General features: G+C 35.8%; 18 protein-coding genes across 24 annotated transcripts; 9 read left to right on the forward strand and 9 right to left on the reverse strand.

The window, feature by feature from the left end:
• Positions 1 to 1591: 1591 nt before the first annotated feature.
• LOC132169165 (uncharacterized) lies at positions 1592 to 2401 on the reverse strand. The gene has a single exon (XM_059580243.2). It carries the CDS (start codon positions 2399 to 2401, stop codon positions 1592 to 1594), a length of 810 nt encoding a protein of 269 aa, XP_059436226.2.
• Positions 2402 to 6992: 4591 nt separating this feature from the next.
• Positions 6993 to 8744, forward strand: LOC132171006 (uncharacterized). The gene is made up of 3 exons (XM_059582199.2): positions 6993 to 7360; positions 7470 to 7607; positions 7819 to 8744. Exons 1-3 carry the CDS (start codon positions 7281 to 7283, stop codon positions 8414 to 8416), a joined length of 816 nt encoding a protein of 271 aa, XP_059438182.1. The 5' UTR covers positions 6993 to 7280; the 3' UTR covers positions 8417 to 8744.
• A 1507-nt stretch (positions 8745 to 10251) lies between these two features.
• CLPP5 (nuclear encoded CLP protease 5) lies at positions 10252 to 15056 on the reverse strand. The gene is made up of 9 exons (XM_059583457.2): positions 14752 to 15056; positions 14107 to 14226; positions 13739 to 13853; positions 13542 to 13634; positions 13091 to 13136; positions 12910 to 12982; positions 11724 to 11758; positions 11532 to 11620; positions 10252 to 10795 (listed from the first exon to the last, which is right to left on the reverse strand). The coding sequence occupies exons 1-9, from the start codon at positions 14880 to 14882 to the stop codon at positions 10574 to 10576; spliced, it is 924 nt and encodes a 307-aa protein (XP_059439440.2). The 5' UTR covers positions 14883 to 15056; the 3' UTR covers positions 10252 to 10573.
• A 1056-nt stretch (positions 15057 to 16112) lies between these two features.
• LOC132170600 (HIT zinc finger and PAPA-1-like domain-containing protein) lies at positions 16113 to 20454 on the reverse strand. Its single transcript, XM_059581629.2, has 7 exons — positions 19911 to 20454; positions 18258 to 19034; positions 17181 to 17817; positions 16981 to 17081; positions 16792 to 16881; positions 16572 to 16699; positions 16113 to 16456 (listed from the first exon to the last, which is right to left on the reverse strand). The coding sequence occupies exons 2-7, from the start codon at positions 18927 to 18929 to the stop codon at positions 16312 to 16314; spliced, it is 1773 nt and encodes a 590-aa protein (XP_059437612.2). The 5' UTR covers positions 18930 to 19034; positions 19911 to 20454; the 3' UTR covers positions 16113 to 16311.
• Positions 20455 to 24902: 4448 nt separating this feature from the next.
• LOC132170236 (Protein kinase superfamily protein) lies at positions 24903 to 31695 on the reverse strand. Its single transcript, XM_059581133.2, has 8 exons — positions 31284 to 31695; positions 29858 to 30298; positions 29192 to 29557; positions 28228 to 28440; positions 26503 to 26874; positions 26116 to 26359; positions 25888 to 26035; positions 24903 to 25597 (listed from the first exon to the last, which is right to left on the reverse strand). Exons 1-8 carry the CDS (start codon positions 31402 to 31404, stop codon positions 25220 to 25222), a joined length of 2283 nt encoding a protein of 760 aa, XP_059437116.2. The 5' UTR covers positions 31405 to 31695; the 3' UTR covers positions 24903 to 25219.
• A 6267-nt stretch (positions 31696 to 37962) lies between these two features.
• On the forward strand, positions 37963 to 44041 carry LOC132170316 (P-loop containing nucleoside triphosphate hydrolases superfamily protein). Its single transcript, XM_059581246.2, has 5 exons — positions 37963 to 38677; positions 39577 to 40805; positions 42545 to 42587; positions 42952 to 43351; positions 43461 to 44041. The coding sequence occupies exons 1-5, from the start codon at positions 38119 to 38121 to the stop codon at positions 43510 to 43512; spliced, it is 2283 nt and encodes a 760-aa protein (XP_059437229.1). The 5' UTR covers positions 37963 to 38118; the 3' UTR covers positions 43513 to 44041.
• A 191-nt stretch (positions 44042 to 44232) lies between these two features.
• LOC132170317 (beta-carotene isomerase D27) lies at positions 44233 to 47832 on the reverse strand. The gene is made up of 8 exons (XM_059581248.2): positions 47701 to 47832; positions 47521 to 47613; positions 46829 to 46933; positions 45942 to 46041; positions 45769 to 45860; positions 45612 to 45692; positions 44963 to 45031; positions 44233 to 44699 (listed from the first exon to the last, which is right to left on the reverse strand). The coding sequence occupies exons 1-8, from the start codon at positions 47830 to 47832 to the stop codon at positions 44562 to 44564; spliced, it is 810 nt and encodes a 269-aa protein (XP_059437231.2). The 3' UTR covers positions 44233 to 44561.
• Positions 47833 to 49644: 1812 nt separating this feature from the next.
• On the forward strand, positions 49645 to 51508 carry LOC132170517 (Haloacid dehalogenase-like hydrolase (HAD) superfamily protein). 4 transcript variants are annotated; one of them, XM_088517079.1, is made up of 8 exons: positions 49665 to 49717; positions 50060 to 50125; positions 50219 to 50316; positions 50400 to 50525; positions 50623 to 50746; positions 50786 to 50907; positions 51003 to 51068; positions 51333 to 51508. In XM_088517079.1, the coding sequence occupies exons 1-8, from the start codon at positions 49666 to 49668 to the stop codon at positions 51483 to 51485; spliced, it is 807 nt and encodes a 268-aa protein (XP_088373205.1). In that variant the 5' UTR covers position 49665; the 3' UTR covers positions 51486 to 51508. The 4 variants fall into 4 exon arrangements, with proteins under 4 accessions (XP_059437504.1, XP_088373205.1, XP_088373206.1 ...); XM_088517080.1 differs by having other exon boundaries at positions 50623 to 50735; positions 50823 to 50907; XM_059581521.2 differs by having other exon boundaries at positions 49645 to 49717; positions 50623 to 50907.
• A 91-nt stretch (positions 51509 to 51599) lies between these two features.
• On the reverse strand, positions 51600 to 55343 carry LOC132170518 (peptidyl-prolyl cis-trans isomerase A1). 2 transcript variants are annotated; one of them, XM_059581523.2, is made up of 8 exons: positions 55142 to 55343; positions 54976 to 55042; positions 54406 to 54621; positions 53975 to 54116; positions 53777 to 53865; positions 53605 to 53659; positions 53381 to 53466; positions 51600 to 52068 (listed from the first exon to the last, which is right to left on the reverse strand). In XM_059581523.2, the coding sequence occupies exons 2-8, from the start codon at positions 55036 to 55038 to the stop codon at positions 51913 to 51915; spliced, it is 807 nt and encodes a 268-aa protein (XP_059437506.1). In that variant the 5' UTR covers positions 55039 to 55042; positions 55142 to 55343; the 3' UTR covers positions 51600 to 51912. The 2 variants fall into 2 exon arrangements, with proteins under 2 accessions (XP_059437506.1, XP_059437505.1); XM_059581522.2 differs by having other exon boundaries at positions 54976 to 55343.
• Positions 55344 to 55550: 207 nt separating this feature from the next.
• LOC132169167 (pentatricopeptide repeat-containing protein At1g02370, mitochondrial-like) lies at positions 55551 to 57929 on the forward strand. The gene is made up of 2 exons (XM_059580245.2): positions 55551 to 55829; positions 56700 to 57929. The coding sequence occupies exons 1-2, from the start codon at positions 55563 to 55565 to the stop codon at positions 57927 to 57929; spliced, it is 1497 nt and encodes a 498-aa protein (XP_059436228.2). The 5' UTR covers positions 55551 to 55562.
• Positions 57930 to 59589: 1660 nt separating this feature from the next.
• Positions 59590 to 65221, forward strand: LOC132172921 (pentatricopeptide repeat-containing protein At1g02370, mitochondrial-like). Its single transcript, XM_059584480.2, has 3 exons — positions 59590 to 59873; positions 60678 to 61605; positions 64748 to 65221. Exons 1-3 carry the CDS (start codon positions 59607 to 59609, stop codon positions 65047 to 65049), a joined length of 1497 nt encoding a protein of 498 aa, XP_059440463.2. The 5' UTR covers positions 59590 to 59606; the 3' UTR covers positions 65050 to 65221.
• A 1133-nt stretch (positions 65222 to 66354) lies between these two features.
• Positions 66355 to 69168, forward strand: LOC132172714 (pentatricopeptide repeat-containing protein At1g02370, mitochondrial-like). The gene is made up of 2 exons (XM_059584271.2): positions 66355 to 66644; positions 67624 to 69168. Exons 1-2 carry the CDS (start codon positions 66378 to 66380, stop codon positions 68851 to 68853), a joined length of 1497 nt encoding a protein of 498 aa, XP_059440254.1. The 5' UTR covers positions 66355 to 66377; the 3' UTR covers positions 68854 to 69168.
• Positions 69169 to 69370: 202 nt separating this feature from the next.
• On the reverse strand, positions 69371 to 74085 carry LOC132172027 (Cyclophilin-like peptidyl-prolyl cis-trans isomerase family protein). Of its 3 annotated transcripts, XM_059583450.2 has the most exons (9): positions 73989 to 74073; positions 73343 to 73653; positions 72945 to 73151; positions 72239 to 72278; positions 71926 to 71976; positions 71649 to 71734; positions 70506 to 70643; positions 70262 to 70415; positions 69371 to 69848 (listed from the first exon to the last, which is right to left on the reverse strand). In XM_059583450.2, the coding sequence occupies exons 3-9, from the start codon at positions 73094 to 73096 to the stop codon at positions 69762 to 69764; spliced, it is 708 nt and encodes a 235-aa protein (XP_059439433.1). In that variant the 5' UTR covers positions 73097 to 73151; positions 73343 to 73653; positions 73989 to 74073; the 3' UTR covers positions 69371 to 69761. The 3 variants fall into 3 exon arrangements, with proteins under 3 accessions (XP_059439433.1, XP_059439434.1, XP_059439432.1); XM_059583451.1 differs by lacking the exon at positions 73343 to 73653 and having other exon boundaries at positions 70262 to 70412; positions 73989 to 74085; XM_059583449.1 differs by lacking the exon at positions 73343 to 73653 and having other exon boundaries at positions 73989 to 74085.
• A 1278-nt stretch (positions 74086 to 75363) lies between these two features.
• Positions 75364 to 82239, reverse strand: LOC132171265 (heme binding protein). Its single transcript, XM_059582540.2, has 8 exons — positions 81903 to 82239; positions 81741 to 81808; positions 81224 to 81290; positions 80928 to 81082; positions 80681 to 80751; positions 77722 to 77790; positions 76760 to 76860; positions 75364 to 75859 (listed from the first exon to the last, which is right to left on the reverse strand). Exons 1-8 carry the CDS (start codon positions 82164 to 82166, stop codon positions 75560 to 75562), a joined length of 1095 nt encoding a protein of 364 aa, XP_059438523.1. The 5' UTR covers positions 82167 to 82239; the 3' UTR covers positions 75364 to 75559.
• Positions 82240 to 85736: 3497 nt separating this feature from the next.
• Positions 85737 to 103661, forward strand: LOC132168843 (Carbohydrate-binding-like fold). Its single transcript, XM_059579901.2, has 27 exons — positions 85737 to 86021; positions 86327 to 86392; positions 86620 to 86706; positions 86797 to 86853; positions 86972 to 87036; positions 87126 to 87295; positions 87675 to 87736; positions 87906 to 87989; positions 88295 to 88454; positions 88601 to 88716; positions 92244 to 92372; positions 93436 to 93507; positions 93664 to 93759; positions 93843 to 93920; positions 96742 to 96870; positions 97849 to 98025; positions 98210 to 98413; positions 98517 to 98630; positions 98728 to 98978; positions 99315 to 99360; positions 99438 to 99686; positions 99968 to 100198; positions 100676 to 100767; positions 102049 to 102277; positions 102396 to 102752; positions 103148 to 103221; positions 103319 to 103661. The coding sequence occupies exons 1-27, from the start codon at positions 85884 to 85886 to the stop codon at positions 103422 to 103424; spliced, it is 3639 nt and encodes a 1212-aa protein (XP_059435884.2). The 5' UTR covers positions 85737 to 85883; the 3' UTR covers positions 103425 to 103661.
• Positions 103662 to 107357: 3696 nt separating this feature from the next.
• GUN1 (s uncoupled 1) lies at positions 107358 to 111902 on the forward strand. Its single transcript, XM_059581726.2, has 4 exons — positions 107358 to 109641; positions 110864 to 111080; positions 111267 to 111451; positions 111540 to 111902. The coding sequence occupies exons 1-4, from the start codon at positions 107624 to 107626 to the stop codon at positions 111802 to 111804; spliced, it is 2685 nt and encodes an 894-aa protein (XP_059437709.2). The 5' UTR covers positions 107358 to 107623; the 3' UTR covers positions 111805 to 111902.
• Positions 111903 to 113150: 1248 nt separating this feature from the next.
• Positions 113151 to 120749, reverse strand: LOC132169169 (putative pectinesterase 10). Its single transcript, XM_059580248.2, has 8 exons — positions 120523 to 120749; positions 120267 to 120426; positions 119452 to 119676; positions 118597 to 118847; positions 114665 to 114829; positions 114401 to 114560; positions 113550 to 113771; positions 113151 to 113405 (listed from the first exon to the last, which is right to left on the reverse strand). The coding sequence occupies exons 1-8, from the start codon at positions 120747 to 120749 to the stop codon at positions 113151 to 113153; spliced, it is 1665 nt and encodes a 554-aa protein (XP_059436231.2).
• A 6070-nt stretch (positions 120750 to 126819) lies between these two features.
• On the forward strand, positions 126820 to 130411 carry STS (stachyose synthase). Its single transcript, XM_059579466.2, has 4 exons — positions 126820 to 128772; positions 128874 to 129051; positions 129167 to 129534; positions 129677 to 130411. Exons 1-4 carry the CDS (start codon positions 127285 to 127287, stop codon positions 130259 to 130261), a joined length of 2619 nt encoding a protein of 872 aa, XP_059435449.2. The 5' UTR covers positions 126820 to 127284; the 3' UTR covers positions 130262 to 130411.
• Positions 130412 to 136502: the final 6091 nt, after the last annotated feature.

The raw sequence follows: 136502 nt of genomic DNA on the forward strand, positions 1-136502 counted from the left end.
AATACAAATAAAACTGATAATTCTGAACATTCAAAAAAGCAAATGAAAAAAAAAAACTGAACAAAAAAATTTCATAAAACAAAACGGAAACATATTCATCTCTACCTAATCTCTAATTTAAAACGGTGTTTGGTACAAAAAAAAAATTCTCAAGAAACAAACTAAAGATCATCAATTCACAATTGCTAAAGATTTATACATAAAAGCACAAAGATACATTCATCTCGAATATCTCATATCTTAAATCATAGTTCAGAATCACATATATTTTCATGAAACTGATCAAATAAACTTTGTGCAACCGTCAACTTGTATAGGAAAGAGCTTTGAAATGCTGTTGTCGTAGAAGGAGAGATATGAGTTTAGAGTGAGAGAGATTGACATGATTTAGGGTGAGAGAGATAAATGTGAGTTAATAAAATAAAAGGTCAAAAGGAATTAATTAAGGAAAAAATTGTGTTTAAATAAAGGGAGAGATACAATCTCTACCTAATCTCTAATTTAAAATGGTGTTTGGTACAAAAAAATTCTCAAGAAAAAGGAAAAATCATTTCAATATTTGCATAGTTCAATTATTAAAAATTATGAGTAAAAAAATTTAAAATTTAAACAAAATATTGTTGGTGTGAAAAAAAAAGAAAAGAAAAGAAAAGAGGTTATAATTTCATATTTTCATTTATATTATTTGCTTCCTTATTTGATTCAAACATTAATAATACTTAATTTATTGAGTAATTTATGTATGGAAAACTCTTGAAATATAATCAACACAATTAATTACGCTAATTAATGACTAGGGGTTAAAAAAAAAAAAAAAGGGTTCAGATATTAAAAACATAGACACGTGTCGCAATTTTAAGTACTTTCAAATATTAAAAAACATAAACACGTATCGCAATTCTAAGCACTCTCTACGTCAAAACTTGGCTTTTATATATATATATATATATACTTGATTCTTTATTAATGCTTTGACCCCTCTTAGAAAAAAAGTATGGTTTTATTCCTCATGCGTAAATTGGGTGTTTTTCACCCTTTAATAGAAAGCAGATACCTCAACTTAATTGAAACACTAAAAAAGAATATAACCATTCTGACTAAATAATTTATCTTCTCTTAACAAAATACCTCATAAGCAGAATATTCACGGACAAAACTACCGGAGCCACCATCTTGGTTGGTTTTGAAGACTTTGGTTTTGGAGGCTCAAAAGTAGGTAGAAGGTTCGATGATAGGTGGTGGGCGTTGAGTTAAAATAAATGAAAAAGTCCATAAAATTGATTTGAAATAAAGAAATGGTATTTTCATCTTCATTGTATTTTTACATGATATGTCAAATTTTAATTGAACGCTCAACACATCTGAATAAAATGGACTCTCTAATAATTTTTTATATATATATAAAACTGAGGGAATTTCCCACCTTTAGGGAACAAGAGGATTTTATAACTGAGCAATCATAAATAAATTGGATTTTAGTACAGTTGTAAGATCAGGTACAACCATCGACAGATGAGAAATGAATTACAAACACCACATTGGATGTCTTAAAAATTAAAATTCAAAAATTTTAAAAAGAAAAAAAACAAGTTTAGACTTTGTCTTCATCCCCGTCGTTAGAGTGATCATCAGGCTTCTTCCTTCTGCACAGCAAAAGCATGGCAACCCACATAATCCCCTTCACAACTCTAACCATCCCAATGGTTACAGTCAGATAATACAACCACCACCCAACAAAATCAACCACCCCAACACCCATCACCACCTCTCTCTTAAACTCCGGCAAAACCACCAGAAACTCAACCTCTTCCCTCAACTTCCACCACCACAAACCACAAAAGCTGGCAGCCATGGCCGCCCTCTCTGCCCACCTTTCCTCCCTAGCGACCCCGAAAACAGTGTCGTCCACCACCGGCTTCACCACCACTCTACTCCAATGCTGCGTCGTTTCATGCAACCCCAGAAAAAAAACTCCCTTACTCAGCAAGCCTATCTCCTCCATACCAACACTCCCGGCGGCTTCAACTCCGGCGAAGATGGTTCCCTCGATCCCCAGACCAACGCAGATTTGTAATGTACATACAAATATCCATGCCGCGTACAAACGGCTGGCCGGCGACTCGGTTAGAAATGTAAGCTTACCTGTCAAGCCGTGGGTGAGAGTTGCTATGCTGACAATGGAAACGAGCAAGCAGAGAAGAGAGGGGTTGATATAGAGGAAGAAAGATAAGAGAAAAGAAGAAAGTGGCGGTGAAGGAAAAGTGTCAGAGGTGAGGAGATAGTGAAAAATATAGAATCTGGAGAGGAGGAGAAAGGAGAGTGGGAGCAAGAGGCTGAGGAGGGTGATTGTCAGGATTTGGAAGGGTTCTCTTAGAGAGACAGATGAATGCAGCAAAACCATATTTTTCCCTTAAGCGATATTTCGAGCAAAAAAATCCTTTTTGCTTCCAAGAATGGATCATGTTACATTGAGGTCTATATATGTTACTATATAAGTATAGTTTATTTTTCTATATATTTATATATATAAGTATAGTTTATAGAAATGGATTATAGGTGGTTGCCACGTATGCCCTCTAAGTTGACTTTATAGAAGACATGGTCTTATATATTCCTTGTCTTAAAGAAATGGATACATTTGCAATCGAGTTTAAGGTCGACAAGTAAGCCTAAGGATAATTCAAATGAGAATGATTTAATAATTCTTTTTGTCTTTTTTGTTAAATTAAAAAATTTTGATGTTTTCATATGGGGACTTTAGAGTTGGTAGATAAAATAGCTAATCAAAAGTAAAAAATGTTATCATCTTATTCTGAAAACTAATGCATTTTGTATTTGACTAATGTTATGTTTTTTTTTTTTTTTTTCGCTCATTTCACATCGGCTACTAATACAATGTGTTTTAAGTGGCTTTTTATGTCAACCACTTACTAAAAAAATACAAAAAAAATACTTAAAACATGTTATGTCAACTAGTATAAAATGAGTGTGAATAGTAATTTAACTCTTTGCATTTTGGAAAAACATTGTGCATCAATACATAAGTATTTCGAAAAATTACAATTTACCCCCTCCCCCCTCCCCCCCCCCCCCCCCAAAGTTTACATTATTTTTCAATTCAAACACCAAAGTTTCAATTTTTGCAATCTACCCCTTCAAAGTTTCAATTTTTTGCAATTTGACCAATTGTATCTAAAACTTTCCATATTGCCCTTAATTTTTTATTTTTTACAAAAAAAAAATAATAAAAAAAATAAAATAAAATTTAAAAATCGGGGTGGCTGTATATAATAAAAATTAGAGACAATATGAAAATTTTGGGATAATATTGGTCGAATTGAAAAAAAAAAAAAAAAAAAAAAAAAACTTTGTGGGGGTAGATTGCAAAAATTGAAAATTTGGTGTTCAAATTGAAAAACGTTGTCAACTTTAAGGGTGTAAACTATAATTTTCCCTAAGTATTTTATACTTTTCTCTTTCCCACATTCTCTTCCTTTATTCATTTCTCTCCCTTTCATCCAAGAGCAAGTACATGCTTGAGAATGAAATAAAAGAAAATTATTTATATGATATAAGAAAAGAAGAGAAAATTAGATGTAGAATACATTTGAAAAGTCATTAGTTGGAATTTTTATTTTTATTTTTATTTTTTTTTTAAGTTACTTTAGGTTAGTTATCTTAAGATCATTCTTTTAAGAATTATAATTAGATATACATCTTAAATATGTGCTTCAACTAGGGAGGAGATTGAATTCACTTATTAATCGACATACATATGATCATGAACGGAATCAAAAAATTTCATCGGGACGTCGAAGCTTGAATGAAGGACCATGCTTGATTTTACTAAGGATCAAACCTAATTTCAAAACCTAAAGAGTTCCATCCCTGCATCCAATCATTTTCGGTTTACAAAGATCCTCAAGCATATCTCAAACCCTATAGTATAGTATAAAAGTTTTATATATACCAATCTCGATATATAGACATAGAATTCATGATACCAAAGACCCTTAAAAGTTGAACAGCTTTAAACCAATATAGCAAATAATAATAATAATAATTAAAAAATACTAATAATAATAACATAGAATTTCCTTAGCTCAGCTCTGGTATATAACTTGCTTTCCACTAACCCTAGGATGATCAGCAGAATCTTCTAATCCACGTAAGAGTGCAAGTTGTTAGGTGGGGGCTGAATATGGCAGCCGTGGGTCGCAGTCACCCAAGCCACTTGGTTTGACCTAGAAGATGCCATCTCATATAATTGAATGCCCTTTCAATTCTATAAATATATATAACTAGTGCTGCTCATCAAATGAAAACAACCCAATGGAATGTCGGCAAGGCAAAGGTTGCGCTATATATTTAGCAATTATATATAGGTTAATTTGGATAAATATCATTCGAAAGAGCAACTCACTTATCTAGTGCTTATCTTCAATTCATACAATCCATTAACCATTCGAGACATATTACACGCCATTTTCTCAATTATTATTCAACGGTCTTTTTTGCAAATTCATCAAGGAATTAATGAAATTCGTTGAGAGATATTACACATCCATCTCTTACTCATTTAGTGTCCATCTCTTTTACAAATCTACCATTAAATCTATAGAACTCGCATGTAGGTGTTACAGATTCAATGATAAATTTGCGCATATTTTTGTATGGAGATGGACAAGAGATAGACAAAATGTGAAAAATAAACATTTCTCATAAACTAAATCCAACTATAATGTAGTTAAGTTTTAAAATACAATTTATAATTAACTATTATGGCGGGGCATTACAACACGCATGTTACAATCCCAACAGATCAAATTCTAACTAATTCATCATTATCAATTCAGATAATATAATAAATTTTCCTTTAATTAGTAAAGTCTAACACTTAAAATATTTGATTGAAATAAGAATTAAATGATTGAGGCAAGCTTTAATTCAAGACTTTTGGTTCTAATACGTTATCAACCCTTCCCTTCGCCAAGTTGAACATATTACTTATGTTTTGGCATATATCTCTTTCTCATTACTGTTATTTAGATTTTTTTTTTTTTTTTCATTTTTTTTGATGGATAACTATTTTTTACATCTGAAATTATTATATATAATGATTTTTCCTGGCCGATTAATTCACTTATAAATCTTATATTTGGAATTTAATTTCTTGTTCTCTTTTACTGGGGCAAGTTGTATAATGCTGAGTCCTACCTAATCTGCTTGACTTTTCAAAACTATATTTTAATTTATCCATGATCTCAAAATATTCCAAAACCATATCCCCTGATCATAGACTTTCTAAATTCATTTAGTTTGCCATTATATAACCTACCCTGATTAATCCGTCATTCTTTTAGCTCGTTGATGTTGAGGGCTTTCTTGAGCATGAATCCAAAGAACATTAAAAAGCAGGGTCAATAAATTATCCAAAATATCCGGAGAATAAATAATAGTGAAATGTTAGGAGCCAATAAGTTCTTTATATTTGGCCTATATTATCTTACAAATTCAATAGATCAATTATTAGATTTATGGGGTCCACCATTAACTTATGTAGGGTCCACCATTAATTGAATTTTTGTGTTAGCTTATATCATTCAGCTGTGCATTTTCGGTCCATATTTTTTGCAAATTTACTGTGGTAAAATGTATTTTCAGAATGATTTTTTTATTTTTTATTTTTTTTTGAAAACTTCATTTTGGCCCCCTGAACTTCCACTCGATTTTACAAACTCTCCTGAACTTCCAAATCTCTCATTTTAGACCCATAAACTTTCAATTACTCTCAATGTGGACCCCTTTGTCAGATTTTAAACGTTATATGACGTTTATACCTCTGACTTTTGTATAAAATTTTTACTTCCAAAACATTTTTTTATTTTAAAAAAAAATGAAAATCAAGGACATTTTGGTGTATTTTTAATGACTAAAATTAACGGAAGGATTCCAATTGAGAGTAATTGAAAGTTTAGGGGTCCAAAATGAGAGATTTAAAAATTTATGGATGGTTTGTACAATTGAGTAGAAGTTCAGAAAACCAAAGTGAAGTTTTCCCTTTTTTTTTTTTTTTTTTTTTTTTCAGCTTATGCCCAAAGTTCTATTGCGTGCTTAATATGAGCAAACATGATGTGGACGAGGGGAAGTCAGTCGTCGAGGATGTTGATCCTCATCAGGACAGAACCAGCTCCTTCACAAACCCCCATTTCTTGTACCTTTGGTGTCCCAATTTGCCCACTTTCTTCAAAGTGCTCTTTGACCGTACGTACGCGCAACATTTATCGGTTCTGAATTTGTTGGTTCCGACTTCCGAAGTAGTAACTTTTGCTATATATTAAACTTGTAAGCTACTTATACAAATTTTATATGCACAATTCATACCACCGTGCTCTACAGTTGATTTACACGGAAATTATATCACGCTCTATATATAGTTTATATTGCACTTAAACCATGTGAGATACCTAAAATCGTAAAAGTTTATCCGCTCTTCAATTGCTTGGCTTAAGAGAGAAAGAGAGAGAGATTTGTTTCATCACTTGCAAATGCAGACAAGCAGATGAATCGAGGACACTTGTGTCCTGCTTAAGAATATCCAGAAAGAGGTTCCAACCCAGTGATCTCAGCCACCTTAACTGTTCTTTTTGAAGCTCACCACGATATTAGAAGTTGCTAAAATGTGACATAGTCACCCACCAAATCTGGCAATCCAGGTGCAATGCAAAGCAATTGCAAAGCCATTTCTTTCTGGCTTAATTAGCACTCTGACCATGACAAATATCCACATGGCAACTGTAGATTGAGCATTGAAATAGAGTAGGACCCACGCTCGTTCCATGCAGCCAATTAAATGCAAATGGGACCAGCCTGCAATTTTGTCCAATTGGAAATATCTCCTTTGCATACAGTGTATCAGAGACTATTAGGGTATGCGTGGTTTATTATTATATTTGTAAGGTGGGGTTGGGTTGGGTTGGGTTGGGTGGAAGGAAGTGGTGGTGATCTATGCATAGTTGCTCATAGCTTTGTATTAAATGAGTGAAAAGAAAGAAAGCAACTTGGAGCTTTGTCATCTCTTGCCTGTCTTCCTTCCTCCCTTTCTCTCTCTTTCTCTATAATCAATTTGAGCTCTATCTGATCTTCATCTTTTTTGGCTTTCTTTCTTGCTTCTGCAACTTGATATTCTTATAAAAACTCCCTTCATCGGTCTCTATTATGATTTTTGGCTGATCCAGAAGAAGAAGAAGAAGAAGAAGTTGAAGAAACAGGCTGTACTCATGGATCGTTCACTCTTGCCAAAGCCAGATCAGGAGGTCTCAAAAGAACTCAAGCCAGAAAATCAGGCCTCCAAAAGAAGGTGTGTAGGAATACCTTAAAAAAATGTGCTTGCTTTGTTTTTTCAGGCTATTTCTTATCTGTCTGGTTTTATTTGACATTTAATAGCATTTGTTTGTGTACTGTTACAGGAAGGTGGTTCAGAAAACTGTTGTTAAAGTGAGGATTGGAGCAAATGTTGGGAAATTAAAGAATGAAGGGCCACCTTCTGATTTTTGGTCTTGGAGAAAATATGGGCAAAAACCTATTAAAGGGTCTCCTTATCCAAGGTTAATTTACACTACTTTTCTCATGTCATGCTTAATTTCTTTTTCTTCTTCTTAAGGGCAGAATTGGGTTCCCTTTTCCTCAATTTTTTTTTACCAAAAGTGATACAAGAAAGACTTAATTTCTTCTTCATTTCCCCTCCCCAACTTTCTCTCTTACTACCCCTCATGTACAATTCTCAAAGTTTCTTTTACTTTTATTTACTTTCTGCAGGGGCTACTACAGATGCAGCACATCAAAGGGTTGTTCAGCCAAAAAACAGGTAGAGAGATGCAGAACAGATGCTTCAATGCTCATCATCACCTACACCTCCAGCCATAACCATCCAGGTCCTGATCTCTCCACCACCAACTTGATCCAACCACCAAAAGAACCCCAAAACAATTCCAGTGCTGAAGATCTCCCAACATCCACAAAAGAGGAACAGCAAGAGCTACCAGAAGAAGAAGAAGAAGAAGAAGAAGAAGAAGAAGAAAAACAAAATGATCCCATTGTGAGCACCACAGAAAAGGAGCCTGGTGAAGATCATGATTTCCACTACATACAATCCCCAATAAGTGGCTGCCTGGATATAACAGTTAATCAAGGAGAAGACCCCTTCACAGTGCACCTAGAAAAAACCCATGAAACACTGAGTCTTCTCTTGGATGAAGAGCCCCTCTGTTATTCCCAACTCATGAATTTCTCCACACCCTTCTCAGAAGAAAATGACTTCTTTGATGAGCTTGAAGAACTACCCACATCTTCATCCTTCACAAGCTTCATGAGGAGCAATTTTTCCGATGAAAGGATTCCTGTTGTCCCTTCTTGATCCGAGTGTTCTTAGTACTTGCAGCCTTCGAAAAAATGCAGTTATATGTTGTATATGATATACCCACTACCAGTAGTTTTTCTAATTCCCATTTCTCTCTCTCTCTCCTTTTAATGTGCTCACAAAATGAGAAAGTTACATCACTTTGGCACGAGCAAAGTTAGTGGGTAGATAGATGTGTTTATCTTTTCATCTAGGAGATTGTGATTCAATCCAGCGAGTCCCACATACACAAGTAGAGAGTGTATGTGTGGTTGTTTCCTTGTACATATTATTTAAAGATGGCACGAGGATCACGAGTGAATGCTCAAAAGTTCTTTGTGACAAAGCCTTTTCTCTCTCTTCCTTTAGTGGAGATTACTTCTTTTCTTTTTCTTTTTTTTTTTCTTTCTATTTTTCCTTGAGTGGTTGATATGGTGGAATGGATATTTGCCTTTTAGTTGTAGATGGTTCTCTTTTCACTGTTTGTTTAGATTGATTGAGGGATTTGGATGAGGCTACCAAAAAGTCTGATGGTACTTCTGTTTTTAGGTGTTTTGGCAGTTACAGATTCCCTCCACAAAGTGCCAACTACAAGCACCCCTTTTCTTGGGGACGATTGTTTGGCACACCACCCTTCACATAAGAATCCATATGCGCCCTAGTTTGTCAGGACTCTATTTCTTAGACACGTGCGGAGAACGTCAATAGAATCAGAATCTAAGATGCTTATCCATTGCAGTTGAGAGGGAGCAATGTCTCTTATTTGGGCCTTTTAGACCATCACAACAAATCAAAAGATGAAAGTGGCGGCGGCTGTTGGGTTGGACCACCCTCAAGGAGTGGTTCAGGGCGGTTGAAAGGCCAGTTTTGGATGGTTGAACCGTTCTCATTGCTCAACCCACCGTTAGTTTGGGGCTGGCCAAACCACCCCATGGTTAAAAGGGGTGGCCAGTCATGATGGTTAGACTAGTCAGATTATTTTGGCATAGCAAAAATTCTTCGCCATCCAACTAGCCAATTTAGCTAAAAAATGGCTAGCTTTTACAATGCTAGTCAATTTTGGTTAGCGTTGTTGCTCAATAATGCATAAATATACTAAAAAATTGATAGCTAAAATTATAAAGTGAGGGATTTGACTTACCTGTGACAAAAACACTACATAAGTTCTTTTCAACTGTTTAGATTTAATTTCAAGTTTTTCATGAAAGAATGAGTAAAGTTAAATATGAACCCTTTAAAAAAATTTACCAAAAATCTCCTTTTTTTTTTTTTCTTTTTTTTTTTTTTTTAACACCACCTAAGCCAAATCTATAAGTGAGCAGTTTAATAAAAGAAAATGTGATTTACCTAAAATTTGCATGGTCGAATCTGAATGCTCTCAAGTTGGATTTAGGCAAATGGACCGAGGAGGCAGGACGGGTAAGAATTAAAAAAGAAGAAAAAAAAAAGGCTTGAATGTCATTTAACCGGCACTCCATAAACAAATTATTATATATTTCCTCTAACTTTGTCCCTTATCGTTTGTCATGTAATATGGTATTCAAGTTCCTGTCTTTTTTTTCTTTTTCTTTTTCTTTTTCTTTTTTATAATCAAGTTTCTGTCTGTTGGATGCAAAATTTGTCTTCCGTCTATTGGTGGGGTCTGTACCTGTTGCTAAGAAGGGCATTGATTACCAGAGCCAACCTACGCGAAAAAGACACTCACCCCAGATGCTAATGGACACAAGAAATCATTACTTGATTAAACATGGACACCAGAATTTAGAAAGGCAGGAGAGCAAAGCATGTTGGCTACTGTCAAACCATAGCCAAAGATTTTCATCGAGAGAGAGAGAGAGAGAGAGAGGGAGAGAGATTTTCATAAAGGAAAAGATTTATCTTCAAACTTTTATGTAGCGAATTAGTATCAGGGAAAAGATCCATTATAAAGAAATAACAATAAATCATTCTCTCACACAGATTAGATTATTAAAGACAAATTACATCTCTAGAATTTGATCTATTTCTCAGGCTTTCAATTCAGATGGAACCAACAGCAAAATTCGAGACACTTACTTCTGTGCTACACAGAACATCAGCATTATGGACTCATTAACTCAGGCACACTGGAAAGATCATTCCCCATTTAATTCATCTATAGAGCCGTGTCCACTGCAGCAGTCAATCAAGAGAAGTTTACACACCAGACTCGACTTCAGCTTCTATTGTAGCTGCCACTGGCTGGAGAGCTTTGAGAGGATTCATAATGACGCCATCTATAAGCCCATATTCTTTGGCTTCTTTTGCACTCATGAAGAAATCCCGGTCAGTATCCTGATTAATCTTCTCAAGACTTTGACCAGTGTGGTAGGAGAGATACCCATTAAGGTTTGCTTTATGATGTAGCATTTCATTTGCCTGAGAATCATGTCTCTCATTCAGGGATGTGTTTATAAGAATACATAATAAAAGTTGAAGACATGATATTTAGATAAATAGCAACTTTAGTTATGGTACTAAGACTGTCCAAAGCATTAATTATGTCACAAGTGGATTTCCATTCCTTCAATTTTTTTATGAGTAATGCTTCTCTTCACACTCATTTTACACTGACCGACGGCCGACATGGCATGTTGCAAGTACCTTTTTATATCAGCTACTTAAAAAAAACAAAAAAAAAAAAATACCATTTAAAACACATAACGTCAACTGGTATAAATATGTGTAATAAATGAGTGTGAAGTGCAGCATTACTCTTTCTTTTTATTGTTAGCACTCTAAGAACCAAGCAGACCAACATAAATGATTGTTTCTAAAACATCTAAGTTGATATTCGAAATTCAGAATCGATCACCTCTGGAGACCCCAAACCACTTCATATGCAGCAAACAAGAAAGCGGGTTATTCTAAAATGCTAAGGTGGTGCTCAAAACCTTCACAAATCTTAACATCTACTATGTTGGATAAAGACTATCACAAATGTTAGTGGAAGTTAAGTTCTACACACAATAAGTAAAGCTTAAATTACCACAAAAAACACAAACATAATAACATTCCAGCGGTCTTAGACCAAAGGCATCAAGATGTTATTAATTAAGAAGAAAAAAATAAAAGTTATAGGAAAAAGGTACAGAAAGCCAGAAAGCAAGCACACCTGAATATCTATGTCGGTTTGTCCACCTTGAGCTCCACCAAGAGGCTGATGGATCATTATTCTTGAGTTTGGCAAACTGTATCTTTTTCCTTAGGTAATGCAGCAGAAACAATCTCTTTATCAAACTCAAGTAACATAAATAATGAAACGGAACCTCTATCAACTACAATACAAGTCAAAGGAATCATTTACCTATAGTCCCAGCACTAAGCAAGAAAGCCCCCATACTGCTCATGGAAAAACAAAGATATATCCATCAACATTTTGGTTTGAGCGGACGAGCGAAAATTACAAAGTATTCTCATTAACTGTGTTTTGTGAACTTTGAAAATATTTTCATTAATAATTTTCAATATTTGGATAAGATGTATACTCTTACATGTATAAAATGTCAAGCAGCTTCTTCAGGAACTTAAATGGAGAAAGTTAAAGAGTAACATGAGCTTATTTATTAACATATAGTTTTTTGTTTTTTGTTTTTGGGACAAGGGTGTAGGAAAAAAAAAATAGCATCAACTACATTTATACTACTTCAGGAGAACAACCAACAGCAAGCACAGAAAAGGATCTTCATCAACCTTCTCATATACTAATTTGATTGCACTGACCTGCAACATATGCAAATGCATTACATGCATATAGAGAGAAGTAGTTATTGGAAGGATCTTCTTTTAGCATATTATAATGGAACATTTTTCTTATTCCAGAGCCATCAAGATCAGCAAAGAGCACTTCAAACACCAGAAATTATACGTCACTATGAGAAGTAATGCAAGACAACACAATCATCTCATCAGAAAAGAACTATCATAGAATCCGTGAGATTGCATGAAGAACTTGTCACCAAAGCAATGCATGCTTTCATCGAGGAGATGAGACCTTAACAAATACATTTCCATATCCCCAATCTCAACAAGCACATTGCATCCAATACCAATTAAAATCTAGATCGCACATGCTGCTTCACCTATGTAAAGGCTTCGACAACAAAGAACCTTAACAAATGGAAATCTCATTTTTGCTAGCCAATTATGATCAATAAGCTGGGCCAAGAATTACCTCAAATCCAAACCAGCAACCACACTCAAAAAGATGTAGGAAGAAAAGAACATGAAAATTGAGCAAGAGAAACAGAATGTTAAACGTTAATCAAATCAAGATAAATATATCCATCTGCCTAAAAGGGAAAAGCAAAAACTAAATTAATAAGTACATTTGTTAGGCAGAAAGAATTTTGGAATAAATTTGTACAACTTATAGACGTCCCCTTTTATTCTAAGTTTATATATGGAAGTTCCATTAGAAGTTTAATAGGCATGCTAAAGAAATTAGAGAGAGAGAGAGAGAGAGAGAGAGAGAGCAGTGCTGAATCTTGTACCTAGCTGCTAATCCAACACAAACAGTTGAGACATCAGGCCGGATATGCCTCATCGTGTCAAATATGGCCATACCTAAGTAAATGAAAAGGCAAGTCATACAATCAAAAGGCAAGCATACCCCACAAATATAAATGAACAAGATAGTGGTTGAAATGCACAGTTTTTAAAGATGTATATTACCGGCAGTAACTGATCCTCCAGGAGAATTCACATACATGACAATGTCCTGCTCAACACACCAGAAAATGCACCAACCAGTTAACCACTTGCACAGGTCTATTTAACTATTAATATTATCATAGGAAAATATAAGAGGCCGGGAGAGAGAGCGAGAGAGAGAGAGAGAGAGAGAGAGAAAGAGAGAGAGTTAAAGCCAAATTTAAAGAGAGAAAGAGAGAGATTTATAAAAATAAAAAAATAAAAATAAAAAAAAATAAAAAAAAAAATTTTAAAAAAAAAAAAAAAAAACAACAACAACAACATACTAGAGCAAATGACAAAACATGATTATTTGATGTTACACTGCTTAATTATGGATGGCTCATCCAACAGGAACTTGACAATGATAGACCAGATACAAGCCAGTACATTGGGGTTTTGGGGGGAAGAGAGAGAGAGAGAGAGAGCAGACCTTATTAGGGTCAATGGCATCAAGATACAGAAGTTGAGCAACTATTATGTTTGCCATATCGTCATCAACGGCTCCACCACAACGTATGATTCTCTAACAGTCGATTAAACAGGAATATCAAAAGTTAAGAGAGACTAACCAGCACTTCACTACTCAACCTGAAGCAAGTACAACAAAAACCAAACCTACTCCCTTACATGCTGAAAAAGCTGACTTATAACACTCTGGAAGCGCTCTTGTACCATTGGGGGCGGCCCTTGGCCTTGCGCATATGCAGGGAAGTATGGAGAAGATGGGACATTCATGTCGTCCCTAAAATATCATATTTGAAATTTATCAAAAAATAAAAATAAATAACAAAAGAACAATAAGATATGTGGGCATTCCAGATTTTGTTAAATTTTTATATTTTTGACACCATTAGGCTGGTTGGATCTCTTGTATACTTTTCATTTGCGAGGGCTTTGCCTCTTCTTCTAATCAATTATTATTCATCAAAAAAATGTGTATTCCAAACATAGATAAAAATCATGTACTCGTGCATAAATCTGCATATAAAAGTTACCTTATGGACCAAATCCCCTGCCGAGAGCTCCTCTCTGGCGTCCAAAACTCACCAGAATACACTGCTTTCACATGAGAACTCCTGAGGTTCTTTCCATTACCAACCAGCTTCCTTAATTTCCTGAAAACCGTATAAAACTAAGTGTTATGTTTGATCACCAAAGAAATGGATCAAAAGATACATCAAACAAAAATCTTTTAGTTGCACTCTTTGCCTGGTTGCGAAAAAAGTGTAAGAAAACCGATAAATAAATAAAATATTATAAAACAAAGAAAAAATAGGCCAACCTTAATAGCTCTACTGCTCTAAGACATGGATTTTACTCGTCTCCTCAGCACAATAGCAACAAACAGTTCTAAATTTTCAAAATAATCATGAATATTCTTTGTCTTTTGTCAACATTTTCTCAGGAACCAAACAGAACCTAATGCAAATTCCAAACTTTCAACTTCACTGAACGGATAAAAAAATACCCAAACAAAAAAAAAGATGAACAACAGACAAATACAAATTTCCCAATTTTACGCAAACCACTAATTTACTCGAATTTGCATAAAACAGAAATTAAATTTCTTTTCTTTTCTTCCCTTTATTTTTTCTCATCAACCCAAAAAATAATTATTATTGTACGGACAAAAAGAGTACCTGAAACGAAAGGGCTCTACAGGGAGAGAGAGCCTCTGAAGGTCCGCGCCGGAGCTAGGGTTAGCCGAAAAGCTTAGAGAGTTGAATCTGAGCGACGAGGCCGAGGTAGTTGAAACGCACGTCTGGGCCATTTCTCTCTCTCTCTCTCTCTCTCTCTCTCTCTCAAACAAACTTTAGAGATATGGTTCTGTGAAGAAGTTGCGGCAAAATTCGGAGCCAATTGTTTTATCGCCTTATCTGCTAAAACGAGAAGCTCACGGCGGCGAACAACGGGGATTGATGCACACAGTGGAGTGTACCAGTACGTAAAGAAAGGGCCTCAAGTATCTTTCAGCTATCCAATTTACGGTTTTGCCCTCAATTTCCGTGGTTTCTTTTCCCTGATATTTTGGATTAAATTACAAGGCTAAATAATAATTTCAATTTTATTTTAAAGGAAAACCCTGTTTATATATATATATAATAAGTTTTTTACATAATTGTGCCAAAGAAATTCTTACCACCTCAAATTTACAAATTAACATTTGTCAGGCAACTCTTACATGCTTAATCACATGCTCTAAAATTGAATCTCAATTTAATATATTGAATAAAAAAATTGTAACCCAGTTTGAATGAAAAATATATTAAAATTATTTGTACACGGAATGATGGAAGTAATGAGTGAGATTATTAAAAAAAAAAAAAAAAAATTGTTTGGATGAATTTATTCACCCATCTAATTGGCTCCGATTTCTTATTAGATTTTACATAATTTTTTTTTTTTTTGAGATTTGTTCATATGCTAGAATTAGATACCTAAACCAAGTTCCTCCTCCATGGTAAATTAGAGTATGTTTAAGATTGCATTTGAAAAATAAAGTTTTTAAATCAAAAAACATTTTTTGTCAAAAGCTTCATTTTCAAGCTTTTGCTAAAAAGTATTTTTCAATTTTTTTTTTTTTTTTTTTTTTCATTTTTCAACTTTTTGAATCCGTAGAAGTGTTTATAATTTTTTTTTACCAAGCAAATACTTTTTTCTTCAAACAAATTTTTTTGGGTATTAAACTCACTTTTAAACCTCTCAAACACACACTCAAACATTCCCTTAAGACATTGATATCACTATATCACACAAGTTCCTCATTTGGTTGACCACTCCCTAATTCTTGAACTCAATTTTTGCGTAGGAAGAGCATCCATTTTAAGATCCGAAGCCCCAACAATTTTTCCATCCGAATTACTAGCAATCCAGACAACAAAATTGTTAGGAATCTCTATTCCCACTTTAGAGCAATAGATACGAGTCAAAAAGGATCAAAAGAAGAAGAACATCGTACAGAGTACCATCCCAACCATCAAAATCACTGACTTCTAGAATGTGAAAAATGGTTGCTATGAATTATAAAGCTGTATAAATACAGCAAGTGAACAAAACATACTTTGTAATCTGAATTTCCCTCTCTACATCAAGCTCAAAAATATGATCTTTCACCAATCTCCGAATACAAGATATACTAATATACAGGTGCATGGGTTCCTGCATGCTGCATACAGGCTAGAGCAATGTACTCCGCAGCATTAGCAGGGAGTTGCAGGCAGCATCTTTTCCTGAACTGCCTTGTAGCACTGGAGACTGCAAAGAGGAAGCTGAGACTTCGAATCTCGATACTTGTATGGATTAGTACAAGATGGACCAGCGCAGTTTTCGCGCGGAGGAGGATAACTGAAAATCAATACCAAAAACATTTTCAGGCCATCAGGCAAGAGACATTGATGATGTAGAGCCGTTGTGCATCAGCATGTACAAATTTCCAAGTGTAGATGGAGGAGGATCATACCTTTTGGGTTTGGAGTCAAATATGCTAGGGAGACCAATATCCTCAGAAAATGTCACTGTAGTCCCAGTAGGACCCATTATCAATCTAACGGTGTTAGATGAAATCGTCAAAGCATTGGCAGCCCTCTCCTGTAAAAGAATGATGTAACAGAAATTAACAAAATAGCTTTGTAGAATTGTAGCAAAACTAAAGAGAGAGTTCATCTAACACTTTCCAGTACCTGTGCCAATTCTTCGCGACGCTTCTTCAATTTATCTTCCTGCTTTTTCCGGCTAGATTCTTGACCAAGAATTTTTCTGATAGCCTCAGCCTACAAATATTCAATCAATAGTAACTGTTTCCGTCACTTCTGATATAAGCTGTAAATTAGAAAAGCATAAGTGAAATTATATAGTGAACAAAAACAAACCTCAGATTCCCGAGCAGCTTTCTCGACCTGCATCCTACGTCTTTGAGCAGCCTCAGATTTCTTTAGCTGTTGCTCTAATTCTGAAAGTTTCTCCTTTTGCCCTGGGATCAATAAAGGTGGAAATTTACAATTAATAATCCTCTACTATAGAATTCAAAAAGTTCAAGATGTAAAAAGGCATCACAGAGATGAATGCTCACTTCTTGGTGGGGCAGGAGGCAGTCCATTTGGAAACTCAATTAAACTTGTACCAGGTGTTGCATCTCTGCTTGACTGAAGGGCCCGTTGACGTGTTGTGAGAGTCATTTCCCTCTTATTATCCATTAAAGAATCCACAGATTCCTTTCTCTGCTTCTTCTTTTTGTTACCATCAAGTTCACCATCAGATCCTGACTCTCCTTCTTCCTCATAATCTGTGTCCTCAGATACTCTATCTGATCTGGACCTCTTAACATCTTTGCCTAACCTTGATGACCCACCATTTTCCATATTAGATACCCTAGAAAATTTCTGGTGTTTCTTGCTTGATTCTTCGTTGTCTTCTTTAGTTCCAGTCTTAGACTTCGAAGTTTTAAGCTTCTCCAGGTACCGAATCTCATCATCCTCCTCATCATCACCAAATTCTGTGTCAAGTACACGCCTCTTAGGGACCCGCCTGCTCTTACGAACTGGTTCAAATTTGTCTCCTTGCTTACCAGATGCACTCTTTCCAGACTGCTTCCCCGTCAAAGACTCTTCCTTCACAAGACTAAAACCACCTCTAGAGAAATCCTTCCATGGAATTCCTTGTAAGCCACTCCTCTTAACTAGGGGAGAGTGGTTATCGTCTGAATTTTCCTGCAATAGAAAAGTTTTTAATGATGAGATTATGCTGGAGTCTATATGTTACTCAATCAAAAGAGCAACTATTATGGTGAAACACCAAAATATTAACATAGAAGCTATTCCTCCATAAAGGTTTAAAAAATTTTATAGTAAGCAGCAAAATTTACGCCACAGGATCATCCCAGAATCAAGCAGATTATAAAGAATAGGTCAATCTATCTACTAAGAAGTTTCTCATACGATGTAAAATGCCAACTCAAAATTTTGAACAATCCCAACAAGGAATGCTTTAAGGACCAATTACATATGCCTCATTGTTTTTGCCTCACATAACTTTCGTTTTAAGGACCTTAAAACAATGTTCAATACATGGAAAATGAAACTATTATAGAAACGAGAAAGAGAATGGCACAATTTACTAACTCAAGCTTAAGAGAACATCCGTTAGATACCTGCAGATTCTGCTTCTGGCGCAGCCTTGAGGCATCTGAGGATCGAGAACTCTTTGAAGAAGACCCACCTCCTACTGCACCATTAGAAGCGGTGTTGGCTTGAATTGTTCGTGTGACACCACAAACCTTAAGCTTAACCTTTTTAACCTTGTTCTCATTTCCTGATCCATCTAGTGAGACTCCCGCCTGCCCTGAACTCAGACTTTCACCATTCCTCCCACCATATATGTCCACATTTCTTGGCTCTGATTCAAACCCATCCTTCAACTTGCTACTGTTTTTCCAGTTAGCAGGGGCAAGGACACCTTCACTACTACGTCTGTTATTAAACCCACTTCGGCCCGACATCTTATTGTAAAATGCATTGAATCCTCCATCTTTTTTATTCTTTTCATAGAGTTTTTCGCTTTCAGTCCCAGCAGCAGAAGGAAACTTTGACACACATTGATTAAGATTTAATTCTTTCCTCCTAGAATTAGTATCTCCACTAGCATTCTCTTCACTAGAGACCTTGCTTAAATCATCTGAAGGTGGTGTAGAAGATAAGGGTGAATTATCATGACCTTCATCCAGTGGCTGTGAATCAGGCCGAGGTCGGCGATAAGTTTGAGTCCTTTTCTTCCTTACAGGATTGCTGATACCATTATACCGAGAACCACCAAACTCATCCATGAAAGGAAATGTCGTTATTGCTCACTTCTTGTAATGCTGCTACTTCAAAGGGGATGAGATGGAAAATAGCAATAATAACAAAGTACTCCAGCAACTTCCAAAATGCTACAACATATAAATAAAAACTATTAGGAATTATACTCTACATTTCCTAACTAAGTCTTCATCGCATAAGAATAAGAAGGGAAGTTGGAGGGACGTGATTTACACTAAGACTTTATAACATAAGATCCACAATAACAATTACAAGAAGAAATAAGTTACTAACACTTGCTGTAACCCAAAATGGATAAAAAGGAAAACATGAAATAGGGATTTTTTAAAGAGGGTAGATACTCGACAAAGCTCCCCAATGTCGACAAGAGAAAACCAAAAATTTCAAAAAATGAGCTCCCATACTAACAGATCCAGATATGTAAGGAAGAAGAGTGAGGGTAGGAAAGCAAAACTTTAAAGAAATTTAGAGGCAATACAATGAGTTATTACACTACATACAACAATACAACGAAAACCAGATTGAAGAACACCGGCATTCAATTAACTCATATGAGATTACACTATACCACCCAAAAGAAGAACGGAATGACTCAAAAAAAAAAAAAAAAACCCAATTGAGGGCTAAAAAAAAGAAAGCCCACATCAAAATTCACCTAAAGAAAATTAACCCAGAAGAATTCAAAAGTCCCAGATGACACAGAAACAACGCCTAATCAACCCCGCAACCAAAAACGTAACAAATCGAAAGCAAACCCAGATTATTCAACACATATACTAAAACCTCAAACAAAACCCACAAAAGATTACCACCCCCCACCACACACACATGCACAAGCATTCATCAATCGCCATAAACAATCAGAAACCCAGGCACCCGCAAACACCCGCCCACCAAGAACCATGAAAGCCACACTAAATCCAGAAACCCACATAGGAAAACCTCCAAACAATCAACAAAAAGAGCGAAAGAGAATGATCCACTACCTTCTTCTTCGTCTTCAATTGCAACAAAGAAGAAACCCAAAAGAGCCCAGATGAGAAACCAAAGCCACGGCAGCAAGAGAAGAGAGCAATTGAACAGAGAAAGAGAAAGACAAAGACTTTTATCAAGTTGGGTGCGAGAAAAATACGGCTGTGTTTGGTATTGGCGTGTACAGAGATAGAGATAGAGAGTTTAGGGTTAGAGAGGCTTGGGTAAAGAATGATAATAGGAATACGGGAGACAGAAGGAGAGAGAAAGAGAAGGTATAGGAGAAGAGGACCTCTAATAATCTTCTTGTTCACCATTTTTTGCTAATTCCACACCCCAAATCCAAACACACCCTGTGTTTTTTTTTTTTTTTTTTCTTCTTGGTGTGGGTCGGTCACACACACACACGCCCCAACTCGGCGATCCCACTCAGTAACCCTCTCTCTCTCTCTTTCTCTCTCTAAATCTGTCTTTCCCTTTCTCTCTCTTGACCTCTTTGGCTTCGCTTTCCTTTTATTTTCCCTCCTCTTCTACGCACGGTTTATGCTGCAAGTGTGTGCGCAGGTTGAGAGGGATGCGCACCCCCATTGGCTTACGTTAGTGCTTTCACTGCCCTTTATCTCTTTTATTTTTATCTTTTTCCCTCGTGGCATGACACGTGGAAGGGGGTTATTGGTAGCAAGGAGTACTTTTTTAATATTAAAGCAACTACTGGGGCTTTTCTTTTCTTTGTTTGATGAGATTTATGGATGTTTTTAGCCTCGGATGTTGGAGCATCGATCTCGTCCTACGACCTTCCTGCAATGTTACTTTCTCCAAGTAATTTGGCATTTTTTCTCTTGATTCCTCAACCTCCAACACCCACCCATCTTCTTCCAACAACAAAGTCAAGCTTATTTTACACCCTAAACTCTCCCTCAATATTAATTCCAATGACTCACTATCTTCCTTTTGTCATTTGTAAAAAAAAAAAACAAAAAAACAAAAATTGTATGGGTAATACAATTTTTATTACAATCTTTTACAAATTGCATACGTGATAATGTTACGTAAACCATGGTGTACCCAAGAATAACCTTCTAGGAAACGGGCCACTCCAACTCAAAGCTAGCTCTAGCACGCCCATTCCTAATCAACTCTATGGATCGACTGAACCCAACCAAGTCTAAAGAGACAGACGCATAAGCAATAAAGAGACAATGTATGCACACCATACTACTATCAACTAAACTTGTAATGCTCATTTATTCTTGGGGAATAGGATCCTCAAGAATAATATCTAGTTAGTTATATGTGAAGGGTATTTTTGTCTTTTCACTTTTTTAGATGATAAAAATATCCCTCCAATATAACTAATTCTCGTTCATTTAAGCTATAGATGATCCTAATTCCTCTTTAAGGCTTTAACAAATTAAGTGCTCGAAAACATTCCATCAAGAGAAGGGAAAGGGCACTCACAAAATACACATCATTCTAGCCAAACACTTTTATTTTGCAACTTATTTAAGCTCATTATCTTCTCCAACCAACTTAAGCATCACCTCCCTTCTTCTTTACTAGCTCTCAATTCAAAATTTGGTGTGTGACCAATTGATTCTTTAAAGCACAATCAAATACTAATTGTTTAGTGATTGATATGATAATTAAGTATCACGTCAACCACAACCAAATTTAATTATTTAATGACTGGCATGATAAGTTGACGCTTATCATGCTAATTTGTAAAACAACTTACGTGGTAAAAGTATCAACATTCTTGCAAAAAGGATAGCATGAAAATCGTTTGAATGGTTAATCATAACAAAATCTACAAGGAGCATCGAAGGCAAAGCTGTATCCAGTAACCCATAGATAGATCCCCTTCACCTCCCAATTTTTATAAACTAAAATTTGACATTGAAACCTCTTTATATCAACTGTCTCTATTTTATATGTATGGACAGTCGTGGACAATTGGGGAGACCAAAGCTATCTCAGAAGTTTCCACTTGTAACCTAGACAACATCATTTTAGAAGGAACAGGTGGTATAAGATTTTTTTCGGTCCAAAATGGACGGGAGAGGATCCACTTAATGGCTAAGATTTCTCTAAAAATATAATAGTGTCATAAATAGAACATATGTTTTATTAATAAAAAAAAAATTAAAAAAAATATTATATATATTTTAAAAATAATTAAAACACAAAATAACAAAAATTAAAAGAAAATAATAAAAAATTAAAGGGTGGCTAGCCACTTCATTGGGGGTGGCTTCGGCCACCCCAGTTGGCGCTAGGGGTGGCTCCGGCCACCCTAGACTGGTGGATCGGCCACCCCCAAGTACCAAATCTTTGTTTTTTTTTTTTTTTTGGCCATTGGGGGTGGCTTATCCACCCCAGTTGGGGCTAGGAGCCACCCCCCAAGGGTCAAATCTTTTTTTATTTGGCCCTTCGGCCACTTCCCGTCATTCCTTAATTTTTTTATTATTATTTTTAAAATATATATATAATTTTTTATAATTTTTTTTTTATTAATGGACAGATGTCCTAGCCTCAAACTAAAGAGGATTCGGATCCATTTTAGAATGAGACAGTCATTTATCATTTTTAACGTGGTAGTGATGCATTTATGGTCGAAAACTTTTGATGCATGTAATCAGGGAGAGAACGATCACATAATATTTACATGACAATCATAATCGATTCTTAAATATTTTTTTAAAAAAAGTTGTTGTAACTATCACCCATGAGTCCATGACTCTGACCTAAGGGGCTAGAGGGTGACATCCCTAACGCAAAAAAATATGTTATAACAAATATATTTTAGCCTTTAAATATGTTTAAGAAAATATATTAGTTTTTTTTTTTTCTTCGAAACCCTAAAAAAAGTTTAATGCAGACTAAGGATTCGTTTGGAATTGCGGTTTCAATAAATACAATTTAAAAAATTTTTTTTTGAAATCACAAAAGGCGTTTGGTAAAACCTGTTAAAAAATATTTGGGGAAGCTTCAGAAAACCCCCTTGAAGTTCCAGCGATTTTGACAAACCCCCTCTGAATTTTCAAAACTCTCACTTAGGCCCCCTGAACTTTCATTTTCTCTCACTTTGGACCCTTGTAACTTTTTATACCCATTTTACCCTCAACCAAAACTACGCTGTTTTACCTTCAACCAAAACTACGTCGTTTTGGACTTCAAAACTACACCGTTTTGGGCTTCAAAACTACATCATCACCCAACCCAAAACGACGTCGTTTTGAGCATAATATTATAATAAAAAAAAAAAAAAAAAAAAAACCACGAAATCGCTTCAGCCACCCCCTTGGCCAAAAATGGGGTGGTCGGGCCACCCCATTTTTGGCCAAGGGGGTGGCTCTGGCCGATCTGGGGATGGTCAAACCACCCCCATGGCCAAGGGGGTATGGGGTGGCCAAAACCACCCCCAGCCCCTTGGGGGTGGTCCGGCCACCCCCAAATGCACCTGATCTCCCCTTCTTTTTTTTTTTTTTTTTTTTTTTGGCCAAGGGGGTGCCCGGACCACCCCCAGATCGGCCAGGGGTGGCTCCAGCCACCCCCGATTATTATTATTTTTTTAAATTTTTTTTAAAAAAAATTATTTATTTTGCTTTTCTTTAAAAAATTAAAATTAAAATTAAAATTAATGCCTAAAACGACGTCGTTTTGGGCTGGGTAGGTGTTGTAGTTTTAGGACACAAAACGACGTAGTTTTGGGGAGGGTAAAATGGGTATAAAAAGTCAAATTGTTTGACTTTAATGTTAAAAGGGTCCAAAGTGAGAGAAAACAAAAGTTCATGGGGTCTAAGTAAGAGTTTTGGAAATTCAGGGGGGGTTTGTCAAAATCGCTGAAAGTTCAGAGGGGGCTTTCTGAAGTTTTCCCAAAATATTTTTTTTTATCAAATATTTGTTATACAAAATCGTGATTTTGGTTTAAATTAAGTGTTTTTTAAATCGCAATACCAAACGCCTTACGTTTTGCTATATTTTTTTTTTTTAAAAAAAAAAAAGCAAATTGTTCTTACAAAATCGCAATTCTAAACACACCTTAAGTCTCGAAGTTAAATTTCTAATTCTATCTATGACTTATTAAATCAACATTATAAAATAATTGAAAAATATAAATATAAATCCAAACCCACGAAAACAAGGGACAAAAATTTCCTCTGACCCATATAAAATAGTGTCAAGTGTCTATAAACATTTAAAAAATATATTAAATTTTGTCTAAATTAGTAAACTGCTATTAATGAGGTTAAGTTTAATGTGTCTTTTAAATATTAATAGACACTTGACACAATTTTACATGGGTTGAAAAATATTTCCCAAATACCCATTTAGAGAAAATTTATGTCCAAAAACAAGGGAGTTCAAATTTGCGCCTAGGACATTATAGTCGATGAAGGTGCAGTGAATAGTGTCAATTGTCAAAGAAAGAGCCCAATCATTTCTCAGTCTTTTATGATTTTATCAAACTTTTGGAAGAAACAAGCAAACTATTAAAACTGACATTTTTCTTCCTTTAAGAAAGTCAAATTGGATTGAAATAATTTTTTAAAATTTAGTCTATTAAATTGATATTCATTTTTAGAGTATGACTTTTACATGTATTTTTAGAATAATAATATAAGTCTTTCTCGAGTTCTCTTAAAATCATCCTAAATGTAATATGACTTTTAAAATTACCTTAAATTTGAAATATGATTTATTAATTTTTGATCTATTGATGATTTTAAAAGTCACATCACATTTGAAATGACTCTAAGAAGACTTGTAACATTACTCGTATTTTTAATATAAACTGACGAATAATGCAATATACCATATTTTTATCTCGCAATGATAACAATACAATTACAACCAACTTTTTTTTTTCTTTTTATTCTTTTTAATAATGACCGATCTTAAAGGTTAGATTTGGTTGCTCTACATCTGTTTAGGTTTCTCCAAATAAACATTTGTACTCCAAACCATATCAAAAAAAAAAAAAAAAAAAAATTATAGAACCAAGAAAAAAAGAAAGAAGCATTAAATTAAAAGACCCTTTGAAGCCAATCCGATGAAACAAACTGATGGGCATATTTACAAAATCTATCACCGAGGAGAACCGCTGCCTAGGGGAAAACTGAACAATGGTTCTCCACAAGGGATAACAAAAGCACCCATTCCAATCCCCCACCAATCACAATTACTGAGAAAAAAAGAAAGAAAGGAAAACCCTGCTACATTCTTCCACCTCCAACAAGGAAGGCTCTTCACATTGTTGATTTTCGCAGTCAAAAACTTTACAGCAAATGAAGGCTTTTGGTTAACTTACCTTTAAAAGTCTTCATCGTCCTTCATGAAGATCTTCAGAGAAGACCGCTGTTCTTGAGATGTTGTCATTGTCGAAGGTACTTAGACCGGAGTAAGGACCGGAAGAGAACATCGAAGACGTGCCATCAGACTCGAAGGTAGTAGATGACTGCCTTAGGTTTGGCCGGTTGTTGGAAGAGGTTAACATGGAATCTTGATATTCTGTGACACGCTGCACCATTTTTAGTGACTGCACCACTTCACCCATTGTAGGCCGTTGGCTTGCCTCGGGTGCAACACAAGCGGCCGCAATTGTGCAAACACGTACAAAATCTTCCTTCGGGTACTTCCCTCCAAGCGTTGAATCAGCAAGCTCTTCCAGCCGATCCTTGTCTCTAAGAATTGGTCTGGCCTGAAAGCAGTACAACTCACTGGTCTTACTTTCCTTCCACAATAGTAATTACATGACAAGTCATGATAAATCTGATCTTCATAAAAGATAACCAACTGCAACCGGTGATTATTAAAAGAAGAAGAACAAGGGATAAGTCTTCTCACGTGTAGGTTCAAATATTTAAGGTTTGTGTTCAGGACGTTTGCTCTGATACTATATTTAATCAATATTCATCTCAAAAACTTAAGCTAATTGAAATAAATTAATTTAATCATTTAATTTATGTTCCAACAAACAATAAGACTAACCCAAGTGACGAGGTTTTCCTGTCCAGCTGGTTGTGACATTTCCACAGGCTTCCTTCCGGTCAGCAATTCAAGTAGTACAACCCCATAGCTGTATACATCACTTTTAACGAGTAGATGTCCAGTCATAGCATACTCAGGAGCTACATACCTGTAAATTAATTCATTCCATCTTAACACCGACTTCAATTATGGAAATAACAAGTTTAAAAAAGGGAGAATGAGACTGACCCAAATGTGCCCATCACTCGAGTAGAGAGGTAGTTTATTCTGCCTTCGGGTGCCTGTTTAGCGAGGCCAAAGTCAGCAACTTTAGCATTAAAGTTGTTCTCAAGCAGTATATTGGATGCCTTGAAATCTCTGTGGATAACACAGGGCTGTGAGTCCTCGTGCAGGTATGCAAGTCCCCTTGCAGCATCAAGTGCAATCTTCATTCTTGTGTCCCAATCCAAAGGACAATTTACTCCCAGGGGACCTGAGGCAAAACCAATTCATTGTCAATTATGCATGAGATCTACTTTACGCCTGGAATGTCTTTCTTTTTTCAAGTTTCCACTCAGAAAGAGAAATATCAAAGTAAGATGCTAGTAGAATCTGTGATTGAAGAAAACAAATTACCATGGAGCCAGGCCTCCAAGCTTCCATTTGGGACGAGCTCATAGCAAAGTAGGTTTTGTGAAGAGTCACGATTGCTATAGTAACCCACAAGTTTGACAAGATTACGGTGATGCAGCCTACTAAGCATCTCAACCTCTACCAGAAACTCTTTATCCCCTTGTTGCCCTCCACTAGTAAGCCTCTTAATTGCTACAGCTGTACCGTCACTTAAGACACCCTTGTAAACTCTACCAAACCCACCTTCTCCAAGTATGCTTGCAGATTCAAAGTTGTTTGTGGCTTCTTTAAGTTCTTCATAAGCTAGAAACCGAGTGCTGGTTGGGTGGGGAAGAGATCCTACTGCCGGAACTGCACCCACAGTCCTCAGCTTTTCTGGTGGAGAAGAAAGAGAAAACAACTAATTGAAATAGAAAAGATAAACAAAAGGTTTCACAAAAAATTAAACCCATAACAGTCATGCAGTATCAGTTAAAATCAAATCTATTTCAAGTATCTTAGTGGTGTTTCCGGCTGTCCTCATTTATCACAGAAATTCCAAGTCTTTTCTTTAGCTGGTTAGGTTGTTTTAATCTGAGATGCCGATTGATTGTGCTTAATTTTCAGGATTTTCTTCTTCTTTTTTCTCCTTGTAATTAGGTGTTTCTCTCGTATATTTCCTGGGTTGCACTTTCTCTTTTAATGATATTTGAATTACTTACTTAAAAAAAATAAAAAAATAAATAATCTAAGATGCCCATTGATGTTAGACAAGCCAAGTTGAAATTTGTTATATGCATGCTGAAAGCGTAACAAGGTATAGACATATTTTTAACTTGTTTAAGGGGAAAAACTTAAAACCATAGCAGAAACTTGTTATATACATGCTGAAAGCGTAACAAGCTATAGACATATTTTTGACTTGTTTAAGGGGAAAAACTTAAAACGACAAGGCAACATTTAGCCAACCGAGTAACAGAAACTTTTTTTTTTCTGGAAATCCAAGCCAAAGAAAGCATATTATCCATAATACATCTCAACCTCTCTCCCCCAACAGATAATTTTTTAATTCCAGAAAAGTTTTAACCATGTGAAACACAGAGTGATCTCAGGTCCATATGAGTCCAAATGCCCCCTAATTATAATAATGAAGCTATATTAAATGAAGATAAGTAGTAGGAGAGCTTTTCTTATCTTGGTTGTCAACTCCCATTATTTGAGTTAGGTGTTTGTTACGTTTTTAATACTACTGTCCACAAGTAGCAATTAACATTATTTAGAACAATTCGGCAATTATGTTTTATTTTCAATATTTTAATTTTGAGGCTAGAAATAGTAGATCTAATCGGGGTAAAGGCAGAACAATTTTGTGGGTTTAGGACTGCTTTGTGGGTTTAGGGTTTATTTGGGGTTTTAGGGGTCAACTTTGCGGGCTTTGGACTTCTTTCGGTTTTAGGGTTCTCTTATGGGGGTCTTTTTTGGCTAGCTTTGGTTTTCCTGTGTGCTTAGGGGCACCTTACGTTTATACAACATTACTTACTAAAAAAAAACATTATTTAGAACAATATTTTTTTTTTTCCGATCTCATGCGTTCACCACTGCAAACTTTGAAGGCATTATCAAAAGCTAATCCACACAACAGTATCTACCACTAGCAATTTGTTACAGGATGATTGTAGAGATTATTAACAATAAAGTAAAGCACAAAGGCAGAGTGAGACGTATGGACCTAGAATTAAAGATAAATACCAGTTTCTACAAGAGATGCTTTAGTCTTCCCTTGGCGGAATGCGCATAAACAAATTATAATCACAGATACAATGGCGATGAACATTATGGCAGCTCCAATACCAAGTATAGCAGTTAAATTTGAATGCCGCTCTTTGTTTGAAGCACCAAGTGATGCAGGAGTTGCTGAATGATATGGTGGGGCCTCCACAGGCGATGTAGCAATAAGAGGAGCTGTAAATTGCAAGGCTGTGTCAATATTCTAGAACAGGGTTAAGTTCTAAAGGAAAATCATCAACATAACACTGGAGCTGGAAAAGGTATTGAAGTGAGTAATTGAGGCATAGCAATAAAGATGAAATTAATTCTGAACAATAGCAAGGGAAGTCAAAAATTTTGAAAGTCAACATTTCAAATAGTGTTTTCAGATTTCAAACCCCGGGAACAAGCACAAAAGTTATATACTCGGCTTACCAATTCAAGCAGCTGTGTGTGTGCACGCACATATATGTCGTTGAAAGAAGAAAAGAGTATATATTGAAAATCAGCAACTATGTAAAGCATGGCTATGAAACTTGAAAGAACTGGAAAAGTGAGCTGTAACCAGGATAAAATCCTAATTTTGAAGGAGTTCAACCAGCCAACTCAGCATGACCAACTTTTATAAAAATCTTTTCTTTTTCTTTAGTCTGTGTGTGGTAAACATGGGAAAGTATAAGTGCAGAGCCAAAAATTTTAAGAGTAACAGCAATCAGGAGCCATGACCCCATCACTATTGATACAATCATTGCTCTATTCCTCCAGCTTAAAATAAATTTCATGGAATACGTGCACACAAATGTCGAAACCATAGCTATTCCCCCAGCCACCCCACCACCCCCCTCCCCCCCCCAAAAAAAAGGATCCAAATTTCGCAGAGAAAAAGGGGAAAACATACATTAGTACAAAAATGTCCTAAAAGCAGTCAAAAGCTTATCAAAATTACCTGGAGAAGGCAGTGGAGGCTGAAACCAGGTAAAATTGAGAAGTCTGTAATCACCCACAAATGTAGGGTTTAGATGGACCTTATGCATGACGAGCAAAGAATTTATCACAGATGCATCACTGGCAGAAAAACTGATCCCCGTACGTGGAACTATATCCATTGAAATATTTAATGTTGATAAGCTGAGTACATAAAAGTTTATCAGCTGAATTTGGGAATTTTGCAAACTAAGTTGGGAAGCTAATTCTTGTAGAAAAAGATTCCAATTTTGAGAGACGTTTAAGAGGAGAAGGTCTAGTTTTATTGGATACACACAGTGGCACCCCTGAGTCCCTTGTTTCAATATCATGTCTGGTTTGCAACAATCTGGCAGAATGAAAAATAAGAACACATATCAATATATAAGTAAGGTCCTTGTTAGCTTCAAGTTTGATTTAAGAAGAACCAGGAAATTTCAAATATTAGTGCACTGTGACACCACATGCTTGGTAAATGAAAAAAAAAAAAAAAAGACACATATATTAAAAGAAGAAGAAAAAAAGATTATATTAATTAAAGGTTTTCCACTTTTTTCATGGTAGCGTACCTCTACAAATAATAGATAAATTGAAGAGAAGGAGATTAAAAAATAAAATTTAAAAAAGGTTCTTTCAGAGCAAAACTTACCAGAGACAGAAGGAGATAGTGGTGGCTGAGCTAAACCAGAAGGAAGTGCACCAGCACTGGACTGTGTTGGGGCAATATTCTTAAGACTAGCAATAGGTGGTGCTAATACACTCCTCTTCATCAATGGTTTTGACAATCGTGAGCTAGTAGGGGGGTGACCAGGAGTTAACAGTGGGCCATAAAAAGGAGGATGGGCTGGTGATAGTACAGTTGTTGGCGCACCATGTGGAGAAAAATGCTTATGTCGAGGTTTATGGAACAAAGGAGGATCAGCTGGTAGAGGTAGATCAGGAATAGCAGGTGCAGTCAAAGGTGCACTAGTAGGAGACACTAAAGGGGCTTCCAATAGATCATTGGATACATCAGCATTGGTGATGTATATCAAATAAAATAATACAAGCAAACGTTTCCGCAACAACCATCGAAGCATTTCCAATACTCCTGCAATTTTTGTTCAGTATTCAATCTACTCAGAAGATGGAAGCCATGGCAATTATCATTATAACATTAGCACTATATTTGGTAAATGTCAAGAATCCAAGAACCCAGTGGTTCTGCAATAAATCAATTTCATTTGAATCACTCATAGAGTTTACTCCCAACAATATTCAAAGAATGCACCACATAAAACACACACACAAGATAACCAAAGTCGGACATCTAGTGCAATTAAAAAAAATATTACAATATACCTAATGCTCCATTTGGTTACTAGATTCTTCAGAACCAACCAACCAGCCTAATTCGACTCTTTGGCCAAGGCAAGTCTTCCGTGTGTAAAAACGATAGAATTTATTATTTAAATTTCCATATTATTTTCTATTTGTAGCTTTTCTATGCAACTAAACAAAACGAATTGCTCAAGTACAAATCAAATTGCTATATAAATTATAACTCCGCCAGACACAACACCAACAACAATAGCTCAACGAATTCAACAAGTCCAATCTATATACCAAGCAAATGTTCTTCATTTTCATTTTTTAAAAAAAAAAAAAATCAACAAACACGAAGAAATTTCAAGTGCTGATTTAGCATTTATCCGTGTGTTACTCCCTAAATTTCGATTTCAAATAAGCCAAATCAGTGGCTCACCACTGACGATAGATATTTGTACTTTCAGGTTCCGATTACCAGATAACGAAACACTATCAAAAAGTTACTTTTTTAGCAGCCCAATAAACGCTAATCCAAGTATTAGGCTTGATTAAACAGAGCTTATCATTTCCAAGAAGCTAAACAACATTATGCAATAGACACAAAAACTAGATTCCATTTTTCTTTTCCTCAGTTTCCCTAAGTTACGCATACGATTCAAATTTTTTTCTCCTTTTCTTTTTTTTTCTTCTCTTTTTCCACATTCTCTCAGCAACCAAAGTACCAAACGGAGCAGCGAGAAACCACACTACAAGCGAATTAGAATTACCGGCGGTGACAGAAACCGCGCGCACCGACATCACCGACGCCGTAGATGACCGCAGGATCGCTTCCTCAGATCTGTGAGATTCGATGAAATCAACGGCGAGATCACACTGTAAAATGAGCATAACACCACACCTGAGCTCCGAGCCAACACTAGGAACTCAAACCATTCCCAACCGAAAATGGATATAAGGATCCAACGGCGGGGATATCGTCAAAATCCGAACTCGGAACAGTGGACTCGGAGTCAAACCTGCCATTACTGAGTCGACTCGGAGAGACTTAATTTGGAAACTCGAGCCCAGAGAAAGACAGAGAGAGAGGCGAGAAGCTCTCTTTCTTCGGGTTCACTCTGTCATCAGTGCTCGAGAAGCTCTCTTCGTTTTTCTTTTTCTTTTCCTTGTTTTTTTCCTATTTTTTTGTTTCGATGTGTGAGAAAGCAGCGAAGCGATGCGCCTTTATTTACATCTAACGTGTGCCGTTAACGGAAAAGAACAGATTAACGGTTAAAAAAAAAAAAAAAAAAGGACATCGTTGTTCGGTGTCTGCTGTCTGCAGGGAGAGAGCTGAGATTCTCTGTGGCGCTGGTACGATGTTCTCTTCCAGCCTAGTCTTGGTTTCTGACCAAAAAATAAATATCTTTTAATCTTTGAATATGTGGTAAATGCAGGGCTTTTTACAGTGAAATGCCATCGATCATACCATTTTATTTAATTTTTGGAAGAAAAAGAAAATGTAGCTTTATTTATAAATTATCAAATCATTGCATGAAGATAATTTTTATTTTTATTCAATCAATTTGAAGATGTTTCTCATTAAATGAGTTAAAGGATTTGATAGGTGAATGAAAGAAATAAATATGCTTTAAAATCTATTATTAGACATATGAAAAGCATATTTTAATTTCCATATGTCACTCTCGACGTTTAAAAAATTAATAATTTACATAGAATGAATGAATTATAAAAGAGTTTATGAGCGTTAAATCTCATATTAATTTCTTATTATGTTGGACTGAACTTTACAGACTATTATAAAAAGTTTCAATTACAACTTAACTAGTCTATTTTGAGTGATAGTGCATAAATGAGTAGCATTTTCCTCATTGGGTTGTTGACAAGCTTCTGCTTCTTCCAAGTAGGTATTCAAATCAGTTTATGTGATTTTACCGAATTACAAATAGCTCAATGTGATTTAAAAAGTAATTAAAAACTATCCGTGGTAAATAAAAAAACACAATTAGGTCTCTAGACGCCTTTTCGGCTAGCAAATTGAACGGAGTATGTTAATGTGACATGTCATCACAAACTTTTCTTTTATTTTTCTTTTTCTTTTTGTTTATATATATATTTTCTATTTTCTTTTTCTTTTATGTTTTTTTTTTTAATTATTATTCTAAATGGCATCCATCACACCTTATAGAGCGATTTGAGAAGAGGTAAAATTTCAAAGACCACCGAAACATTTTTTCCTTAATTTTTTTAAGGTTACACAAATATATTTTTTAGTTCTGTCCAATATATATATATATATGATACAAATATTCAGAAATCATTATATTTGTTGTGTAAGCAGTAAGGTTTAATGATTAATTCGTCATGAGTTTGATGTTTGAGCAAGTTATTCTTCTTCTTTTTTTTACTTTTTTACTTTAATTGTGTTCCTTGAACTTTTTAATAATTTTACTTGACTTGTAAAAAAAAATTATCCCTTTCGGTTTTGATTGTGACTCTCTTCTGTTATTTTTGCTTTAAAGTAATAAAAATTTATCTAAACTTTATCAAAGTCAATCTCTTTAAGAATATAATTTTGTTATTTTAATTCAATAACGAGAATATGTTTTTCATCAAATGAATTATATGATTTGACAGGTGAATGAAATTATGAAACCAATAATATACTTTTAGAATCAATACTCAATACACATGAAAACTTGAAAAGCATATGTTTACTGCGTGAGGTTGTGCTTTTATAAATGATTATAAAAAATTATAATTACGACTTGACTAATTTATTTGGAGTGATAGTACATATATATCAAGTGTTTTTTACTGGCTAACTTGCTAGTGAGCAAAGAAGCTAAAGTAGCATAAGGGTGTGTGGTAGAGAAAATGGATTCAGCAACGGAGTTAAAGTTGGGCATCATTACGCTGGTGGTAATATGAGGCACTTGTCAACTTAGGAAAGACGTTTTAAGCTAGAAAACAAATACAAAATTAGTCTTTGTGATTTTACTTACTTGCAAATCGCTCATTGTGATTTAAAAAGTAATTACCAACTCCTTAGAGTAAGCCAAAAACACAAATAGGTGTTAGGACTCCTTTTTAGTTAGACAATTGGATGAAATCCGTTAAAGTGTCGTGTTAGTACCAATTTTTTTTTTTTTAATATGTATTTTATATTTTTTTTACCTCTAAATGACATGTATTTTAATATTATTGGTACTAATATGACACATTAATGCATTCCGTCAAATTTGCTAATGAACAACGTGTCCACTATTTTCAATCCCGCCAAATTATACGAACTGGTTTTGTATTCTTTTGTTGTTTGACTTGTTTCAAATTTTAAGTGTAAAACATTTTGTTGCCTATGCCCTTATGTTTGTTTTTTTTTTTTTTGTCCACTTTAGATTGGCCATTATTTTACACCGCACGAAACACGTGAAAGACGAGAAAACATTGTTTTTAAAGAAAATACTTTTGCGGAAACAAATGATACCTAAGATTAATGTCAAAAACAAACCCAAATAATTATGGGGACATGTTGACAAAATCCAATAATTAGGGCTCGAGTTCCTCTCACAAGATCAATGTTGGAAAAGCAATGGTTTAATCTATTAGAAAACCTAACTTACACAACGATGTTTTGATAATAACATTAATAAACTAGTACAAATCTTTATCAAAGATATGCACGATTCTTGGATGAAACGTTGTGCATGAGGATCACGTGGCACGACCGTGGCCATGAATCTGAAAGTAGTCCAACACCCTTGCCAACGAGGCAGCAGTCTCTTTTAAGCGATTGACATTGATTGCTGACTTTTTTTCTTTTTTTTTTTTTTTTTTTTTTGTTAATAAGTGAAATTGTATTAATAAAAAAAATATGATAGTTGACCCAATTTAAAACCTAATTTTTAGGTACGTGGCACAAAGCTATATAAGAGTTGCGTCAGGTTTAAAATTAAAATTTAAAAAATCAAACAAAAATAAAAACATATGTTCACAAAAGTTTGGTCTTAGATGAGGTTCAGTTGAATCCCTATCATATCTCTTAATAAAATAAAAAAAATGTTATGATCAGTTTTGTTTGTTAGAAAATAACATCCACAATTAACACAAAGAGAATACTTAGCATTCCTTTTTTTTTTAATATCATTAATAAAAATAATGTGTTTCACACATTCGATAGACGTATGCAATTTTTAGAGACTAGAATAAAGGAATCCATCTAAGAAATAAGTCATTGGAAATGATGGGTTTTAAGGCAATTTAGTAGATAAACTATTTAGAAAAATGACGTAAATTTCTTCCAATATAGTTTGAGGAAATTTCTCTAATGATCTATAAAATTGTCATGTCTCTCAATCGGGTTCTTAAGAGGTAGTTCAATTGGTTATTGACCACGCCTAATGAAGCGGAGATCACTAGTTTGAATTTTCCCTCCTCATTCCCTTATATGAACATGTAAAATTAAAATTTAAAAAAATAATAATAATAATAATAATAATAAAAAATAAAAAAGAGAAGAAACACGTGATTTTTTAATTAGTATTCGATAAATATATATTTTTTTTAACACAACTATTACAAAAGAGAAACTTTAGATAACATAATTCTATATAATATTCATCCGATATAATAATGGATGGACAGTCGGTTTCAGGTAGGCTATGGCCTACACACTTGTCAAATCATAAGGATTGTAAAACCTGAATTGGGAATCAACTCCGAACAATTCAATTAAATCTTTTATTGGCATATTCTAAGCTTTTTACCTTTTCTTTTAGAAATGATACATTATATGGAATATTCCTTACGGGAATTTTCAAGGTAAGAATGCAAAAATAAGGAACAGAAAATACATAAATAATTATTATTTTTATTAAAAATTTGTCTTTACAGTAATAGACCTAATTATAGTACAAAAGTTAGTTGGGCTATAATTAAGTGGAATAATGAATATTCCAATGTAATTTGTTTAATTTTGCCTTTTGTTTTAAGTATTATTTAATTATGTTTTGAGTAGAAGTGAATCTTGAACTTTTTAGGGTAAAGTCCATTTAACTCTTTCAAATTATCACTCTAATGACAATTTACTCCCCAAATTATCAATTACGACAATTTATTCCTCAAACTACCAAAACAATGACAATCTACCCACAAACTATCAATTACGACAAGTTACTCCTAAAACTACCAAAACAATGATAATCTACCACCAAATGCTAGCAAAATGCTGAAATTATCCCTATAGAATTTTTCAATAAGACAAAAATAGCTTTAAAAATTTTGAAAAAATAAATTAAATTTTAGCATTTTTGTTTTTATTTTAGTAAGGGTAATTTCATCATTTTGTTAAAATTGAGGGTACATTATCATTATTTTGGTAGTTGGGAGGGTAAATTATTGTAATTGATAGTTTTGGAGGTAAATTGTCATTGGAGTGGTAGTTGAAGAAGTTATGTGGTCAATTATTTTTCAAATGAATTTTAACATATTCGTAAACTATTCAATTAACTTACTCATTTCTCATATAACCAAACTAAGAATAAAAATATTTATTTCATCTCGATTTCTTTGGTTTCAATTTCAAAAAAAATATATATATATATATATATATATATATATATTTTGGTCAGTAGAATATCCCTTCTGCGTAATGTCTCTTTAATACTCAATTGAGTAATATAACAATTAAAAAATAATATCGATATTAAGATAATATAATTTAAATAAATTAACTTAGTGCACCCATATCTGCCCTACTGGATATTGGACATTCGGCCCAAAGGCTTTCCGCATGAACCTCTTAACAGGCTATGTCTGCCCATAGAAATTGTTGCACAAACTAACATGGGAGAAACACCAGATGAGGATACTCTATCACCAAAAAAATGATCAGTCGTTTGAAGCTTATCTATAATCATTTATAAAGCTTAATTTCGCATGATGTGATGCTACATGATGTTATGATTCGCTGCTAGTTATCAATGCGGCCAAAGCTAATGCACAAAATTTTAGCAGGTACGAACAGAGCGCGGAAGATACTAAAGGGTTTTTTTTTTTTTTTTTTTTTTTTGAACACGAATGAGTAAAAGCTTCAGTCAAACAAGTCATGGATTGTGTATGGTTGGAATAAATTTCTAATTGTATTCGTGACATTGTATCCTTAGAGCATTGTGCTCTATTTGCTTAGAGCTTTGGCTTTAGACTTTATATATATATATATTGAAAAAAAGAAAAATGTAGGACTTAGCACTCATGAATGTTTTAAAAAACTTACTCATCTTACCAATATGGAACTAGGGTAATATAAACTTCCTCCCATAAACCCATGTCATCTTCGTCAGTGTCAAGTCATGCGGTGCTAAAAGTACTCTCAATATATTACTACTTAGCTCTGATATCATTTATAACAATTCAAGAAAAAATGCTAGTCACGTCTATACTACAATCATAAAATGACTAGTTAATTTGAAACTTTTATAGAATCAATTTAAAATTCAATTTCACATAGTAAATAAATGTAAGACTTAGTACTCATGAATGTCTTTATAAACCATTCGCTTTATTTGAACTACTCATCTTACCAATATAAAACCGGAATCTCACACTATCCATGAAAGGCACGGGAAACAATGCTCAATATAAATATGACCGAAGCCATTTATAGAGGTACACTTTTCATACTCTCTCAAGCCATCTTGAGAATCATCTCCTTTTAATCTCAACATACTAGCTTAAGTATAAGAGTAAAACTTGTTAGGGATATGTCAAAAAAAAAAAAAAAAAAAACTCGTTCGGGATATCCGGCAAGGATCTTTGTGCTTGACTACAACTCTTTCTTCTAGGTTCTTTGTATATAGGGCTTAGGTGTGATCAATTGATTCTTTATAACTAAACATACTAATTGCAATTTTAGAAATTCCTGATAAGATTAGTCTAATTTTGTGTATTTTTTTTTTTAAAAAAAAAAATTGGTATAATATAAATTTATAATCATAAGTTTTTGAACTAAGACGACTTTTACTTTGTTATATTAAGCTATAAGATTTTTATTTTGATTCAATTTGTTAAACTTTGAACTAAGATCTTGATGATAGTTCGGTGACCTCCTCATCTTTGGGCCATTTTGGGGTGGCTAAATAACAAAAAAATGGCGAGAGTGTGGTTCAGCCACCTCATTTATATATAGTCAAAAGAGGTGGTTGAATCATCTCCTCAATTTTTTTCTCAAATGGTAGCAGAGTAGCCGAATCACTTATATGACTTTGGGGTGGTTTGTCCCATGTTATTAATTAAGTGATAGTTTAATTGGGTACATAAATGACTTTTTTCAAAAATTATATCATCTTAAGCTACTTTAAAAAGAAAAAAAAGGAAAAAAAAAAAAAAAAAAAAAAGAAGGTCATTTTGAAGCTTCATCAGTCACCACTAAAAACGCAATGCTGGAGCGGGTAAAAAATGAACCGACCCGTCCAACAGCCCTCGTTCGCATTCCCTAGTCCTCTAGTCGGCCTCCGTCGTAGCACAGCGCGGTGACCTAATACTCTAACAGACCCCCTCGAGTAAAACCTCCCAAACCAATCCAACACCACCAATCCCAACCCAACCATGTCGAAGCGGAAGTTCGGCTTCGAAGGCTTCGGCATCAACCGCCAAGCCACCTACAACTTCGAGCGCTCTCAACCCCCTCAGCGGCTCTTCGCCCCTCCCCACGACAACTACGAGGACACCGACGTTGACAATATCGATTTCGATGACAACGAGGAAGCGACCGCCAAGGACGACCGAAATGACGAGATTGACCCTCTCGACGCGTTCATGGAGGGCATCCAGGAGGAGATGCGATCCGCGCCGGCGCCGAAGGCGAAGGAGAAGGCGGAGAGGTTAGACGACGACGACGACGATCCTATGGAGACCTTCCTCCGGGCGAAGAAGGACCTTGGGTTGACGCTGGCATCAGAGGCCCTCCGCGCAGGGTACGATTCCGACGAGGAGGTCTACGCCGCGGCGAAGGCGGTTGACGCCGGCTTGTTGGAGTACGACTCCGACGACAACCCGGTGGTGCTCGACAAGAAGCGGATCGAGCCGATTCCGGCTCTGGACCACAGCGAGGTCGACTACGAGCCTTTCAATAAGGATTTCTACGAGGAGAAGGATTCGATTTCTGGTAATTGATTTACTGAGTTGATTTCCTTTATCTCAATGCTTTATATGCTGTTCGTGTGAGCAAAAATGTGGTTATTTCTGATTTGTGCTAATAATTGACATGGATGAAGGGCTAAGTAGTGAATTAGAGCTGAACTAAGAATTCAAAGGGGGAAAATGTCAATTGAGGGACAAATTTGAGACAAGGGTCCATTGGTTTTGAGGCTTCAAAAGTGAGATTTGAAAATGAGCTATTTGAAAACATGATTTTTAAAAATGTAGTGTTTGGTAAAATTGTGGTTTGGCATTGAAAACTGCAGTGTATCGTTTAAAACCGCATGTGTTTTAAAAATGTACTCCCTTGTCTTTTTTGCCTCTTCAAACTGCCACTTTTGTAGAAACGTACTTCCAAACAAGATATTTTCTGTGATTTTGTTGAAAAGTACACTTTTGGTTTGTAATTTCGCAGGGCCAAATGGACTCACAGTCTTCTGGTAATGAACTTATAGTCTACACGATTGTGTGGGTTCATTGGGTCTTTATGCGCATTATATGTTGCTTGTGTGAACAAAATATGTTGTTTTTCCTGGATTTATGTTGATAATTGCTGTGGATGAAGCTTTAAGTAGTTGAACTAGGGGAACTAGGGGAATTTAGAATTGGAACGGGGAATTTGGAACGAGGAATTCAAAGTGGGAAAAATTAAATTGCAGGGATAAATTTGAGACATAGCCTTGTGGAAATAAACTTATAGTTCTACCTGAATGGACTAGTTTATTGTGTCTCTAATATATACATAAGAGCAAATTGTGGTGAGGCTTAAGATAGAAGTTTAAGTGAACTATTTATTTATTTATTTTTTTCGAAAGAAAGGGAAAGGTTCTAAACTTCGGTAACATGTAATTTGTTTCTCTTCTTTAGGGATGAGTGAGCAGGATGTTGATGAGTACCGGAAGAGCTTGGCTATTCGTGTATCAGGATTTGATGTTCCAAGACCAATTAAGACATTTGAAGACTCTGGTTTTTCTCTGCAACTCATGAATGCTATAAAGAAACAAGGGTATGAAAAGCCTACATCGATACAGTGCCAGGCTTTTCCGATTGTGCTATCTGGGAGAGATGCCATTGGTATAGCAAAGACGGGTTCTGGTAAAACTGCTGCTTTTGTGCTTCCCATGATTGTCCATATTATGGATCAGCCTGAGCTTGCGAAAGAAGAGGGTCCTATAGGAGTGATATGTGCACCTACTAGAGAGTTAGCACACCAAATATACTTAGAGGCCAAGAAATTTGCAAAGTCACATGGGATACGTGTCTCTGCTGTCTATGGTGGCATGTCGAAACTTGAGCAGTTCAAAGAACTTAAGGCTGGATGTGAGATAGTGGTTGCTACTCCTGGGAGATTGATTGACATGATAAAGATGAAGGCACTGACGATGTTAAGAGCCACTTACTTGGTACTTGATGAGGCTGATCGGATGTTTGACCTTGGATTTGAACCGCAAATTAGGTCTATTGTTGGTCAGATTAGGCCAGACCGCCAGACTTTATTATTTTCTGCGACAATGCCCCGTAAAGTTGAGAAGTTAGCTAGGGAAATCCTTACTGATCCTGTAAGAATTACAGTAGGGGAGGTGGGAATGGCCAATGAGGATATTACTCAGGTGGTTCATGTAATTCCTTCGGATACGGAGAAGTTGCTTTGGCTTCTTGAACAGCTACCTGGAATGATTGACAATGGAGATGTTTTAGTGTTTGCTTCAAAAAAAGCCGCAGTGGATGAGATTGAATCACAGCTGGCTCAAAAAGGTTTTAAAGTTGCAGCTCTTCATGGTGACAAGGACCAGGCTTCTCGTATGGAAACTTTGCAAAAATTTAAATCTGGCATCTACCACGTTCTTGTTGCAACTGATGTTGCTGCTCGTGGTCTTGACATCAAATCAATTAAATCAGTTGTGAACTTTGATATTGCAAGAGACATGGACATGCATGTCCATCGTATTGGTAGAACAGGTCGTGCTGGTGACAAAGATGGGACTGCATACACTCTAATTACTCATAAAGAGGCACGGTTTGCTGGTGAATTGGTTAATAGTTTGGTTGCTGCTGGTCAGAATGTTTCGGTGGAACTGATGGATCTTGCTATGAAGGTAATTTTGCAGTTTATTGATGTTCTACATTCCTATAACTTGCATTCTCATTTTTACCTGTGACTGCTCTTCTCTTCATCTTTTGTGAAATATTGAATAGGTAACAATTATCTTCATGTTGCGATATTACTTGGGCTAGGACTATTAATACAAAAATCTAAATAGGATATAAGTTGTTTTACATGACTTCCTTTAAAATTTTACAAAGCAAGGTATTGTCAGGCATAGATATATATTACCATGTTATGCGCATGGTAGACAGGTACTTAGGTTGCTAGAAGATGAATTACTCCTAATCGTTTTAAGCTATGTGCTGCATATGTAATTGATGGAGCAGTTGTTAATTTGGGTCTATTTTCCAGAAGGATTTTGTATGTCTTAGGCGAGGCCTAACTATTGTTTTTTCTTTTTTGTTGGGGGGTTTAATCATGTAGCATATACTGTATAGATATTTGGCATGTCCTACTTGCTACCTACTAACTTTGGTGATCATTAGTACCTTAAATTTGGATATGAAGAATTACTCATCAAAAAAAAATTTGGATATGAAGAACTACTGCATATTGTGGAGATGCTTTTTTTGTGGCTTGTCCTTGGATGGAGAGAAACTTATAACGACCTAGAGAAAAACGCTAGCCATATCTGCGCTATCACCCCAAAATAACTAGTCAATTTGAATCTTCCTTATAATTCATTATAAAGCCCAGTTTTACCTAGTAACTAGGCAATGTGGAACTTAGCACTCATGATTATCTTTATAAACCACCCACTCTATGTGGGCTTTTTCTCATCTTCCCAATATGGGACCGGGGTGCTACAAAACTTGTGTACTTGAATGGAGAGAAATTTGGGGATTTTAGGGGGATCAGAGTTGGTTAGAGAACTTTTAGAACATCATTAGTCTATCATGATTTTGTGCTTTATAGCATTCTGAACTTCTTAGATGCCGGTTGTATTTCTTATTGGCCACCCATGGATTTTTCATCCTTTTACAGGAAGGCCAATGCATGCCTTATCTCTTGAGTATGATAATACATCTTGTGGACTTCACACAAAATTCTTACTATTAATAAATACAGCTTTTCAGTTTAAAAAGGTCCTTGTGCTGGAACTGCTTATTGATTGAAAACCTTTTTTAAATTTTTGCTTCCGTTCCTTCTCTAGATTAAGCTTATTATACATTACTTTAGGCTTTACAAAACCCTAAAAACTACTTGCCACTTGAAAAGCCTAATGTACCTAACCTGGTAATGTACAGAGACTAAGAACTTGTTCACACGACCTTGGAAACAACCAGGGTAAAGTCCACAGCAACATTAAATAATGAAATTCTAAATGGAGTTGAAGCCGGTGCATAAATTCAAGCGCGTCTTGTGTTCATAGTTCAGGTCATATTGTTTATGAGTGCAGAAGTCTAAGTGGAAGATTTTAGTAACATAGGGCATAAATATTAATTTTTTTTTGGCATGGCAAGGATGTTTAGCTTGTGACTGTTGTGCTTTTCTCTTCCAATAATTTTCTGCTTTATCCCCGGTGTTATTAATTGTTCAATTACTCCATTTCTTCTTGTTTTCCCTCTCATACACTCCTACAAGTTTACATCATGGTTATTTTTTTGGATGGTAGTATTTCATGCTTGGAACATTTAGAGTTCCCATGTTCATTTTCCTTTTTGATATCTTTAGATTTGGCACAAGTTTTTTTGTATGATTAAATGACATTTTTCTTGTAAACATTAGGATGGGAGATTCAGGTCCAAACGTGATGCAAGAAAAGGAGGAGGTATGATTTTTTTTTAAATTTTTTTATTACTATTTTTTTTTTAATCTTTGCGTTATGTTACTTACTAAAAAAATGGAAAAAAGTTTTATAATGCCTATGGTATTCTAATGCCTAAGAATTATGCGATTGTTTAACGCATTTGGTATTGCCTAAAAAGTTATGAAACTAGATTTTGTCTTCCAATCAGCATAGTGCTTGGTTGAAGAAATAAAGATGGTGAAATATGGGGCAGATACTATTACTGCCATTTTCTTAAGCTGTCTTAGCAAGATGGGGAAGCTTGACATTTTTGGATTTATAAAACACCCCTTGGACAACCTTTTGGTAGCTTCTTACATTATGTTTAATTTTACGTCTTGTGCAGGAGGGAAAAAGGGTAGAGCAAAGGGTGGTGCTAGCGGTCGAGGTGTTCGTGGTGTTGATTATGGCTTGGGCATTGGCTATAGTGCAGAATCCACTAATACTACATCCAGCCCTGTTCCAAGTCGATCTGCAGCTGTTAATTCACTCAAGACAGGAATGATGGCACAATTTAAGAATAATTTTGTTGCTGCTTCATCAAACCCTCAGAATCAGAATCAGGGTATGAGCAACAGTTCAAGTGCTTATGCCAACAAGAGACCAGCACTAGCAGGCTTTGTATCTGGTGGTTCAATTGGTGGAGATATATATAAAACACAACCAACCAGTTCATTCCCCCCTGCTATGTCAGGTGTAAACACCCCCAGCTCTGGAGAAAATGCAAGCCAAAAGAACACAGAAAGGTTACTTTTATGAGCTGAACTTGCATCAGTTATCTAGTGGTATTATATTTTGCTAATTATAATTTAGATGGTGATTCTTAATTATGTTCATTTGTTGTTCCTGTTGCAGTTCGAGAGATAGACCTAGAGAAAGGCGGAGGCCCTCCGGTTGGGATCGGTAATTTGTACAATTCAATCACACTACTCTCACATGACTGAGAACTCTTTATCTGTTAGGATAAGCTTGAAATTATATTCTGTAAGTGTTACCTATGCTTGAAAGCTCCTTTGTTTTTTTTGTTCTTTTCTTTTTTCTTTTTAGTTCCTGCTTCTGTATGATTCTAGCCTTCAGTTCATATAAGTAAAATTTTTGCAGCATATGAGTTCAATATAAATTTTTTTTGTTGCCTAGTTTGGCGATGTTTGGTATGAGGGATATTAGATAAAAGCGGGAAATTTACAACACAATTTTGTTTTGTGCACAAATAGATTGTTAAGAATTTTTTGTAATACTTCTTCAAAGATGAAGCGAATTGGGATGCCACTTTTGGTAAACTAGAAAAATCTTCCACTAAGAGGAATGCATGTGTAATTCTCTCTCTCTCTCTCTCTCTCTCTCTCTCTCTCTTTCTCTCTCTCTCTTTCTCATCTTCATTCTTTTTTCTACTGTCACCTTTAAAATTATCGACACTCCTGTTTAGTTTTGGGCTCCACTGGGTTTCTGGTTTTTCCATTTTCTGCAAAGTCTACCATAAGATGTTCTTGTAGTTCTGAAAATTCTTTCTACAACATTGAATATCAGCTCTCTCCCTCTCTCAACCACATGTTTGGACCATGTTGATTGTGAATTGATATTGTTTTTGCTTGTCTATGGTATTGACATCCTGGCCCGATTCTAGAAATAGAGAGGAGTTTTTTATTTGATATTATAAACAGTATGTGTTTGTAAAGTGTCAAAAAGCAACTAGTTTATACATTGTTTTGTTCACCACCACAAAAAAAGAAAAAAAAGACGAAAGAATAAAACTACTAGTATGACCGGGATAGAGATTTTTAGCAATTTTGCTGTTTGGATTGTTTGGGAGGAGCAAATGTGAGAGAGCTCTTATGGGACATGTCTACCCGAGGAGGTTTCAGGCACCTGCCTCAATGCTCAGGCGAGTGGGCTCCAATTGCTGGGAATTCAGGTCCATATGACCACATGCTAAGTGTAGGTCAATGCTGAGTTTTTTCAGGCCTTCGGGCACTGTGGTAAGGCCATGTCTCTGGTGATTTCTTTTCGTCGAGTGGCATTTGGGCATATCTCCAAGCATGGCTCCTTGAGGCTGATATCATCTTCAGGCAATGGAGCAAGAACCCCAAATTTAAACTGCCATGTTAGATCCGCAAAAGAATTGAGTAAGATATTAGGTTGATTACAAATGGGGAAACTGGGATTTTGGAGTCGTACAGGAAGTTGTAAGCAAATTTCTCTGCCATTTTGCTGTTGAGAATCGATTGATTTCATTGCCAAATTAGAGTGTAAAAGACCGAACAACAGAGAAGAATTGGGAGGCAGAAATCAATCCTACTCTCTTTTTTAATTGAATAGGGTTAAGATGTTTAAAAGGAAACACATAATTTAAGGTTTACCTGACAGCTATAATCACTAAAGTTTGGCTCCATTAATAAAGGAACCCCCATGTAGTCCTTGAAGAAAGTCTAGAGCAACAACAGTTTGAGATTAGTAATGATCAAACCTGAGCAATGCAGGCAAGTACAAGAGAATAAATAAGCACTTATTACAAAAACTTCTATGGTTGGATAGGGATCAGTGTCCAAATTCAATATTACAAAAGCTCTTACTGTTTGGACAGGAATCCCTAGAATCTCTTATGACTGGACAGAGATTTTTGGAATTCTTTGCCAGTTCGTGGGATTCGGGTAGAGAATAAGAAAGGGGTTCAGAGACTCTTGTCCTCATTCTCATGGAATTTGGGCCAGGAGGGGATCTGATCCCATATAGTTACACCCTTATTTAGAAGAAAAATGTTAGACTCACAAATAAATTTTACAAAAAAAAATTATAACATGATGTGGCACAATATGATTGAGTTTTTCAAAAGTTGAATTTATCTATTTTCCAATCATGTTGTGCCACATTATGTTGTAAATATATTTTTTTTTTTGTAAAATTTGTTTGTAAGCCTAACATTCATCTATTTAGAAAGAATAAAATGAATAAATAATAAAGAAAGAAAAGGAAAGAAATTGTATAGAAAATGATTTGAAAATCACTAACCTGTGTTGGAAGCTTACAAGTATTGATACAGATCCCTACACATTTGCTTTCCTCTAAATACTTGCATCTTTCGACAAACACCTACATGAATATAAGAAGCTTGAATGCATTGCCATTTATTGTAAAGAAAGAATATTTGCGAAGGTCGAGTCATCACCCCACTTCTGCAGGAGGTTCCGTCGGGTAGATCCACAGAATTAACGGTGCATGTGCCCATAAGCCATTGACAAGTGAGTGCAGTCACTCTTGCTGTAAAAACCAAAGAGATTTTAGGCTAAACTATTCCAATTCTTTTTAGCTTATTAGTAATGATTAAGGATTTTAACTCACCTACCATCATTGCAGCCACTTTTCCTCCTCCTATAGGTGATATGAGCATTCGATAAAGATCCAACAGAAATGGAGGAAAGAGTGATATCAATATCCTTACCTGCCACATGCAAAGGACACACACACAATGATTTGCTTTATCCTTTACTTTTTGTACATATGGAAAACTACTTGAATAAGGATTTTCAACAATTCGAACAGCAAATGTGAGATAATTAATATGGGGTTCACTTGCCAATCAAATTTTGGATTGTTTACTACCTATTCAAGTAGGTAAGCTTCATACAGACTCTCTTGCGTTTTCAACCAGGATTGTTAGTAATTTGAACAATCTGGGCAGCAAATTGCTAGGAATCTGGATTCAAACTACTTACTTGCGTGCACATATCCATACATATAACATAGGTTTAGTTGAGATTTGATCCCAACCACAAACAAAATGTTTTTGATCTAGTAATATATGTTCGGTCAATTTCTTATCCCAGCAGATAAGTACTATTATAGTCACGCTCAGGTAAGATAGCAACAATTGGTTTTCCTGGTCTACCCTTTTAGTTAGGAAAAAAAAAAAAAAAAGACCAACCAAATATGGTCCTAAGACAAACAAGAGGAAAATGGAAATGCTCGAAGGTTTCAGCTTCTTTTTTACAGTGGCATGGTTGTTAATCACTTTGTTATTGTATAAACTACTTAAAAGGCAATGCATTGAGACAAGCTCTCCACATGGGATTGAGATCCCTGTCATTAAGCTGTCCGAATAACACAGAGATTCAGGCAGCTTAGGATGCCTATCTCTTAAGCTGCCTGAATTTCTGTGTTATTCAGACAAACTAATAACATCACATACCATCTAAAATATAGTTTAATTTGTAAACATCGAGAATTACCGTCGCTTCTCTGGTATCAGAATTGGTCCTGCCCTTCATCATAAGCCTATTTGCGACTTCAATTAGTCCATCAAAACCCGGCTTCTCCGAATCCCATCCAACCTCCTGTTTTACCACTTCAAAAGCTATAACATATTAAGAACACATGTCATAAGCACATCTATCGTATCATGGATAAGTGTTTGTTATAACTCAGTACATACCAATTGATCAGAATTGGTGGAGGTAAATAACTTTTGAAGAATTGCGAGCACCTAACTTTTTATTTTAGATTTATGGACTAACAAAAATAAAAGTTTCAAACCACAGTTAAAAAAAAAAAGAAAAAAGAAAAAAATTAAAAATATAACCCTTTTAAAAAAACACAGCGAAAAAGTGAATTTTTCAACATTTTCAAACCATGGTCATGCTATAACATGTTAAGGACACTACAAGAAGAGCATGTTTGAAATTGTGTTTAAGAAATAAAGCTTTTAAGTCAAATAGCGTCTTTTGGCCAAAAAAAAAAAAATATTATTTTTAAGTTTTTGCCAAAAATGCATTTTAGCTATTTTTGGGTCAAATTTTTTTTTATCAAACAGATACTTTTTTCTTCGTACGAACTTTTAAAGCGTTAAATGCATTTTTAGGCCCCTCAAATCTGCATCCCGCATGAACTATATGGCATAGTTGGGAGATTAAGAGAACCCCACCTTGACCAATTTGTTGCGGAACAAGCTGAGGAACAAATCATCCAACACTCCGGGCTTGTATTCAGGCTTTGAAGCAGCGCCTTCACCTTTTATCTGACAATTGGTTCGCATAGATTATCAGAAATTAAAAATCAATTTTTTTTTTTTTAAAAAAAAACTGAGAGGATTGAGGAAACGCACCGGTTTGGATTCAAGAGAAGAGCATGAAATGCGAAAGCCACGGTGGTTATGGGGAAGAGGCTTTGGGTGGTGAAAAAGGTGAGATGGAGAAGAAGAAAAGGAGAGGGGACGAACAAGAGCCAGTGGCTTCATTTCACTGCTCGGCAAAATGCTTATCTTTTGCCCTTTACTCATAATACTCGAAATAGGCAAAAACGGAAATTATCAGAACGGTGCGTTTTGGGTTTTGCCCTTCTGCGGATTGTGATCAAACGGTGCGTTTTGTATAAAAAGATACCAGCTCTCGTCACCATGAGAGGCTTGGGCAGTTGGGCATGTGGAAATGCAATGCAGGCCTTTTTAAAGAATTTCGTTTTTGGAGATTTCATCCCCATTCCCCCCACTGATTCCGGGCGGCTGACATTAAAAATTAAAATGGTCCCAAAACAAAAGCAATTTTTTATTATTTTTTATTTTTATTATTATTTTTTTTTAACATGTTTACACAATATGGACGATGGATATTCGAATTAGTGACATTTGTTTTATTAGGCACGGTCCCAGCCGATTGAGCTACCTCTTGGGCCAGAACAAAACAATTTTTTTTTTTTTGACATGTCCACACAAAGGAAGGAAAATGAAAATTCAAACTAGCGATTTCCATTTCCTGAGCCATGGTCTCCGGCCATTAAACTACCGGACAAAAGAACAAAACAATTGGGAAGAAAAGAAAGACAGTGGCACAGTAGTAGTAGTAGTAGACGACCTTTGTCGTTTAAGGATATATGCAATCAAAGAGTATCTCCCCTGTTGCCAACCCAGAACAACGTATATATGGGCAACTTGTTCCGACAAAACGAATTTGTCGTTCTAACTTCACCTGCAAGTTGCCAACCTCCTGCAATTCAATTCAACGACTTGTCGCAAAAGACACATATTGATCATATCGCATTCGCAAGAGGTCTTAAGGGTATTATGCGGAATATTACCATGTCCTTTGATTATAATATAATAGCCACAACGCATTTATATTATCCTCTGATTCCAATATGCCTTGGGAAAGAATAATCCTAATCTTCACTACCCCACTTTTAGGTAATCTCACCCCACCCCATATCCTTGGATTCCAATCAAAACACTGCACCTTATCAAATTTTCTCTGATGATAACACATTTTTTAAAATAATAAGTCTCGTGGCAGAGTAACTTTTGCAGAGAAATAGCTCTGCGCCTCCGCATATTTGGTTATTGACTCATAATGTGTAGATATTGTATATGAATTCTAATGGTATATTTGGGTTAGGTGTGATGCGATATCTCTCAAATATGGCATAATATACAAGCTCAGAAAATGACAGGTAACTGAAAGCAACATGACTCTTCCAATATGGAAAGATAAAAATATGCTCACCACCTCAGACATTGCAAGCATCACCCCTCACATTCCTCACTCAGATTGGTGGGAGCTTCATATCCATATTTATATATAAGCCTTTGTAAGCCACTACTGTTGCATAGTCAAATATCATATCTTTTATTTGAAGGTATATTGATTTATTTATTATGTTTCACTATATTCCTTTTCTGTTCATTGTTTTCTTCTACATATACAAGTCTTTTTGAGATTGTTTGTGTGTTTGTGGTTTGACATTGATGCACTTTCATTGCTTTCATCATAATCTTCATGAAAATTGCTGAACATCTTGTCCTTTCAAATCTGGCAAGATAAGGTTATTGATTCTATAAATTGGAATCTTTGAGCCTTCCATCTACTCATTTCTTGAGAGGTTCATCAGGTTTTTCTTTCTTTTCTTTTCATCAAAATTTGCCATGCTTTATTCTTTCTCTTATGGATGTTTGGTTTACTGGGTTTTATCTTTACATGTCCACAAGTTTATCAATGCAAGAATTTTAAGAGAAACTCCCAAAATTTCTTCTTCAGCAATCTTATGAAATGGCCACCATCTTGCAGTTATATTCTTAGAGATGGATGCTTCTGGGAGGTCCACTGGAGCCAAATATGAGTGCTTGCTCTTTGGTATGTCACACTCTTCAACTTAATCTAGTTTTTTTATTGTTCCATGAAGAATAAAAGTTGCATTGCTTTGATGGTTGTCTCCCTCTTACTCAAAAATACAGATAGTGCATCAGGGGCGGAACGAGCATTTAGAGTTTAGGGAGGAGTAAAACTAAAAAATAAAAAATTTAGGGGTGGGTGCAAAATTCTAATTTTAAAAAAATTATAAGGGCATTTTTAAATTTTTTTTTGAGGAAACATGAAACTCCCATGTTGTTCCACCCCAATAGTGCATACTTCATGATTTAAATGTTGGAGAACATCAATCCTCAATGATTTGTGGGTACCAAACATGTTGTACAGATATGGATGATACTCTGTACCCCGTGAGCTCTGGTCTCAACTTGGCTTGCCGCAAGAACATAGAAGGTATGCCTAGCTATGAATAGTTATCATTGGGAGTAATGTTACACAAGTATATGATGATAGTGGAATTGAGCTTTTTCTTTTTTTTAATTGTAGAGTTCATGTTGCAACAATTGCATATGGAAGAAGCTCAAGTGCCAAGGATGTGCTTGGAATTGTACAAGGAATACGGGACAACAATGGCCGGCCTAAAGGTAACAGATTGAACGAAATTTTGTGTCAATTTAACTATTTTGGCATTGTTTACGGGCTTACAAATTATAGTCTTTTATTTCAGGCTCTGGGTTATGAATTTGATAATGATGAGTTCCATGCTTATGTCCATGGAAGATTGCCCTACGAAGTCCTTAAGCCCGATCCAGTTCTAAGGAACGTTCTACTTTCCATGCCACAGCGCAAAATAGTATGTCAAAATGGTTTTACAACTCTTTCACATAGATTTTCATGAAAAAAGATTCAACTTTATTGGTAATGCTAAGCTGTTTGTACTTGTATTTTAGATCTTCACTAATGCCGATGAAGCACACGCTGCTCAAGTTCTTGATAGGTTGGGTTTGGAAGATTGTTTTGAAGGTGTCATATGCTTTGAAACTCTTAACCCTACTCCCCTTGAGCTGGATGATTGCATGGATATGCCAGATGGAGATGCAATCCTTGCAGGAGATTCCCCAGAGGTCGATGCCGTTGGTTTAAGTTTCAGCTCCAAATCACGAGTCCTCTGCAAACCCTCTGTGGAAGCCATTGAAGCTGCCATTCAAATAGCAAATGTTGACCCGAAGAAAACAGTAAAAATTTTGGATAAATTATCGCAACTTGAAAGCTATTACTTGTTAAAACATTGTTTGGAATGAGTAACTGAGATTTTCTTTTCCTTTTTCAGATTTTCTTTGATGACAGTGTCCGAAACATTGCAAGTGGGAAAGCAGCCGGCCTCCATACTGTTCTTGTAAGTTCTGAGTTGCTTTGAATTGTAAAGACCTGCAAGTTTGCAACTTTACCTAACTTAATATAAAACCTAAAATTTGAAACAAAAGATGTTACATATCTAGGATGGAAGATGGTGCCTTGTGAGGAAAGAAAATATAGCAGATTCACATCAACACTGCATAACAGAATGAACCACTACTTTTTTCTATACTACCATAAGGATGTTAGAAGAAATAAAGTAAATTTTGTTCGTATTTGATGAATGTGAGAATATTGATAGCAGGTGGGGAGCTCAATACTGGTGCCTGGTGCAGACCATGCCTTGAGTAGCATCCACAATATCAAAGAAGCACTACCTGAAATATGGGAAGGTGAAGGAGAACAGATTGAACAAGTTATTCAGCCCAGTGCAGTTGAAACCTTTGTTCTTGCATAGGCTTCCCCTCAGCCAGACATTAAGCCAGCTTCTCATGCACAATCGTGAAATGAAGTGAATGCAGAATCCCTATGTTAAGCTTATTATATCACATCACCAAAAAAAAACAAAGAATACAAAAATCTTATCCAAGTTTGAACTGCCTATGAATTCATATAAGTGACACAAACTTGTTGACCACAATACATGCCAATTTTGTATTTGGATCCACCCGGACAATAATACATGCTCCTCTACCGCCAACTTATTGAAAATCGTCCAGATTTTCCTCAGCTAATACAAAGTATCTCACTTACAGGATTTTTCGCTAAATCATTTGCAAAGTAAAGTGATAATTAGGAAAAAGAAAGAAAGAAACCAAGGGGCGCAATGAATCAACAGATGAGTCGGCCATCTATTGGCAGCTCTCCACAATTGAAAATTTGATTCAGGCATCTATAGGCAGCTCTCCACAATTGACAATTCTGCATGGCACACGAGGAGTATCTGACCTGCTTGTCTCCTGGGATTCCAGTTTCCTCACAACATCCAATCCTTCAACAACATTTCCAAACACAACATGGCGATTGTCCAACCAGGGTGTCTACATAAAGCAAATTCACAACATTATCCATAAAGGCTTTGAGCCATAGAGAACCAACTTAACCAAACACAAAATTGGGGTAAAGCTATTTAAATTAACCAGTGAAACCAAGGTATTGGCTGATGTTACAAGATTCAAAAGGAGCAAGTACGTGGGCTAGATACAGTCATTGCTGAAAACATATGCTTACAAAAAAGACAGAGATCCTTCAACCTGAAATGAACACGGTTCTAAGATAATAGATAAAAATCAATGAAAGTTTCTGATCATTCTGCTCTCCTATTCATGTGTAATGTTCATTGATTTGAGGTCATCTGTTCAAGGTCTCTACTTCCGACATGTTGTATTTTGACAAGCAAGGATCATGCCTCCAGGCTTGCCTTGAGGCAGGGCTCAGAAATTATTGAGGAAGAACAATATCAACGATTAACCTTGACGACAGACTATGGTTAATATATATACATCACTAACCTGATATTTTTTATTTTTTATTGCTAAGTTATACACCCATTTGCTTACTCTTGATATAACACCTCACTCTCACATCGAGAAGATGAATAGCGTACATAAAGTGAATGATTTATAAAAGATACTTATGGATTTTAAATCCCACATTTCTTGCTTAATAGTTGAAATTGGATTTTATAAGCGATTCTAGAAAAACTCTAAGTTGACTAGTCATTTTATGGTGATTGCGTAGATGTGGTTAGCGTTTTTCCTGGGTCATTACAAATAGTATCAAAGCCACATAGTAACGCTAGCCATGTGGTACTAGAGCACTGTATAATGTGGCCCTAACGAGGATAGAGGATTAAGGGGAGAGATTTAACACTCCGATCCCACATTAGGAAAATGAATAGCCCACATATAGTGAGTGGTTTATGAAAGACACTTATGGGCTAAGTCCTACATTATGTACTTACTTGGTGAAACTGGGCCTTATTAAGTGGTTTTAGGAAAGCTCCAAATTGACTAATCCTTTTAGGATGATAGAGCAGAAGATTACCTTATCCCCTAAAAATAGGTGGAAGAGGTGCGATTTTAGTATATTTTGATTTGCAACTGGTTTCTTACTTATATTTGTGAAGAACCATGACACCACATTAACGCTTCCATAAGAATGCCCACTAGGGGGGAAAGAACATTTCTGGGTGTTAAAAAGACACATTTTGATATTCAAAGATTACTAATAGTAACATTTGCTAATACCGCATGGGAGATTAGATTGGCCAATATGGCTCTAAAAGTGAAAAGAATGCAATTTCAGAAATGCTATCAAATAGATTGAAAATGATTACAGCAGCTATCTCACCTTCACTGTGCAAATGAAAAATTGGCTGCCATTGGTATCAGGACCAGCGTTGGCCATGCTCAAAACTCCAGGCCCAACATGCTTCACTGCAAATTAGTGCCGGAATATCAGTGCCATACTTGCCGTTCATTCAAATACCTCCTAGAAAACTGAACTAACATTTTTTTTATTATGCTCCTCATTATTAAAGCGTAATACTCTCATTGAGGCATAGTAAGACATACGGGTAAAGTTCTCATCTTCAAATCTAGAACCATAGATGCTGATTCCTCCAGTTCCCTGCAGCCAATGAACACCACAATTCTTGGCTTAGTGTTAACGCACCTAGCTTTCTGGTCCACACAGAGAGAGAGAGAGAGAGAGTGAGAGAGAGAGAGAGAGGGAGAAAAAACTAACATCTCCTTCTGTGAAGTCCCCTCCCTGGATCATGAAATCTTTAATAATACGGTGAAAGGAACATCCTTTGAAACCATAACCTTTCTCTCCTGCATTAAGAATATTACGATTTCATCTTTAAAGCGAACCATAACACAACAACAACAAAAAAGTTCTTAATGCCTCTAAAGAATTACGACTAGTGTGAACAAAGCTTACCTGTGCACAAGGCTCGGAAATTCTCAACTGTTCTAGGAACGACGTCTCCAAAGAGACCAATTACAATCCTACCCGCAGGTTCAAGCCCGATTTCTACATCAAAGAAGCATTTGGTTGTCACTTTGGCTTGCAGCTCAAGATCCTAAAATAACATAACCAGTATAAGATAATGAAACCAACATATTCATCAGAATCAGGATAGCTACAAGGATTACAGGAACTATTCCATGACATATAACAAACAATGTAACGATGCTACAAATAGAAAGTAATAATGATGCAAATTTTCAGCGGCAAACATGTAATTGTGTCAGTATCATGAGATTTATGGTTTCTATTGATGGGAAATCTGTCTTCCATTGTTTAAGTCAGGGTATAGAAATTTTCATTAAGAATTACCAAAAGCACAGCGATTAAATGAGAACATTTACATTTGCCATTGAGTTGCACACCATTCTCCGGTACTTGATTGAAGGTGCTCTAGAAAGTTTAATAACTGAAAAACTTGAGGCATAGCGTGATCTCGATGTCAGTGCTCTTGCTGGACAGCTTAAATTTGGAACTTGGGAGTAGTCTGAACCCAAACTTGTGGAGCCCCACATAACATGCGGCACACGCACATTAGACACGCTTTGGCTATGACTACCCTGAAAAGGTAAACATAGTGATTAGTAGCTATAAATAACAGTTGTGTTGGAATTTTATTAGAATAATAAAATAAATAAAAAAACAGTTGTGTTGGAACTGTTGGTTGGCAATCCAGGCATGTGAAAAGCAACCCAGTTGCGCATTATAATGGAATTTATCATGAAAAATTGAACAAACATGTTGCGGACATGTATGTGTATCAACAATTTTTACAACAAAATGCCGAGATTAATTGGTTGCTTCTACGAACCAACCCAAAAACGAATCGGACTTGGGATTAAGTTGACTGGTTTTGATTAATAATAAGGGTGTGAGAGCATTGAGATTGGAAGAAAGAAAGTAGAAAATAGAACCTGGAAAAGAGAAGGGAGAGTGCTGCGGCAATACGCCACTTGCATTGGGACTGCAGAGGCCATAAGGCTGTTGACAATTGAGATTAGTTACAGCAGGAAATGCTTCAAAAGACTTGTCTCAGCTCTCTCAACTGCAGAGAATAGGGCTTTGGATAGGAGACAGTACCTTGACCAATTTGTTGAGAAAACGCACCGGTTTGGATTCAAGAGAAGAGCATGAAACGCGAAAGCCACGGTTTTGGCCCTTTTGGGGAAGAAGCTTTGGTTGGCAAAAAGGGTGAGATGGAGAAGAAGAAGAAGAAGAGTAGAGGGGAAGAAGAAGAGCCAGTGCTCAGCAAAAGCTTATCTTTTTTAAGAGAACGGTGCCTTTTTTGGTACCAAGATTTAAGTAATTATATATAGCTCAATATTTATTACTCTGAAAACAATAGAAAGGGTTTTTGCCCTTCTGCGGATTGGAATCAAAACGGTGCGTTTGCTAAAAAAGAAAAGATAAAAGCATTATGTTTAAACCCTAACAAAACCCACCCTGGGCCACCCGTTTACTTGCGGATTCACAGAGACACAGAGAGAGAGAGAGAGAGGAGATGAGTCTAATGAAAACGAACCCGAGCCGTCCGATCTCCGCCGGGCATTGGCTGATCACCATCAGACGGCTGTGCACGGCGGTGGCCGAGACGGCGACCAAGAGCAGACCGAAACGACTGTACTGGAGGCTATCGGCTTTGGGGGCCACCGAAGGGAGCGTGTCAGAGACGTTAGACAAGTACGTCGAGGAGGGAAATCTCGTACGCAAGCCCATTCGCTGCATCAAGGAGCTCCGCAAGTACGGCAAGTTCCAGCATGCCCTTGAGGTTTCCAACTCTTCCCATATCTATCCCCATTATCAAATATTTAGTGCCTAGTTAATCGACATTTTTTGAATTATAGAACTTGATTTTTTATATCTAAGACTCAACTTTTACTAGTGATACAAAGTTATATAAAAATTGTGTCAAGTTAAAAACTGAAATTAAAAAAATAGACCAAAATTAAAACATAAGTCCGTGGGAAGTTGGGTCTTAGATAAGGCTCAGTTGAGCCTCTATCATATCTCGCATCTATCGTATCTCTTATTTTAAACGTGTTTTCTTTTAATGAAATGTGTGAGCCATTAAGGATTGAGAAATATTAAATGTTCTTTTAGTGTTCTCTTGGTGTCATCCCAACTATGATGTAATTTTTAAAATCACTAATAGATTAAAGTCAATAATAATAATCTCAAATTCAATGGTAATTTTAAAAGCTACATCACAGTTGAAAGGACATCAGAAGAACACTAAAAAAATACCCAGCATTGCCCTTAAGGATTTATCGCTTGTAGGTCCAATAAAATTCTTAGGTGTAAGAAATTTTGTTAAAAATGGATTTTTTTTTTTATATATTTTTTATTACTTTCGAGTATAGTGTCGTTGAATTGTTGATATTGTATATGATGATAAGTTATGATATAAGAAGGACTAGAGTCCTCCCAAATGTGATGTGGTTTTTAAAATCACCATTGAATTTGAGATGGATATAAATTTTCTCCAAATCAACTTGATGAAATTTCTTCCAAACAATTGTCATTCAACATCTTCGAATTTCTCAAAAATTAATTTTTAGGTTCCTATTAACATCTTTGTCATCTCTCACGATGGGTGTTTATTAGTCTTTTTATTATTATTATTATTACTTTAATGCAGATAATGGACTGGATGGAGAAAAAGAAAATCAACTACACCTCCACCGACCATGCTTTACGTTTAGATCTTATATCTAAAACAAAGGGGATTCTTGCGGCTGAGGAATATTTCAATATTCTTCCGCCAACAGCAAAGGGCCGATTGGCTTATGATGCTCTGCTCAACTGCTATTGCAAGGAGCTGATGGAAGACAAGGCTTTAGCTCTGTTTAAGAAGATGGGTGAGTTGAACTTTCTATCATCTGATTTTGCTTTTAACAATCTTATGTCTCTATGTATGAGATTGAACCAGCCGGAGAAAGTGCCTCTGCTAGTACAAGAAATGAAACGGAGGAGCATCCCACTGGGCACATTTACTTACAATATATGGATGAATAGTTATGCATCTTTAAATGATATGGAGGGGGTGGAAAGAGTCATGAGGGAAGATGAAAGCAAATGTGATTGGACGAAATATAGTAACTTGGCTGCGATTTATGTCAAGGCTCACCTTTTTGAGAAAGCCGAGTCAGTTCTTAAAAAGCTAGAGGAAGTGATGATACCTCCAAAGCGTGAGGCTTACCATTTTATGATTAACTTGTATGCCAGTACTAATAACTTAGACGAGGTCAATCGGGTATGGAATTCCCTGAAGTCGAATTTCCCGACAGTCAACAATACGAGCTATCTTGCTATGCTTCAGGCTCTTCGCAGACTAAAAGGCGGCGGCGTTGATGACTTGATAAAATGTTATAAGGAATGGGAGTCTAGTTGCTCCAGTTACGACGTAAGGCTAGCAAATGTTGCTATAAGCGTCTACCTAAGCCAGGACATGTTCAAAGAAGCCTCATTGGTCTTTGACACTGCCATTAAAAGGTGTAGAGGACCTTTCTTTGCAGCTCGGGAATCTTTCATGGTTTACTTCTTGAAGACCCATCAATTGGATTTGGCTCTTAGTCATCTGGAGGCAGCTGTTTCCGAAGTCAAGGACAATAAATGGCGTCCAACCCCAGAGACAAGAACTGTATTTTTAAAGTATTTTGAAGCAGAAAAAGACGTTGATGGTGCTGAGAAGTTTTGCAGTGTTCTAAAGACTTTTGACTGTCTCACTTCCAATATCTACCATTTGTTGCTTAAGACTTACATAGCTGCTGGCAAGTCGGCTCCTAAGATGCGTCAGCGATTGAAGGAAGATCATATTGAAATAAGCAGTGACTTGGAGAAATTGCTTGAAAGGGTTTGCCCTAATTAGATGCGGTATTTGCATTTAGGGGACTTTTCTAGTGTCGAAAATAATATCCCGCCAGAATTTTAGTTGTCGAACCGGAACCAAAACGACTTACTACGTGGTTGTTTGGTTTTGATTTGTTTTCCAGTGACTTCATTCGGAAAAGCTTGCGTAGAAGAAATCATGGGGGATCTTATACGCAAAGGACATCATCAATGTGATCAGTTTCGGTTCCAGTTCCTCCCGTAGTTGTTTAATAACATTTTTTCCTTTTTGTTTTTTCTTTTTAAAATAAAAAACATTAGCAAACAATTTAAAACACAACACTCTTAAAACTATTTTTATTTTTATATCACATCAGAATAGTTTTTTTTTTTTTTTTTTAAACCAAGTAGAGATATTTAGAACACAAAAATTGCAAATAGAAAAGGGTAACATCATCTTTGATTTCATACATTTCCAACCAAAGCAGCACAACACCTTCATCTTTAACTAAATTGAGAGAGAGAGAGAGAGAGAGAGAGAGAGATTATGCTCGCACTGGATACATCATTGTAAAATCACAGATACCGACTCTAATCTCATCAACCCATGTGAAAATTACATCCAATTTCCAATACAAAATAAAAGTGTATATAAAGCCCGAGCTTTTCATTATCTGCCATGAATATGCAACAAAAACAAAACTGGGAGAAGCATCATGAGATGAAAGTTCCAAGAATCGCACTTGGGATTAAGTTGACTGGTTTTGATTAATAATAAGGGTGTGAGAGCATTGAGATTGGATTCTGGAAGAAGGAAAGTAGAAAAAACTAAAAAGAACCTGGAAAAGAGAAGGGAGAGTGCTGCGGCGGCAATACACCACTTGCATTGGGACTGCAGAGGCCATAAGGCTGTTGACAGTTGAGATTAATTACAGCAGGAAATGCTTCAAAACACTTGTCCCAGCTCTCTCAACTGCAGAATAGCGCTTTGGATACGAGACAGTAAGGGAAAAACCAATTTGTTGAGAAAACGCACCGGTTTGGATTCAAGAGATGAGCATGAAACGCGAAAGCCACGGTTTTGGGGAAGAAGCTTTGGTTGGTAAAAAGGGTGAGATGGAGGCCTTTTTAAAATCGCATAGGCGTTTGGTAAAACATATTAAGAAATATTTTTTTTTATCAATTGAGTGTTTAGATAACATTAGTATATAATTGCAGTTTCATGGCTAAATAGGTAAATATTGCGCCAAATATTGTTTTAAGCGAAATCATGATTTTGATTTAAATTTGCACTTTTTCAAATAAGTACTTATTAGTCAGCTTATAAAAATCGCGAATCTTTTCACAATTTTAAAATTTGTGTTTTTTAAAATCGTAATCTTAAACACTCTAAAATTGTAATTTAATTTTAAAATACAAATTATTTTTTTAAAATCGCATTCACAAACGGACCGGAGAAGAAGAGCCGTGCTCACTGCTCACTTGCTCAGCAAGAGCTTATCTTTTGCCGTTAACAGAACGGTGCGTTTGGTTCCGGGATTTATTAGTAATTATATATAGCTCAGTATTTATTACTCTGAAAACAATAGCACGGGATTTTGCCCTTCTGCGGATTGGGATCAAAACGGTGCGTTTTGCTGAAAAAGAAAATATAAAGCGTTATGTTTAAACCCTACAAAACCCAGCCAGTTACTTGCGCATTCAGAAAGAGAGAGAGATGAGTCTAACGAGAACAAACCCGAGCCGTCCGATCTCCGCCGGCCATTGGCTGAGAACGATCAGATGGCTCTGCACGGCAGTGGCCGAGACGTCGACCAAGAGAAAACGGGAACTACTGTACCGGAGGCTATCGGCTCTGGGGGCCACCGGAGGGAGCGTGTCAGAGACGTTAGACAAGTACGTCGCGGAAAGAAATCTCGTACCCAAGCCCATTCACTGCATCAAGGAGCTACGCAAGTACGGCAGGTTCCAGCATGCCCTTGAGGTTTCCAACTCTTCCCATTGAGCAGATTTATCGCTTTTAGGTCCAATAAAATTCTTATGTGGAAAATGTTTTGTTAAAAAGGGATTTTGCTTAGAGTGTGGCCTCACGGAGTTGTTTGCACCCAAGGAAATTCAGACCTTCCACTTGTTGGTTATACCACCAAAGTTCCAGGGCTTTCACCACTTGGGCCGATCCCTTGGGATTTTATGCCGAATGTTATAGAAGGAGTTATTTATATTTTGAGGAACCAGAATCACTCTCTAATGTAGTGAGAAAATATTTTTTGATGACATGAAACCCGACTAAGGTAGTCCCCTTCGGGCACACTCATGGGGAGTAAACCACAGATACACCAATCCACCCGCAAGAATCGTATATCAGGTAATTCAGGAGAACTCTTATCGAACCCAGGATGTAGAAAATATTACTTACCAAAGACCTTTAATTAGAAAACGGAAGTTCAGTTAGAAGTTTACTGCTGAGGTGAACTTGTGGAATCAAGTAGTTTGGAAAGGGCTCTTTGCTTATCCTTAACCTCTGCATTAGTGCGAAATGGCTAATGTGAAGCCCTCTACATTAGCAGATAAAACGTAGTTTTTATTGGTACTTCAAATTGATGTCTATGCTTTGCATGATGACTGAATATCGTGTATTATTGCAATTTTTTTCAGATGAAACTAATGACTTCTTTTGCATTTTGGTTTTTCCTATGGATTTGCTTAATCGTTATTTCGAATAACAAATTGAGCACAATGGGTGTTTATTAGTCTTATTTTATTTTATTTTTTTATTACTTTAATGCAGATAATGGACTGGATGGAGAAGAAGAAAATCAACTACAGCTCCACCGACCATGCTTTACGTTTAGATCTTATATCTAAAACAAAGGGGATTCTTGCGGCTGAGGAATATTTCAATATTCTTCCGCCAACTGCAAAGGACCGATTGACTTATGGAGCTATGCTGAACTGCTATTGCAAGGAAGTGATGGAAGACAAGGCGTTAGCTCTGTTTAAGAAGATGGCTGAGTTGAACTTTTTATCATCTGAGTTGGCTTTTAACAATCTTATGTCTCTATATATGAGATTGAACCAGCCGGAGAAAGTGCCTCCGCTAGTACAAGAAATGAAACGGAGGAGCATCCCACCGAGCACATTTACTTACAATATATGGATGAATAGTTATGCATCTTTAAATGATATCGAGGGGGTAGAAAGAGTCATGAGGGAAGATGAAAGCAAATGTGATTGGACGAAATATAGTAATTTGGCTGCGATCTATGTCAAGGCTCGCCTTTTTGAAAAAGCTGAGTCGGCTCTTAAAAAGCTAGAGGAAGTGATGAAACCCCCAAAGCGCGAGGCTTACCATTATATGATTAGCTTGTATGCCGGTATTAATAATCTAGACGAGGTCAATCGCGTATGGAATTCCCTGAAGTCGACTTTCCCCAAAGTCAACAATATGAGCTATCTTGCTATGCTTCAGGCTCTTCGCAGACTAAAAGGCGGGGGCGTTGATGGCTTGACAAAATGTTATAAGGAATGGGAGTCTAGTTGCTCCAGTTACGACATAAGGTTGGCAAATGTTGCTATAAGCGTCTACCTAAGCCAGGACATGTTCAAAGAAGCCTCATTGGTCTTTGACACTGCCATTAAAAGGTGTAGAGGACCTTTCTTTGCAGCTCGGGAATCTTTCATGGTTTACTTATTGATGACCCATCAGTTGGATTTGGCACTTAGTGTAACATCTCGTATCTCATATAGCGGAAAAACTGTAATTATCAATACAAAAAAAATACTTTTCTCCATACATGAATACCCAAGGCTATGTCGTACAAGGCATTTATACAAATCTATCCGACAGTCTAAACTCTCGACAAAACTTAACCAACTTGGAATCTCTGTACATCTCAATATGAATCTCTTAATCACAACTGCATAATTACCTTGATTTTCCATTCCTGCAAATACTACAAAAACTGTGAAGTAGTGAGTCAATTGATTTCCGATAATATAAATCATTGTTGAATCATATATAGCAAAATGTTAGACAAGTTATAAAACCACAAAAATTCGTATTATTGGATATCAATATCATACTCAGTAAGTAAAAATACTTACAGTGGATTACATGAATGGATCATCAAAGGTAATTACTTGAAACCCGTTCTGCTGCAGTTAGTCCATACCCATAACAATCCCTTCACTGACTTTCTCTCTCTCTCTCTCTCGCCTAAACTCTCTTTCTTCCTCTTCAGCTCTCTGTCTTAAATTTCCCATCTCACTCTCGGTTTCTCTTGTGTTCTTTCTTTCTTGTAGCGCTTGGTCTCGCCCTTTCTTTCTCTGTTCTGAGTAAACACTCTTAGAAAGAAGAAAGACCGAGTAAAAAGCGGAAGAAGGAAGAATATATGCAAGAGATGGGAGAGGAGATGAGTTGTGAAAATTGTGAAGGAGAAGAGCTCTATTTATAGGAGAAAATCAAATACTATTTCACCAACCCTATACTATTTCACCAACCCTATACTATTCCACCAACCCTACACTATTCCACCAACCCTATACTATTTCACCAACCCTACACTATTCCACCAACCCTACACTATTCCACCAACCCTATACTATTTCATCAACCATATACTATTCTACCTTCTTATTCTACCATCCTTATACCTACCATATACTATCTTATTATATCACCAATTATTACAATCATACTCCAAATTATACCAATCAATCATCAATTATCATATCTCTCAAATCTCCCAATAAAATAATCAATATAAAATCATCATCATGATATAATAACCTCAAATCAATATTCATTCCAATAATATTCATAAGATCTAATAAGTTCCTCAAGAATAAATATTATTACCTAATATCATCAATAAATATCTCAACCTCAAAGTAAATGTCATTACCTAATATGAACATTAATAGCATCAAATTAATATCTCTAAAATAAGACTTTAAAAATCTGGGGTGCTACAATCTTCCCTCCTTATTAGAATTTCGTCCTCGAAATTAAAGCCCATAAATTACCACCTATCTCCAAATTGAGCAACCCAAATTAAAAACAAATCACACTTGAACCATAACTTACTCAAGTTACTATAAAAAAATTTTAAATTCAATCTGTTCATAAATAAATATCATAACATATTCCATACCCAGGCGATGTGAGACTCTACAAGCACTCTTCTTGGGCACCAGTGTCACCGTTGGCAATCCTCAGGGAATTTCTTCATTCTTGGCCCTTAACTTTTGGCCCTTATACATTTCATTGTGTCTTAACTGACACCATTATAATATAACCCACTTTTGGCATCACCAACGTGTGTCCACTAGCGACCCTCATAGGCTTGTGCAAACTCCCACCATCTCAGGCTGGGTAATGTTTTGATACCATTTGTAACATCCCAATATTTCTAGCCCAGTTTCACCTAGTAACTAGGCAATGTGAGACTTAGCACCCATGACTATCTCTATAAACTACCCACTCAATGTGGGCTTCTTCTCATCTTCCCAATATGGGACCGGGGTGTTACAAACTCCCCCTCTTAAAATGTCATGCAGTGCTTCAATACCACATGACCTGGCGTTACTAGGTGGCTCTGATACCATTATTGTAACATCTCGTATCTCATATAGCGGAAAAACTGTAATTATCAATACAAAAAAAATACTTTTCTCCATACATGAATACCCAAGGCTATGTCGTACAAGGCATTTATACAAATCTATCCGACAGTCTAAACTCTCGACAAAACTTAACCAACTTGGAATCTCTGTACATCTCAATATGAATCTCTTAATCACAACTGCATAATTACCTTGATTTTCCATTCCTGCAAATACTACAAAAACTGTGAAGTAGTGAGTCAATTGATTTCCGATAATATAAATCATTGTTGAATCATATATAGCAAAATGTTAGACAAGTTATAAAACCACAAAAATTCGTATTATTGGATATCAATATCATACTCAGTAAGTAAAAATACTTACAGTGGATTACATGAATGGATCATCAAAGGTAATTACTTGAAACCCGTTCTGCTGCAGTTAGTCCATACCCATAACAATCCATTCACTGACTTTCTCTCTCTCTCTCTCTCGCCTAAACTCTCTTTCTTCCTCTTCAGCTCTCTGTCTTAAATTTCCCATCTCACTCTCGGTTTCTCTTGTGTTCTTTCTTTCTTGTAGCGCTTGGTCTCGCCCTTTCTTTCTCTGTTCTGAGTAAACACTCTTAGAAAGAAGAAAGACCGAGTAAAAAGCGGAAGAAGGAAGAATATATGCAAGAGATGGGAGAGGAGATGAGTTGTGAAAATTGTGAAGGAGAAGAGCTCTATTTATAGGAGAAAATCAAATACTATTTCACCAACCCTATACTATTTCACCAACCCTATACTATTCCACCAACCCTACACTATTCCACCAACCCTATACTATTTCACCAACCCTACACTATTCCACCAACCCTACACTATTCCACCAACCCTATACTATTTCATCAACCATATACTATTCTACCTTCTTATTCTACCATCCTTATACCTACCATATACTATCTTATTATATCACCAATTATTACAATCATACTCCAAATTATACCAATCAATCATCAATTATCATATCTCTCAAATCTCCCAATAAAATAATCAATATAAAATCATCATCATGATATAATAACCTCAAATCAATATTCATTCCAATAATATTCATAAGATCTAATAAGTTCCTCAAGAATAAATATTATTACCTAATATCATCAATAAATATCTCAACCTCAAAGTAAATGTCATTACCTAATATGAACATTAATAGCATCAAATTAATATCTCTAAAATAAGACTTTAAAAATCTGGGGTGCTACACTTAGTCATATGGAGGCAGCTATTTCCGAAGTCAAGGACAATAAATGGCGTCCAACCCCAGCGACAGCAACTGCATTTTTAAAGTATTTTGAAGCACATAAAGACGTTGATGGTGCTGAGAAGTTTTGCAGTGTTCTAAAGACTTTTGACTGTCTCACTTCCAATATCTACCATTTGTTGCTTAAGACTTACATAGCTGCTGGCAAGTCGGCTCCTAAGATGCGTCAGAGATTGAAGGAAGATCATATTGAAATAAGCAGTGACTTAGAGAAATTGCTTGAAAGGGTTTGCCCTAATTAGATGTGCTATTTGCATTTAGGGGACTTTTCTGGTGTCCAAAAAAGTGCTTGTAGAGATAGAGGTTCTATTTGTTAACGTGCATTTTGAAGGGAATTTCTTGATTTTGATTTTTTTGAAGCCTAGACATTGGAAACATGCTTTTATGGCTGGGAAAAACCAATATCCCACCCGAATTTCAATCGTCGAACCGGAACCAAAACAGCATACTGCATGGTGGTTTTGTTTTGATTTTTTTTTCCAGTGACTTCATTTGGAAAAGCTTGTGCAAAAGAAATCATGGGATCTTATACGCAAATGCCAACATCAATGTGTCTCTAAATGAACATGTGATCAGTTCCTCTTGTAGTTGTTTAGTAACACTTTTTCCTTTTGTTTTTTCTTTTTAAAACAAAAACATTAACAAACAATTCAAAACATTTAAAACTATTTTATTTTTATATAACAGCAGAATACTTTATTTTTTAAAAAAACCTTTAAATCGAATTAACAAGCAGAACCAATTTCTACCTGAGATACTTAGAAACACAAAAATTGCAAATAGAAAAGAGTAACATCATCTTTGATTTCATACATTTCCAACCAAAGCTGCACAACACCTTCATCTTTGGATAAATCATTGTATAAATCACAGATTCCTACCCTAACCTCATCAACCCATGTGAAAATTACATCCAATTTCCAATACAAAATAAGAAGTGTATATAAAGCCTTAGAACCATGTTACGTGGGAAGAATCAATAAGCTTTTCATTATCTCCCATAAATATGCAACAGAAACAAAACTGGGAGAAGTATCATGAGATGAAAGTTCCAAGGTGCACTATAGTGCCCGTGAACATAGTTATCTGGAGAGAAAGAAGCAGACTAAAATGCTCTTAACGGCACGGCCTTGATGATCTCGATATTAGCTTTAGGTTGATAGTTTCACCAATTTGTTGAGAAAACGCACCGGTTTGGATTCAAGGGAAGAGCATGAAACGCGAAAGCCAAGGTTTTGGGGAAGAAGCTTTGCTTGGCAAAAAGGGTGAGATGGAGAAGAAGAAGAAGAAGAGGAGAGGGGAAGAAGAAGAGCCAGTACTGCTCAGTGCTCAGAAAAATGCTTATCTTTTGCCGTTAACAGAACGGTGCGTTTGGTACCAAGATTTAAGTAATTATATATACCTCAATATTTATTACTTTGAAAACAATAGCAATGGATTTTGCCCTTCTGCTGATTGGCATCAAAACGGTGCGTTTTGGTGAAAAAGAACAGATAAAGCGTTATGTTTAAACCCTAACAAAACCCACCCAGTTACTTCCGGATACAGAGAGAGAGAGAGAGAGAGAGAGATGAGTCTAACGAGAACGAACCCGAGCCGTCCGATCTCCGGCGGGCATTGGCTCACCACAATCAGACGGCTCTGCACGGCAGTGGCCGAGACGGCGACCAAGGGAAATTGGGATCGACTGTACCGGAGGCTATCGGCTCTGGGGGCCACCGGAGGGAGCGTGTCAGAGACGTTAGACAAGTACATCGTGGAGGGAAATCTCGTACGCAAGCCCATTCGCTGCATCAAGGAGCTCCGCAAGTACGGCAGGTTCCAGCATGCCCTTGAGGTTTCCAACTCTTCCCATTTCTATCCCCATTATCAAATATTTGTTAATCCACATTTTTTTAATTATAGAACTTGATTTTTTTTTTTGTTATTAATTCTAAACGTGTTTTCTTTTAATGGAATGTGTGAGCCATTAAGGATTTATCGCTTATAGGTCCAATAAAATTCTTAGGTGTAATAATTTTTGTTAAAAAGGGATTTTGCTTAGAGTGTGGCCTCAAGGAGTTGTTTGCACCATTCGGACCTTACACTTGATGGTTATGCCGCCAAAGTTCCAGGGCTTTCACCACTTGGGACAACCCCTTGGCCCTTGGGGTTTTATGCCGAATATATACATATATATTTTAAATAATAACCAGTCTTATTAAAAGCGTAAGGCGTTCCAAAGTTATATGCCGAATGTTATAGGAGTTATTTATATTTTGAGGAACCAGAATCACTCTCTAATGTAGTGAGAAAATATTTTTTGATGACATGAAACCTGACCGAGGCAGGCCCTTCAGACACACTCCTGGGAGAGTAAACCCCAGATGCACCAATCCACCCGCAAGAATCGTATATCAGGTAATTTGGGAGAACTCTTATCGAACCCAGGATGTAGAAAAGATTACTTACCAAAGACCTTTAATTAGAAAATGGAAGTTCAATTTGAAGTTTACTGGTGAGGTGAACTTGTGGAATCAAGTAGTTTGGAAAGGGCTCTTTGCTTATCCTTAACCTCTGCATTAGTGCGAAAGGGCTAAGGATAAGCCATCTACATTAGCAGAAAAAACGTAGTTTTTATTGGTACTTCAAATTGATTCCTATGCTTTTCATGGTGACTGAACATCGTGTATTATTGCAATTTTTTCAGATGAAACTAAAAGAATTCTTTTGCGTTTTGGCTTTTCCTATGGATTTGCTTAATTGTTATTTCGAATAACAAGTTGAGCACAATGGGTGTTTATTAATCTTTTTTTTTTTTTGTTACTTTAATGCAGATAATGGACTGGATGGAGAAGAAGAAAGTCAACTACAGCTCCACCGACCATGCTTTACGTTTAGATCTTATATCTAAAACAAAGGGGATTCTTGCGGCTGAGGAATATTTCAATATTCTTCCGCCAACTGCAAAGGACCGATTGACTTATGGAGCTCTGCTGAACTGCTATTGCAAGGAAGTGATGGAAGACAAGGCATTAGCTCTGTTTAAGAAGATGGGTGAGTTGAACTTTCTATCATCTGATTTGGCTTTTAACAATCTTATGTCTCTATATATGAGATTGAACCAGCCAGAGAAAGTGCCTCCGCTAGTACAAGAAATGAAACGGAGGAGCATCCCACCGAGCACATTTACTTATAATATATGGATGAATAGTTATGCATCTTTAAATGATATCGAGGGGGTAGAAAGAGTCATGAGGGAAGATGAAAGCAAATGTGATTGGACAAAATATAGTAATTTGGCTGCGATCTATGTCAAGGCTCGCCTTTATGAGAAAGCTGAGTCGGCTCTTAAAAAGCTAGAGGAAGTGATGAAACCCCCAAAGCGTGAGGCTTACCATTATATGATTAGCTTGTATGCTGGTACTAATAATCTAAACGAGGTCAATCGGGTATGGAATTCCCTGAAGTCGACTTTCCCGAAAGTCAACAATATGAGCTATCTTGTTATGCTTCAGGCTTTTCGCAGACTAAAAGGCGGCGGTGTTGATGGCTTGACAAAATGTTATAAGGAATGGGAGTCTAGTTGCTCCAGTTACGACATGAGGTTAGCAAATGTTGCTATAAGCGTCTACCTAAGCCAAGACATGTTCAAAGATGCCTCATTGGTCTTTGACACTGCCATTAAAAGGTGTAGGGGACCTTTCTTTGCAGCTCGGGAATCTTTCATGGTTTACTTATTGATGACCCATCAGTTGGATTTGGCACTTAGTCATCTGGAGGCAGTTGTTTCCGAAGTCAAGGACAGTAAATGGCGTCCAACCCCAGCGACAGCAACTGCATTTTTAAAGTATTTTGAAGCAGAAAAAGACATTGATGGTGCTGAGAAGTTTTGCAGTGTTCTAAAGACTTTTGATTGTCTCACTTCTAATATCTACCATTTGTTGCTTAAGACTTATATAGCTGCTGGCAAGTCGGCTCCTAAGATGCGTCAAAGATTGAAGGAAGATCATATTGAAATAAGCAGTGACTTAGAAAAATTGCTTGAAAGGGTTTGCCCTAATTAGATGTGCTATTTGCATTTGGGGACTTTTCTGGTGTCCAAGAAAGTGCTTCTAGAGATGGAGGTTCTATTTGTTAGCGTGCATTTTGAAGGGAATTTCTTGCTTTTGATTTTTTTTAGCCTAGACATTGGAAACATGTTTTCACGGCTGGGAAAAACCAATATCCCACCCAAATTTCAGTCGTCGAACTGGAATCAAAACGGCATGCTGCATGGTTATTTTGTTTTGATTTGTTTTCCTTGCGCAAAAGAAATCATGGGATCTTATACGCAAAGGCAAGCATCAATTTGTCCCTATGTGAACATGTAATCAGTTCCAGTTCCTCCCGTAATTGTTTAATAACACTTTTTCTTTTTGTTTTTTTCTTTTTAAAACAAAAACATTAACAAATAATTCAAAATACAAAATACTTAAAACTATTTTTATTTTTATATCGCATCAAATTCCCCTTTTTTTAAATCTCTAAATAGAATTAACAATCAGAGCCAATTTCTACTTGAGATATTTAGAAACACAAAAATTGCAAATAGAAAAGAGTAACATCATCTTTGATTTCATACATTTCCAACCAAAGCTGCACAACACCTTCATCTTTGGATACATCATTGTATAAATCACAGATTCCTACCCTAACCTCATCAACCCATGTGAAAATTACATCCAATTTCCAATACAAAATATAAGTGTATATAAAGCCTTGGAACCACGTTACGTAGAAAGAATCAATAAGCTTTTCATTATCTGCCATAAATATGCAACAAAAACAAAACTGAGAGAAGTATCATGGTCTTAATCCTTCACTGCAACCCCGAGATGACAGTTCCAAGGTGCACTATAGTGCCTGTGAACATAGTTATCTGGAGAGAAAGAAGCAGAGACTAAAATGCTCTTAATTGAGAATGGCACGGCCTTCAGATTTTCTGCTTCAGACTCACCTTGATGATCCCGATATTAGCTTTAGGTTGATAGTTTTCATCTGTATCCACCTCCTCAATTTCCTGGTAACAACATCGTATGACAAGCAATCAACATCTACCACAATTGTGACTGTAAACACTGTAGCTCTCAACAGATATAAGTAGACTTAAAAATTAGATAGCTTGGTTGATCTTTATAGCAACTCTTAAGGAACTTCAGCATTATCAACATGTAAAATGCCATTGATGTTAAATGGCACTCATCCATGTTACTTTGATTACATAGCCCAGATGGTGCTAGTGTACTAGCTGAAAGGCCAGTCGCTAACAGGGCATCTCGATTATGTGCTATATATACTAAAGCAACAGAATATGATCTTAATTCATGTCTGGAAGAAATCTAGATTAGAAGTGCTAATTGCTAGTATGTAACTAACTACAGCCAAAAACCAGACACATCATCACAATTAGAAGAAACCGAAGTTGTTTGGCACCTGAACAACTTCCTCTCCCTTGATGACCCGCCCAAATACAATAAGCTTCTCGCTTAAATCCGGGATTGGTGCAGTTGTGATGAAAAGCTCAAATCCTCTGTCATTGCGTTTACCCTTGGAAGTTCCAAGCATAAATGCCTCATGTTTCATACTGCTTATACATTACAAATTTCACATATCAGAAGAGACCAACAAACTATATAGTAACAAACTATTAAATCTCATTTCAAAAATAGCAATCAACCTTGTGTCAAGATGATTGTAATGCTTTCCTCTTAAAGTCCAATCTTCTGCAGCTCCTACCTTTTTATTATCCCCTGCTTGAATCACAAAGTGTTTTATAACACGGTTAAAAGGCATCCCCTTGAAGTGGCCCTTTTGACTGCAAAACCAATTTCATTCCGATTCAGTAAAAATTATCATTAAAAGCATGTATCATGCCTCAGCAAACTTCTGAAGGTGGTAGCATTGAGTGGACATGTGCAACAAGCAACAAGCAACAAGCACAACCAAGATTAAACACTTTCTGTGTAGCAAGATGTTATTCAAGTTGACAAATTATCCACTTAGAATTTGACATGAAAAATGATTAATAAACGAACTTAACAATTACGGGTAGTAAATGATCTTAGATGTTTAATAATGCATCCATGCCTGGACCATATGTGTATCCAATTCATAGTTAATCCGTTCCACTAACACAGCTTTCAATCACCATGTGCATGATTCCAGTGAACTGTTTATTATGGAACTTCTAGTAACTTTTTAGCGTTCTGTAATAGTTATATTCCTTTCCTCTCTGTGTGCCAAAAGTCCCACCCAAAAAAATGAGAAACAAAGAAGAGAACCCCACAACCATATAATAGCCATGATCGTAACAAAATTGCTGCCTACTCCAAGGATCTCAAGCAAAAGTGTAATGTCTGACCAATCAGCTAGTTAATGGAACAAATAGAAACTGGTCAAAGGGGTAAAAAGGATATTTACACAAAGTAGAAATGAAGAATGTAGCAAGGCAACCCAATGCAATCTTTTGCAGATAAAAATGAACAACCTTTTCAAGGTTTTTATTATTGAAAACTGAGTCAATAACATGTTTTTTTGTTGGGATAAGTCAAGAGTTAGTGTAAAAGTGAAATGCAAAATCTTGCTCATAATGTACATTTTACCGACTAAACAATTTTCTATAAGTTTGCTGGGATAAACAAAGCTAATTGAATTACCATACAATGGAGAATTTGCTTTGCGCCATTAAGAGACAAAAGGGGGAAAAAGAAGGATATTCAGAATGCGTGCACTATCAGGTACATGACCAGCTTCTTTTTTTTCCTTCCGAATGATCACAAAGTACAGACAAAAGTGGTCAATGAATACTTCAAATACTCACCATAGGTCAATGAATTCGTCAACAACCTCAGGAGAACTTTCCTTGTAAAGTTCCACTGTTATATCACCTTTTGCGGTATTCAAAACCTATTGAAAAAGAAAAAGAAAAAAAAGAAAAAGAAAAAAAGAAGGGATAATAATGTCAGTAGATGATTTATTCAAAATACTATGAAAAATCATTGACTTTGTGACAAAGCAATGGCTCCTTGTCAGAGCTCATATTTAAGATTTGAAACATATCAAATGGAAAACTACAGAGACTGAATGGAGAAACCTACAGCATATCCAGGGACATCAGATTTCTTTGAATCCACAAAAGCATCCTCATCCTAAGCACATTAAAGAATAGACTCAGTAAAAGACGCATTATCATTCTGAATAAGTGAGCTCTAACTTAGCAGTGAAATTCTATAATATAGACATACAAACACATCTGGCACTTTATACAACAACAATGTGGCCAACGGCATTTCTAATCCACAATAGCTAGAAGTAAATAATAATAATAATAATAATAATAATAATAATAAACCTACAAAACTAAAAAACCCATTATAGAACAAGTATTACGATCTGCCAATAAGACTATACCTTAGAAACTGATGAGCGACTCTCTGTTTGAAGTCTTGACCTAAACACAGGTTAGCAAGTAAAGTTATTAGCCAACAAATAAAAGTCTTAAGTAGTTCCAATTCTTTATGTTATACCACTGAAAGAGAAACTTCTGTATCATTTGTTAAAGTCCCAACTTGTTCTGGACTTAATAACTGTAAACATGGAATTTAAATATATAATCTTTTTTTTGATAAGTAAATTTAAATATATAATCTATATTCAAAAGCTATTGAAATCACACTATCGTGAATAATCCAAAAATTAAGTGAAACATTCCAGCATGTCCAACTAAAACTTTAAAGCAACAACTAACTAGTGTGATGCATAAAGATTTAAGCATTATCAAGACCAGAAAGATTACATTCATTTCATTCTATTTAACCATATTGTTAAACCAACATGCCGTGGGAAAGTTCCTCGTTCAATCAATTTGGCCGGTCCATATCTTAAACTTCTGCTTTCTTTCATCATGCATATATGAGCACAAATTGTTCACATGTGTTTGTGTGTGTGTGTAATATGTGTATATATATATACAACATATACATACATATATAATGTCAAAAAGTTCCATATATTCCTACAGATTCCAAATTGTTCCTCTATATCATTTTCTAAGAATGAATCCCACTTTGTCAAGATAAATATTTATACACGATCACAAATAAAAAACTTCACAAACCTTTGAGACCAATGTCTGTATGTAGTAAACACGAAAAACACAATCAACACAACAATCAAATTGCACAGTATGATAGTGGTGACACTTATTCGATTCGGCCCCTTCTTCTTTTTGCTTTGCTGTAGCAGAGCTTGAGGTTTGATCCTCGCCATTTACTGTCAAGTTGCAGCTCCAAAGTGCAACCAATTCCAACAACTTTTGCAAACCCTATAAGTTAAAATTGAAATCATAACATTTACAAAACCCATCAAACAGAAATTCAACCAATGACAAGATTAAGCATGATTTGCATATCAAAAAGCTTGTGTCCATGAACAACATTATAGACCAGAACATTTCAAGGCCAACTTTGCTTTCAACTAGATTGGAATTTCAGTTCCTAAAGTTTAAAGGCTTACTTGTATCCACTCTGGATAGATCAGTATCCTCTAGAGGTGTTAAATGCTGAGGGCACAAAATCTGAACCAATTAATTAAAAACAATGGTTGAGATTTTGAAAACTCCATCCTGAACTGTTCTGGAACATGTTTTCGAGAATTCGAAACCGATGGAACTCCGTGTTTGTTCGTGTACAGCATATAAATAGGCAGCTTCTAACTATTTGGATATGAGAGTCAAAGCCTCTAGAGGATAAAAATTCCCAATTCCCCACACAACCAAACGCAGACCAACCGGTAAAGAATTTCCAAATCAAGAACCACCTGTAGCTCTATAAAAAGCAAAGTTGCCCAACTTGAATCAAACTCGAACTTCGTATAAATCCAATCACACAATTCAACAAATTCTATACTAGTTTTAAACTAAGATCTTACAATTCATACAAGTCAAACCTAAACCACGCGACTTTTTAAACGAATACATTGATATCAGTCAATAACTAAAAGAAACCCTAGGAGAGGAAATTTTCTCAGGAAGATCAACGCGGAGAATCACGAGAAAGTGAGGGAAAATCTTTTGCGAAGTTTCTGAGTCTGGAATTTTATTTTTATTTTTTTTGTTTTTTGATCAATCTGAGTCTGGAAATGAATGTGAGAAGAAAGTTACCTTCGTGGACGCGAATCTCTCTCGGCTAGTCCGCACTTCAGGATCTTCGCGGTTCGGATTCGATCTGTTCGTTTACCACTTCACCAAATGGAGAACCGTCGTCGTTTTGCCTCTCTAAAATGCCCCATGGCCGCTTCACACTTTCAGCGGCGAATACTAAAATTAGTGGTAATAAATTTAGTTACGGACAAGTTATTAGGGCGCTCTGTTCAGCTACTGACACGATAATATCGACCTAATAGGTTGAAAGAATTTTGAAACTTGCCTCATATTGTCTTTTAAGGCGATTTTCTACGTAACTTTTTAATATCTACGAATAGAAAAATAATAAGGGTTTGGCTCCGTCCAATTTCAGTTAAAATTGGACGGTTGGGATTAAACATTCATCTCATAACATAATATAAACAACATGGTTCCAATACCAAGCCCAAAATAGACCTAGTTTAGAGCACTATTTGCAGCCTCACCAAAATTATTTTTTGGTTATTTTGGTGATCTAATTTGGTGAAAACACCTTAACATTTTCATTTTCAGTCTCTCTAATTTGACCCAAAAAATAAAAAATAAAAATAGTGAGCGAATAATACTCACTATTAATAGTGAGTACTATTTATTCATCAAATGAATAAAAAAAGTGAAATAGTTAAAAAAAAATAAACAAATATTTGAAGAAAAAAAATATTTAAGTGAAATAATGAAAGTAAATTGTTAAAATAGTGAAACTATTGGAGATGTTCTAAAAAAGTGAATAGTTAAAATAGAGAAAAGTATACTTTTAGTTATGTTGGTGAGTAAAATTTGGTGAGGCTGCTAATAATGCTCTTAAAAAGTCTTGGTAGATCACCATTGGAAAAATCTCAACAATATCAATAATATCCTTACAATTTATTTATTTATTTTTTAAAATCCTTAGGAAGACAGAGGAGCTCACAATTAGTTCATTTTTATGCTTAAGAGTAATGCAAAATACCACACTAATATTTTATTTTTATTTAATTATGTTGATGTGCGTTAAAAAAAATAAAATCAAATGACTATTAAACCTTACCACAGTAGCATAATAAAAATGGAAGAAAGTGTGGTGTATACAGCATTGCTCTAAAGATATATGTCAGTTTAATAAAGTAAAATTTTCTTTTTAGATGTCTCAATTTTTTTTAATCTAATTTGAAAGAAAACTTTATCTTGCTTTTATATGTTGCCAAATGGAGGTCGGGCACTAGTTCCATTCTCTTTGAACATTCGGAGTGCTCTCCATGGGCCAAGTGTCATTACAACATGTACTTCTCACAGGGTAAAACTACATGTGAGAATCACATGCTTTAAGGATATATGTTAACTTAATAGACTGAGTTTAAAAAAAATAAAAATAAAAAATTCCCCCGACCAAATTTCCTTTAGATAAAATATGAACTTCTAAGGTTAATGCCTTTTGCAACAAGTGACAAAACCCACTAAGGTGTAATAAAGTAACACCTTAATCCAATAAAAAATGGAATGTAAGTGGAAGTACCAAGAAGTACAAACCTAGAAGTACATGATACAACTACAATTGCAAACACACTGCTATGCTAAAGGTTGCTGTCCATGGTTGTGTAGGGCCTTACAGTAGTGGTTCTGAAAAGCTTGTAACCAACAAAAAAAGAGAGGCATAAAGAGGCTACTGATACCAGAAGGGCAAAGGCACTGGAAACATTGGCGGAGCCAATTGTTGCAGACTTGGTGAGCTTAGAATTTCCAGAAGAGATTTCCAAGGGTACCCAATCACAGTGAATAGAATAGTGTCCAGAACCATGCCATGGTTGTCCATCAACCGGATACCAGAATGCTACTGACATCTTACTTGATCCACCAATTGTGAACTGAGCATCCTGCAGGAACCAGGTAACATTAACAAATTAAGGTTCTGTTGTCACAACACAAATATGTAACTGTGCCAGTAGATCAATGTCATTCATAGATAACATTGGATTCTCTTCAATCTAGAGAAGGGGGTTTGAAACAAATTTCGACACAATGAAGAAGAATGGATGCATGAACTTCAGCAAGACACAGTTTTTAGAACATGATTCCCTTTAAAATTTTGAAGAATTAAGGTTTTGTAAGAATGTGAGATTAAAACACAGATCATCCTTGTAATATCTTTGGCTGTCTTCAAGCTATAGAACAGTGTTAGAAACAAATTTTAACACAATAGAAAAAGAAGATCAACAAGATAAACATCACATTATCCAGAAAAAAGTTTCCTCAAGTTGTAGTCAAATTTGCCTCCCTTTGTAGCAAGGTGGAGGGTGAGGTCGCGGGTTCTAGTCCCACCAGGTGCGTCTAACTTACAATAAAATAAAAATAAAAAATAAAATAAAAAATAAAAATAAAGTTTCCATTTTGAAAATTGACTTATTTTCAAACAAACATAGTGAAATTTATATTACAAAAATGACCTACTTGAAACAAAGATAACCAAAAAGCTCATTTGACTAATATCAAAATTTTAACAATTGCCTTCTCAAAATAGATAAGGCAATTGTATCAAAATTTTGAAGGCAATCTTCATTGGTGATATTCATGAACTCTTGCTCGATAACAAGGATGTTTAGTCTTGGTCCATGTTTCATTATCCTCTTTGTTTAACAACTGAAGGACCAGTGACTTATGCAAGTAACTTGCGTACTACGGATTAAAAGATTTGTGCAAAATACATAGATCATGCACTAGCAATTTTTTCAGTCCCAGATTACTAAAACACTGAATGCAGCAATTGAGATTCATACCTGTTGAAGACGATCCATTGTTCTCAAAGGTCTAGAGAATTCAAAATAATATGTGCCTTTTTTACCATCTGAAGCATATGGACTATCTTCCTCTATAAAACCTGTAATAGGTAATTATCAAATATTAATGTTGAATAAGAAATATAGTATTGTAATTTACAAAATGAGGCTATGAATAAAGGTGAAACATAAGGCACTTTTCAGAAACACAACTAAAAACTAATAAACAAACAACCACATGACAACGCCGCAACGGTGATATGTAAAAAGCACACGGTCACAAGGAACTTTAATTAGATTAGTCATAATAAACTAAGTGAAGTTGTTTGTCTTTTCTATTTCAAATTACTTGACTTTAGACACAAGCATGGTTAGGGATCTTAACCCTACCTGAGCTGTTAGATCACCAGTTCTCCTAAGCTTAAGATGATAAGAAATTATACATTTAAATTAATATTCTAACATGTGAAATGTTTAATTGAAAATGATAGATGAATGACGAAGGCAAGGGTCAAACTCAGAACCTTTGTTCTGATACCATGTTAAATCATTACCTATCCCAAAAGCTTAAGATGATAGGAAATAGTGAATTTAATTATTTATTTAATATTCTAACATGGACACTACTGATAAAAAGAAAAAAAAAAGAAAAGGAGGAAGGAAAGAGATTAATACTTACAGATGAACAGAGAAGAAAATGAAATATATTAATAAAACAACTTAACTTATAAGTCACATATGTATGTGTGTATTGATGTGCATGCTTATATCGTGTATATGGATCATCCAATTGAAGCCTCATTAAAATTATGCATCCATTTTTTTAATTGCTCAGCACTTACTGTTTCAAGTTTCTGATGCGGCCAAGTGATAGTTCTATGCAAATGGAGCATCCAACTATTTATATGGGTGGAGAACTAATGTTTGAATATCAAACCCTCAACAAAAAATTAGTTAATTACCAGAATGAGTAGTGAAGCTACTGTGCCACCATGCGCCTTTCCAATCATTCTGTGCACTAGTATCATTTCCTGAAAACGGAAAAAGATAAACCATTCATAATTTGATCATTACAGTATTATCATATAAGAAACAGAAAAGCACCAAGTAAAAGCTAGAGGAGGGGAAGGAGGAATAGAGGGAAACTATATTTAGGCATATGCAACACAGGCACCGGTACAAAAATTGACCCACGATATTACCCTCCACCGCTTACTCATCGGAAGAGGAGATGCCATTTGGTTCAAAGACCATTAGCATAGGAAAAGAGATAAAACAATAAATCAAAGTGAAACTTGGGGATTTCCATGTGCCTTAAGGGGTATGTATACCAATGGATGAATAAAAATTTCAGTTGCAAAGAGATACTTTTTCACAAAAGCAATGAAAGGCATCATAAATCGTCAGTGGCCTTTATAGTAAAAAATCGATCAAGAATTCAGCATTAGGGGTGAAATTTAAAACCACCTAACCGCAACCGCTAACCGCCTAGGTGGTTGCGGTTAGCGGTTAGTGGGTTTTGGAAATCCGCTAACCGCTTTATATATATATATATATAACAATAAGTCGTTGTAGCATAGTGGTTGAAATGATTTTTTTTGGTTGATTGAAATGGGCCTCAAGCTTCAAGTTCAACCATGTTGGTTTTTTTGGTTGCTTATGAGTTTATGAACTTGTTTGTGTTTTATTTTATTTCTATATTGTGTATAAGACTACAAGTGAAGTGATGATTTTGTTGTAATTTTATTTGTATATTATATGATGTGTAGATTTGTAGAAGGTGGCCAACAAGATTTTGGTATATAGCAATTTTTAATGCTAAAATGGCAATGAAAAGGAAAGGAAAAAAAAAAAAAAAAAAACGTTTAAAATGAGCAAAAAAAATGTTTAAAGTGAGCCTAAAACCGGTACAAAACTAGCCCAAAATTGGTAAAAAAAAAAAAAAGCCCCCCAAAAGCGGTTATCCCAAAGCGGTTAACCGCTACCCGGTTAGCTGAGGCGGTTAGTAAAAATTACTAACCACTAACCACTAGCTGAGGCGGTTGCGGTTTTAGCCACTAACCGCTAACCGCAACCGCTATTTCACCCCTATTCAGCATCTATCTTTTGTCATAGACTATGATTATCATGGTATACAAAGTACAAACCAATAAAGTAACAGTAATCTTGTCAACTAAATTCATGGAGAAATTTTACAAAGACTCCAAGATTCATAATTGCGAGTAAGAACTAAGAATTCCATCAGCTTAAACACCAAATTGTTTCATACAAAAAAAAAAAAAAAAAAAAAAAACTAAGCCACTGTTTTGTTGGGCTTTCTATTTAAAAAAATCTTTTACGACGCCAAAAAAGACATTTGCTTCTTCTTTTTTTCCCTAGTTTCCTATGGCTACAAAAGCAAAACTCGGCTCATGTTCAACACAAGGAATTTTAATGAAAAATATGGATTCATATATGTCATCATGTTGATAGCAATGTCCGGGATCATGGTGTTCAAGACTGACTTCAAGGGGATAAAGTAGGATAAAGGCATTGTTGAAAACAAAACCGTGATGAGGTGTTGAATGACATGGTAGTATTAGCATTATTAGAAGTGTTCCTAACAATGGAGTTTTGTCTCATTATCTAATCATGTCAACTTAAAAGATATATATATATATATTACAGTTCCACTTTCACTTGATCCATTTACTAATAAAACCCATGTATTACTGCAAGCTTGAAAGGTTCCTTTTTAGCTTAATTGAGAGATATTGTTTCACATGTCATTCAAGGTGCCCTAGGAGTGCCTACCTTCAATAGTTAACTGCCCCATTTAATGTCTGCCCTCAAGGGGTAGTACTCTTCCTCTTCCAAATTTTAATATATACGATATATACATAGTTCGTTCAAGTAAATCTTACAATTCCTGTGGATGAATTTAGCATACGAAGCTATAATAGATTTATATTTTTGCAAAAGCTAAAGTTATGAGGACAAAGTTTTCCTCCAACGAAATTCCTCCAACTTAGTTTATTAAACTAACATGTATCCAAAATGCTGCATTTTGGACATATATTTGTTTAATAGACTAGGTTGGAAGAAAACTTTTAATTCCTCCAACCCAGTTCGAAAGAAAACTTTGTCCAAGTTATGAATGATGAACTAAAGCAATACTACTTCTTTTGATTTTCTATTCAAAACCAAGTCTAGTATTACAAATTAAAAGACGTGTATGAACAGGAATATCATAAGAAAATATGGCTTTAGAGGAGATGCTTTCATATGGAAAAAATAAGTATAAAAAGGAAAAAGAAAAGAAATAGGAAGAATGAAACAGGTATGAAGCCATTGAAACACCAGATTTTTTTCATAAAAGTAAATAGAAATGTAAAATCCACTGTAGATTAATGATTTGCTTAATATCGAAGGTGCTAAAGAAATATAGGAGGGCTAAAAGAAAAATGATAGAGGCTGTTACAAATGCATGGCTGCAACAATTTAGAGGACACCAAGGAGGAAGTAGAGTTGGCTTAGTGGGCATAAGGGAAGGCTAATATATAATAGTCTAACATTATATATTAGACTATTATATATAATGAAGATAAACATTAAAGATATGTTTTTCAACAAGACAATTGAAGATAAACCAAATATTTGAATGATTCTTTTAGCTGGGTCCCAAGATCTGCAAAGCATGCAATGGACTGCATCACAGATAGGGAATTTTGATTTTGGAGGAGTCATGGGTTCCATGTCACTTTCATAGATGCTGTATCCCTCTTTGTTTTCCTTTACTCTTTTATTTTTATTTTTTTGAACAATTGTTTTCCTTTACTTAAAAGGTTGTCTAATCTTCTTGGGGTCTCATAAATTCACTCTTCATTTAAAAAATAAATAAAAAATTAGAGCAATAGGATATTTTATTAATTCAAGAAGTACCTGAAGGGCCAAGTCCATCAAGGTATCTACAGTGCGGGGTCCACGCATAAAGGTCAACCAAATGGCCAAACCTGTTCATGAAAAAGTAATTAATAAACATAGAAAATGGAAAAATTATTACATAATCTAAGAAGAAGGGAGATTGTACTACATTGCAGTGACCTTGTACTACATTGCAGTGAAGGACAAAACGTGGGGTTGTACTAAATTGCTGTGAAGATCAAGGATAGGGATTGTACTACATCACCTGTCACCGCCATATCCATCCCTGTTGTCTATCGGGTTGCCACCATAGAGCCGTCCTGGAATAGCATTTCCAATTGAGAAGTGCATCATATCAACTTCATGCCCTTTGCAAGACTTGCTGTTGCATGTGGCTCTCCCTTCAGAACATCCACCCATCTTATAACACAAATCTTCTCAGTTTCAATTATAAAACAGATAGAGGAAATCGAAATGAAGAGCAACAGAAACTTCAAAAAATTATAGGAAAAATAGAAAAGATAATCATAATTTGATAATCACCGGAATAATTTGACTTACATTATGGTAGGTGGCACTTTCTCCAATTTGAAACATGAGAGCAACAGAAGGGCATTTGTTGCTAGTACTGCATTAAGAACAATAAAACCAATTCAACAAGAGCCTTTTGTGTTAAGGACTTGAGGCTTGAAACTGATTGGTCATTCAATTCAACAAAGCATGCACTTCTATTGAATATCCATGAAAGCATGGCATGGCAAAATAGAATTTTGCAGAGAGCACACCAAAGTTGACTTAAAATTTGATACCAATCAAATTGACAAATCATCAAAGTTATGAAACCCATATAGTTTCTTCGCCTTCCGATCAATTTTAGAGACCATAACACCATGTAAGAAGATGGGGAAGCAAACAATTTTCAGATAACAAAGTTGAATCAGATCTAGTTGCTAGAAAGTGAATACAAAAGCTATGTCGCCAATATTGAACGTGTCCAAACGATCAAACGGACAACAACAAAAAATCCCACTCAATCACAGATTCAAAAACAACCCTCATTCTCCAAATCAGAACTTACCCTTTAGAGTACACATAGTCCCCATCAACTTGTACCATAAAGAAAGCATCATGACCATCGTGCAAAGCCTGCAACATACCCACATCCATCAATCAAAAAGCAACTTCATACGAAACCCATAACCCCCAGCAAAATTTGAATCAATATTTAGCGAAAGTACACCTTAACGGTCACTTTTCCGCCTTTGTATTCTTTGTCCTCATCTGGGTCGAGAGCAGGGCGGAGAGGGAACTCGAAGCCATCAATGTCCTTCCAGTCGTCGGCGTGGCCGTCGACGGTGACGAGGCCGGGCCTGAACTCAGCCTCCACTTGAATCTCCGAGTCGGCCTCGCAGCTCCACTCGCCCGACTCTTGGTGCGAGCTGACCCGTCCGATCGAGTTGGAGCATAACAAGAGCAATAGAAGTGGCAGCAGGTGTCGGAGCATTGTACGGGTCGAAACTTCGTGATTGAATTGGAAATGGTGTCGTTGGTTTCTGTGTTTCTGTATTTGTCAACGACGCTCGGCTTCAGCTTATTAATTCAGCGTATTCGCGCTTGACTTTTTGGTAAATGAACTCGGCCCGTCGTCGTTTTGCCTTCCCAAATTTCTATAAATATTAAATAATGCCGGTTATTTTGCTCTAATTTCTATAAATTCTAGTTATTATTTCGATTAAAATGATATACATTGACATTGTATCATTTTAACATTTATGGTTTAAAAACGTTCTTCTTTAGTTCATTTTAATATCGGTTTAAAAACATTCTTCTTAAAACCCTAGCAGAGCTTAAGGAAGTGCTGCACAGCTGAGCCCCTCCCCCTCCTCCTCTCTTTCCTTGATCTGTTCCCTCCTCTCTTTCCCATTTTCCTTCCCCCCCTCTTTTCCTCGATTTGTGTTTCTTTTCTTTTTTGTGTTTGTTTTTGAATTTCGCTTTATTTTCCATGTTGTTGTTATTTGTTTGCTTGTTTATTTTTTCTTGCTAGGTGTTTGTTTGGGCACACTTTGTGGGTGCCGCTCATGGGGGATTCACTCAAACTTCCCCCCAATTTCTCTGAGTGCGCCACCGATCTCCTCCGCGCTAGCTTTGCCATTTACTGTCTTCTGCTGGGTCTTTTCACGGGTCCCCACCGTGATGTGCTTCCAACGCCATCTATGCATCGGTTTCCGGCAAGCACGCGATCAGCTTTTCTTCCGGCTGCTGTCATCCGCCTAGTGTGCTCCTATTTTTAAATGTTTAGTTGTATTGCTTTGATTTTCCCTGTATTTTTCTTGCTGCTTGTAATAAGGCCATGTCCTCTTTCTTAATCTCCTCGCTTGTTATTTTGGTCCAGACCCCTGGGGTTGTGGATATGAACGATATCCTGGCTTTCGGGTTCAGGAGGATATGTGTCGGCATAGGGTCCTTTTGATCTCAGGGTCAATAAATAAGAGCTACCTATGCATTAGTTTGTGTCTGCTTAGCGCAGATCTGTTATTCCAACTGAAGATTAGTTATAGGTTAGCAGATGTTTGACGTCTTTGATGTGTAATCTTTTAGTTACGACTTTGATCTTTTAGCTTCGGTTAGGATCTTTTCAAAACGTTATGTTGTGTGATTGTAAGAGTTTTAATGCTCTTGATTCCTCTATTAATGAGATAAGAATGATTTTCCTTCAAAAAAAAAAAAAAACATTCTTCTTTAATTCATTTTAATATCGATCAATCCTATGATTATGGGGTGGTTCGATCATATCCGTAATCAACTAAAGAGGTGGTCAAACCACCCTTAATGGTGTTAAGAGTAGTAGAAACCAATCGCTTGAGTTAGTCGACCTCCTCCTTCAGCTCGTTCTAAGAGTAGTCGACCAATCTTAAGAGCTTTTGCTGATGCTTTAACCACTCCCAACAGTCTATTATTATGACGTGGTCGGCCATCTTTTTGTTATAAATTTTTTATTTGAAAGGTAAATGTAGGGGTGAAATAGCGGTTGCGGTTAGCGGTTAGTGGCTAAAACCGCTAACCGCAACCGCCTAGGCGGTTAGTAAATTTTACTAACCGCCTCCGCTAACCGGGTAGCGGTTAACCGCTTTGGAATAACCGCTTTTTTTTAACCGCTTTTTTTGGGCTTTTTTTGGGCTTTTTTCTTTGGACCGATTTTGGGCCGGGTTTGGACCGGGTTTGGGCCGGTTTTGGGCTCACTTTAAACATTTTTTTTCTCATTTTAAACATTTTTTTCCCCCTTTCCATGGCCATTTTAGCATTAAAAATTGCTATATACCAAAATCTTGTTGGCCACCTTCTACAAATCTACACATCATATAATATACAAATAAAATTACAACAAAATCATCACTTCACTTGTAGTCTTATACATAAACTCACAAGCAAGTTCATAAACTCACACATAGAAATAAAATAAAACACAAACAAATTCATAAACTCACAAGCAACCAAAAAAACCAACATATATGGTTAAATTTGAAGCTTGAGGCTCATTTCAATCAACCAAAAAAAGTTCATAAACTCACAACTTATTGTTATTATATATATATAATATATAAATATATATTATATTTAAAAAAAAGCGGTTAGCGGGTAGCGGTTAGCGGTTAGCGGATTTTCAAAACCCACTAACCGCTAACCGCAACCGCCTAGGCGGTTAGCGGTTTTTACTAACCGCTTTCAAAGCGGTTAGGCGGTTAGGCGGTTAGCGGTTAACGGTTATAACGGTTAGCGGTTAGCGGCTGCGGTTAGACGGTTTTAAATTTCACCCCTAGGTAAATGTATAATTTTATAAGAATTCTATTGAAAAAATTAATGAAATTTTGAAGGAAATACCATTTCATTATATACGCACACCACAAGAATTTATAAATTCAGTTTGGAATCACAATGACTTGTTGGTTACAATGTCAAACCAAATCATCAATTTAATAATTTTTCTAAAAAAAATAAAAATGTCGAATTACTACAAGTCTTCAAGTGTCCAGTCATAATAGATAAGTCTTACGTGACAAAGACTGGGCTTTGGCCCTAGCCCATCAACACTGACATGTGCATGCAGCTGCATTCTTTGACGATGTCAATTATCTTGGCGTTTTCTTACGTGGTTCCAAATGGGCTGAGGATTTTTTCTTAAGTGGTTCCAAATGGTTCGCTATTAAGTAATTGGGGGAGATTACTGATTACACCTTGCTAATTTTGCATAGATTTTATGTACAATTGTCACCATTATATCTTATTAGTAGTGGCAAATAATCTATTGTTATAATTTAAATTAAGGTGGGATTAAAATGGCTAAAAAGAACAAGAAAAAATCTCATGCATATTGTCTACATATGTTAATCATCTAGAAATTGACACATGGCAAGGGACCTCGCTACAAGGCAAAGGGCGGATGTCATACGCCACAAAAAAGTATATCTACCTATAAGGTTACACCTGGCAAAACTTATATGTTATATAAGATAGTCAATTGATGTGACTTTTACTTGTAATAAAATTTTATTGACTTAAGCATCAAAGACATCTCCAATAACACCTTGAGAGAGATTATACTCAAATAAAAATATTTGGAATCATCTTATAGATATAGGGGGTGGTTATTGACCTCTTTAGGGCTAAATTTGTACGTTTCTCAATTATAAGAGTGGTTGAAATCGTAATATTGATCGTGATCCTGAGCCGAATTTCGTAAATTTTCGTGCAATGTTGAAAAATATTATGTCAGCTTTAAAATTGGGTTTACCATCGGGCTGGGCTAGACCTACAACCTCACAAGGAGAGACTTTAGGCTATGTAGTTCACGAGCCCTAACCCCGTTGGACTGGACCAGGCGGCTCGGGTCAACTTTGAGCGGGTTCAAGCGGGCTTTGCCCCACCCTAGCTGATATGGCCCAAGATCAAAACACGAAAAGAGAGAAAGGAACAAATAGACGATGCCGTTTAACTTCAAAAATCAAGACGATGTCGTGTCAGCGTCTTTACATCCAACAAAGTCTCCAAGGTGATCGGCTTCGCACTTGCATTTCCTAGGAAACCCATAAACCCTCTCGCACCTGACAGTGCAAGAGTTCCCAGACACCACTGACTCACTGAGTGTGTTCTAATTTACATATTTTATATATATTTATAATATATCAAAATCTCATGTAAAATAACCAGATCTCCTTACCTTGCAATGAAACACCCTCGCCGAGCTCCAATCCCGCTGCGTAGAATGACGATCAGAGACGCTTTGCTGTGCTTCTTCATCGTAATCCATTATTTTTCAGCTGCTTCCGCTGATTCCATCCACGGCTGTGGCGGATTTGTCGAGGTCAATCACCTCTCTCTCTTTCTCTCTCTCTCTCGGAATCATTTAACAGGTTTTGGATTCAATTATTCGCCTTCAATTCCGTTTCCTATGCTATATCCTGTAATTCCATAGCAACCAAACGTTGGAATAGTTATAGGATGAAAAATACGGATTTCTGAGAATCGGAGAGCCATAAATCGTGGATCTGAATTTGGCAGTGATGGCTTTTGCGGTGCACAATAATTACTTGTAACTTGAATTTGTGGTTGTAATCGAAGTCCAGGAATTTGTTTCTTACTCTCTGAAATTGAATTCGTTTTTTGTAGGCTAGTACGTCTTTGATGAAGTCGAGGACGACGAATGCTGCGAAATTGGATTATTCTCATATCACGGTATTGCACAATTTTTGGCTTTGAAGCTTTTGTAGTACATTGCTGAGTTGAGGGAAATAAGGAAATGTTTGAAATGTATACTTATCTTTGATTTGGAAGCGTTTATTTGTTGCACAAGTAATGTAGCACTGGTATCAACATGGATAGAATGATGAACACGGGGCCGTTATTTTGCAGTTATGTTTAGTTTGTTTAAATCTATGTATGTAAATTTTGGTGAATGGTAGATTGAGCTTCGCACGGTGGATGGACTGGTAAAGGACAGAACTCAGTGTGCTCCCAATGGCTACTACTTCATTCCAGTATACGACAAGGTAATATCTAAATATGCTAATGCTTTTGATGCTTCCTCCATGTGCATGTGTTCTTTCAAGTGTTTCTTATTGTAATTATGTGAATTGTAGGGTTCTTTGGTAATTCAAATAAATGGACCAGAAGGATGGGCGTGGGACCCAGAGAAGGTATAATAATTGCATTGTTCTTTACGCAAAATTTTCTCAAGCATGGTGGACTACACACGGTCCATTTTTATGAAAATTGAGTTTCTGTAAAATCTGACACAAATAATGTCCTTGGCAGGTTCCTGTTGTTGTTGATGATACTGGTTGCAATGGCAATGAAGATATAAATTTCCGTTTCACAGGGTTTGTTTTGATTAATTCGTGTTATGTGCTTGGGGACATGTTTTTAAATTTCTAGTATGAGTTACAATGTGAAAGTATTCTCATTGTAGGTTCACCATTTCTGGTAAGGTGGTGGGAGCTGTGGGTGGAGAGAGCTGTGCTCTTAAGAATGGAGGCCCTTCAAATGTAAAAGTTGAACTTTTGTCTCCTAATGGCGATCTTGTCTCTTCTGTCTTGACATCATCAATGGGGAGTTACTTGTTCACAAATATACTTCCAGGTACGAAAGTTTGCCTGGTAGTTTTTTGTTAAAAAGATAACGTGTTTGTTCTCTATGTGGCAACTTCTTCCAAGGAACCAACATTGAAGTTCCCAGCCTATCCTAGAATATCTTTTAAAAATGATTTTGTTTGTAAAAAGTGTGACATGTCTTCGAGTTTCAAAGATGTCTTGCATAGTATAGCACATGCAGTGATCCAATTTCCTAGTGGGACTGCACTTGACATTATGGATTCCTTGTGATTTTAATTTCAAAGGGATGACTAATTTTTAACTCTCCCTTCACTTAACAAATGGGAATTCTAGTTTGATAACATTCTTCTTGTGCAGGAAAATATATATATTTTTTTTGATAAGTAATAGCAATGTATTGTGTGCAGGAAAATATGAATTACGTGCTTCGCATTCTGATCTGAAAGTTGAAGTTCGAGGCTCCACAGAGGTTGGATGTTTTTTCTTTCACTTTGTTTTTACGTTTGCCTTTTATTGCTCATGTTAGTTCCTCTCTCTTCCTTCCCCCCAAGAATCTATCTACCTACATACCTACCTATTATGGTTGACAGGCATGTATATCCCACATTGCCACTCATTTGGAAATGCACTTCTTGCAGGTGGAATTGGGGTTTGGAAATGGTGTAGTTGATGACATTTTCTTTGTCCCTGGGTATGATGTCCATGGCTTTGTTGTTGCTCAGGTAAACTTATCGTAGAGACAACAGTTCCATTATAATTCAATTTATTTGTGTTCCTCTCTCTAGTTTTACAAAATCCATCTATTATAAGGAGATCTGAATATTAAATATAACATTCATGTTTATTGTGATGAGATCTGTTCAGGGATATAATTTTGTTCTCTGTTCACTTAGAAGATACTATGTGCAATGCCTATTGTTGAAGTGTGATACTTAGTTAATTTTGCTCATCACTTGCTGGCTGATTATGCTTCACTTTTATGCTCTTCTATATATAAAATCAAAATAGTTTGTTTTCTTTTTGGTAGGGAAATCCAATATTGGGAGTTCACATGTATTTATACTCAGATGATGTCTTAGAGGTAGATTGTCCCCAAGGTTCTGGTAATGCCCCTGGACAAAGAAAGGCTCTCTGCCATGCTGTATCCAATGCTGAAGGAATGTTTATGTTTAAATCAATACCCTGTGGTAATTCTCTATTTAGATGTTGCTTTTCATTCTAGTTGCTGCATTTTTAATACTTGCATTATCTTTCTTTTGTAATCTCTTTTGTTTTCACCTTTCTGCTTATTCAAAACTTCTGCATCTTTTTCATATTCTTGAATTACTTGCAGGAAGATACGAGCTCATACCTTTCTACAAGGGTGAAAACACAGTATTTGATGTTTCACCTCCCATTGCATCAGTGATTGTTGAGCATCAACATGTGACAGTTCCCCAAAAGTTTCAGGTAAGCTACATAGTTGGCTACATTGTCAAACCAGAACATTTTATCCTGTTATGGTAATTATTCTCCATCTTTTTTCTTTATTTTCTGTCCCACTAGATTTTTGTAAGCATGATGTGAAATTGTTTATAAAATATGTAAAGTAAGTTTGTTTGGATTTAGAATTAAGACTTTGCCGCCCAACCATTTGCATGAAATTGTTGTCTAATAAAAAATGAATATGCTAATTCGCTTTTAATAAGACTGGCTATTACTTATAAAAAAAAAAAAAAAAAAAAAATTGAATATGCTAATAGAGTAATAGTAGATATGCTTCTCTTTTAATTTTTGTTTTTTTTTTGTTTTTGATGAATGATAATTTATTAAAAAGAAAAGGTAAAGCCCACATGAAAAGTATATAAGAGAAACAACCACTCTAAGGTGTCTGAAATCTAAAATGTTAGCATGGTCTAAAATATTCGAGAAGGAGAAATTAAGAACATAGATTACAACCCAATTCAAAAGAGATATTAAAAAAAGGATTTTAAACAAAGCACATTATACTTGCAGTCCTCAAAGAGGCGTTGATTCCTTTCTCTCCAAATGCTTCACATTAAGAACGCAAGAATAACTTTCCAGATAACCTCTTTGGGATGTCCCCGGCCTTGAGTCCTCCAAAAATGTAGCAACTTTTGGATGTTGCGAGGCATAGCCCACAAAACTCTGAATAAGTTGAGAACCAAGTGGCAAAGATTGCTAGTGTACTTAGTGTACTTACAATGGACGAGAAGATGATTAACGGTATCCTCATTCTTTTTGCATGGGTAACACCATTTTACAAGAGTGAAACCCCACCTTCTAAGATTATCTGTAAGAATTCTACCCAAAGTTGCTGTCCAAGTAAAGAACGCAATGCGGGGCACAGCCTTAACCTTCCAAACACTTTTCTAGGGGAAGGGGCAAGGCTTTTCACTCTGTAAAGTGTTATCATAGCCTTTTATATCAAAGTCATGATTGCTGGCTGGGGTCTACAACAATCTATCCACCTCCTCGGATGGGTTGTTGAGAACTATATTGGATTGAGGAAAGAGTCGAGATTCCAACTCTCAATCCTAGACTGCCATGATGATACTTGGATTCCAATGAATAAAAATCTGATACCAAGACCTTTTTGTCATGAGCTATTGAATAAAGCTTTGAGAATGAAGGTTTGAGAGCAACTTCACCACAACAAACATCATGCCAAAAACAAAAACGAGACCCGTCCCCAACCCTAAAAGAGACAAAGTTGGAGAAATTCCTCTAGCCATTCCTAATATTCCTCGAAAGGCACCCCCCATAGGGCTCTCAAACTTCCTCTGAACACCAACCTTGCTCTGGATCCTGTACTGCTCAACAATCACCTTTCTCCATAGAGAAGTCTCCTCTTGCACAAATCGACAAAGCCATTTACCAAGTAAGCTTTATTGAACAACATGAGGTTTTTAACTTCCAAGCCTCCTCTAGGAACAAAGGAGAAGATAGTCTTCCAGTTCACCAGATGAAGTTTGGGCTCACCGCCTAGTCCATCCCAAAGAAAGCCCCTTTGAAGGCGCTCCAATCTCCTAGCCATATCGGCTGGTAAAGGAAAAAAGGAGCAGAAGTACGTAGGTAAGCTGGATAATTTACTCTTGATTAGGGTAAGACGACCATCTCAGGACAAGTAAAATCTTCTTTTATTTATTCTTTACCCGCCCCCCCACCCCAACACACACACTCACACACACACACGACTTCCGATCAATCTTTCCTTGTCTTTGTGTAACACAATCTAAATCCACTCCAAATATTTCCATTCCACTCAGTCAAATGCACAAACCTGCTGTGTAGTTTGATTTTTTGGAACGAATCAAACTCTTCCACTATCATAGATGATCTTGTATTTTTTCATGTCCAACTGAAGATGTCTCCTAACCTTCCTTGATTCTTTGCTGCATTGGAATACATCTTTCCTGGATGAGTGGATGATTGACTCTCATCTAAAGTGACACTGTTTTATTGAAACTAGCTTTGATGCAGAATAGCATACCCTAACATTCCACTCTAATACCATAACCCTACAATCTCATGGTAGTGTCTTGAGCTGATATACCAGAATTTTCAAATCAATTAATGTAACCACTAGGGCCACTCCTTACTTTTACCATGCTAGAGTACTTGAATTGTTTAAACTTGCCTGTTTCTTGTCGTGTGAACCTCCTGAAAGTCCCTCTTCATTGTCAAAGATATTGCTTATGCCTATGGGAATGAAATCTCCTTCTCCCTTTCTAGCTCTTCACTATTGTCTCTTTGTAAGAAAAAATTACTACAAAGGAAAAGAATGAATTTGAGATGGATGAAGTTTGGTTTGTTGTCTTGATGGAATTTGGTTGTTCGACTACAAGCATGTTGGCAGTCTATTGTAGTAAAAGTTGTTAATTTACTGGTTCGTTCGCTATCTTATGAGCTGTCAATTATTTGAATGGTTCAACTGTCTAGCTCTTTTAGTGTTGTAGTCGTTGCTCAGTCCGCGCCAACGTCTGTAAGGGGTGAGGTCAGGAAGTCCTCTCCTGAGCACTTCTAGTGTGGTCAAGAGTCCTTCCGTTGCCTAGCCTTCGTCTGGTGGCGTCGGGACTGGTCCGTTGTCTTTGTCTGGCGTGGGTGGGTTTGCTCCCTCAAATCAGTTGGATGATGGTCTTGTGGGTGAATCTTCGAAGGGGAGTGATCTTGAGAGAGAGAGAGAGAGAGAGAGAGAGAGAGAGGGGGGGGGGGGGGGATTGTAGGTTACCCTGAGGCAGTGCAAGATGCAAGATTGTGTTATCACTATGGGATCTGTTACGGGGTTGATGAGAAGGGTTTTCTGGATTTCTTGACTTTAGTTGATGAGGAGCAGCGTCAAAAGATTTTAGTCTCTGCTTCTAAACCAAAAGGGAGAAGGAAGCTTAAGAATTTAGAGTGCTCGATCAACTTTGATGCTAGGGGAGTTGGGTCTAGCCGGGGCAAAGTAGGCAAGAGGGTTCTTGCTGTGTTGTAATCTAGCCCAGGGTTTTTTGTGGGTTTGGATTTCTGTTGTGGGGCTCTTGGTGTTCTTATGTCTTTTGGGTTTTTGCGGGTGTTTTCTTTGTTTTTTGTTTTTTCTGTTTTGGTGTCCTTTGTATATTTCCTGTATGCTTGGGGATGCCTTGCGCTTTCTTTGATGATATTTCTTTGTTTACCTATAAAAAAAATAAAAAAATAAAAAAAAATAACTGTCTAGCTCTTTCAGTGCTGTTAAAAGTCTGCATGTTAATTGGCTACTAGTATTTTAAAAGTCTTCTTGGTAATGATGAATTCACGTTTTAAAGTTACATTAAGATAAATTCATGTTTTACATGACTCTACCAAGCTAGTGTATATATATTTCTTCTTATTCTTGTTCCCTTTATTTAGCCTTAAATTTGCTTGTTCAGGTAATGTTAGGTGTCTTATCCTATTTTGGATTTTATGTGAATATATTAACATGCTCAATCCTGTGTTCTTGTTAAATTGTGTAGGTCACTGGATTTTCTGTTGGGGGCCGTGTAGTTGATGGAAATGACGTTGGAGTGGAGGGTGTTAAAATTATAGTTGATGGTCATGAAAGGTCTATCACTGACAAACAAGGATTTTACAAGCTCGATCAGGTATAATTACTTTATATATTATATGCATGTACGAATGTTGTATATATAAATATGTGTCTGTATAAAGCTTGACAAGGTATGCACATTGCTCTCAATATCCAAGTTTACCTGCACGCTTTAGCTCTTCTTGATTTCTTCTGATTTTTTTTCACATCTTCTTCCAATCTGTTATCTGTCTCTATATTCAAAGAAATAATACGAGTTGGCATCTGTATTAGTTGTATCAGTGTCTTATGAGACAGTCTGCTTGTTGTAGTTTGTTGAACAAGTTGCAGATACACTGAGTTGGCTTATAAATTTGTGGTGAACATCTACTGGTACTAGTTTTTATCAGTTATGACCACTTCACTGGATTAGGAACTGATCAGGATACTGTTTGTTTTTGAAGGAAATCATACTGTATTGGATATGAGAGTTCTTTTTGCCTTTCGAACCTGAAGTTCTTTTTTCCCTTTTTAATATCTATACAAGAAGTTCATTTTTCTTGTATATTTCCTGTGTACTTGGGTTGTGCTCCTTTGCACTTCTTTATGAGATTGGGTTACTTATTAAAAAAAATCTATAATTCTAATTTATGACAAATGAATTAAAGTCATTGTTTGGCTTGTTAAGCTCGAAAATATGAAGAGTATCATTTCTTAAATGAATTATGCATAATCCAAACTCATAAAGAAGTGCAGAGGGGTGCAATTTGGCGCAACTTATTTACTTATCAAAAAATGAATTATGCATAAGAGTTGCACTGATTTTTAACCTTCTTCTTACAATATTTACTGAAAAAGTTGAGTTCTTACCACATTTTCTTTCACCATAAAACCATTATTTTTCCACGTCTTTGGTTAAAAGGTCTGCTCTTTCATTTATATATTCTAGATTTTGACTTTTAATTTGTCCTACAATGCTCCCTCCCTCTCACTTGTGTGCATGCCTGCTTCTTTGAATATGGTTTGTCAATCACTTGGAACATTTTGTAATTTGATTCATGTCTTCGATATTAGTTGAGGTGCTTCATCTTAAGTTAAGAGTATATTATCTGCTTAAGTTTTCAAGTTTTGAATTTTAGGTTACTTCCAATCGCTATACAATAGAGGCCATAAAGGAGCATTACAAATTCAACATACTGAAGGATTATATGGTAAAGTATAGCGTAGAGAATCTTGCATACCTGAATTAGAAGTGACAGGGTTCAGTTATTTAAATTTACATTTAACTCATTGAACTGGTGTTTGTACTGATTACAATTACTAAATTGCTGTCCTTTTCTCTTTCCTAACTTTGGTTGCTCCTTCAGGTATTGCCAAACATGGCTTCGGTTACTGATATTAAAGCAGTTTCCTATGATGTATGTGGTGTAGTTCGGATGGTTAGTGCTGGTTTCAAGGCAAAGGTAAAATCACAATTTCTATCTTTTAATTTTTGTTACTTGTTTCGTGCATTGCAATTAAATTCATTGTCATGTTTGTATTATAGGTAGCTTTGACTCATGGACCAGAAAATGTCAAACCTCAAGTGAAACTGACTGATGGAAGTGGAAATTTCTGCTTTGAGGTATGTTAGCCTGAACTTCAATGAGGTATTGCTCTCTAATTGCTTAGTATTCTGTAAAGTCTTTCTGATATCTCCATAACTAAAGTTAAAAGAGACATTGACAGAGTTGTATTCGGAGAATCTGAAGCTCATTAAGTAATTTTGGTTATATGGTGTTACTTGGGTAATGGAAGCCAGCAAAGCTTTTCTATTTAGTTTTACTAAGCTTCTTATTCTTTTTATCTTTTAGTTTTTCTTTCTCTTGATAAGAGTTTTGAGATTCAACTTATACAAGATGCCATAAAGTCTTTTCACCCATTGAGTTGACATGTTATTGATTTAGAATTTAATTTTCTGATCCTTTGTTGAAGCATGACTGCATGAGGCTATAAGCAACTAGAACTGGGGAGTTAGTAGTTATCCCTACCTCATCTCATTTGATTTCTTGATTGTGGATTTGAATTAATTTAGTTTTTGTTTCTCATGGGTATTGGAAAATCTAGTGGAAGACACACACACACACACACACATATATATATATATATATATATATATATATATATATATATATATATTATGCAGTTGTCAATAAAGTAAAATGGTGTAAATTGGACCTAAAGAAGGCTTATGATCATGTCAGTTGGGACTTTTTGCTTTACTTGATAGGGGGATGTAGTTTTGGGGAGAAGTGGCGGAAGTGGATTGTCAATTGCATATCTACAGTTCAGTACAATGGTGTAAATTGGTCTTAGAGAAGGCTTATGATCATATTAGCTGGGCTTTTTGCTTTACTTGCTAGGGAGATGTGGTTTTAGGGAGAAGTGGCAGAAGTGGATTGGCAATTGCATATCCATAGTTCAATTCTCTATCCTGGTTAATGGTATGTCTAGTGGGTTCTTCAATAGCTCTCTGGATTTGAGACGGGGCCTTCTCTCCCCCCCCTTCTTTTTGTGATTGTTATGGAAGCTTTGAGTTGTATGATGGTAGTTGTTGTGAATGAGGGCTTTATTTCTGGTCTCTCGGTGGGGGCTAGGAGTGATGATCATGTTTCTGTATCCCATCTCCTGTTTGCCGATGATACCCTCATTTTCTGTGGGACTGCTCCATACTAGATTCGATACCTGAGATGTACCCTCCTTTGTTTTGAAGCTGCCTCCAGTTTGAAGACTAACTTGGCTAAATCGGAGTAGGTTCCTGTGGGTAACGTGCCCAATGTGAGTGAGTTGGCTCATATTCTAGGCTGTAGGGTTTCTTCCTTGCCTTTGAAATATTTGGGTCTCCCTTTGGGTGTTTAGTTTGAGGCTAAGTTTGTTTGGGATTCTATCATTGAAAAAATGGAGAGAAAATTAGCTGATTGGAAAGGACTTTACTTGTCTAGGGGTGGTCGAGTAACGTTGATTAAGAGCACTATGCCCAACCTTCCTACCTATTTCCTCTCCCTTTTCCTTATCTCGGTTAGTGTTGCTAATCAGTTAGAAAAATGGCAGAGGGATTTTTTCTGGAGTGGTTTGGACGATGTGCCGAAATTCCATCTTGTTAATTGGTAGAATGTGCGCTCTCCTATCCATTTCGGAGAGTTAGGGATCATGAGTTTGTCTACATTGAATCAGGCCCTTTTGGGTAAGTGGTTGTGGAGGTTTGCTGTGGAGAAGGGGGTGATGGCTCTCATTCTAGGTTCTGGCATGATATATGGTGTGGAGATCGTACTTTGAAGGATTCTATTTTGGAGTTATTATGTCTTGCTAGGAATAGGGATGCAACGGTGGCCCTTAGGAGTGTTAGGAATGATACAGCTGCTCACTAGGACATTAACTTGACCTGGTTGGTGCATGATTGGGTGGTGGACTCCGTCTCCTCTTTCTTCAATGTTTTGTATTGTGCTAGAGTGGGTTGGGAGGGTGATAATCGCCTATGTTGGATGCCCTAAAAAAGAAAATCTTTTTAGGTCAAAACTTTTTATAAGGTTCTTCTTAATGGTGTTTGCCCCTCCCTTCGGAAGAGCGTTTGGAGGATTGAGGCTCCTTTGAAGTTGGCTTTCTTTATGTGGACAGCTTCCCTCGGTAAAATTCTCACTTTGGATAATCTCCCAAAGCATCTCATCATAGTGATAGATTGGCTCTGTATGTATAAAAAGAGTGGAGAAACTCTAGATCATCTTTTTTTGTCATTGTGATGTCTCTAGAGAGTTGTGAATTATGGTTTTTCAGATATTTGGGGTAGAGTGGGTTATGCCTAAACGGGTGGTGGATCTTTTGGCGTGTTGGAATAGGGGAGTCAGTCGGAATGACAACATTATTGTTAGGAATGCAATTCCCTCTTTCTTATTCTGGTGCATTTGGGGAGAAAGGAATGCTTGAAGCTTCAATGTTCAAGAGAGAACGAGCGTGAATCTAAGGACCTATCTTTTCAAAACTTTATTTGAGTAGAGCTTTGCTACCTGTTTACCCCATGACTCTAGCTATGCAGATTTTTGTTTTCTTTTTTCGTGTTCTTGATATGCTGGGTGTTTTTCCATATATACTTTCTGTGTACTTGGGTTGTGCCCTTTGTGCGTCTAATGAAATTCATTTACTTATATTAAAAAAAAAGTACAATGGCAAAAGGCAAATGTACTTTGAGTAGTTATCAAGTTTGAAGTGATGCTACTGTAATTACCCTAACCATGTTGGATCCACAATCTTAAATTCTCACAACCACAACAAAGCTGGTAATGTCTAGTAAAATGATATTTCCTTCTGCGTTTTGATTTTTCATTGATGTTGGCTATCTATACATTTATTGAAGTTAGTGTTTCGTCTGCTCTACAAGTCACATCTTCCTCCTTTATCTATAATATGTTCAGGTTCTACCAGGTGGATACCGCTTATCTGCTATGGCAGCTACACCTGAGAGTGCTCCTGGACTCATGTTTTTGCCATCGCATGTTGACATTGTTGTCAAAAGTCCATTGTTGAATGTTGAATTTTCTCAGGTAATATTTCTCAAAATTAGAGGAATTTAAGATTCTTTTGCTTTTTCTTTTTAGTAACAAAAAAATAAAAATTATAAAGCAAAACGTTGATAGATCACTTGAAGAATAAGTTTTTTTTTTTTTTATAAGTAATGTTGTATATATCAAAAAAAAAGCGCAAAACCCATAAACACAGCCCAAGAAGACCAACCCAAAAGACCAATCAAGAAGCCTCATCCAAAAATAAAAACCTAAAAAAAAAAAAACCAAAACCAAAACCCACAATAGCCCAGCACCAGCCCTAAAAACCCAAAACCCCTACTGTACTTCAGGAAGAAAGGAGAAATCATTTTCAATCTCAAACAACCCCGCCGGCGCTGGCACTTCTCCGGAGAAGGTCTCCGACCTCTAGCCTCAAAATTGATGGAGCACTCCAAATTCTTGAGCTCCATCTTTCCCTTAACCTTTATGGTCTCTCGCTCCACTTCAACCTTCGCAAAAAGATCCAAAAGACTTTTCTCGTCACCTCCAACCTTCGAAGAATAAGTAAATTAGTTTCAACCGTAAACCCATCTTTATATCGTATTTTTCTTGTGTTGGCTCATTTTCTTTGTAAAAAACTTACAAAATGAGAATAAGTTTTTAATTTTTTTCTGTCTTTTCACAAAACTTCTCCTTGGCTTTTTAAAGCAAGATTATATCACTATTTTTTTTCATTCGTATTGGTTTTCTGGTTATAACAATTCTCAAGGAATTCATAAATGCAGATGATATAAAATTAAAAGGACATATTGATCAAATTGGAATTTCTGACTTGGATTTATGACATATTATCCAAACTTAATATGGAGCTATAAATGATTTCTCAAATTTCCACCCTCATTTTCCTTTCTATTTTACCCGTGAAAATTGCCATAGGTGTTTATTGGACCTCATTTGTTTATAAAATAATGCAAGTTATAATTTTTGATATATCTTTCTTTTTGGTCCATGATTAAGGCACTAGTCAATGTACTTGGTACTGTAGCCTGCAAGGAGAACTGTGGCCCGTTAGTTTCTGTTACCCTTGTGAGATTCGCTGGTAAACGCAATGAAGAGAGAAAGACAGTTACTTTGACTGACAACAGCAGTGAATTCCTCTTTTCAAATGTCATCCCTGGACAATACAAGCTTGAGGTATTGTGCTTGCTCTCTGCCTTCTATATTTTCCCATAACTTTCAATTATTTTCCAGCTTGTTTCTTGTTGTGAATATAAATCTCAAACATTCATGTGGAATTGGTGTTAGTGATTTGTGTAAGTTTCTGAATGCTATTTTGATTCTATGTACTTTTTTCTTCAATTGATTGTTACTGTTTTAGGTCAAACACAACTCCCCAGAAGGAGTGACAAGGGAAGATAATTGGTGCTGGGAGCAGAGCTTCATTGATTTGGACGTTGGTGCTGAGGATGTAGAAGGAATTGTATTCGTTCAAAAAGGTTACTGGGTTAATGTTATCTCCACCCATGATGTAGATGCTTACATGACTCAAGAAGATGGGTCATCTGTAAATTTGAAGATTAAGGTAGTGCCTCTTCATTAAATCCCCCAAAGTTAAAATTCATAGGACAGGATGCCTTATGTACTTTCAAGCAAAATTGATTTCTATTCCTTTGTGTAAACTGCAGAAAGGTTCCCAGCATATATGTGTAGAATCTCCCGGATTGCATGAACTTCATTTTGTTAACTCATGTATTTTCTTTGGGAGTTCATCAATGAAGATTGATACATTCAACCCTTTGGTATAGTTCTTTTTCATTTTCATTTTTTTTCTATGGCTGTGGTTAACATGCATGATTGTTTCAAATCTTTTTTCCTCACCTTTATTTCTTTTTGTAGCCCATCTATCTGAAAGGAGAGAAGTATCTACTTAAAGGACGGATCAATGTTGAATCTAGCACACTTGATGGTGCATATGAAGTACCCGAGAGTATTGCTGTGGACATTCTGAACAGTGGGGGCAGTGTTGTTGATGGTACCACAGCTAAACTTAGTTCCAATGACAATGATCAAACAAGTGCTGCCATTTATGAGTTCTCTGTATGGGCTAATCCTGGAGACAAACTTACCTTTGTTCCTCGGGACTCAAGGTATGTAAATTTAGTTGTTTTCTTGCTAACTGTGTCATCAAGTGCTTCGCTGGTAACTTAGTGGTGGACTTGGGTTTCTCCAATATTTGATCCATGTTTCTATGTAGATATGGACTGTTTCAATCACCTTCTCATTGCTGTTAGAAGCAGCTTTTGCTTCTTGCTCCCCTACCCTACCTGCATTTTATTTATTTATTTATTGTTTTGGTGTGTAAACTTTCATCATTCTGATTTGTGTCTTCATTACTAGTAAACTTGTTTAACACCTCGCTAATGTTGTTAACTTGCTTTTACTGCACTACTTGTAGCGCTTACGTGAGCTGTGATTTGTTGCAGGAATAATGGGGTGAAGAAGATCTTGTTTTATCCTAGACAACGTCATGTAAGTTTAATTTTCATCATTTACAAAAGTTTTTTATGTTGATCTGTCAAGCTTCATCACAAACTATGATATGTTAGGTCTCGGTGACAAATGATGGTTGTCAAGCTTCCATTCCTCCATTTTCTGCTCGGTTGGGCTTATATATTGAAGGATCCGTTTCTCCTCCTCTTTCTGGTGTTCATATTAGTATTCTTGCTGCTGGAGATAGCCACATTGCTGCCCTTAAGAACAGTGAATTAGTACTTGAAACTACCACAAAGATGGATGGATCCTTCATTGCTGGACCTTTATATGATGACATAACGTATAGCGTTGAGGCTTCGAAGGTTAGGAACATTTGTTGTGATAGAATTTCTATAAAGTTTATTTGTTTTGCAATAAAATATATTTAACTGGTATGCTTTCTGTAACTACCTTAAATATTGATGTGTCCTACTCACGACATCCTTCATTTGTAGATATTTCATGTATAAGTTTGAATAATGCGTATGTTATTCGTGAACAGATTTGTTAGTAATTTTGTTAGAGCATCATATTGAGCATACTCTATTTATTTCCATGACTGCAATTCATTGCTATCTTCCCTCACGTCTCTTATTTTCTGCAGCCTGGATATCATCTGAAACGGGTTGGACCTCACTCCTTTTCTTGTCAGAAGCTTGGTCAAATTTCTGTACATATACATTCTAAAGATGGTGCTAAGGAACCTATTCCATCCGTGCTGCTATCATTGAGTGGAGAAGAGGGTTATAGGAATAACTCAGTATCTGGGGCTGGTGGAACATTCCATTTTGATAACTTATTTCCTGGAACTTTCTATCTGCGTCCTCTGCTGAAGGTACTCTACTAGAATGAGTTTTTCTAATGATTTTTCATGCAATCTACTTTTTGTTTTTTTTGGGTGCACTTTTTTCATGTGCAACTCCTCTATGATCTTCTATTTAATGATTCTGTACTCAGAATCCAGAAACTAAATCATTTTCAACAAATTCGCCGAGGTCTAGTTGATTTTGTAGTACTGTTAAGCTTGCTCATCCAGCATAATTTATCATTTTACCACTCTCAATTCATTATATAACTGCTCAAATTGTTTTAATCACAAAGTTTAATACTAAAGATTTTGCACAAAATAATGATATTATATTCAATCAGTTTTCGTTAATACTAAAGCTTGATGGTGTGACTCGTATCTGCCATATGTAATGTTGGAAAGAAATTGAAGATGATTAGAGCTATGGTTGTGGTATTTACTGAAGGTAAGATTATTTTCAACTACCTGACTTAGCCAATAATTTTTTTTTTTTTTTTTTTGTAGGAGTACGCTTTCTCACCACCAGCACAGACAATAGAACTTGGTTCTGGGGAGTCTAGAGAAGTCACTTTCCAGGCCATCCGTGTGGCTTACAGGTCTTTTACTGTCTATTCTCCTTCCATTAGTCATTTTTCCTCTCTCAGTGATGCCCTGCCATCATGATGCGAGAGTTTTTATATTGCTTTCGCACCAATTTTCCTTGACAGTTCATAATCTGTCACAGAAAGAATTCAAAGGTTCATTGCTTAGTTTGGATTTTTTTATTAAAAATAAAATGAGTCTCCAAGGGGTAGTTCAATCGGCTCGGGACCACGCCTCATAAAGCGGAGGTCACTAGTTCGAATACCCTTCCCCCCTTTGCTTTCCCATGTGTATAAAGAATAATTATCTATGGGTTAAGGGCTCTCTTGTATACTTCTTGTGTACTTGAGTTCCGCCTCTATGCGTTTTGAATGAATGTACACTATTTATAAAAATTAAATGGTTTGAAGTCGGTGGATTCTTTCCTTCGTTCAAATTCATATCGAACTCTCTGCAATCAATAGCTGCTCTCTTATTTGTCAAAGAAATATAGGGTATGTTTTGAATACTTAACTGATCAGTTTGGGTTTTTGGAATAAAAAAATTCATTAATTTGAAGAGACATTTTGAATTATTTGATTTATTCTTGAGTTTTGATAAACTCATTTTTGTTTTATGCAATTCCTGGAAGTATGAACCTTCACAAACAAAAATGGGCCCGCTAGATTATTTACCTAACCTATTTATATACAGATAGTAGATAGACCTGCACACCAGCCAGATTTCTTTCCATAGGTAGTTATGGCATCAACTCTTATGGCCATTATTATGTAGAATAAAAAAATAGAATGGGAAATAATCTTTTGGAGTGGTAGCGTAGGGGGTGGTAGTCCTGGTCTTGAAATCAGTACAGTTCAAATCAAAGGACAACCAAGGTGGGTTATGAACTTATGATCGATATAATAGAAATGAATTTTTGATTACTGTTTAAAAAAAGACCAAATTTTGACTTTGCATCATCTCTAAGCAAGCATTAGGGCTGATAATTTTTAACACAACCCGTAAACCCGATATGAACTCAACACAAAATTAGCAGGTCAGAGTCGAGGGATTTGATCCATTTAAGTAAATGGGTCGGGTTAGGGTTGACCTATATAGTCTTAAACCTATAGCTTGACACAATTCGAACTTGACACACTAACACAAATTCCCACCCTAGCAAGCATGCATGATCCAATATGTAACTTAAATTATGCTCCATAATATTGCTTTTTGCTCCTTTTTGTCATTGGCATTTTCATTTAATTAGACGTGACTCTTCTGCAAGATACTAAGGTAGTTTAACCTTTCTACAGTGCTACAGGGGTGATCACTTTGCTGTCTGGCCAACCCAAAGAAGGTGTTTCAGTTGAAGCCCGGTCTGAGTCAAAAGGTTACTATGAGGAAACAGTGACTGATTCATCTGGAAGTTATCGTCTGAGAGGACTCCATCCTGACACTACATATGTAATAAAAGTAGTGAAAAGGGATGGTCTGGGTAGCCCGAGAATTGAGCGTGCATCTCCAGAATCTATTCCTGTTAAGGTTAGTCTTACCTAATATCTCTGATAAAATCACAAATAACATCTTCGAAATAATATCCTTTATGTGGTTGCTACCAATATGTGAGATCTGGTTTGATCATGTCGGTTGATTTTTGTAGGTTGGATCTGAGGATATCAGGGGCTTGGATTTCCTGGTCTTTGAACAGCCAGAGATGACCATTGTAAGTTGCCATGTTGAAGGAAAGAGAGTAGAGGAACTAAATTCACAGCTAATGGTGGAAATAAAGTCAGCCAGTGACATGACTAAGATTGAGTCAGTCTTCCCTCTGCCACTTTCCAACTTCTTCCAGGTGAAGGACTTGCCTAGGGGCAAGCACCTTCTGCAGCTCAGATCTAGTCTACCATCAACCACCCACAAATTTGAGTCCGAGATTATCGAGGTCGACTTAGAGAAGAATACCCAAATTCATGTTGGTCCACTCAGATACAAAGTTGAAGAGGACCACCACAAACAGGTTTGTGTGGCTCTGTTAGTTTTCATACGGATGGTTGTGATATGAAGATTTCCAGTAATTTTGCTGTTTGAATTGTTAGCAATTCGGGTAGTAAATATGAGAAAGTTAACGGGGCCCACTTACCAAAGTAAATTTTGGGGTGTCATCTAATAAGGACTTTCTTATATTTGGTGCCTGGATTGCTAGTAAATGTTGGAGATCCGGATCCAGAGACTTACAAAGCCCTCATCCTGTATTTCATTATTAAAGTTGAACAGTTGCTAATTTCATGGTACTTGCCGCAGGAATTCATTTCTTCTTAGCACACTCTCATTCAGAATGATATCATTTTCTCTGAACTATTACTTTCTTTCTTTTTGTTGATCCGCTTGTTCTCCATGCATCACGATTTTCAGGAGTTGACTGCGGCACCTGTGTTTCCTCTCATTGTTGGGGTTTCAGTGGTTGCTCTGTTTATCAGTTTTCCACGGTAATTTTAATATTACTTTCCCCATAAGAAAAAACCTTTACTTGGTTGTGGTATATGCTTTACTTAATAATATTCTTATTTTATGCCTCACGTGTAGATTGAAGGACTTGTATCAATCCACTGTGGATATACCAACCCCAGGATTCACTGCAACTGTGAAGAAGGAAGCACGAAGGCCAATTTTGAGAAAGAAGACTTACTGAATACCCTTTTTGTGCGCATAGAAGACAGAAAGTTTTGGTGTTAAATCTAATCTTCTGTTTAAGTTCGTTCGAAGATGAGCTATAGAATCCCCGGTTATTATATAGAATAACCGGTTCATTCATATAATTGATGCTGGCCATTCTTCTTCTCATGTCAACATCTCTGAATGCTTGTGCTGATGCTTCCAGTTTCCTCCCATTTTAAACCAATGCAAGGCTTATCTTCGCAGATTTCAATTTCTTGTCTAGCTTTTTCTTCCCAGTTGCAAATTTTCACACTTTGATATATGCTTCTCAGCCGCCTTAAATTTCCTTCAGTCTTTGAATGTCAAATGAGGATGGTCTCTTATTAAGTTGTTCGAATTTATGTAAAATTAGGCTTTTCTAAGAGTTTTAGGTTGCTTGGGGATGATGGGTGTTGTAACCTTCCACTTTAGGTTGCCCGAATTTTTGTAAAATTTGGGCAGCTTTAATAACAGAGAATCTCACATCTTAGGCTGCTTGGTTGCAACGGCCCTTCTCTTAAGTTGCTTGAATTTTTGTAAAATTTAGGTAACTTAATAACAGATAATCTCAACCCTTCAATGTCATAACATACTAAAACCCATCAACGGCATCTTCTATTTCTTCCTCAAAATGCTTAATAGCAACCAATTACCTACCGCTTATTGCATGTGCGCTTTTAGGAGTTCTCAAGAGCATTAAAAAGGTTTAATGGTGGCTCTTGGAGGTTAGCATCAATGGACTCTCTTAAGTCCTGTTGGAGCACACGCACCACTTATGGATCAACCATGACTTGGGTGCTGAGAGATTTTCCCCACATCCTCTCAAATTTTGCAACCAATAAATGAGACAAACCTAAGCCGAGGTGGAATATGAATTGAGCGAGTCATCATTAGATTAAAATAGGAGAAACTGTGGACGGTAAACTAGTAGGTGTGGACAACACAGAGATATTTTGGACTCGCTTGATAATGCTTTTTATTTTGTTTTGTGTGTTTTTTTTTTTTTAAAAAAAAAAAAACTAAACGCATTAACAAACAACTTCAAATATAACACTCAAAATTACTTTTACATTTATATCGCATCATAACACGTTTTTTCAATAAAAAAATTAAAAATAAAAAAAACACACTTTAAAAGCATTATCATTCTTTATGGTGTTAAATCTCCAAGTATGGTGATTGACGTGGTGGTGTGTTTGGTCTGTGTGAATCAATTTTTGGCCACATGTCTTGTATAAAATTTAAGAGAGGAGAAAACATTAGTTTTTTAATGAGAGGTGAAAGTGTGACACCTAGAAAGTCAGTCTCACAATAAGAAGATGAATTACTTATACTGAGTGAGTGAATTATAAAGATTCTTATAAATGCCAAATCCAACATTGATTCTTACCAAGTGAAACTAAAATTTATAAGTGATTATAGAGAACTCTAATTAAAATTTAATAAGTCATTTTGGAGTGTTAGAATATATATGTATCCAGTGCTTTTCCTAAGTTGCAAGTGAATTGCTCCCCAATGTTACAATGGTATCAATGGGATTGCATTTTATCATAAAAAGATCCATTAAAAAAAGGACACATTTTTGGGGATGGTATTTATCACAATGTAAGATAGAAAGTTGTTGCATAAGCAAATAAAATTCGGATTGGGATCTTCTGCAATCTCTAGTTCAAAGAGGAGGGGGAACAAAAAAATTACCAAAAAGAAAAATGGGGAGAGAGGGCTCCCTGCCCAAGCAGAAAGCCTAGATAGTGCTTCTCTTGAAACCCATACATGGGAATTGGAATTGGGATTGGGATTGTGATTCTCTTATTTCTTTTCCATTTTGAGAAAAAAAGAATCCAATAAATTCACCTGAATTAATCATTGCAGCCAGTAGATTCTTTCAAAGAAGAAAAGACCAAAAAGGAAGGAGATTCTCACTCTTTAGAGACATGACGTTTCATGATTTCACGCCCACTATCATCAGCATTCACAGTCATTAACCCCTCAAAGTGAAGCAACAGAATTTTGCCGCAAACAGATAACAAGGGTGTCAAACACGACATTATTTGTTTGTCTATTAAGAGAAAGAGAAAAAGATAGAAGAAATTTAAAAAGATGGGAAGTTAAAGTAATGATTAAATGATTAAAGTTTTTTTTTTTTATAAGTTTAAGTTTTTAGGATAAATGAAAAATTTTAAGTAACAATTAAATTATTAAATTTACCTTTTTCTATAAGCTTAAACTTTTGGGATAACTGATAATTTAACATGGTATTAGAGCCAAAGGTTATGGAATCAAACATTGACTCCGTCAAATCACTTCCCATTTTCTTACCTTTTAAAAGAGAGTTTGAGCCCACACGTGAGAGAGAGTGTTAAAGTAATGATTAAATGATTAAATTTACCTCTACTTATAAGCTTAAGCTTTTGAGATAACTGATAATTTAACATGAATACTTTTTGTTTTTATTTTTATTATTTGGGGTATATTGTAGATTGTTGGTAGTTTAAGGACAATGATGTCATCTTCAATTCAAAACATTATAAATTTTGAGTGTTAGATTATGAAAATATATGTACCATAAAATGAGGGGAATAAAGGTAATTTTTTTTCTTTTTATTGTAAACATATGTTGTCGACACAACATACACGTGGCAGAATAGGCTGCTGAGACCACCTGCCTCATGTGGTCTCACATCCACCTGATTCCTTTGCCGGATTCCTCGTTAGGTATAGTGCTAAAGTCAAAGAAGTATTCTCGTAACTTGGTAGTGAAATCGATTGTAGCATTTCGGTAAATGAAATTTTGTTTTTAGTCTGTTGCGCGATGCGCACGGCATATATATATATATATATGGTGAAGATAAATAGCACGCCCACGTGCTAAATTTTTTTTTATTAAAATATTAAAAAAAAAAATGTGTTGCCTTGACGTTTAGAGCACGCGCGTGCTCTGAATCACAGCTCATATATATATATATATATACACACGTAAAAAAACGGTGTGTTTTGATTAGGATTAACATGTGGTTATCAAATTTTGATGGTAAAAATTTTGGATTTGAATCCAATGAAATTTTTAGGAAAATTTTAGTTTCTAAAATTTCAAATTTAGGCCGTTTATTTTTTATTTAAGGGTTATTGTTCTACCACGTGTCTCACTACTAATAAAAGAATAAAATAATGTCTCACTACTAATAAAATAATAAATATTAGTTTATTAGTAGTGGAACACATGACAGAACATTGACCATTGGGTGACGGCCTAGATCTGAAATTTCAGAAACTAGAATTCTCTAAGAATTTCAGTAGCTTATGATCCAAGAATTTTATTGGCATTTTGACGGTATATATATTGACGTGAAAAAATGGTGCGTTTTAATTGGGACTAACAGGGGTTATCAAATTTTGATAGTATGAATTTTATTAGCATTTCGATTGACTTAAGTAATAAATATTGAAGAAAAAAAAAACTTAAAAATAATTTTTTAATTTTGTAGAGTTAACTCAAAAATTTATAATATATTTACCCAAAATTTTAATAAATTGACAAACTTAGCAATCGACTCCCACTTTGAAAGCCAGATTAAAAAAAGGTTCAACTTGTATTTTTTCAAGAAAAATAAAATAAAAAATAATATGTACAAGTCGTACCTATTGGAATCCCATTTAAAACGTTGCTGACCGTCCATTAGATGCGGAATAAAACTCAAATGATGCCGGCCTTATCATATGTAGGGCATTTGATTTGAAGTACCACGAATGACGATGAGTTGGCGACACACGCAACAATTTTGCTTTTCGGTCCCACTCCAGGTCAGCTTCCATCCTGACCGTCCACGCCAGCTTATTGATTATTCACTAAATAGTGGGCCATAAAGGGATCCAGCAAAATAGTGGGCGAATATTTCAATGTCTGAATCTAAAACTAAACTCAGCTGAGTCCTACACACTGCCTGTCTCTCTCTCTCTCTCTCTCTCTCTCCTCTTATCTCCAACTCCCAAAAAGCCTCTCTCTCTCTCTCTCTCTCTCTCTCTCTCCATATCCAAGAAAAATGGCCTCATCTCCTCCCTCCTCTTCCTCAGCCAAACCCTACCAAAACCCATCTCCACAGTGAGAGAAAGATCACATTTTTTGTATATATTTCTCTCTAAAACACTCTGTTTTTTCCTTTATATTGTGTGAGGCAGAGTATAGTGGTGTCTGAAATGGCTTCTACGCCGCCGCAGTGTTCAATCACGGCCACCAAGCCGTACCAAAACCACCAGTACCCACAAAACCAGCACCACCATCCCTTGAAAAACCACCGCCAGAGCAACCACCAGAACCGCCGCTATTGGGCCAACACCACCACCACATCCTCCACCAACGTTTCCATCGCAAAGCCTCTACCTTTACCTTTACCTTTGCCTCTGCCTTTGCCTTTGCCTTCACACTCCTCTCGCAATGCACCAAAATCCCGTGCTACCACCACCACCACCAACCCCCAGAACCCTAGCTTCTCTTCTCTCTGCGCCGCCCAGAAATCCGAGCTCTCTGCTGACTTCTCGGGCCGCCGATCCACCCGCTTCGTCTCCAAGATGCACCTGGGCCGGGCCAAATCCTCCTCCATGGGCTCCCGCCACACCTCAATGGCCGAGGAGGCTCTCACACACTTGCTCCAACTAGGTAAGAGGGATGATAATGGCCTTGACTTTGTGTTGCTTAATTTTGAGTCCAAGCTTTGTGGTTCCGATGATTACAATTTCTTGCTTAGAGAGCTAGGCAATAGAGGGGACTGTTGGAAAGCCATTCGGTGTTTCGAATTTGCTGTGAGAAGAGAGAGGAAAAAGAATGAGCAAGGGAAACTAGCGAGTGCTATGATTAGCATTCTTGGTAGGCTAGGAAAAGTTGAGCTTGCCAGGGGGGTTTTTGAGACAGCTAGGAATGAGGGGTATGGGAACACGGTTTACGCCTATTCGGCTATGATTAGTGCTTATGGGCGAAGTGGGTATTGCGATGAGGCTATTGAGGTTTTCGATTCGATGAAAAACTTGGGGTTATGGCCGAATTTGGTTACTTATAATGCAGTGATCGATGCGTGTGGAAAAGGAGGCGTGGAGTTTAAGAGGGTTGTGGAGATTTTTGATGAGATGTTGAGAAATGGGGTGCAACCTGATCGAATTACCTATAATTCGCTTCTTGCGGTTTGTAGTAGAGGGGGGTTGTGGGAGGCAGCCCGGAATTTGGTTAGTGAGATGGTGGACAGAGGGATTGATCAGGATATTTTTACTTATAATACACTTTTGGATGCGATTTGTAAAGGAGGGCAGATGGATTTTGCATATGAGATTATGTCGGGGATGCCTGGGAAGAATATTTTGCCTAATGTGGTGACTTATAGTACTATGGTTGATGGGTATGCTAAGTCTGGTAGATTGGAAGAGGCGCTGGGTTTATTTAATGAAATGAAGTTTTTAGCTATTAGGTTGGATAGAGTTTCGTATAATACTTTGCTTTCGATTTATGCGAAGCTTGGTAGGTTTGAGGAGGCTTTGAATGTTTGCAAGGAGATGGAGAGTTGTGGGATAAAGAAGGATACTGTAACTTATAATGCTCTTCTGGGTGGGTATGGGAAGCAAGGGAAGTATGATGATGTCAGAAAAAAGTTTGAAGAGATGAAAGCGGGAAATGTTTCTCCTAATTTGTTAACTTATTCGACATTGATTGATGTGTTCTCAAAAGGTGGTTTGTACAAGGAGGCAATGGAGGTATTTGGAGAGTTTAAGCAGGCAGGATTGAAAGCTGACGTGGTTCTTTATAGTGCACTTATTGATGCTCTGTGCAAAAATGGGTTGGTGGAGTCTGCTGTTTCATTGCTTGATGAGATGACCAAGGAGGGGATTAGGCCTAATGTTGTCACTTATAATTCCATTATTGATGCTTTTGGTCGGTCTTCAGCCACAGAAAGTCTAGTTGATACTGCTGCTGGGGCAGGCGAGCGACATACTGAATCTGCATCTCCAATGGTCTTTGAGGATGTCAATGATACGGAGGTGGGAGATCGAGAGGATAATCAAATCATGAAGATGTTTGGGCAACTAGCTGCTGAGAAAGCAGGTCACATAAAGAAAGATAAGAGGGTCAAGCAAGAGATCTTGTGCATATTGGGAGTCTTTCAGAAGATGCACCAGCTAGAAATAAAGCCAAATGTTGTCACCTTTTCGGCCATATTAAATGCTTGCAGGTACATATTTTTTATTAGATGCTACACGTCTTTTACCATATTGAGGGCCTTGTTGCATGAAGATTGTCAAAGTCACAAATGGATGCTGTCATGATTACCTATCTAGAGTTTTGGTTGTTTTTTTCCAAACCTTTTGATACTTATGTTTTACTCCAAAAGTTGTTATAATATCCATATATACAAAATATATATTCATCCCCACTGTATTGTATTCTAATTTTTAGATAATTGTCTTCTCGTATTCTAATTTCTCAAATATTAGTGTATTTCTGTATCGAAAAGGTACTGTGTTTGTATACCATATCAATATTGGTGCGTCCTAGCGACAGAGTGGGAGTTATGCTTTTCTGTGCTTGGAGTTTTTTGATGCTGGATCATCCTAGGCATGTTATATGAATGCTGTAAGCGGGTCTTGAGACATTACACTGGTTTTAGACTTCAGTATATTGCAGTTTCCGACTTGGGGAAATTACGCCTAATGCAGCAACATGACTTACTGTACATCTGATTGTGATAGTATTAAAAAGTAAAAGTAGTTATGGAGCAAATAAATGGATGAGCCTTGGGGCATCGGGGTGTATGATTTGGATAAATTTTCATTGTTCAACAAAAAACTAAGGGCTTGTTTGGCAACACTCTTTAGAGTAATATTTTTCTTTTTAGCAAAAAAGCAAAAGCATTAACAAACAATTCAAATCACAAAACTCTCAACTAATTTCACCTTTAGGTTAACCAAAAAGAAGAAGGCACCATTTAAAAAGTTTGTCAAACGGACCCAAAGATGGTCAGGTATCTATATCCAAATAGTGTTACTAATAGAAAAGTATAAAGTTCGAATTGGAAAGTCTTGTCTGCTAGCTGAAAAAAAAAAAAATCTGGAACACATTTCTAGAAGTACTTTTTGACTTGCGTTGTTTGCTCATTTGCTACTTGTTGGTATGGACTCTAGCGTAGAAGCTAAACATGTGGATGAAGCTGCATAAATGTGCCTTCATTTTAAGAAGGGGAACAGTTACACTGCTCCTTCCTTCTATGGGATGCTATTGAGATTTATCTACCCCTCAATACTATCAATGTCCTTGAGAGGTTGGTAATTTGAGTATATATGGTTTAAAGGATAGGGGTGTCTGTTTGCTCTGTTTTTTATATTTGTTAATTTCAACTGTCTTTCGCTGAATATATACAGTCAATCTCATGTATGCAATTTCATCCCTGGATGCAGCCGGTGTAATTCATTTGACGATGCCTCAATGTTATTGGAGGAACTGCGGTTGTTTGATGATCAGGTTTATGGTGTGGCCCATGGACTTCTTATGGGTTATAGGGAAAACGTTTGGATTCAAGCTCAGTCTCTGTTTGATGAAGTCAAGCTGATGGACTCGTCAACTGCATCTGCCTTTTATAATGCTCTGACTGATATGCTTTGGCACTTCGGTCAGGTAAGTTTTAGTCATTGCTACTCTCTCTCTCTCTATCTCTCCCTCTGCTTTCCCGTCATTGCTGTTAGTTTTCATATGCACATGTTTGCTTGGTTGGATAACGCGTGTGCAAGATTGTTCATGCATACAACGTATAAAACTTGCATAGTCCTAACTTCCCAATGTTATTGAATTTTGTATAATTAGAAAAAAGGGGCCCAACTGGTTGTGCTTGAAGGGAAGCGCCGGAATGTATGGGAGAGTGTTTGGTCTGATTCTTGCTTAGATTTGCATCTTATGTCTTCGGGAGCAGCACGGGCAATGGTTCATGCGTGGCTGCTCAATATACGTGCTGTCGTGTATGAAGGCCGGGAATTGCCAAAGCTATTAAGGTATGGGATTTATATTTGTGGTTATTTATTGCTGTTGTGTACTCTGTTATATAATTAGAGAGTTAAATTGTATGTTTGTTTTTGACAGCATTTTGACTGGGTGGGGCAAACACAGCAAAGTAGTTGGCGATGGCACGTTGAGACGGGCCATTGAGGCACTCCTCATTGGCATGGATGCACCCTTTCGGGTTGCGAAGTGTAATATAGGTAGGTTTATATCGACAGGATCTGTGGTGGCTGCGTGGTTAAAAGAATCCGGCACCTTGAAGGTCCTTGTTCTTCAAGATGACAAAATTCATCCCGGAGGTGCTAAGTTAGATCAAATTGCCAATTTGCAAGCTCTCCCCTTGTAGTCATGTTTTTTCTTCTATGCACCAAAACATGTGTATATATTGTAATTTGTACAAGTTATCAGAAGAGACAAAAAAAAGGAACTACCCAAATTCTCATCTCTCCGTCTCTCATTCTCCTGTTGCTTTATAATTATATTGGCACTATACAATACTTTTTGGAATAGAGGCAGGGGTTTGATATTAGGCCTTACCACATGTAGGTCAAAGGCATTTAACCCATTTTTTTTTTAAAACAATGGCGGATGTAGGTGGGCTAACTGGACACTTATATATTAGGCACGTGAAATGCAAGTATGCTAAACCCTAGGCGGTAGGGTTCCTTTCTCTTCCCCTCTCTTCTTTCCTCAGTTGCTTAAAGCAAAAATCTACCGTCTAAACTCTTTACCGGCTTGTCACGTTCTGCACACTGTCATACCACTGGGTCTGATAGGGTTTTTAGATTTATTTTTTTCGTAATCAGATATGGCTTTTTCTATTGTTCTGTCCATCCATGTTATTGTTCATTGTGCTCGCCAACCACCCCTTCTTCTAGCCGTCGGCCTTAGTGACCAGAGACGCGATTCGTCGGTTTATGCTGCAGATTTATATACTGATTGTGATGATGACATTTCTAAGGTATTGTTTTGCAATAGCCTTAGAGGCTATTGCGTATGTTATAGATGGTGTTGAGGCCGTAGAGTTTTCAACTAACTTGTATCTTTGGCATTATATGATGGAGCATTTTGTTTAAGAATAATTTTATATCAATGAAGACAACATGTTTGTTCAAAAAAAAAAAAGCGACTATGCTAAATAGCATTTTTGTTTTTATTTGAAATATTGAGACACATATCAGACATCTTTATATACATAAAAAAAAAAAAAAAAAAAAAAAAACTAGATAAAATACAGATTTGTTCAATAAATAGAAAAAAAAGCAATGAGAAATACTTCTAATTAATTATCACCCCATACATAGATTGGAGTTAACAAAAGCAATGGTTTCATTTGAAGGCAATTGGTAGCTTTTCAATCCATCCTTCTTTGTCGATAAATGAAGTATTCAGAAATTGGGCGAGACTGGCTGCACTCAATTTCTTTACCCAAGGAACACGCTTGGAAGTGTCTGCCCCTGCTCCCACGTTGTTGGCCTCCACATACGTTATATTTGCTCTACAATGTTGCACATGGTAAATGTTTTTTCTTATGAGAAAATTCTTTTAAATTAATCGATATTTGTTCTTAGAACATGTAATTCTTAAATATATTTTAAATAAAATTAACGGAGCATGTGATATCTGTCCTTGTGATTCTCATGTGCATTTTACGTGCTCTAAGAATAAATAAATCCAGCAAGATCAAAAGACTTACTCATGGCCAACGTTGTTCCAAGCCCACCAGCCTTCTGGTTCTACAACATCCGATAACCATGAATTAGTAAAAATTACTCTTGAAAATGTGTTCCAGGCTCTCCCAAGATAGGCTTTACCCAACCCAATTACTGCACATCTATTAAACACAAAGCCACTCGGATCATCAGCTGATGCCCTTCCATGTGCTGTTATGTAGCCGTATGAGCGGTTTAGACCATAGTCTCCAATTGAATATTTTATTATACTTTTCTACACAAACCAACAAACAAAAAACCAAACACATGGAATTAACCTATGAAATCACGAGGCCAAATGTACTCATAACATGGAATCCATGACATTATAATAAACATGATGATAAGATATATTATTATGAAAAATTTAAAAAATCACCTCATATATCGACTGGCCATTGCCAAATATGAAATCTACACCACCTTGAATGTGGCATTTGTGGAAGTAATGGCGACCATGATCGTCCCACAAGGTATCTTGGACCCCCATGAAGGCGCAGTGGTAAAAGACGGATTTGTCCCCAAGTATTCTCGCTGCCACGGCTTGTGTAAGATTGTCTTTGTTTACATCCATTACATCCATTGGACGGTTATAGGTGTTCTGTTAATTAAAAGGTTAATAACTTAATACCATTGGTTACGAAATATAATACTCCTGACATAAGCAGTGAAAATTATTATTAAATTCAAAATTTAATAGTGATTCATTCAAAATTCAATGATGAGTTTTAATGTCATGTCATTGGGATACAAGTCTCGCTCTACAAAACGCAAGATTCCAACCAAGCCCTTACGGGAGTAGATAGAAGGGTCAAAGAGCGTGCACTTGAAAATGTGAGAGTATGGAATTATGGTATTTTTGTCCCCTGAAAAAGTAAAACGACAAAAATACCCTTATAATATAACTAACTGGATACTCTCTGACCGGTCTAAATGAATTGGAGAGGATCCTGTTTCGACAGTATGAGTGTGTAACTACTAATTAATGTTAGTTGTGCTTTGGGTCGCCTAATACAGTTAGATTTTAAAGTGTCTATTTGGTTTAGTGAATTCAAAGTATGAAAGTTAATATATATATAAACGCATTTAAGGTTTTGGTAACATTAAAATAAAAGTATTGTTTAAGGTTTTCAAAATCGTGATTTAACCTTTAAAATCATACCTACTACACAAAACCGTAAATTTTTCTACGTTTTCAAACCTCTTCCCAAACAAAAACACTATCATTACCTTGAATGTAATCCCTTTCACTATAATGTTATCAGCAATCGAAGTGAAAGTAGGGCTAGCGGCTGTATCCTCATGGTCATCCCACTCAATACTTGTAGATTTTCTGCCAAATCCTTCAAGAAAAACGCACGTTTTTTCCTGTGGGATTATGACTTTTTCACTGTACCAAAGAAGAATAATCCATAATTAAATAAAACATTAATAATTAAGGTCTAAAATAGCTGAATAAATATAAATATATGAAAAAGAAATTCAATTCATTACCGATAAATGCCAGGAGAAATTCGAATATGGATCCACTGAGAATTCCAGGGAGGAATAGAATCAATGGCACTTTGAATTGTCTTGAAGTTTCCTCTCCCTGACTTACTGATATAGATGGAGCCTGCAACCTTGTTGTTGCCATAAGTTACTTCACAATCAAAAGCTCTGCAAATGGTGAAGTAAAGTAATAACATGGAAATGCATGAAAAGGAATGGAGATGCTGCATTTTCTGCATGAAAATGTTTGATATATTATTATATGCTTTGGATGAAAGAATTAATGGTTAATTTGATACAAACTTCTCAAAGATAGTGAGTTATATATAAAATTTTGAACTCGACAAACACAGTTGGTGCCATAATTAGAGTTATAATAAATATTAATCTCTTATCCAAGAGCTTATGATATTTTTCCTTCTTTAGTTTAATTACTCAATTTGTTATGGAATAATAAGAAGAAGAAACGAAATACCTTTTTCAGAATTCTTACACACTACTCCAACGATTTTATTTTATTTTATTTTTTCTGACCCAAAATAGAAACAAAAACAAGCGGTTCGCTTACTTTGGACAAAGTTTTCCTTCCAACTAAATTGGAGTAATTGATATTTTTCATTATAACATTTTATTTTTACATGCATTAAAAATGTATTCTTAATAGACTGATTGGAAGAAATTTTCTCTGATTCAGTTTGGAAGAAAACTTTATTCACTCTCAACTTGTTATCCAAGTGAAGTTCACTGAATTTTGATTGCCATAAACCATAGTATATATTTCCAACTTACTTAGAGTTACCAATTCTGTTAATTTTGTGAAAAAATTGTATCTAATGATGTTCAAGCTGGGCTTTGGCCTTTAATGAGAACCAATTCAAAAAAAAAAAAAAAAATTCAAAAAAAAATTCTGTTAATTTTGATCTAATGGTAATTTAAAAGTTACCTATGGGTGTGAAAAAATTATGTAAAAAAATGGGTAGTAAGTGTAGCATTATTCCTTTTTTATTGTATCTTTTTTTTTTTTTTTTTTTTTTTTCCTTAAAGTACAAAAAGCATATACGGAAAAATAAACTCAAATGCAGAGTTTTTTTTTTTTTTTTCAAATGTAATTACATTCATTCATTTATGGATTTGATTGCATTATATGGAGTACATCTCCACTTTTTTAAATGAGAAGTATTAATTCTAGGAAAAAATGAAAAATTAGTCATAGTAGTTTACCTGATTTATAATTAACTTCACGTGATATCAAGATGAATTCCGAAAAAAAGTGACACTCCATAGCATCACTCGCTTAGATTAAAGTACAATATGCAAAAGACCCAATAATGCCTAAAAAGGTGAAACTGTAAAATATAGGCAGCCCGGGGGTGAAAAATTAATGTTGTCAATGCCGGAGCTTACTATACAAAATTTTATATATATATATATTTGAGAAGAATAGAGCGATTTCTATAGAATAAAAAATCAAATTAAACACATCGCTCTACAGAAATAATATCTTAAATACAATGAAGAACTTCCTCAATAAGACCTTGTTCTACGGTAAGACAAAGTGCTTCTGTTTATAAATTACATATTCTTGTCATGTCTTCATATTTGAAATTAGTTTCCAAGATAAGTGTTAAGAAGCTTCATCATCAATGTTAGGCATTTGTATCGCTCACTAACATTAGGTGTCAGGAAATCTAATGGCCAACAATCTCGGCGAGTGTTAAAGAACATGATACGATCAGATACGATCAAATCTTGAAGTGATATCCAATGGAAAAAATAAATATTAACAATTGCCTTATCTTGATCGAATAAGCATCTCTTATTCTAAAATTACTTGAATTTAGGTCATTTTTTCATTGAATTGCTTGCAAAATACTACATACTAAAAATAGAGAAATGATATAATTTATTTATTTTTTAATTATCTCTATAGTAAATGGATAAATTCACCATTGAATTTATGTGAGGTTGACCATGAGTCCACAAATCTAATTGTTGATTTATTGAATTTATAAGATGAGATGAAAAAAATATTTACATTAATCATTTCTCTTAAAAATATGCATGTTACCAACGAGAATTTAGTATATCTTCATCAAGTTCTTGTACATTATGTTGTAGAAATGTTTGAGCCGAAAGAGTAATTTTAGAAGTCCCCCTTGCGTTACTCAAAAAATGAGGTGGCTTTTAAAATCATAATCTGATCAAAATCTAATAATGATCAATCACAAGTCTAATAGTGATTTTAAGAGTCATATCATTCTTGGAGGAACTTGTAGCATTACCTGAGCAGAAAACTATCTTTTGGTTTTCTAAAGAAATGTCTCTTTAAAAGTGAAGAAGTCTTTTGGGAGTAAATTTTTTTGGTTGCCTCAGTAACATGCCACTCCTTTTTAATATGAAAAATGATAGAATTCATTATTTTTCAACCATCTGCATAGTGAATGGATGAATCTATCATTGAATTTGTGTAGAGTTCACAAATCTAATGGTTAATATATTGAATTTGTAGGATGAGATCGGAAAAATATTAACGTTAATCATTTCTCTATAATCTAATAACCTTGTATTTCAAAGAATAAAAAAAAGTTCACTAATGGTCCAAGGCAAAAGTCAAAAGGATTTACCATTTCATTATTTTATAATTTTAATTAAAGGATTAGATTTATTAACATTTGAAATAATATTAATTTTTCATAATATTACAATAGAAGTGCCATTTCTCCTTATACGTGTTTTTATTAAACGTATATCTACATAAAATTCATAGCTATCTTACTTATACCTTTCCTTGTTCAAGAGCAAAGCAAATTTATAATTTCCTTTTTATTTCAAAGTATAATTAATTATCATCTCATACATATAGATTGGAGTTAACAAAAGCAATGGCTTCATTATTCATAAAAACAACAACAACAATAACAATAATAATAAGCAATGGCTTCACTAGTTGGCAATAGGAAGCCTTTCAATCCATCCGTCTTTGTCGATAAATGAAATATTCAAAAGTTGGCCGACCGTGGCATCACTCACTTTCTTTAGCCAAGGAACCCGCTTGGAAGTGTCTGCCCCTGGCCCCGTGTTGTTGGCCTCCGCAAACGTGATATTTTCTCTACATGTGCACATGGTAAATTTCAAAGGTATATATTAGTTCGGATTATTAGCAATCTAAATAATAAAATATAAGAGCATTTTTATGAAATTCATCTATCTGAGCAGAGAGACGGGTTGTTCGAGACCTAATCAAGTAGATGAACCCCACAAGAACTTTATCACATTTCTTGTCTGAATTATTAACATTCCAAACAACAAAATTGCTCAAAATCTCTATAGTATATATGTCACTTATATAACATATGAGAATAATTTCAATCGGGTCGTGGTGTAAAGTGGGTGTTTTGCACCCTTAAATAGGAAGCATACATTTTAATTTGAAACACCCAAAAAAAATATAACCGTTCACACTAAATAATTTTCATTCTCTTGACAAAATATATCATAAACAAAATACTCATTGATAAAACCATTAGAGCCACTATTTTAGTTGGTTTTGGAGACTTCAATATTATTGTCGAGGGTTCGGAGGTGACTAGGGGGTTCCGTGGAAGGTGGTGTGCGTTGGGTTAAAACAAATAGAAAAGTCCATAGAATTGATTTGAATTAAAAATACATTGTTTTCATCTTCATTTTATTTGGTGCTTTTACTTGATGTACGTGTCAAATTTATATTGAATGATGTAAAATGGGGCTTTACACCACATCCTAATAAAATGGACTCGATCTCTTTCTTGCAAATTGAACTTCAATCTAATCTATTTAGTTGACATTTTTCTTTAGAGTATGTGATTCTCACATGCATTTTACGTGCTCTCTTAATCTACGTCATTTTAATAGATTTGATGGGCAATAAATAAATCCAACAAGACTGAAAGACTTACTCATGACCAACGTGGTTCCAAGCCCACCAGCCTTCTGGTGCTACAACATCCGATAAGAATGAATCAACAAAAATTACTCTTGAAAAGGCATTCCAAGCTCTTCCAAGATAAGCTGTACCCTTCCCAATAACCCTACATCTTCTGAACACAAACCCACTAGGATCATCGGCGGATCCCCTTCCATTTGCTGTTAAGTAGCCGTAATTGTAGCTTGTAGCATAGTCTCCAAATGAATATCTTAGTACACAGTTCTACACAAAATAACAAAACCATTTAGGCTATATATATAGTCTCCGTTTGATTAAATCTGTGGTTTGAAAAAATAGTATATTAAATTACCTTTAAAATTTTGCATTTTCATTGCCTGCTATGTAAAGAATTGATTTTTTTTTTTTAACGAGTAAATACTATATATCACAGCGCTATCCCATTATCTAAGATTCAAGTTAATTTATCTAATTATTCAAATAATATATCTTAACAACAATCAAAAGATTAATAATTAGTATGAATTTATTAAAAAAAAAAAAATCAACATTTACTTAATTTATATGTGGAATGAATAAGTTAATTAGGTAACTCGTGAACAAGCTCGAACTCATTCGAAAAATAAATGAAGAGATTGAACAGATTATCTAGCAAATGAATGAAGAGAGCTTGAACAGATTATCTAGCTCAATGATAAGCTCAAGCTTAGCTCGTATTTAGAAAAAAATAATAATAATAATAATAAAATTATATGAACCAAACTTGAACATTCTTCAATGTTGAGCTCAGAATTCCATGACATTTTGTAAACAAGATCAGATATATTTATTATGAAAAATAGAATGGGAAATGCATATAAAATCTTACCTCATATATTGATTGGCCATTGCCAAATATGAAATCTACTCCACCTTGAATGTAGCAGTTTTGGAAGAAATGGCGACCATAAGCGTCCCACAAGGTATCTTGGACCCCCAAAAAGGAGCAGTTGTAAAAGACGGTTCTGTCCCCAAGTACTCCCACTGCTACGGCTTGTTTTAGACTGACTGAGTCACTGGCCATGCTTAGATCATATGGTCGGTTATACGTGTTCTGTTAAAAGGTGAACACCATGGGGTTATGCAAAATATTGCGTTTTTTTTTTTAAATGCAAAATATAGTTTCAAATATATTTATGCTGGATTTGAATTCCCATTAATATGTTGTCCGCAATTGTGAGAGATGTCTTATGAAGTTCATCTGCCTCAGTAAGTGGGTGGACTTTCTGATGCATGTTCGAACAGATAGATTTTATAGCAGCTCTCTCACATTTATTGTTCGAATTGTTAGAGATTTTTATTCATTTCTGCCAAATAAAGCCAGTTGTGCATTAGGCTTCCTAATACAGATAGATTTTGCATCCGTTTCTTTCCAAGCATCGAACAAAAATAGCTATTCTAAAATACAGTTATATAAAAGTGTGATTTCTTAAAAAACGTCAATAAGTAGTTGGTAACCTCGGTATAAAAGTATAGTTTTAGGTCTTCAAAAACGTGATTTGATCTTTAAAATTATGTATTAAGAGCGTGATTTTTTTCACATTTTTAAATGTACTCTCAAACAAGGCACTTTATGCAATTTTTTTTTTTTTTAAAAAAAAACACAAGTTTAACCTAGCTACAATGTGCAAATCTCATCATTACCTTGAATGTAATGCCTTTCACTATAATGTCTTCAGCATTCGAAGCGAAAGTAGTGCTAGAGGCTGTATCTGCATGGGCATCCCACTCAACACTTGTCAATTTGGTGCCAGCTCCTTCAAGAAAAATGCATGGTTTATCCTGTGGAATTGTGACTTTTTCCCTGCACCATAAAAAGAAAAATCAGTAAATAAAGCATCAAATAATTAAGGTCTAAAATCAGTGCCTATATATATATAAAAGAAATTAAATTCATTACTTATATATTCCTGGAGAAATTCGAATACGGGTCCACTGAGAATTGGAGGGAGGAATAGAATCAATGGCACTTTGAATTGTCTCGAACTGTCCTTCCCCTGACTTGCTAACTTCGATGGTGATTGCAATCCCTTTGTTAGCATCGTTTACTTCACACTCCGAAGCTCTGCACATGCCAGAGCAAAGCAATAACATGGAAATGCATGAAAAGAAGTGGAGATACTGCATTTTGGGCATCTAGATGTTTGATATATTATATGCTTTGGATGAAAGAATTAATGCTTAATTTGATACAAATTTCCAAGAGATGCTGACTTATATATATATATAGAGAGAGAGGCCCAACTATTTTCTTTCACAACCCAAAAACAAAAACAAAAAACAAACTGAATCGGAGGAACTGCTTTTAGAACATGTGATTCTCAGATACACTTCTAATACTTTTAATAGGATTGACACATCAAATTCATTCTTAATAAACTAACTTGAATAAATGTCAATTTAATACATTGGCTGAAAATTTTCCTCCAATCCAATGTTTTATTTTGAACCATTGGTTATATAATATTACAGTTTCTTGTTATGTCTTCATGTTTGTAATCAGGGAAGTTGTCCATATACTCTGAACCATATTCTTCATTTAGTAATTTAATTCATCATCAATGTTAGGCATTTAGGTGTCAGTAAATCTAATAACTGAGCGTTAAAAATTTGAAGAAAAAAAAAACAAAATCAGTCCATGTAATTATATTAATTTACAATAAACTTTTTATGGTATAAAAATATTATGAAAACTCCATGCATGTGCTTGAGGAATTCTGTCTTGGATTTTCAAATTGGAAACCCAATGGGTGATGAGATGATCAATTCTGCCTAATTCTATGGGCCGAATCCAGTAGGCCCAAACCCTAACCATTTTGGGTTGGGTTGGGTTGGGTTGCTTTGCCATTCTGCGTGATTGTGGCTACAAAGTACGAACAAACTCATTACTTTAATTTTTGGGTTAAATACCTTTCAAGTACATGTGGTTTGGGCCAAAATCAAATGACCATTTTGGTTTCAAAAAGTGGCACAGATAGTACCTCTAGTACACCGAAATACAAACTTGGTACTTCCATCTAGGTTTAATTCGTCCTTATTTTTAATGGAGCTCCACGTCACTACGCATAAAAATGCAACACATGTCACATGCATGTGCCACATATAGGAGATAAGTTGGCATCTCCTATGATGTGTCACTATATCTTAGACGGTACCTTGAGTTTAGACATCACGTCAAATGTCAAAATTAATAAAAAATTACAAAAGCAAAATGTAAACAAACAAATAAAAAAGTACAATATTCAACACTGGATTATACCCATTTATTCATTATCGTGAAATGGATTCAACCCTAGATTTCCTTTTCTCCCCAAATCACATGCAGTGAGAGCCTTATTTTTTCCATTATCTTCCTCAGTTGACCGCATATGTCTTAGTAATTAAATTCATGTGATAGTGCTACATTATTTGGAAATCAACTTTTGAGAAACAATTTTGGGATGTGTAGCATTCCTCTCTATGTCTTAATAGCTAGTGTTTTTACGTTATCTTCCCAACACAAATCTTTCAAAGCAGAACCGATGGTTTTTGTCGTCTTCGCAAACTGCATGAAATGTTATATGAGCATGGCAAAGATAAGGTTTGTTCGGCTCAATTTGCTATCTTTAGTTGTTCTTGTTTAATTAGTTGTTGTTGGGTATATAAAAAAGTACGCCAACTTTTGGATGTCAATAGCAGGAGTTACGACCACAGGTCCACAAGCACTGAATTTAACCTTAAATTGTCACATCAACATTGTATAATAAAAATATAATTTATTGCATTATTCTTCCTAGAGCTATTTCATTCATGGAAAATACTTATTCTCCACCTTTTTGAGGTGAGTAACTATTCTTCATTCTAGTTACCAATAATAACGACAAAATCAAATAAAGAAATAACGATTCTATTCCTTCCCACCAATCATCCCCTTTATAGTGTTTTATCTATATCCATACTCTTATCAGAAAAAGTTGAATAATTCTACAAGGAAAAGATATTGAATATACCAAATATGTAAAAAACGAAGTCATTTGAAATTGGAGTATTTTCGTAGCAGACAAGTCGACTGCAAATTAAGGTGATAAAAAGAGCAAATTAAAGTGCGGATCGAAATAGTTTCGGATTCGGATTCTCCACTTTCTTCTCTTGTCTTGGAGTAAATTAAAAAGGACATATATATATATATATATATATATATATATTCGCAGACTCTTTAATTGCTTTTATATATTCTTTTAATTGAATATATTAAATTGATATTTGTTTTTAGAGTTTGTGATTCTCACGTATATTTTTAAAAATTAAAAAGAAACAAAATAAAAGAGGTAGCTAAAGCTTTTGAGGATTGTTTCGCCCACCCCTTTATTTTCTTTTATTTTTTATATTTATATTTATATTTTATAATTTAATTTAATTTTTTTTTAAAAAAAAAAAAACTTTGAATATTCTGTTTTATCCATCACCTTCTTCCAATGTTCTAGAGAGATCCATGACCTTCACCAATCACCACCCACTAAATTTCCTTTTGTGTTATTAAATTATTAGGTAAAGTCCATTTAACCCCCTTAAACTACCACTCCAATGACAATCTAGCCCCAAACTATCAATTGCGACAATTTATCACTCAAGCTACCAAAATAATGACAATGTATTCTCAATTTTAACAAAATGACAAAACTACCCTTACTAAAATAAAAATTAAAAAAAAAATTAATTTTTTGTCTTATTGAAAATTTTATAAGGGTAATTTTGTCATTTTGCTAGCATTGAGGGGGGGTACATTGTCATTGTTTTGGTAGTTTATGGGGTAAATTATTGCAATTGATAGTTTTGGGGGTAGATTGTCATTGGGGTGGTAGTTTGAAGAGGTTAAATGGACTTTACCCTAAATTATTCGAAATTTAAATCAAAATTTATTTTCCAACTATTTGTATATACTAAAAATATGATACTTCTAGTATACATGCGGGCCATGCTTATCTTATTGTTTTCCCTTTAATTATTATACTAAGCCCACTACTTAATTTGCATCGGTTTTACATATATGTACTTTTATATATATATAATTTTAACAAAGTGAATAGTTAAAATAAACAAACATTTACTCAGCTGAAAGTGAATGTCTTAGCCCTATGGTAATTTTGGTTGGCACTTGGCAGAGTACTAGCTAAAGCAAAGTGATTTCCTACCTACCAATCCGGCAATCCCCTATTAAACATGTCAATGTGAGCCACAAATGTAGTTGAGCTTTGATAATGACAAGAACCGAAGAAAATGATATATATATATATATATATAATTGAAAATAAAAATAAAAATATTTTATAACACATTACATACCTTCACAATATAAATATATCACAAATTATTGAAGATGAATTCAATCTCAAGCTTACATATATTCAGAATGAATGGTAAAAAATAAGGTTATCTAATAAATTATTATATAGCTCTCATATGATTGAGATGATATGATAATAAAAATAAGTATTTGATTTTTTTTTACAAGCTCTTATCGATTCAAAGACAGATTTTCACTGTCATATCATTGTAATTTTATGACAATCATATGACAATTTAATAAGAATGCTAAATGATAGGAATTTTTTTTTTTTTTTTTTACAAACTCTTATAAATAGAGAGTTGATTAATAATGCACTTACTACCCTCCAAAAACCCAACTCCGCAAGAGAAATCACACGAAAGCTAGTTCTTCTAGGTTTGATTAGGACATCAAAATGGAGGACATCGACTCTAATATTACGTCAAATTATCACTTATTTTTAAAAAATTTAAACTAATAAGAAGAATTAATTTAATCATTTTATTTATTTAAAAAAGTAAGAAAGTGAGGGAATTGTCTTAATCACTTTGATGAATTTTATGGTGAGCTGCCAATATTAACTTTATTCTAACCATGCCTCTAATTTGCCAATTTAGTCTTTGTGTAGATATGAGAATAGAATAGAACATATTGGAATCCAAATTTATTCTTTTGGGCATCTTCACAAGCAATTAAAGAGAAATGACACGTGTCTCCAATTTTCTTCACCAACCTCGGTAGTTTTTTTTTTTTTTTTTTTTTTTTTTTTTTTCAATGTTGGTTTTTTTTCAATGTTGGGAAAAATAAAACACAAAGATAACAGTGTTTTCTAAAGAACCGTCGAGAATGTGTCAAATAAATGACTCAACCCATCAAACGAACTTAAACCGCCAAAAGAGACTGTAATAAAAGGCAAAATTTCATAAACGGAACAAAACCCAAAAGGGTTTGCCGCATGACCATCAGTAGTCGACTGAAGAAACCAAACAAGACCATCAGTAGTCAAAAGAAAGAGGAAAAACTCCGTCAAAAAAGTAAAAAATAAAAGGCCAACACAACAAATTAGGCAGAAAAAGAAAAACAATGAATAAAAAATTACAAAAAAATTTAGGCCTCGTTTAGTTCGCGAAATGTCTAATCCATTGGAAAAGAATTAGCTATTACTGGAAATAGAAGAGTGTGGAATAGATTAATTATTCATATTCATTTGTTTGGTTGTAACGCTAAAATAGACTAGCTAATCATATTCCTTCATTTGGTACAATGCAATATGTTGGTGAATGAAATCATATTGTGATCAAATTTCCTAAAATACCCTTATAATACAAATACAATTTATATTATTAAGGACTTTCGTTCTTTTTTTTTTTAAAAAAAAAACATAAATAGTTTACTATAATTTATTTTTCTTTTTTGTTTTTAATTATGTCAGGTATGTGGCCTTTTTTTTTCTCTTTTTTTTTTTTTTTTTTTTTTTGCAATTATGCTACAAAATTATTTATATAAAAAAAATTATAGTTGGAGAAAACAGAATCAAACTCAATCTTGAAATCAAAAAAATATATACTTGGAGAATGTACAGAGAATCAAAAGAAATAAAAAAACAGATTATATATTTGTATTTTATAAAAACCTTGCAGATTCTGTTTCTCTGTCAAAGAAAAAAAAATAAAGCAAAAACTGAGAAAAAAGAGATACGGAGAAACAGAATAAATAATAATAAAAGGGTACATAAATAATAATAATAATAAAAATATAAAAATATATATAAAAAAAAGAAACAGAGAGAAGAAAATCAGAGAGCAACGGTACAGATAATCAAAAGAAATAAAAAAACATAATTAAAAAAAAAAAAAAAAAAAACTGAGAAATGGTACAGAGAAGGGAGACCGCATAGAGAAAAAAAAAATCGTTTGCACTTGCAGAAAAACTATACCAGAAGAATTAGAGATAAAATAGAAAGAGAGAACGAAATGTAGAGACAGAGAAAAGAGAAATGGAGATATATATATATATATATAGAGAGAGAGAGAGAGAAAGAGAGAGAGAGAGAGAGAGAGAGAAGAATGAGAGAGAGAACGAAATTTAATCCTACAAGTAGGGTTTTTTGTGGCAATTTACACAATTAATTTAATCTCACAAGAAATGATTAGCTAAGCCACTTATTTTTTAGTGGCTTAGCTAACCCTGTGTGTGTAAGATTAATAGTCTCATGGGAATAGACTATTCCCAGGAATAAAGTGTTACCAAATAAAGGACTAGCTATACCTAGTTTTAGCTAGTCCAATCCAAGGGTCTATTTCGCAAACCAAACAGAGCCTTAAAACGACAATAAAATAAATCCCAGAACAGTAGATCTAGTGGATGGTATGGCGGAGGAAGACAGTGAGAACACGGTGAATGACCAACACTTATATGCCACTCGCCAGAGTGTGAAAACTGGGAGGCTGAGCAGCACCACAGTCGTTCTTCCTCTCTTACTAAAAGAGGCTTAGGTCTATCGATTTGGATAAAAGATGCTCAAATGAATATTCCTCTAATATGATAAATAAATAAAATAAAATAAAATAAATAAAAAATTACTAGAAGTTTAAGAAAGTTCAATACAAGTGTTTGTTGGATAAATGGTAAAATGTAATTTCTCACAAGTGTTCGTCGGATATAAGAATATCTGGTCACTGTCCATGGAAACAACTAGTCGGTTGAGCCGCAGTAAGAAGTTTCCTCGGGCACTCAAAAACCTAAAAGACAAACCAAAAAGAACCGCCCAAAACCTTCTTATCTAGAAAGCTTCCTTGATTCTATTTATTATTCAATTTTCCCACGGAGCCATCTCAGTTTATCTTAGCTTCCCTATATATACATGGATAGCCCTCATTTCTTTCTCTCCAAGCAAACAACTCAAGCTCTTTGCCAAATTTAATTTCCCTATATTCTTCTCAGCATTTATTCTCTCCCAGTAATCTCTCTTATCACAGTTTCCATATACGTCAAGTGTATCTAAGATTGTATATTCCAACACTGGTACAGAGGTTTACCTTGAGATTATATTCCCATCTTCTCTAACTCTAGAGTGTATCAAAGATTACACCATTTTCAGTTTTAAACTCATTTAAGTTGTTGAAAATAAAATCAAAGTTCGTCATATTTTCCTTATATGGTACAGATTTTATTTTCCAAGTCAGTGATCCGTTTGCTCCTATATAAAGGGGTCGTTGTCTTCCACAAAAAAACCAAAATCTTCTCAAACGGTTTGCGTTGTTGTTTTCTTCATTGAGTTCTCTGATCTTGTCTTTCTCTGTTTTTTTGCTCTGTATTTCCACTGCTCTCTCTGTTTTCCTTTGAAATTCTTTACTCATGGCACCCCCTAACGACTCTGTTGGTTCAATCTTTAGCGTCCGGGGAGGGGAGAGATTGGACAAATATTTTGACTTGTCTGACGGGAAGTTTAGTGTCAAAGGTGTGCCTTTGTTGACTGAAGTTCCTGCAAATGTCTCTTTTAGTCCCTTTTCTTCAATCTGCCAATCCTCTGATGCTCCACTTCCTTTGCTCCAGCGTGTCCTTGGCATGTCTGACAAGGGTGGATTTCTCGGTTTCTCTAAGGATGAGGCATCTGATAGGTTGATGAACTCCTTGGGTAGGTTCAATGGTAGAAATTTTCTGAGCATCTTTAGGTTCAAAACATGGTGGTCTACCATGTGGGTGGGGAAATCTGGTTCAGATTTACAAATGGAGACTCAATGGGTGCTCTTAGATGTTCCTGAAATAAGGTCTTATGTGATCATCATACCCATCATTGAAGGCTCTTTTAGATCTGCTCTTCATCCTGGCTCTGATGGGCATGCCATGATTTATGCAGAGAGTGGTTCTACAAAAGCAAAAGCATCGAAATTCGATGCAATTGCTTATGTTCATGCCTCTGATAATCCTTACAACTTGATGAAAGAAGCTTATGCTTGTCTCAGGGTCCATCTCAATACTTTCAGGCTCTTGGAAGAGAAGACACCGCCAAATCTTGTCGACAAATTCGGTTGGTGCACTTGGGATGCCTTCTACTTAACCGTAGAACCTGTCGGTATCTGGCATGGAGTAAATGAATTTGCCGAGGGGGGTGTGTCGCCGAGGTTTCTCATCATTGACGATGGCTGGCAAAGCATCAATCTGGATGGCGAGAACCCAAATGAGGATACGAAGAATCTTGTTCTGGGTGGGACTCAAATGACTGCCAGGCTTCACCGCCTCGATGAATGCGAAAAGTTCAGAAAATACAGAGGCGGTTCCATGTTGGGATCCAATGCTCCGAAATTCGATCCAAAGAAGCCAAAGATGCTGATCTCAAAGGCAATCGAGCTGGAGCACGCTGAGAAGGATCGCGACAAGGCAATCCAATCTGGAGCTACTGATTTATCCGAGTTTGAAGCGAAAATTCAGAGCTTTAAACAAGAGTTAAATGCCATGTTTGGCGGAGAAGAAAGCAGCACTGCTGCTTCAAGTTCGAGCCATGGCTGCGGTAGCTGTTCTTGTAAGCCCGAAAACTACGGAATGAAGGCTTTCACAAGAGACTTGAGGAAAAAGTTTAACGGTTTGGATGATATTTACGTGTGGCACGCTCTTTGCGGCGCGTGGGGTGGCGTTCGGCCTGGCTCAACCCATCTGAATGCAAAGATTGTTCCCTGCAAAGTCTCTCCTGGCCTCGACGGGACGATGACCGATCTTGCTGTGGTGAAGATCGTTGAAGGCGGGATCGGGCTTGTTCATCCCGATCAAGCCCAAGACTTCTACGACTCTATGCACTCCTACCTTGCCCAAGCTGGAATCACAGGAGTGAAAGTTGATGTAATTCATGTACGTCTTCTATTTTCCATTTTTACCCTCTTTATGCATTTAAATTATCGTCTATTTTCCATTAACAAATTCCATATATTTATTATTTTCAATTAATTCAGACTCTTGAGTATCTGTCGGAAGAATATGGAGGCCGAGTAGAGCTTGCAAAGGCGTATTTCAAGGGGCTGACAAGTTCTCTGTCAAAGAACTTTGGTGGGAGTGGACTCATCGCCAGCATGCAGCAATGCAATGACTTCTTCTTCCTTGGGACAAATCAAATTTCTATAGGAAGAGTTGGTAAGAAAGTCCAACCAAATGGTCTTTGTTTTTTTTTCACGCTTCTCATATTTGCTGCAATTTGGGTCGTAATATGATGTGGAGGGTAATTTAATTTGACTTGTTTATGTTACAGGTGATGATTTCTGGTTCCAAGATCCCAATGGGGATCCAATGGGAGTTTATTGGCTACAAGGGGTGCATATGATTCACTGTGCCTATAACAGCATGTGGATGGGGCAGATTATACAGCCTGATTGGGACATGTTCCAATCAGACCATCAGTGTGCCAAATTCCATGCAGGATCAAGGGCCATTTGTGGTGGTCCAGTCTATGTGAGTGATTCTGTGGGTGGTCATGATTTTGATCTCCTTAAGAAGCTTGTGCACCCTGATGGTACCATTCCCAAGTGCCACCATTTTGCTCTCCCCACCAGAGATTGCCTCTTCAAGAACCCTCTATTTGACCAAGAAACCATTCTCAAAATTTGGAACTTCAACAAGGTATCCATCCATTAATTTCTCCTTGAGATGCACTCTTTTCTGAATAATTGATTTATTAGACTCGGTTATCGGACAAAAATTACTGAAAATTCGAATCCGTTTTTAGGCAAAAGCACTTAAATTTGTTTTCCATATTCTGCAGTATGGTGGTGTGATTGGAGCTTTTAACTGCCAAGGGGCTGGTTGGGACCCCAAGGAGCAAAGGATCAAGGGCTACTCTGAGTGCTACAAGCCAATGTGTGGCTCAGTGCATGTTAGTGACATTGAATGGGACCAGAAGATTGAAGCAGCCCAGATGGGTGAGGCTGAAGAGTATGTAGTCTACTTCAACCAGTCTGCAGAGCTGCTCTTAACAACCTCCAAATCTGATCCAATTCAAATCACCATCCAACCATCTTCATTTGAGCTTTTCAGCTTTGTGCCGGTCGAGAAGCTCGGCCCTGCCGCCGTCAAATTCGCTCCGATCGGGCTCACAAACATGTTCAATAGTGGCGGCACGATTCAAGAATTGGAGTACATTAAGGCTGGAGCTGCTGCTGAGAAGAGTGTTGAGATCAAAGTTAAGGGTGGTGGGAATTTCTTGGCCTACTCAAGTGGGTCTCCAAAGAAATGCCTCTTGAATGGTGTTGAGGTAGCTTTTGAGTGGTTGGCTAGTGGGAAACTGAACTTGAATCTTCCTTGGGTTGAAGAGGCTGGTGGCATTTCTGATGTTGCTTTTGTCTTTTAGAAACTGATTTTAATTGTTTCAAATAAATTAAGTTTAGTTTTTTTTTTTCTTTTCCTTTGTTAGTGTTATTGATTGTGGGAATTGTAAGGTAGTTTATTATTGGACTTGAGATTTGCATTGGGAAGAATGTACATTCATCCCTTTGTTACTATAAAGTGTCTTGAAATTTTTCTGTAAAATTTGTGTTCTTTTGATTCAACAACTGCACTCAATTTTTTTTTTTTTTTTTTTTTTGTGTGTTTATTACAGAGATTAGAGAATATCATTTGCTTAATAAAAATATTTGGGAATTTAAAAATATGTCTTAAAAGCAATTTGAGGATTATTTATTGAAAAATGGTATTTATAAAAATAAAAATAAAATAAAAAAACTGCAATGCTCGGGTCAAAACATAGGGGAGAAAACGTTGGACCTCAGCCCATAGATTATGGTATAAAAAAACAAAAGTAAAAGATCAAATATAATATTAAGAGAATGTTAAAGAAAGAAAAAAGGACAAATAGAATATTAATATATAGCGGTTGCTTCTAACTTCTTCTAGTGTAAAATATAAAATCAAAGAGGCCTGGATATGTCTATATTTTATGTTTTAAAATAGTGAGAATTGTGAACTTTAAATCAGGTCAAATCATTGTTTATTTCAAAAGTAATAATATTTTAACACTCCTACCAAATACATGTGAAGTATTTAATTGAAATGAGAAATAATCAATGAAGGCAATGTTCAAACTCACGATTTTTTGCTCTAATATTATATTAAATAATCATTTATCTCAAAAGTTTAAACTTTCAGAATTCTTATTATATGTATTTTAGTTGAGCCTGTGGTAGCGGAAGCAATAGCAGTAGGGCTGTGCACGGGTCGGTTCAGGGCGGGTTTGGAGTTTTTTGCCACCCGACCCGTGACCATGGGGTTTGGTAAATTCCTACCCGTTACCCGGATTAAATGCACTAAAACCGCCGGGTTTCGGGTAGTTTGGGGTGGGTTGAGCGGTGCGGGTTTCGCGGGTTGGTCGGGCGGATCAGGTATTTTAATGGGCATCAATTTCAAATTTAAGTCCTGATTTTTTTGTAATTTTTTTAAAAAACTGGTCTTCTGTAATTTTTTAAAAAAACCGGATTTGGACTAAAACTTATCAGGAATTCTTTTTTCTTTTTTTTTTTTGTATTGTTTACAATTTTTATGGTTGGATTTTTTTTGTGTGAATCCAAGTATCCAACCATATATTTTATGAAAATATATGGTTCACTTTCTAGAGAGAGAGCACGAGAGATAGTGACGTTAGTTCACTTTTTAGAGAGAGAGAGCGAGAGACAGTGACGTTAGTTCACTTTCTAGAGAGAGAGAGCGAGCGAGAGAGAGAGAGATGAGAGAGAAACCTTGAGATCGGCACGACTGTGAGAGAGAGAGAGAGAGAGAGAGGAGCGGTATGGTTCTCCGCCGAGATCCTCCGCCGACAAGAGTGAGAGAGGAGCGGCGCTTGGTTTGGAGAGTGGACTAAGAGACAAGTGAGGGTGAGCTGGCCACTTGGTCTGGAGAGGGGAGAGTCACAGGCACGGCGTCGGCTTGTGTGAAAGGAGAGAAAAGCTGAAAATCAGAAAATGTGAGGAATGAGGAAGGATATTAGGGATTTAGGGTTAAGTTAAATATGGGCGGGGCGGGGCGGGTACCCGCCCCTTCAAAAAAATTGCACCCGCTGGCCGACCCGACCCGCACGGGTTGGACATTTTCCAACCCGTATTCACACAAAAAATGCTAAAAACCGGCGGGTTTGGGCGGATCGGGGCGGGGCGGGCGGGTTGGGCGGGTTTTTGCCCAGCCCTAAATAGCAGCACTGAAGGTAGTGGAGCTCAATCATGATTTGGGGCTACAAAGCATAATTTTAGAAGGTGATTCGTTGCAAGTAGTAAATGCGGTCAAAGCTATTGGGCAAAATCTGAACAGGTATGAACAGATTGTAGATGATATTAAGGTAGTTCTACAAGGGCTAAGGCATTGGCAGATTTGTCATACCAAGAGAGAGAATAATTATGCTACACATAAATTAGCTAAGGCTACGATTGTACATTTTATAGATAGGGTATGAATGAAAGAAATTGCTAGTTGTATTTATGACGTTGTAGTTTTAGAGCAATATACTCCGTTATTTTAGAGCTTTATGATCTAGGTTTTTTCAGATGAAAGTTGAAACTATTTTCTCAAAAAGAAAAAATAATTTAAGAAATTATAAAAGAAACTGATAGAAAATAAAAGGTTATCTAAAGTAGTTAATTTGGTTGCTTCTAAGCCAACTAGAACGATTAAACAGGAACCTGCCCTTCAATTTTCCAAACAAATTAAAAAAATTGAAATTCACAATGTAGTTCTGGTTGCTTCCAGCTTTTGCTAATTTAGTAAATTTATATAATAAAAAAATATATATAAGAGATTAATCTTCAATAAATTCTTTATTAATAGAATTATCTCCTGGCCTATTTCTTGTCATTATCCGAGTCATACAGACATACGTGGCACCACGTCATAAATGCATTACAAAAACACGTGTGCATGATGACATGCAACGTCCAGAAAGAGCTGAAATTAATGAATGATGAAAGACTCCAAACTCTGAAAATGTCTAGGATTAACAAATTAGTACCAAAAAAATCAACTATCTATCAGAATCAAATAGTCAACAAAGGCAAATCCAACTTTTCCTTGGGTTTTATCGGTAAGTGGATAAGGATTTATGGACCCCAGTCAATGTCGGCCATGGAACCCTTCAATATGACATTCGTTTTAAAGTAATGTTTAAAATCACACCTCATCCCACGGGCCAATATGGCAATGCCTTAGAGTTTAAATCAATCCTTACTAAAGAAAAAAAACAATACTAAGTACTACTCCATTACTATAAGGGGTAGATAAGGGTGTGATTTTTTACATTTTTATAATTATAAAAATTACATATTTTAAAAATAGATATCAAATTAATAAATAAATAAAATAAAAGATTCATTGGATATAATTTGAACGAAAACTTTGTCTTGCATGCATGTCCATGCAAAAGGAATACGTAATCTAAGATTTGAAAGAAAGAAAGTGAGAGTGAGGAGTTGTTAGCTTGTTAAGACGCGTACAAACATGTTTGTATGGCATTATCCATTTCGTTTGGTCGGCCTAATAAGAAAAAAAAAGAACCCTTGATTCACTCCCACCGACCAGGCAAAAAAAAATTATAAGAGGTAGTTGAAAAGTTAGACCACCAACTGTAATGGTAAACTAACTTAACTAATAATCCGCAATTAGAGGATTTGAACAAGAACATCCTTGGACTTTTGACAACATTCTTAAGATCTTGGACTTTCACACCAACCTTTAACAAGGATCTTGGATTTGTCAGGTGTGCTTATTTTTCTACAAACCCATATTAAGTTCACACGAAATTAACGTGGGACCTTTTTTTTTTTTTTTTTTTGGAAAAGAATGTGGGACCTTTTTGTTTTGAATAATGTTAGAAACCACGAATTCGGATTCCCAACAATTACCTGTCAAAATAAATTTTAGGCTACTCAGCCATTTTCAAATGGCTCGCTCACATTATCTGCCCAAATTCCTAGCAATTTTGACAGATAATTGTCGTGAATCCTTATCTAGCAACCACACCCATGTTCCACCCTCATCCCTTGGATTATCATTATTATTTTTTTTAAAAAAAATAATAATAATAATAAGGGTTAAATACCTCAAACCCCCCTAGGGTTTACCAACTTTTTTTTTTTTTCCCCTGGGGTTTCATTTTAATCACAGGACCCCCATGGGGTTTTGATAAAGGACCAATTTAGTTTATCCATTAGTTGACCATTAGTTGACCGTTAAGACTAACGCGTGGACCAATCAGATGTTAACACGTGACACCTATTTAATCTTTTTTTTAAAATTAAAAAAAAATAAAAAAATAAAAAAAATAAAAAGAAAAAACGGGGGGTGGCCGAGCCACCCCCTTGGCCATTTGGGGGTGGCTCGGCCACCCCCTTTGGCCATGGGGCTGGCCTGGCCACCCCCATCTGGCCGGATGGGGGTGGCCGAGCCACCCCCTGGTGCGGGGTGGCTCGGCCACCCCCAGTTTTTTCTTCTTTTTTTTTTAATACTTTTTTTAAAAAAAAATTATGTGCCACGTGTCAACATCTGATTGGTTCACGTGTCAGTCTTAACGGTCAACTAACGAATTGACTAAATTGGTTCTTTATCAAAACCTCAGGGGGAAAAAAAATAAAGTTGGTAAACCCTAGGGGGGTTTGAGGTATTTAACCCTAATAATAATCTAAAAACTTATTACCACATTAGTCCAGTAGAATAAGAGCATTTTTAGGATTGTGTTTGAAAAATGGAGTTTTTAAGTCAAGAAGTATTTTTTGGTAAAAGCTTCATTTTTAAGCTTTTGCCAAAAGTGTGTTTTTGTCATTTTTAAGTTTTTTGGACCCTTAAAAGCGCTTTCAATTTTTTTTTACCAAATGAGTATTTTTTTTCTTCAAAACAAACTTTTTTTGAATGTTAAACGTACTTTTAGGCCTCTCAAACGCACACCCAAACAGATCCTAAAAGTAACTTTTAGCATTGCATACGAGTTGGTCCATTAAAAACCAAAGCAATCTAATAACGATAGAGGTAAAAACTGAATTGATTATATAAAGGATCCTCATACTAGCTAGCTTATACATATTTTACTGTTTAGACTCTGACAAAGCCCAGCCCAGAAGCTATTGGCGTTTGGGGGCTTTTACGGACTTTACTTCTTGAGGTTCCTGTTTTGGTCTGGTTGGGCTTTCTGTAAATGCACCACATCACTTGATTTGGCAATCATTTTCTTCATTACATAATCTGAGGCAGGTAGTCTTATCAAGTGAACTCCACTTAACAAGCTTTAGACGTGTGAAAATTCTGAAATATTTGCAATTATATGGAAATCTCTTGTGATTTGTTTTCTTGGAAAAGTAATGTGGAAGTTGTAAATATAAGGTCAGCATCAAAATGAGAGCATTAAATGCTCGTTTATTAACCCATTTTTGGGGTGTTTTGTTTTTTGAAATTTTGAGGGTGTTTTTTTGGTGTATTCTTGTATGTCTGTAGCCCTAGTGTCGGCCAGCCCAAAGGCTAGGCAACTTAGGCCATCGCCTAGGGCCTCCTATTTAATAAGGTCCTAAAAAAAATTTTAATAAGGCCTAAAAAAAAATTTCATAAACATTGAAAGCCTCTAATAATGATAAATAAGTAATAAGGCCCAATTTAATAAGGACCAACATAAAACAAAATAATAAATAAATAAATAAATCTAACCAACATCTCTATCTCTTTGCTGGAATTTGGAGAATGAAATATTATTATAAAACCTATCACCAACGTCTACTGTTTCTGAGTGATGGAATTTCACATTAAAAGAAGAATCAAATAGTATTGTTTATTTTCAAAGTAGAATGTAGGATGTCTCTTGTTTATTTGATATTGGAATTTTACATAAGAACGAGAACCTTCACTCATATCTATTATTTAGTCTGCAATTTTTCTGACTCTCTCAAAGATCAAGAACCTTCATGCTAATTCTCCAAAACCTTCTTCCTCTCCAAAACGAGAAATCTCCAACTCCAAGAACTCTCTAGTCTCTGCCTCTCTAAATCAGATTTTATTGTTCTATTTTTATAATTTATTTTATTATAGTCAAAATATTTTTTTTATATATAAATTGTGTTTGTTTAATTTGTTAATATTTTTAATCAAACATGTCTACTAGTAGAAAATATGTATCAGGATATAAAAAACCAAAAAAAAAAAAAAAAAAACAAAAAGAGAGAGAGAGAAAAGTAGAGTAACTGATTAACTGATTGAATCTCAAAGAGAGAGAGAAAAGTAGAGAAACTGATTGAATCTCAAAGAGGAACTCTAAATAAATTTAATATTAGTAATAAACAAAATACAGAGGATAATTTAGGTGAAAAACTCATAAATGAACAAGAAATTCATTAAAAAGAATTAGAAGATAATGAAAATATTATTGATGTATCTAACTCTATTGTTACAAATATTTATGACACAGGCCAATGAAAAAATATTGATGCAAAATTAAGGGATTTATTAGTAGAAAATGGTCCAATAAGATACAATAATATAAATTTTCCTAAAGATGAGAACTCTATGCATTTTTCTAGTACATACGAAAATTATCAAATGGAGAGTAGCATAATAGAAAATGGCTAGTCTATTCA

Source organism: Corylus avellana, chromosome 1, assembly GCF_965113065.1.
Source record: "Corylus avellana chromosome 1, dhCorAvel1.hap1.2, whole genome shotgun sequence".
Taxonomy (NCBI): domain Eukaryota; kingdom Viridiplantae; phylum Streptophyta; class Magnoliopsida; order Fagales; family Betulaceae; genus Corylus; species Corylus avellana.

Excerpts from the sequence above, each read along its gene's own strand:
- LOC132172921 (XM_059584480.2), top strand. The coding sequence starts at position 59,607 with ATGAGTCTAACGAGAACAAACCCGAGCCGTCCGATCTCCGCCGGCCAT. Across the intron at positions 59,874-60,677 it reads GGTTCCAGCATGCCCTTGAG|ATAATGGACTGGATGGAGAA; the intron begins GTTTCCAACTCT and ends ACTTTAATGCAG. Across the intron at positions 61,606-64,747 it reads GACCCATCAGTTGGATTTGG|CACTTAGTCATATGGAGGCA; the intron begins CACTTAGTGTAA and ends TCTGGGGTGCTA.
- LOC132172714 (XM_059584271.2), top strand. The coding sequence starts at position 66,378 with ATGAGTCTAACGAGAACGAACCCGAGCCGTCCGATCTCCGGCGGGCAT. Across the intron at positions 66,645-67,623 it reads GGTTCCAGCATGCCCTTGAG|ATAATGGACTGGATGGAGAA; the intron begins GTTTCCAACTCT and ends ACTTTAATGCAG.
- LOC132172027 (XM_059583449.1), bottom strand. The coding sequence starts at position 73,096 with ATGGCGAGGATCAAACCTCAAGCTCTGCTACAGCAAAGCAAAAAGAAG. Across the intron at positions 71,735-71,925 it reads CTGATGTCCCTGGATATGCT|GTTTTGAATACCGCAAAAGG; the intron begins GTAGGTTTCTCC and ends CTTTTTCAATAG. Across the intron at positions 70,644-71,648 it reads GACGAATTCATTGACCTATG|TCAAAAGGGCCACTTCAAGG; the intron begins GTGAGTATTTGA and ends TTGGTTTTGCAG.
- LOC132170317 (XM_059581248.2), bottom strand. The coding sequence starts at position 47,832 with ATGAAGCCACTGGCTCTTGTTCGTCCCCTCTCCTTTTCTTCTTCTCCA. Across the intron at positions 46,042-46,828 it reads CTGATACCAGAGAAGCGACG|GTAAGGATATTGATATCACT; the intron begins GTAATTCTCGAT and ends TGCATGTGGCAG. Across the intron at positions 45,693-45,768 it reads GAACCTCCTGCAGAAGTGGG|GTGTTTGTCGAAAGATGCAA; the intron begins GTGATGACTCGA and ends ATATTCATGTAG.
- LOC132170316 (XM_059581246.2), top strand. The coding sequence starts at position 38,119 with ATGTCGAAGCGGAAGTTCGGCTTCGAAGGCTTCGGCATCAACCGCCAA. Across the intron at positions 38,678-39,576 it reads GGAGAAGGATTCGATTTCTG|GGATGAGTGAGCAGGATGTT; the intron begins GTAATTGATTTA and ends TCTCTTCTTTAG. Across the intron at positions 42,588-42,951 it reads TGATGCAAGAAAAGGAGGAG|GAGGGAAAAAGGGTAGAGCA; the intron begins GTATGATTTTTT and ends CGTCTTGTGCAG.
- STS (XM_059579466.2), top strand. The coding sequence starts at position 127,285 with ATGGCACCCCCTAACGACTCTGTTGGTTCAATCTTTAGCGTCCGGGGA. Across the intron at positions 129,052-129,166 it reads AATTTCTATAGGAAGAGTTG|GTGATGATTTCTGGTTCCAA; the intron begins GTAAGAAAGTCC and ends TTTATGTTACAG. Across the intron at positions 129,535-129,676 it reads AAATTTGGAACTTCAACAAG|TATGGTGGTGTGATTGGAGC; the intron begins GTATCCATCCAT and ends CATATTCTGCAG.
- CLPP5 (XM_059583457.2), bottom strand. The coding sequence starts at position 14,882 with ATGGCCCAGACGTGCGTTTCAACTACCTCGGCCTCGTCGCTCAGATTC. Across the intron at positions 13,635-13,738 it reads TAAGTCAGCTTTTTCAGCAT|AGAATCATACGTTGTGGTGG; the intron begins GTAAGGGAGTAG and ends ATCGACTGTTAG. Across the intron at positions 13,137-13,541 it reads ATGCCATTGACCCTAATAAG|GACATTGTCATGTATGTGAA; the intron begins GTCTGCTCTCTC and ends TGTGTTGAGCAG.
- LOC132170518 (XM_059581523.2), bottom strand. The coding sequence starts at position 55,038 with ATGGCCTCTGCAGTCCCAATGCAAGTGGCGTATTGCCGCAGCACTCTC. Across the intron at positions 54,117-54,405 it reads TGTGCAACTCAATGGCAAAT|GATCTTGAGCTGCAAGCCAA; the intron begins GTAAATGTTCTC and ends ATGTTATTTTAG. Across the intron at positions 52,069-53,380 it reads TTTTCATTTGCACAGTGAAG|ACACCCTGGTTGGACAATCG; the intron begins GTGAGATAGCTG and ends TGCTTTATGTAG.
- LOC132169167 (XM_059580245.2), top strand. The coding sequence starts at position 55,563 with ATGAGTCTAATGAAAACGAACCCGAGCCGTCCGATCTCCGCCGGGCAT. Across the intron at positions 55,830-56,699 it reads AGTTCCAGCATGCCCTTGAG|ATAATGGACTGGATGGAGAA; the intron begins GTTTCCAACTCT and ends ACTTTAATGCAG.
- LOC132171265 (XM_059582540.2), bottom strand. The coding sequence starts at position 82,166 with ATGCTCCGACACCTGCTGCCACTTCTATTGCTCTTGTTATGCTCCAAC. Across the intron at positions 80,752-80,927 it reads GATGGATATGGCGGTGACAG|GTTTGGCCATTTGGTTGACC; the intron begins GTGATGTAGTAC and ends TTTCATGAACAG. Across the intron at positions 75,860-76,759 it reads CAATGGATCGTCTTCAACAG|GATGCTCAGTTCACAATTGG; the intron begins GTATGAATCTCA and ends TGGTTCCTGCAG.
- LOC132171006 (XM_059582199.2), top strand. The coding sequence starts at position 7,281 with ATGGATCGTTCACTCTTGCCAAAGCCAGATCAGGAGGTCTCAAAAGAA. Across the intron at positions 7,361-7,469 it reads AATCAGGCCTCCAAAAGAAG|GAAGGTGGTTCAGAAAACTG; the intron begins GTGTGTAGGAAT and ends GTACTGTTACAG. Across the intron at positions 7,608-7,818 it reads AAAGGGTCTCCTTATCCAAG|GGGCTACTACAGATGCAGCA; the intron begins GTTAATTTACAC and ends TACTTTCTGCAG.
- LOC132170517 (XM_088517078.1), top strand. The coding sequence starts at position 49,666 with ATGGATGCTTCTGGGAGGTCCACTGGAGCCAAATATGAGTGCTTGCTC. Across the intron at positions 49,718-50,059 it reads ATATGAGTGCTTGCTCTTTG|ATATGGATGATACTCTGTAC; the intron begins GTATGTCACACT and ends CATGTTGTACAG. Across the intron at positions 50,526-50,622 it reads CCATGCCACAGCGCAAAATA|ATCTTCACTAATGCCGATGA; the intron begins GTATGTCAAAAT and ends CTTGTATTTTAG.
- LOC132168843 (XM_059579901.2), top strand. The coding sequence starts at position 85,884 with ATGAAACACCCTCGCCGAGCTCCAATCCCGCTGCGTAGAATGACGATC. Across the intron at positions 87,037-87,125 it reads ATAAATTTCCGTTTCACAGG|GTTCACCATTTCTGGTAAGG; the intron begins GTTTGTTTTGAT and ends TTCTCATTGTAG. Across the intron at positions 100,768-102,048 it reads GCCATCCGTGTGGCTTACAG|TGCTACAGGGGTGATCACTT; the intron begins GTCTTTTACTGT and ends ACCTTTCTACAG.
- LOC132170236 (XM_059581133.2), bottom strand. The coding sequence starts at position 31,404 with ATGCTCATTTTACAGTGTGATCTCGCCGTTGATTTCATCGAATCTCAC. Across the intron at positions 26,036-26,115 it reads CGAGTGATGGGCACATTTGG|GTATGTAGCTCCTGAGTATG; the intron begins GTCAGTCTCATT and ends ATTAATTTACAG. Across the intron at positions 25,598-25,887 it reads AGGAAAACCTCGTCACTTGG|GCCAGACCAATTCTTAGAGA; the intron begins GTTAGTCTTATT and ends TACTGCTTTCAG.
- LOC132169165 (XM_059580243.2), bottom strand. The coding sequence starts at position 2,401 with ATGGTTTTGCTGCATTCATCTGTCTCTCTAAGAGAACCCTTCCAAATC.
- LOC132170600 (XM_059581629.2), bottom strand. The coding sequence starts at position 18,929 with ATGGATGAGTTTGGTGGTTCTCGGTATAATGGTATCAGCAATCCTGTA. Across the intron at positions 17,082-17,180 it reads GCCTCCTGCCCCACCAAGAA|GGCAAAAGGAGAAACTTTCA; the intron begins GTGAGCATTCAT and ends TATTGATCCCAG. Across the intron at positions 16,700-16,791 it reads GTCGCGAAGAATTGGCACAG|GAGAGGGCTGCCAATGCTTT; the intron begins GTACTGGAAAGT and ends ATTCTTTTACAG.
- LOC132169169 (XM_059580248.2), bottom strand. The coding sequence starts at position 120,749 with ATGCAGTATCTCCACTTCTTTTCATGCATTTCCATGTTATTGCTTTGC. Across the intron at positions 120,427-120,522 it reads ATTTCTCCAGGAATATATAA|GGAAAAAGTCACAATTCCAC; the intron begins GTAATGAATTTA and ends TTTATGGTGCAG. Across the intron at positions 113,406-113,549 it reads ATGGCCAGTCGATATATGAG|AAAAGTATAATAAAATATTC; the intron begins GTGATTTTTTAA and ends TGGTTTGTGTAG.
- GUN1 (XM_059581726.2), top strand. The coding sequence starts at position 107,624 with ATGGCTTCTACGCCGCCGCAGTGTTCAATCACGGCCACCAAGCCGTAC. Across the intron at positions 109,642-110,863 it reads GCCATATTAAATGCTTGCAG|CCGGTGTAATTCATTTGACG; the intron begins GTACATATTTTT and ends CCCTGGATGCAG. Across the intron at positions 111,452-111,539 it reads GAATTGCCAAAGCTATTAAG|CATTTTGACTGGGTGGGGCA; the intron begins GTATGGGATTTA and ends TGTTTTTGACAG.